Below are 144,179 nucleotides of genomic sequence, written 5' to 3'. Positions count from 1 at the left end.
AACTCAACATGCCTGAGCACCTACACAGTCACACCTCTGCATCTGCCACACCTTGTCTTCATCTGATCCCCTCTACCACAGGCCTTTTGCAGGCATAGAGTGAGTGCCTTATCCATGTCCTGGTGCCCAACACAAGTTCAGAGTCTGATCCATGTTTGCTGATTGAATGCAAAAATGGAACTTGACCATTCCATATGCTGGTGGCAGGAGAGTCACATGATCCAACATCGTCACCTCTTTGAGGCTCCAGGAGTCCAGGTCCCTCTGTGGGGCATATTCATGAGTTAGAAGGATCTCCTCCTTCTCTCATCATTGCATGAGCCCCTGGAAGGGACATCTGGAGGGTACGGGGATGTAGGGATAGCTCAAAGATCTACGAGCCCAGCAAGGACACGGCCCAGTGCCAGGGCCACAGCTGCCTGTGTGATCTCTGATGAGTCATCAGCCTCCTGTGACCATGTCCTCCATACAAAGGGGGCAGTTCCGTGCCACCTCTGATGTGTGAAGGACCTGTGTGCTCAGAACAGGACTTCCCATAAGCCCTTGGTGCAGATGGTGCTCGCAGCCCACCCCCTTACACCCTGCTTCCTAGTCGGGTGTGGCTTCCATCAGCGCAAGCTGGTGCTCAACAAAGGCATGGCTCACCCATAGCAGTGGGACTTCAGCTCTGCCTGATGCCAGTCACAGCCTAGTCAGCTGCTGGGGACAGGCAGGATGGCTGGAGAAGAAAGAAGAGGATTTTCTGATGGCCCATGGGGCCTATCAGACCTTCCACCAACTAACAGGCTCCCAGAACATGGCGCCGGGCTTGCCCCAGCTCCAACCCCCATCCTTCCATACCATGCCAACCATCAGTCTTTCCTCAAAGCTTTCTGCATAGAGGAGACCCATGCTCCCACCTACCCTCCTCTTCAATTCAGCATGTGTGGACTCACCTCCAGTACCCCCTACACTCACACACACTCACACATACTCACAAACACACTGGCCTACAAAGACTCCAAAACACACATTTCTATACACTACTCACACAATCCACCCACACATGTGCTCACACATGTCCTCACTCTCACACATACAGACAGTTGCGCACACACACAATTCCCACAGAGGCATGGACACACACATTCTCCTGTATATACATATCCCATACTCTTGCATGCATGCTTGCACATTCCCATACATGTACCCACAAGGGTTTGGGCATATACATGCATACCCACACACAGATGCAAGCCTTCACATCACACAAAGAGAGACACACATACATGCACACACACACATATCACACACAGAGACAGACAGACAGACAGACAGACAGACACACACACACACACACACACACACACACACACACACACACACACACACACATACCACATCACATTTCCCAACTGTCACAGGGGAAGAAGCCAGAAACACTAAGATGCTGTCAGAGGCCCTTACCGTCACCCCAACAGGGCAGTTCTCTAGGCAAATCTGGGCTCTAGGGGAGGCATGGCACCCTTCAGTGAGGTTCTCCTTCTACCTAAACTGCCCTTGGCTGCCCAAGATCCAATTTCAGCGCCAGACCAGTGTCCTGAACTTCTCCGTGGCCCAGCTTTGCTCACTCACCTCAGCGTCTACCACCTAAAGGAACCAGCAGGGACTTCCCCCAAATGATCTCACATGTTTTCTGAGACAGCACCTTAAAGGCTGCTCACTAGTGAAGGCTGCCCTGTTGTGTGGGTAGGACACCAACGCTTTCCACAGAGCTCAGTCATTCTCCTGCAGTGTTCCATGTTCATCACGAGGGGGCAGCCTTGACCCACTTCCTGTGGTTGCCATGTACTCAACCCATCCCCCCAACTGGGACCTTGAACCTGGAAAGAATATAAATAAACCTGAAAGGGGTGTGTGTGTGTGTAGACATCCTGATGTGTGTGTGTGTGTGTGTGTGTGTGTGTGTGTGTGTGTGTGTGTGTGTGTGTGTGTGTAAAAACAACCTGGAGTAGGGAAATGAGTCAAAGAGAAAGACCCTGAATGAGGTTCAAGGTACCTGCAAGTGTAGGGCCACAATTCTGGGTTTCCTGGCAGCCATGACAAAAATAAATCTGTATTTAGGTTGCAGGAAAATCTGCCACATTGTGATTTCTACAACTCCCTACAGGGTCTTCTGGGGCAGCTCAGTGCAGGTGTTGGACCCAGGTACCCACTCTGTCTGCTTCACCCTGTGGTTTAAAGTCTAATAAACGCCGTGGCCCTGCTTTTGCCAGCTTTTTTCTTAAGCACACTCTATCAGGCTTTCATGCCTGCTGTCCTCAGAATCCATCTTCTAAGGTCACCAGTGACTTCTCCGTTATCAAACCCAGGACTTCTCATCATCACTGTCCTAGTGTCGACCACAACCTTTGTCCCAGCTAGTACACCCTCCTTCCTAGACAGACCACTTACACTGTTCTTCCTCCCTACCCTGCTGCCCTTCTCTCGGGTCTCAGCTCCAATGCCATGGATACTCTCCTCTCCAGCCAGTCACTCCTTTGATCTAGATTTGAGACTCTGAGCAGCAGATACACCCTGGTGACATTTCTATCTCAACTCATGTCTGGCAGGGGTCTTGCCATTGTCAAAACCAAACATGCTCCCCAATCTGCCCTGTTCATTTCTGCTTCTCACCTTTGGCAAGGGCAGCATTCAGTGTTTAACTAGGCATGGCCTTAAAGCTAAGGTCCTGGGCTCCTTTCTTTCTTCAGCCTTTATATCCAGTCACACAAAAAATCCCATGGACCCTGACTTCAAAGACTGGCTTCTAGAACCCTGGTGGCACTCACACCTTTAATCCTAGCATTCTAGAAGCAGAAATCCGTCTGGATCTCTGTGAGTTCACGGCCACACTGGAAACAGACAGGCACAGTGACACATGACTTTAATCCCAGGGAGTGATGGCAGAAAGCAGAAAGGTATATAAGGCGTGAAGACCAGAAACTAGAAGCATTTGGCTGGTTAAGCTTTTAGGCTTTGGAGCAGCACGGTTCAGCTGAGAGGTATCCAATCTGAGGAAACAGGATCAGCTGAGGAATTGGTGAGGTGAGGTAGTTGTGGCCTGTTCTGTCTCTGTGATCTTCCAGTGTTCACCCCAATATCTGGTCCCGGGTTTGTTTTTATTAGTAAGTGCCTTTAAGATTCCTGCTGCAGGTGTCCGCTGGCTCTACATCGTGACTTTCATCACAGGTATTTATCACACCTCTTCGATACACATGACACACAGAAAGGATTGGTTTCTGGGAATTGTTTCACAAGTATGAAAATAATAACAAACAGTTACTAAACAGCCACCGTGTGCCAGGAAGGACATGCATGGATAACTGTGGCTTCAGGGAGCGGAGAAACTCCCAAGACTAAACTCACACTCATGGGTGGAATTGATGCTTGAACTGTACATGTTTATTCACTCGGTGCTTTAAGTATTTGCCAAGCACAGATCATGTGCCAGGTATCGATTTGGGAGAATGCGGAGAAGAAAATTACAAATTCTAACAGCTTCCATTACAATAGAAAGATGCAAGGTGGGTGGATGGATGGATGGGGGAATAGATGGATGGACAGAGAGAGAGAGAGAGAGAGAGAGAGAGAGAGAGAGAGAGAGAGAGAGGAGATGCTACAAGCAAATTCAGGCATGTAGAATAAGAGCAGCAGCTCTCAAGGTAGGAGGGTCAGGAAAGATCTCTCTTGGGGAGTGATATTTGAGTAGAGACCTGGGTGAAGAGCAAAGACTTCTACTGGGTGTAGAGGCAAGAGGACTTGGGTGAGTTTTTCCAAAGTTCAGCATGGTAAAAGCCCTGGAGAAATTGGAAACAGGAGCAGACCTCTTCGTAGTAAAGGCTACATGGCAAACTTATAGCCAGGGTTGTACTAAATGGGGGACTCTGAGGACATTTCCTCTAGGATCTGGGATTCACATGGTACCCAGTCTCTCTGCTCATACTCAACACAGTACTTGACCCATCAAGGGAAGACCCCTGAGTTAAGAACAAGAAAGCAAAGGGATACAAGTAGGGACAGGAAGAAGTCATGCTTTCTGTTTGCACACGACATGATCCTACTTTTGAAAAGGCCCTAAGACTTTGCCAGAAAACTCTTAGACATGATAAACACTTTCAGCAAAGCAACAGACAGAAAGTCAGCATACAAAATCTTTTCTAAAGACTAATAATGAATTCTCTGAAAAAGAAATCAGAGGGGAGAATCCCACTCACGATAACTTTAAAAATAATACCCAGGAGGCAAAAGACCTCGGCAATAAAAACTTCAAGGTACTGAAGAAAGAAATCAAAGACACTAGAAGATGGGGAGAGTTCTCATGCTTGGGGATTGGCAGAATTAATATCGGAAAGATGGCTGCATGGCTGAACATGATCCACAGACTCAATGTGATACCCTCAAAATCCCAGTGGGATTTTACACTGAACTGGAAAAAATCCTAAAATTCATATGGAAGCACAAAGCGATTCAGCGTAGTGCTGAAGGAACTATGGTGTCTGATCTGCTATACTACAGAGCCATAGTAACAAGCAGCCTCATGCTAGCACAAAACACCAGTGCAGACCAAGGGGCCCAGTGGAGGGCCCAGCACGAAACCCACACAGTTACAGATGCCTAGTTTTTGACAAAGCTGTCAAAACATACACTGGAGAAAATACAGTTTCCTTAGCACCTGGTGCTGGGAAAAGGGAAACCAGGCCATCACTTCCACCCAGCACAGAAATGAACTCAAAGTAGATGGGAGAGCCTGATGTAAGTCCAGAAATTTTGAATGAGATGAATAAATCATTTCACGATGGCAAAAGAGACTCTAACAACCCAGGAGATAATCCTAACAACTGGTGACAGGCTTAATTCATGAAACAGAAGCTTCTGCACAGACAACAGGCAGAGTAGGGACAGTTACAGACAGTAGAAAAGCCATCTGCCTGTAACATAGGGTGTTAGCATCTAGGGTAAACACATAATTGTAAAAATTAAACACTATCAGGTGTGGTGGCGCATGGCGAAGAGGCAGGTGGATCTCTATGAGTTTGAGATCTGGTCTACATAGTCACTCCCCAAAATAAAACATCCTCCAAATCAATACATGATCTAATAAGCCGAACAGACGTTTCTCAAAAAGAAATACAAATGGCCAATAATACTTGAAGATGTGTTCAACATCATTAGCCATCAAGGAAATGCAAATGTGAACTGTTTGGAGAGTCTCTCTCCCCCTAATCAGAATGACTATGATCACCAAAAAGAAATGATAGCAAATGCTGGCAAGGCTGTGGGGAAAGAGTCTCGTCCACTGCTTGTGGGATTGTGAACTGCTGCACCTGCTATGGAAATCAATATGCGGGCTCTTCAAAACACAGAAACTGGATCTACCCTGTGACCCAGCTGTACCACTCTTGAGCATATACCTAAAGGTCTCTGTGTCAACACACCACAGACATACATGCACATCCACTTTTGTAGCTGCCCTGTTCACAGCAGCCAGGAAATGGAACCAGCCATGATGAGGACACAGCAGAACAATGTGTCCTCATTGCTCTGCATATTAACCTAAATTTTAATAAAACATAGATCTTGACATGTTTGAGGGACATGGAAGCTAGAGGGGTTGATGAATCCCAAAGAGCAAGGAGCAAACTTTTGGAACCAAAGTCAAAGCTGAAGAGGGTGTGCTCAAGGGAACCCACAGATGGAAGGACGCCTTAGGGTTTTACTGGGTGGGAAGTGGGAAGCTATATGCAGTTGGAGCAGAGATAGCTATGCTCTGAATTGGATCTCCACAGGATCCCACTGACTGATGTGTGAAGAAAGACCAGCAGAGGGGTAAGTGTGGGCTCAATGAGGCAGCTTGGATGCTCATGACAGCTCATTGTCTAGTTAACACCAATCTAGATGCTGCTCTGAAAACATCATTTTTAGATATGGTTAATAGTAATATGCAATATGCCTTGAGTGCAGCAGATTGCCCTCCATACTATGGAGGTGGGGCTTCAATCAGTGGAAAGTCTTAAGAGCAAAGATTAAGACTTTCAGAGGAGAAGCTGAGCCTGGAGACTGAACCCAGGGCAGCCACCTCCTTTCCTGAATGTTGCCCTGCCCTGAGACATCAGATTCCAGACTGCTCCCATGTGTGCACTTCATGGAGTCCTGTCCGTGGCCAGGAGGGATGGCGACAAGATGGAAGTAGGTCTAGCATCTTCTCCCAGAAGCCACACACATACAGCTGGGGAGAGGGCTAGGAGAGACAGACAGACAGAGATGAGACAGAATCTCTCTTTAAGTGGTGTCTTTCAGGCAAGTGCTGCACCTATAGTCCTAGCTCTCAGGAGAGAAAGGCACAAGGAACTCTGTGAGTTCTGGGCCAGCCCACACAGTGAAATGCCGTCCAAAATAAAACAAAAGCCATAAAACACGAAAGCAGGCACAGGCTCCAGTTGCAGAAGGTGACATTGACTGAAATGTGGTTCTGATGATGTCTATTCTGTCCACACAGGATGTGAAGGTCAACAGAGCCAGCCAGGCTATATTTAACTACTCCATAGGGAAGGGGTCATCAGGAACAGTTATCTAAGGTAGACAAGTGGATCGATCACATTGAGGAACTGGGCAGAAGTGAGTAAAATTAGAAACTGTCACACCCCAATGTGAAAACATCCAGCCTATATTTAAAATAGACACAAAGGCAACAGAAAATGATAAGAATTCACTACAGTATGTGACAACTCTCAGCTGAATTATCAGCCTGTCAACCTGCCCTATGGGTTTCAGATCTGACAGTCTTGATAATCACATGAGCCTGTTCCTCAAAGTAAATCTGGATAGAAAGCAGATAACAAATAGATTGATGGTCGATTGACAAACAGATAGGTGAACAGATCCTGTGGATACTATCTCTCTGGAGACCTCTGCCTAACACTGCTACTACAATAATTCATGAAACCAAGGATGATAGCTTGAACCTTTCATTCTTGGGGAGGCAGTGAGGCCTGATTGGTTGGAAGCTAAGAATATTCTGAAGGTCAATACAACTGAACCTGTGAATGCATTGAATTTGGCAAATGAAAAAGAGGTGTCAGGAATGACTCCTTAGGTTTGGACCTGACCACATGGGCACATGGTAACATCATCAACGGTGACGAGAGAGGCTGAGACAACGGTGATGAGGGGAGGCTAGGCAATCCTAGAGCCTGGGGACATGGAATTCTTGAAGCTGGATGACACCGGAAGTAGGTGACTGTCGGAAGAGGACAGAGGCCTAAGGATGAGTCCTGATGGCCCTGGAGAGTTCTAACGTTTTTTTAAAGATTTATTTATTTATTATGTATACAGCCTCTATGACTGCAGGCCAGAAGAGGGCACCAGATCTCATTACAGTTGGTTGTGAACCACCATGTGGTTGCTGGGAATTGAACTCAGGACCTCTGGAAGAGCAGTCAGTGCTCTTAACCTCTGAGCCATCCCTCCAGCCCAGGAGTTCTAACTTTATGTACCAAGGAAATTGAAGAGATGGGGTCTGGGTGTGTCAGAAGCCTGGAAAGCCCATATGCCCACAGCCAAGTGGACAACAAACTCTGAGGGGTACTCCTGGGAAAACTGGGGTGCCATAAAAGTGGATACGATGCAGGGACTCAATGTGGGGAGAGGATCATCTAAACCTACAGAGGCAAACTGTCCCCATCCTCATCTGTGTGAGCTTCCACAGGCTGCTATGGCAGTGGCTTCCCAGGGCCATAAAGAAGGAAGTGCCCCATGACACCAGGTGACGTAAATGAGCTGGTCAGAGTGGCAATGAGGATTTGCTTCTGTGGCCAAGTTGGCTTTGATGGATGGTGGGTCATTTGTGAAGAGATTAGGAGGAGATGGGATTGGAAATTTCGAGTCTTGTCAGATGGAAGAGGAAGCCATGAATTGTTTCCAGGAAATGACGGCCTTCTGCTGAGCTCTAGCTGGAAGATCCAGTAAGTGGAGAAAGGAAGGCGACCTCCACCACAGGCCTTCAAACCCTGAAGGCTGACTCCTATCCCTTCATATAGAAGCCGGCGGGCTGAGCTTGTCCCATAGAAAGTGTGGGAGAGTGACAATCAAGTAGGCCCATGACAATTTCCAACACTGGGACTCGTCATTTTTCTACAAATTAGAAGGTGAAGTCTCAGGTTGTATCACTTATCTGATGTGACATGGCTGAGCAAAGCCAGTGCTCTGGATAGAGTGGCACTGGGTTCAGCCTGCAAAAGCTGGGGGTCAAACCTGTCACCATCTTGGGTTCAGAAACAGGGCTCGTCTAGGAGGATTCCATGGACAAGAACAAGTGAGGAAACCATCTTCTATTGCAGATGTCCCTAGGCATGTTCTGGAAGTATCTATCTGGGGACTGGGACCGTCACTGGTTCTCCAGGACAAGAGTTGTTAGTTCTCACAAGCATGGTTAGGTCACTCATTGTGTTCTTGACTTCAGTGGTGAGGAAGCTGAGACTCATCGAGCGTAAGTAAATGGTGGGTAACTGCTGGGATCTGGGTTCAAGCCCAGGTCTCCTCCCTACCTCCAAGGCTCATGCTTCTTTTTCTATAGCAACACAGCCTGAGCACAGGTAGAGGCTCTGGACAGAATACCGGCCCGGCCCTCCTACTCTCCAGTAGAGCATGGGCCTCAGAGTGTTGTGTCATGCCTTGAGTCACTCATAATCAAGCATGTGAGCCACTGTTACCCGCCGGTTGTTAGCATCTTGCAGAGGGAGAGAATGTGAGACTGTAAAGAATCAAGGCCGAAGTCTGGATTCAAAGCAAGACATAAGAAACTCCAAAGTTCGCTTGAGCCTTTTATCTATTTCGGTGCAAGAGAAGAGGGCAGTCTAGGTGCTGTGGGAAGATGAAGTGTATCACACATGCATGAGCAGGATTGGTCTGACGGATCACATGATAACGTTCATTTCGTCATCAAATCTGAGTGACTGTAGGTGCCCAGATAGGCTGTGGTGGTTTCAGCTCAGGCTCATGCTGGGGTACTTGCCAATTATCAGTCTGTACCTGGCCCAGTCCTGCCCCCGGCAGGGCCACTGTTTAGAGTTGCTGTGTGTGCCTGGTCACAGTGATAGCACCCTCAGAACCTTGGTCCTTTTTCCTTTGACCTGACCTTCACCCCATGGGGATGTGGGCTGTTATAGATGAGTCACACAGGAATAAAGACAACCCCAAGAGGCCAGAGTCCATCACACCCACAGTCACCTTGGTGGGTGGTTTCTGGTAGGCTTGTGTGAGTGAAGAGTAAAGAAAACATCAGTTAAACATGATGTGACTCCCCAGGCACATGAAGCAGCTGCTCCAGAACTGGCACCCAGCCCCTGTCACTTTCTATGATATCTGAGCTCTTGCTTTCACACTGTGTTGATCTACTGGCTACTAAGATGTACAGTTGATCACACACAACCCAGGGTACTCGGGTAAAAAATGAGAAATGGCAGGCTGAGGGCGCTGGGCGAGGACTGGTTATAAGCTGCTCTTTCCATACGTGGTTCTGGGTTTGGAGCAGGATGTTAGACTTAGGTGAACTTAGGACTGGAGAGTCCTGATGTCATCCTAGTGTGTCCACCTTGCTCTGAGCCAGCCGCCTGCATCTTTCTCTCAAAGAACTAAGAGCTGACTTGGGCTCTTGTGGAGTCACTTCGACCTGGGCAGATCACTTCACCTGGTGGTGCTTTCCGGCCTCATCACCTCCCTCCTCCTAGGTGTGGCGGGGAGAATGGAAAGTGAAGTGGCCCAAGGTCTTCCCACAGGATCCTATGCATGACGAGCCCTTGGCTGACCCACACGCTCTGGATTCCCCATCATCGTCACCTCCACCCGCTTCCTGGGAACCAAACTTGGAATTTGTCAAAGAGCCAGTCTTCTGTCAACCCCACCCCAGTCAGACAGTTAATAAGTGACAGAGCTCTGGACCCTGGCCTATAAGGGGCTGCTGGCCAGGAGGCAGGTGGCAGCCAGGTAGACAGTGGAGGAAGCAGGAACCCAGAGACGTGAGATGGGAGGCAAGGCCATGTCGGGAAGCCAGCTGTGGGCTGCTATGGTCCTGCTGCTGCTGCTGCTGCAGAGTGCACGGTCCGTCCTCATCAAGGTGAGACCCCAGCCAACCTTCCTTCTATGTGAAGGACCTGGGCTCAGCCCTGCAGCCAGTCTAGACTGAGACACCTGCTGGGTGGAGGCCTCAGGAGTGTCAACAGCAGCAGTGACAGAGGTGAAGAGAGAGAAACCTGTTTGTTCAGCTCTGCTCTCCTTTGAAGTCAGCCTACTCTCAATATGGAAGGAGATAAGGGTCAGCACCAGAGGGGCCCAGAGGGAAGGGGACCCCTCTTGGGCTCCCTCCCCTGTGCTAACCCACATGAGCAAGTCACAGAAGGGTTTCTGTGGCAGGGGCCTTTGTGCTCACTGAAGCGTGAATAGTGCCAGGTCCAGGTGAGCACGTTCTAGGCAGAGCAAAGGCCAGAAAAAGGGAACATGGACTTCAGTGTCCTTCCAGGGACTATAAGATGGGTGGGGCATGGAATCAGGCCTGGCCACGGGGTGGCAGGATTCTTATGGTCTTGCTAAACCTGTGGAACTGTACCCTGGCTTCTATATCTGGCCAGGTTCCCAGGAGAAGAATAAAAGGGTCCAGGAGGGGTTGAGAGAATCAGTCTCACCAGAGAGTCACCAGGCCAGTGCTGAGAAGGGACCCATCAGTTGGTCTGGCTGGTGCCAGGCTCCCACAAGGGAAGGTCAGGTCACCTGGGGAAGAGATAGACAGCTAGATGGAGGCAAAACCAGGAGTTGAGTAAGCAAGGGTCTTCCTTGTCTAATGCCGTGCCCAGACTTGGGCACTCCACAGCCTTGTGGGCATAGCCTGCTACAGAAGGCTCCAAATGCTGCTGGTGGTAGGTCACAAGCTAACACCCTGCTTTCCTCCCCACAAGCTGTTTTTCCACTGTAGCTTGGACCCTCCATGAGCACAGAGAATATTCTGTAGGATCCATGGGATTTTGATGACCCTAGTCTCATGGCACTGCCTGCTCCTAGCCAGCGCCTGATGACCTCTCACCCCTCTCTTCTCCCCAGTATGATGGCTTCCAAGTACAGCTGGAATCTGTGAAGAAGCTGAATGAGTTGGGGAAGCAGCTGGCATCTGACTCCCAACCAGAGACCAGTCCCCTCCTACCCACCGTGTGCCATCACCCAGCCTTGCCCAAGGACCTCCAGCCTGTCTGTGCCTCCCAGAGAGCTGCCAGCATCTTCAAGGCCTTGGGTAAGCACCCCGCCCCCTGATCTTCCTGCCCCTCTGTGTGCGTCCTACCCCACCTCTCCATCATCAGGTTGTTTTCGTTAAACATCCCAGTGGCTATGGACAGGGAGTTTGGAGGGCCACAGCCCCATCCTCCCCAGAACTGCCCCAGTTAGGGCCTATTGGGTCAGGTAGAAAACACTCCTACAGCCCTGAGAAGTTCTTTGAGGACCTCACAAATGTGGGAAGGGACTCTGGGAAGACGCAGGCATGATTCCGTGAGAGGCATCCATCTGATCCATCTGGCAAGATCAGGCTTGGAATGGATCCCTGGGGAGGTGACAGCTGAGCTGAGATCAGAAGGGTACAGAAGAGCTGGCACGCACTGTTGCAACCCACAGCATTTATGTCCCTGCTCTGGGCAGGCCCTGATCCTTTTGCCTGGGACCCTTCCTATAGCATTCAGGTCAGGTTGCTCAGCCCATGTAGCAGATGGAAAACCTCAGACCAGGAGAGGAGGTACCTTGTCCAGCCACTGTTAGGAAGGACAGCCCCTGAGAGAGGAATCTAGGCGCTGGCTTTGTAAGGAAGACATTAGGCCCTTTCCTCAGCAGTTCCTGGCCGACAGCTTCTGTGACCACTGACCCCCAAGGTCCTATTTTAACTAACCTGCCTTTTCTCTACACAGGGACCATCGCCACTGATGAATGTGAGCTGTGTATGAATGTTGCCTGTACGGGCTGCTACTGAAATGACTCTAGGTGTCTTAAGCCCACTCCAGACACCCACCTGTCCCCCAACCTACCCCATCCGTACTTATCATTGGAGTTATCACCACCCTCCCAGCATAGATGGATCCATGACAAGGCAATGGGACACAGGGATAGCCTCCATGCAGCTGCACCTGAATAAAGATACTACCCACAAAATTGAGTGTCCCTGTGTTCATTTCTGGGCTGTGGGTGTGACCTTTTGAGAAGCTAGATGGGAATTAAAAACAGACCAGACTGAAGATAGGAATTCCCCACCCACACTCCCAAGCCTCATGGCACCCATTTCCCAGTTGAGTGAGCCTCATGGAACCTTCTGCCCTGGACTAACTCAAGGCGTTCCAGCTCCAGGGCCAGAACTCTTAACAGAGAGTAGTTGGGAATAGGCAAGAGTATGTTTGGGATGGGATGTCATCAACTGGTGTCTTTCCCAAGTCCGGTGACAGGAGACTGCTCTCCACAGCCTGCTCGGACTCACCTTTTACTGGGTGTCCAATGTGTTTGCGATCCATGCACCTACACCTATCTTTTCTTTCTTTCTTTCTTTCTTTTTCCTTTTTTTCTTTCTTTCTTTCTTTTTCTTTTTTTTTTTTTTTTGAGACAGGACTTTTCTCTGTAGCCCTGGTGGTCCTGGCTGGCCTCAAACTCACAGAGCTCTGCCTGCCTCTGCCTGCCTGAGTGTTGGGATTAAAGGTGTGTGTCACCACCGCCCATGAATCTTTCTAAATGCTTGGCAGAGATAACTCTGAGTTTTCATAAGTCTGAAGAAGTGAGTAACCCTGCCATGGCCAGCTCCTTTGTTCAAAAAGAACATTCCTACAGAGTCACAGACTTGGCAGAGTAGCCAAGCAGCTTCTTCCCAGGATGCTCCAGTCCATGCTCTGGCCACCCTGTCATTGCCTCTACATCCTTTGGCTATGGATGATGATACCAAAAGCAAGACCCAGTGAGGTCATCCTTCATCTCCCCTGAGTGGTGGGAACACAGCCCCACATAAAGCCAAAGGGAAATACACCCAGATGCTGTCTCCTCCCCTGGCCCCTGGTGGAGTACCAGGCCATGACTAGTGCTCTGCTGTGGTCTGGACAATGATAGAGGGAAGGAAGAATTTGAGGCCCAGGGAACTGAGGCCTTCACGCCCCCAGGCATTGTGCTGGGAATTCCTGGGAGTGGGGTTTCCCGCAGGGCATGTTTGCAACTTGGCCTTTGTCCTGAGCATCTGGGGGAGGAGGGGAGCTGGTGCCAAGACCCTACTGCCAGCTTCTGCTCCTCCTCCTCCTCCTCCTCACTCCCTGGCCTGTGTGTGCCTCCGGTTTCTGCCAGCCGACCAATACAGCCCTGCTCTGACCATGCCTCTCACCCTGCTATGTGCCACCATGCCACCTCTCAAAGCTAACTTGAGCCCAAATATCATCTGTAGGCATTTACCATTTGCCATTTCCAGGGCCTGTGTCCCCACCCACTCAGGGGAGATATCCAGGGAACTAGGGAACTGCCCCTGGAGAATCACCTAAAAGCTGCACTGCTGCACACACACACACACACACACACACACACACACACACACACACACACACCACTGTACAATAGAAAATGTAACATGCACCCTGTGTTCCTGGGGCTTTTCTCTTTCTCCCTTAGGATGTGGGTAATTACTCCTACAACATTCATGCCACTCTCCTCCATCCCTTCTTCCCACTCCTCTTTCCTCTCCCTCCTCCTTCTCTCCCTCCTCCCCAATTCCTGGCAGCCACTTTTCTCTCTGCATGACTAAGTGGAATCTTTCTTAGATTCCTGTTCTAAGAGGGGCTGTGCAGAAATTATCTTTCTGTCCCTGGCTTATTTCATCAGTACAACATGCTCAAGTTATGCCTTTGTCACAGGTGACGGGATTCCCTTCTGTCTGGGGTTAAGCACTATTCCGCTGTGTATGTAACATACTTTCTCTATCTCAGGCCTTGGCTGTTGAGAACAGTGCTAAGCATGGCAATGCAGACAGCCTCACAGTGCACAGCTTTCACGGTCTGCGGCTCTACACCCGGAAGTGGAACTGCTTAGCCAATGGCAGTTCTCATTTTCACTGGAGGGAGGAGCCCTGTCCTGCTTTCTCCAATGTCATTTTCCGCTGTTTTTTGTTTTTGTTTTTGTTCTTCTCATATATATTACATCTTGACTACAGTTTCCCTCTCCTCTCCCCCAGATCCACCCCCTACACCACCCCTGTCTCCCCTCAGAAAAGGGCAGACCTCCCAGGGACATCAACCAAACAGGACATAATATGCTACGATAAGACCAGGCATATACCATTGTATCATGGCCGGGTGAGGTGACCCAGTAGAAGGAAAGGGGTCCCACAAACAGGCCAAAGATTCAGAGGCAATCCCTGTTTCCACTATTAGAAGTCCCACAAAAACACCAAGCTACTCAGCCATAACATATAGAGATTGGATCTAGGTCAAACCCCTACAGGCTCCCTGATCTCTGTGAGCCCCCAAGAGTCCCAGTCAGTTGATTCTGTGGGCCATGTTCTTGTGGTGTCCCTGACCCCTCGGGTTCCTCTGTTCTTCCCCCCCCCCTCTTCTGCAGGACTCCCCAAACTGTCTAATGTTTGGCTCTGCTCCCATCAGTTGCCGGATGAAGTCTCTCTGGTCTGAGGACGATTCTGCTAGGCTCTGGTACTAACTCTGCAGGCGGGACTAAGAGTCAGTCGAAGGTTTTGTGGCTGAGTTGGTGTCCCAATCCCTCCATTTGAGGTGTTGCCTGGTTACAGAAGATGGAAGGTTCAGGCTGTGTTTCCCCCACTCCTAGAAATCTTCGATAGGGTTACTCTCTAGAGGAACTCTTTGGATTTTTGCTAGATTCCATTGCACTAGGTTTTTCACCCCTGAAATGTCCCCCAATTCTGGTTGTTTATCCCAGTATTTTCTCCTCCCCACCCACTTGATCCCTCCCATTCCCAACCCCACCTGCTGCCAGTCCCTCCTCAAAAGCCATTCCATTACTCCTTTCCAGAGAGATCTTTGCATTTCCACCGTAATCCCTCCTTGTTACTTAGCATCTCTGGGTCTGTGGACCGTAGCATGATTATCTTTTACTTTACAGTTAATATCCACTTATAAGTGGATACACACCATGTTTGTCTTGCTGGGTCTAAGGTAACTCACTCAGAGTAACTTCTTTTTTAGTTCCATTCACTTGCCTGCAAATTTCATGCTGTCATTATTTTTAACAGCTGAGTAATACTCCATTGTGTAAATGTACCACTTTTTAAAAAATCTATTCTTCTGTTGAGAGACATCTACGTTGTTTCAAGTTTCTGGCTATTATGAATAATGCTGCTTTGAACATAATTGAGCAAGTGTGCTTGTGGTAGGTTGGAGTGTTCTTTAGGTATATGCTCAGGAGTGGTATGGCTGGGTCTTAGGTAGATAGATTCCCAATTTTCTGAGAAACTGCCATATTGATTTCCGAAGTGACTGTATAAGCTTGCACTCCCACCAGCAATGGAGGAATGCTCCCATTGCTCTACATCTTCTCCAGCATGAACTGTCACTTGTGTTTGTAATCTTAGCCAAGATGGAATCTCAGAGTCATTTTGATTTGCATTTCCCCAATGGCTAAGGATGTTGAACATTCTTTAAGTGTTTCTCAGCCATTTTGGTTTCCTTTGTTGAGAATTCTCTGTTTAGGTCTGTCTCCAATTTTTTGTTGGATTATTTGGTTTGTTGGTGTCTAGTTTCTTGAGTTCTTTATATTGTGGATATTAGCCCTTTGTCAGATGTGGAGCTGGTGAAAAACTTTTCCCATTCTGTAGGCTGCCATTTTGTCCTATTGATGCTGTCCTTTGCCTTACAGAAGCTTTTCAGTTTCATGAGGTCCCATTAATTAATTGTTGATCTTAGTGCCTGAACTATTGGTGTTCTGTTCAGGAAGTTGTCTCCTGTGCCAATGCAATCAAGGCTATTCTCCACTTTCTCTTCTATCAGGTTCAGTGTATTTGGTTTTATGTTGAGGTGATTGATCGAGTTGGACTTGAGCTTTGTTCAGAGTAATAGATATACATCTATTTGCATTCTTCTACACACTGACATTCAATTTGTTGACCAGCACCACTTTCTGAAGATGCTTTCTTTTTTCCTTTGTATATTTCTGGCTTCTTTATTGAAAATCAGGTGTCCGTAGATGTGTGGATTTACATCTGGATCTCTGACTCAATTCCATTGATCAATGTGTCTGTTTTTATGTCAATACCATGCAGTTTTTATTACTACAGCTCTGCAGTACAGCTCGAAATCAGGGATAGTGATACCTCTAGAAGTTCTATTACTGGATAGGATTATTTTAGCTATCCTGTTTTTCTTGTTTTTCTATACGAAGTTGAGTATTGTTATTTCAAGGTCTGTAAGGAACTGTATTGGGACCTCTTTGCCAAGCAAACAGCCCCCTGTGATACCAGTGAAAACCGGAGACATAAGACCACCCTGCACTGATTGGGAAGAGAAAACAGGTCCCACTCTGGGAATAGCTGCTCCCTGAGACAGAGCCTACTGGTGCCTATTGGACTAAGATATGCTCCCTGAGACACAGAACCCATCAGCACCGATTAGACCAAGAGCCTGGATTAGACCAAGAGCTCTCATTAGACTAAGAGTATCATTCAGACCAAAATAGGCTCCCTCAGACACAGACAGCACTTTCATGGAGTGGAGGAAGAGATGGGTAGGTGCCAGTGCAAAAAATACAGCCAACAACATAAAGACCAATATGGCACCATCAGCAAGACTTGAACATCCCAAAACAGAAGAAGCAAAAGAAATAGACCTTAAAAATGACTTTCAGAAGATGATAGAGGTCTTTAAAGAGGAAATGAAAACTACCTTTAAAGAATTCAAAGAAAAGACAAACAAAAACTTGGAAGAAGTCAATAAATTCCTTAAAGAAAGCCAAGAAAAAACAATTAAACAGATGAACAAAAAAGTCCAAGATTTGAAAACTGAAATAGAGGCAATAAACAAGACATAAAGTAAGGGAAGGCTAGAAATGGAAAATCTGAGTAAACAAACAGGAACTACAAATGCAAGCATAACCAACAGAATGCAAGAGGTGGAAGAGAGAATATCTGACATTGAAGATACAATAGAGAAAATAGATTCTCAGTCAAAGAAAACACTAGAGCCAAAAAAGTCACAACACAAAACGTGCAGGAAATTTGGAACACCATGAAAAGACCAAACCTAAGAATAATAGGAGAAGGAGAAGAATACCAACTCAAAGGCACAGAAAATATATTCAACAAAATCATAGAAGAAAACTTTCCCAACTTAAGGAAATGCCTATGAAGGTACAAGAAGTTTACAGAACACCAAATTAAAAAAAAAAAAGAGAGAGACTCCTCACCACATAATAATCAAACCACTAAACATACAGAATAAAGAAAAAATATTAAGAGCTGCAAAGGAAAAAGGCCAAGTAACATATAAAGGCAGACCCATCAGAATAACACCTGACTTCTCAATGGAGACTCTGAAAGCCAGAAGGTCCTGGACAGACGTTATGTAGACACTAAGAGACCATGGATGCCAACCCAGACTGTTATATCCAGCAAAACTCTCAATCACCATAGATGGAGTAAACAAAATATTTTATGGATTCACAAATCCAGCCCTACAGAAAGCACTAGAAGGAAAAATCCAACCTAAGGAAGTTAGATGCAGCCATGAAAATACAGGCAATAGATAATCCCACACCAACAAATACCAAAGAAGAGAAACACACAACACTAGCAATCACTGGTCATTAATATTCATTAATATCAATGGTCTCGATTTGCCTATAAAAAGACACAGGCTGACAGAACAGATACAAAAACAGGATCCATCCTTCTGTTGCATACATGAAACACACCTCAGCCGGGCGGTGGTGACGCACACCTTTAATCCCAGCACTCGGGAGGCAGAGCCAGGTGGATCTCTGTGAGTTCGAGGCGCAAAGCTACACACAGAGAAACCCTGTCTCAAAAAAAAAAAAAAAAATCCAAAAAACAAAAAACAAAAAAACACACCTCAACTTTAAAAACAGATACTACCTCAGAGTAAAAGACTGGGAAAAGACTTTCCAATTAAATGGACTTAAGAAGCAAGCTGGAGTCCTACAGAATCCCTCCTCTCTCTCATCAATTGGATTCCCAGAACTCAGCCTGGTGCCTGGTTGTGGATCTCTGCATCTGCCTTCATCAGTCACTGGACAAAGACTCTATGAGGACAGGTTATTCGCTAGACCAGTCACCAGAGTAGACCAGTCCAGGTACCCTCTGGACCACTGAAAGCAGTCCAAGGTAGGGTCGTCCTTGTGGATTCCTGGGAGCCTCCCCAGCACCCTGCCTCTTCCTATTCCCATGATGTCTTCATCTATCATTGTATCTCCATCCCTGCCCTCCCACTCTGTCCCTGTTCCAGCTTGACCTCCTCATTTCCCTATGTTCTCATCCCCCACTCCTCGCTCTCTGCCTCCATCACCCCCCACACACACCCAGTCAAAACACTGAAGACAGCTTATGCTGAAAAGGATGTGGAGCAAGGGGAACATTCCTACATTGTTGGTGGGAATTTGAACTTGTACAGCCACTGTGGAAATCAGTATGGCGGTTTCTCAGAAAATTGGGAATCAATCTACCTCAAGAACCAGCTATACCACTCTTGGGCATGTACCAAGGAATGCTCAATCAATACCACAAGGACACATGCTCAACCATGTTCATAGCAGCACAATTTGTAATAGCCAGAACCTGGAAACAACCTAGATGCCCCTCAACTGAAGAATGGATTAAGAAAATGTGGTACATATACACATGGAGAAAAACAGAGACATCAGCAGAGAAAAACAATGTGGTACATATACACAATGGAGAAAAACAGAGACATCAGCAGAGAAAAACCAATGACATCATGAGGTTTGCATGCAAATGGATGGACCTAGAAAATATCATCCTAAATGAAGTAACCCAGTCTCAGAAAGACAAACAGGTATGAACTCATTCATAAGTGGATACTAGATATAAAGCAAAGGATAACCATACTGTAACTCACAGCTCCAAGGAGGCTAGCTAGTAAGGAGGACCCTAGGAAGGATGCATGGATTGCCAGTGATGGAGAAATGGATGAGATCTACACGAGCAAACTGGGGGTGAGAAGGAGTAATGGAGGACAAAGGACAGGGGATGAGAGCTTAGGAGAGTGTGAGATTCAAGCTGGAATGGGAACAGAGTGGGAAAGCAAGAAAAGAGACACCATGATAAATGAAGAAACCATGGGAATAAGGAGAAGCAGAGTGCTAGGGAGGTTCCCAGGAATCCATAAGGATGACTTCACCATAGACTACTGGCAATAGTTGAGAGGGTGCCTGAGCTGACCTGCTCTGGTGATCGGATGGCTAAATACCCTAACTGTCATCATAGAACCCTCATCCAGTGACTGATGGAAGCAGATGCAGAAATCCATAGCCAGGTCCCAGGCAGAGCTCCAGGAGTCCAATCGATGAGACAGAGAAGGGATTCAATAAGCAAGGGATATCAAGACCATTACTGGAAAAAGTACAGAGACAAGTAGCCAAATTAGTGGAAACGCATGAACTGTGGACCAATAGCTGAGGAAGCCCCATGGTACTGAACTAGGCCCTCTGGATAAGTGAGACAGTTGTTTATCTTGAACTGTATAGGGGGCCTCCAGGCAGTGGGATCGGGTCCAATCCCTAGTGCATGAACCAGCTTTTTGGAGCCCAGTGCCTATGGTGAAATACTTTGCGCAGCTTTGGTGCAGGGAGGAGGGGCTTGGAACTGCCTCAACTGAATGTACCAGGCTCTGCTGACTCCCCATGGGAGAATTTGCATTGAAGGAAGTAGGAATGGGGGTGGGTTGGGGAGGAAGGCTGGGGGGACCGGGAGGAGGGAGGACAGAGGAATCTATGGTTGGTATGTAAAATGAATAGAAAATCTCTTAATTTAAAAAAAGTATTGTGTTGGAATTTTGATGGGGATTGCATTGAATCTGGGGGTTGGTTTGGGTAGGATAGCCATTTTTTACTGTTAATCCTACTGACCCATGAACATGGAAGATCTTTCCATCTTCTGATATCTTCTTCAATTTCCTTCTTCAAAGACTTGAAATTTTTACCATTCAGGTTTTTCACTTGCTTGGTTAGAGTTACCCCCAAGATATTTATATTGTTTGTGGTTATTGTGAATGGTGTTTCCCTGATTTCTTTCTCAGTCATTTGTCATTTGTATATAGGAGAGCTATTCCCCCCCCCCTTTTTTTAAATTAATCTTGTATCCAGTCACTTTGCCAAAGGTTTTGATTAGCTGTAGGAGTTCCCTGGCAGAATTTTTAGGGTCACTTGTGTATACCATCACATCATCTGCAAATAGTGAAAGTTTGACTTCTTCCTTTCCAATTCGTATCCCTTTAATTTCTTTTGGTTGTCTTATTGCTCTAGCTAGAACTTCAAGTACTATATTGGATAGATATGGAGAGAGTGGATGGCCTTGTCTTGTTACTGATTTAGTGGAATTGCTTTGAGTTTCTCTCCATTTACTTTGATGTTGGCTACAGGCTTGCTGTAAATTGCCTTTATTATGTTTAAGTATGTCCCTTGTATCCCTGACTTCTCCAAAACTTTTATCATGAAGAGGTGTTGGATTTTCTCAAAGACTTTTTCATCATCTAATGAGATGATCATGTGGAGTTTTTTTCTTTCAGTTTATTGATATGGTGGATTACATTGACAGATTTTCATATGTGGATCCATCCCTGCATCTCTGGAATGAAGCCTACTTGATCATGGTGGATGATTTTTTTTCTTTTTCAAGATAGGGTTTCTCTGTGTAGCTTTGGAGCCTGTCCTGGAGCTCACCCTGTAGACCAGGCTGGCCTAGCACTCACAGAGATCCCCCTGCCTCTGCCTCCTGAGTGCTGGGATTAAAGGCGTGCACCACCATTGCCTGGCCCTGTTTATATTTTATGAAATAATTTGAGGAGTATTGCTATTAGCTCTTCTTTGAAAGTCTGGTAGAATTCTACACTAAAACCGTCTGGCCCTGTTTTTGTTGTTGTTGTTGTTTGTTTGTTTGTTTTGGTTGGGAGACTTTTAATGATTACTTCTATTTCCTTAGGAGTTATAGGCCTATTTAAATTATTCATCTGATTTGATTTAACTTTGTTCAGTGTTATCTAGCAGGAAGTTATCCATTTCTTTTAGATTTCCCAACTTTGTTGAGTACAAGTGTTTGACGTATGACCTAATGATTCCTTGGTTTGGTTGCTATATCCCTTTTTTCATTTCTAATTTTGTTAATATGGATATTCTTTCTCTGTCTTTTAGTTAGTTTGGAAAGGGTTTATCTGTCTTGTTGATTCTCTCAAAGACCGGACTCTTTTGTTTCACTGATTCTTTGTACTGTTCTCTTTGTTTCTATTGTATTGATTTGAGCCCCAAGTTTGATGATTTCATGCCATCTACTTCTCTTGGGTGTGTTTTCTTCTTTTTGTTCTAGAGCTTTCACGTGTGCTGTTAAGTCACTAGTGTGAGATCTCTGCAATTTCTTTGTGCAGACACTCAGTGCTATGAACTTTCCTCTTAGTATCGCTTTCAATATGTCCCATAAGTTTGGGTAGGTTGTGCATTCATTGTCATTGAATTCCAGGTAGTCTTTCATTTCTTTCTTTATCACTGCCTTGACACAGTAGTCATTCCGCAGACAGTTGTTCAGTTTCCACAAGTTTGTAAGCTTTCTCTTGTTTTTGTTGTTGAAATCCAGTGGTCTGATAGAATACAGAAGGTTATTTCAATTTTCTTGTGTCTGTTGAAATTTGCTTTGTGACTGAGTATGTGGTCAATTTTAGAGAATGTTCTGTAAGGTAATGAGCAGACATTTTGCTGCCTGGGGAACCAGCCTCTAACAGCACAGGGCTCAAAGGGAATCCACAGAGTTGACATACTGTGACTTTTTAATCTGAGGGTGTAAAGGAAAAGACACACACTCTCTTGATGGTTTCCTCCAGACCTTTTCTTTATTCTTCTTTTGAATTCTCTCCTTATTTTTCCTGGTGATTTTCTCCCCTCATTCTTGATATTGTCCTTCTGTCTCTGTTCCCTAACTTTATCTTTATTCTTTCCCTTACAGCTCATATATCCCAGCAAACTCTTTCAAGCAGTATAAAAATTAAAATGTAGTCACAATCTATTTTTCAAGTGAATGATTTTAATAAATACAAGTAAGAAACAGCATGTGCTCCATATCTCTTACATGATTAAACATTTTACGTATGTAAACATTTGTATGACTGAGAATTGTTGAGACCATGATTAGAAAAAGCACAGGGACAAATAGCCAAAATAATGGAAACACATGAATTATGAACCAAAAGCTGAGGAGCCCCCAACTGGATCAGGCCCCCTGGATAAAAGAGACAGTTGATTAGCTTGAACTGTTTGGGAGGCACCCAGGCAGTGGGACCCAGACCTGTCCTTAGTGCATGAGCTGGCTGTTTGGAACCTGGGGCCTATGCAGGGACACTTTGCTCAGCCTGAGAGGAGGGGACTGGACCTGCCTCGACTGAATCTACCAGGTTGAGCTGAATTACCAGGGGAGTTTTTGCCCTGGAGGAGATGGGAATAGGTGGGTGGGAAGGGGAGAGGGTGGAGGGAGCAGGAGGAGGGAGGACAAGGGAATCCATGGCTGATATTTAAAATTAAATTAAATTATAAAATTAAAAAAAGAAAAACAAATTTTCCCAAGAACCCACAAACATTCATACACAAGTAACTTGTTATAGATTAACAGTGTAGGCAAGCAAGGAATTCTTTTATGGGCAGGCTGCATTTGGCAGTTACAAAGAAAAGACCAATCTATTACTTATCTTGAAAGGTAATCTTTTTTTTATTAATATTTGAACTTTAATAGACTAAAGAACGAATGCCTACTATATTAGATAATAGCTTTCCACTAAGTAACAGGTTCCTATCAACTTGATCCAAACAACAAAGAACCTAATCTTGCCATGTATCTAATGGCTCACACTATTTCATAATTTTTTCATCAGAAATAACATCCAACCCTATGCTTCACTGTTTTCCATGTTCTTTAGCTTTATACAAAGGAAAAGTATTTTCTGCAAATCTCTGTAAACTGGTACTGAAGTATTTGCTACAAGTGTTTAAGATGTGTAGTTAGAGTATAAGTCAAAAATTTGACCTTAAAGTATAGAAATTTAATTGACTGGGAATCCCAGTGTATTAGACAGGGTTCTCCAGAGTCACAGAATTTATGGAATGAATCTCACACTCTCTCTCTCTCTCTCTCTCTCTCTCTCTCTCTCTCTCTCTCTCTCTCTCTCTCTCTCTCCCTCTCCCTCTCCCTCTCCCTCTCCCTCTCCCTCCCTCCCTCCCTCCCTCCCTACTGTCTATTTTTAATTAATTTATTTATTTTGCTATTATCAGCTTGATACAGTATAAATTCTTATCCTAATAGTGAAATGTTTGATTGAGGCTTGCCCAGTAATTGAGTAAAAACCAAAACTTATTATAAGCCACAGTCATCCCAGGGTCCCCCCTGCTATGCAGCCTCCCTGGATCTATGGGTTGCAGTCTGATTGTTCTTTGCTTTATATCTAGAATCCACTTATGAGTGAGTATAAACCATGTTTTTCCTTCTGGGTTTGGGTTACCTCATTCAGGATGATATTTTCTAGTTCCATGCATTTGCATGCAAATTTCATGCTGTCATTGTTTTTTTCTGCTGAGTAGTACGCCATTGTGTATAAGTACCACATTTTCTTAATCCATTCTTCAGTTGACGGGCAACTAGGTTGTTTCCAGGTTCTGGCTATTACAAATTGTGCTGCTATGAACATAGTTGGGCATGTATCTTTGTGGTATGACTGAGCATTCCTTGGGTTGACTGAGCCCAAGAGTGGTATGGCTGGGTCTTGAGGTAGATTGATTCCCAATTTTCTGAGAAACCACCATACTGATTTCCACAGTAGTTGTACAAGTTTGCATTCCCACCAACAGTGGAGGAGTGTTCCCTTTACTCCACATCCTCTCCAACACTGACTGTCATTAGTGTTTTTGATCATAGCTATTCTGAAAGGTGTAAGGTGGTATCTCAGAGTCGTTTTGATTTGCATTTCTCTGATGATTAAGGATGTTGAGCATTTCTTTAAATGTCTTTCAGCCATTGGTGATTCTTCTTTTTAGAATTCTCTGTTTAGCTCTTTAGCCCAATTTTTAATTGAACTGTTCAGTGTTTTGATGTCTAGTTTCTTGAGTTTTTTATATACTTTGGAGATCAGTCTTCTGTTAGATGTGGGGTTGGTAAAGGTCTTTTCCCATTCTGTAGGCTGTCTTTTTGTCTTATTGACCATGTCTTTTGCCCTACAAAAGCTTCTCAGTTTCAAGAGGTCCCATTTATTAATTGTTGTGCTGCTGGTGTTATATTTAGGAAGTGATCTCCTGTGCCAATGCATTCAAGTGTACTTCCTACTTTCTCTTCTATTATGTTTAGTGTAACTGGATTTATGTTGAGGTCTTTGATCCACTTGGACTTGAGTTTTGTGCATGGTGACAGATATGGATCTATTTGTAATTTTTTACATACTGACATCCAGTTATGACAGCACCATTTATTAAAGATACTTTCTTTTTTCCATTGTATAGTTTTGGCTTCTTCGTCAAAAATCAGGTGTTCATATGTGTTTGGATTAATGTCAGGGTCTTCAATTCGATTCCATTGGTCTGTATGTTGGTTTTTATACCAGTTCCAAGCTGTTTTTATTACTATAGCTTTATAGTAGAGCTTGAGATCAGGGATGGTGATGCTTCCAGAAGTTGCTTTATTATACAGGATTCTTTTAGCTATCCTGGGTCTTCTGTTTTTCCATATGAAGTTGAGTATTGTTCTTTCCAGGTCCGTGAAGAATTGTGTTGGGATTTTGATGGGGATTGCATTGAATCTGTAGATTGCTTTTGGTAAGATCACCATTTTTACTGTTAATCTTACCTATCCATGAACATGGGAGATCCTTCCATTTTCTGATATCTTCTTCAATTTCTTTCTTTAGAGATTTAAAGTTCTTATCAAAAAGGTCCTTCACTTGTTTAGTTAGTGTTATCCCAAGGTATTTTATATTATTTGTGGCTATTGTAAAGGGTGATGTTTCTCTGACTTCTTTCTCAGCCCTTTTATCATTTGTGTATAGAAGGGCTACTGATTTTTTTGAGTTGATCTTGTATCCTGCCACTTTACTGAAGGAGTTTATCAGCTGTAGGAGTTCCCTGGTAGAATTTTTGGGGTCACTTATGTATACTATCCTATCATCTGCAAATAGTGAAAGTTTGACTTCTTTTCCAATTTGTATCCCCTTAATCACCTTTTGTTGTCTTATTGCTCTGGCTAGAACTTCAAGTACTATGTTGAATAAATATGGGGAGAGTGGACAGCCTTGCCTTGTTCCTGATTTTAGTGAAATCACTTTGAGTTTCTCTCCATTTAATTTGATGTTGGCTGTTGTCTTGCTGTAAATTGCCTTTATTATGTTTAGGAATGTTCCTTGTATTCCTGATCTCTCTAAGACCTTTATCATGAAGGGGTGTTGGATTTTGTCAAAGGCTTTTTCATCATCTAACAAGATGATCATGTGGTTTTTTTCTTTCAGTTTGTTTATATAGTGTATTACACTGACAGATTTTCATATGTTGAACCATCCTTGCATCCCTGGGATGAAACCTACTTGATTATGGTGGATAATTTTTTTGATGTGTTCTTGGATTCAGTTTGCCAGTATTTTATTGAGTATTTTTGCATCAATGTTCATGAGGGAGATTGGTCTGTAATTCCCTTTCTTTGTTGCATCTTTTTGTGGTTTGGGTAGCAGGGTAACTGTAGCCTCATAAAAAGAGTTTGATAATGTTCCTTCTGTTTCTACTGTGTGGAACAATTTGAAGAGTATTGGAATTAGTTCTTCTTTGAAAGTCTGGTAGAATTCTGTGCTGAAACCATCTGGTCCTGGGCTTTTTTTGGTTGGGCGACTTTTGATGACTGTTTCTATTTCTTTAGGACTTATCGGTCTATTTAAATGGTTTATCTGGTCTTGATTTAACTTTGGTATGCGGTATCTAACCATAAAATTGTCCATTTCTTCCAGATTTTCCAATTTTGTGGAGTACAGGTTTTTGAAGTATGACCTGATGATTCTCTGGATTTCCTTGTTGTCTCTTGTTATGTCCCCCTTTTCATTTCTGATTTTGTTAATTTGGGTGCTCTCTCTTTGTCTTTTGGTTAATTTGGCTATGGGTTTTGTCTATCTTGTTGATTTTTTTCAAAGAACCAACTCTTTGTTTCATTGATTTTTTTGTATTGTTCTCTTGGTTTCTATTCCGTTGATTTCAGCCCTCAATTTGATTATTTCCTGGCATCTATTTCCCCTGAGTGAGTTTGTTTCTTTTTGTTCTAGAGCTTTCAGTTGTGCTCTTAAGTCATTGGTGTGAGATTTCTCCATCTTCTGTATGTGTGCATTTAGAGCTATGAATTTCCCTCTTAGCACTGCTTTCATAGTGTCTTATAAGTTGGCTATGTTGTACTTTCATTTTCATTGAATTCTTTAATTTCTTTCTTTATTTCTTCCTTGACCCATTGATGTTTCAGGTGAGCATTATTCAGTTTCCATGAGAGTGTAGGCTTTCTATAATTTTTGTTGTTGTTGAAGTCTAACTTTTAGGCATGGTAGACTGATAAGATACAGGAGATTATTCCAATGTTTTTGTATCTGTTGAGATTTGTTTTGTGACCAAGTATGTGGTCAATTTTTGAGAAGATTCCATGGGGTGCTGAGAAGAAGGTATATTCTTTTGTGTTAGGATGGAATGTTCTGTAGATATCTATTAAGTCCATTTGAGTCATAACATCTGTTAGGTCCTTTATTTTTTTGTTAAGTTTCAGTCTGGTAGATCTGTCTTTTGTTAAGAGTGCTGTTTTGAAATCTCCCACTACTAATGTATGGGGTTTAATGTGTGTTTTAAGCTTTGTAATGTTTCTTTTATGAATGTGGATGCTTTTGTATTTGGGGCATAAATGTTCAGAATCGAGACTTCATCTTGGTGGATTTTTCCTGTGATAAATATGTAATGTCTATCCTGATCTCTTTAGATTGATTTTAGTTTGAAGTCTATATTATTAGATATTAGGATAGCTACACCAGCTTGCTTCTTAGGTCCATTTGCTTGGAAAGCCTTTTCCCAGCCTTTTACTCTGAGTTAGTGTCTGTCTTTGAAGTTAAGGTGTGTTTCTTGTATGCAGCAGAAGGATGGATCCTGTTTTCTTATCCATTCTGTTAGTCTGTGTCTTTTTTTAGGTGAGTTGAGACCATTGATATTGATGGATAATAATGACCAGTGATTGTTAATTCCTGTGTGGTTTTTTGTTGTTGTTGTTGTTGTTGTTGTTGTTGTTGTTGTTGTTTTTGTGGTCGTGTTGCATTTTCCTTCTTTGGTGTTTGTCAGGTGTGTAGTGTAGCTGACCTTGTTTCCTCAGACTGCAGACTGTAGGATTCTGAATCCTCTCCCGGAAGGATTTCAACTGAGCAGATTATTTAGTAGGGTAATCTCACCAACACCTCCAAGTTGTTGGGTTTCGCAGGATCAGAGCTGGGCCCTGGGTTGGCATCAGAGTGTTCGTATCTGTTTGTATAGTTTTACTGTGACAAAATGCCACAACCAAAGCTTCTTACAGAAGACAGTTTTTCAGTTTAAAATTCCCGAGGGGTCAGAGTTCTTCATAATGGGGAGGAGCGGTAGAAGGTGAGAGGCATGGCACTGGAGCAGGATGCTGAGAGCTCACATCCTCTACCATAACCAGAGAATGCAAACTACAGTGGACATAAGTTCTCAATGCCTCCCCAGTAATGTACTTCCTCCAGCAAAGCCACATCTAAATATTTCCAAACAATATCACCCACTGGGATCAAGCGTTCAAATGCTCAAGACTATGGGAGACATTTCTTATTTAAACTCTTACAGTGTGATGAGCCTGGCTTTGTTCATTTTGCTTAAGCTTGCTTTGGCTAGGATTGGGGTATGACCCCGTTGGTAGAATGCACACACAGGCCCTAGGTTTCATACCCACCATCACATAAACCAGGCTTGGTGGCTCACACCGGGCAGGAGGATCCTAAGGTCAAGGTCACCTTCACCCAGTATTAGTTCTAAGCCAGCCTGAGCTATGTGAAACCTGTCTTAAAAATTTAAAAAAGAAAGGAAGAAAGAAAGAAAGAAAGAAAGGAAGGAAGGAAGGAAGGAAGGAAGGAAGGAAGGAAGGAAGGAAGAAAAAAGAAAGAAAGAAAGAAAGAAGAAAGAAAAGATTTCTTTGGATATTTGAATCTTGTGTGAATTCATATGAATTTTAAGATTTTTTTTCTATTTCTGTAAAAAATAAATCTTTGAAGCTTTGATTAGAGTTGTATTGAATTGAACATTGGGTACTGTAGACATTCTATAGTATTTTTCTAGTCCATGAGCAAAGGAGATGCCTTTCAATTAAAAGTACATTTTTAGTATATAGTTCCTTCACTTCCTACCTTAAATTGTTTCAGAGTTACCTGTTATTGTCATTCCTATTGTGAAAGGAACTTCCTTGACTGTGTGTTCTGGGGAGCTTCTTGTTAGTGCAGAGAAACGACACTGACTTTCGTAATGTAATTCTGTAGCCCGAAGCTTTCCTGGATTGTCTGTTAGTTACAAAGTGTTTTTTAGGTGATGCCTTGGAACTTTGTAAATGACTGTGTCATCAGCAAACAGATAATTATATTTCTTACTTGCTGAGTTCAGTGCTTCTGTTTTCTTGTCTAATTGTTCTTATTAGAACCTCCAATACCATGTCAAAGAAAAGCAGCAAGGGGGGCAGAGAGATGGGACATGGCTGCTCTTCTAGAGGACCTGGGTTGGACTCCCAGCACTCACGCGTTGGCTCACCCACACTCACGTGATGCACATAATAAACTCATGCAGATACTCACATAGGTATGAAATAAATGAATAAATCTAAAGCAAAAAGGAAAATAGTGACTGGAATAAATAAGATAAAAACTTCCCTTCTAAGATCAGGGACAAGACAAGGATGCCTCTCTTGCTTTTACCTTATTTTGATATTTATTTATTTTGATATTTTTTGTGTGTGCATGTTGGTGGTGTATTGTCTGTATGTATATGTCTATTTATCACATGTGTCAAAGCACCTTCTGGAAGCCAGAAAACGGCATCCGCCCACCTTTTGGTTTTATTGCCCTTATTTCTTTTATTTCTGCACTGATCTTTATTATTTCCTTCTACAAAGTTTGGGCATGGTTTTTTCTTTTCTCCATTCCCTGGGTATGACATTAGGCTTGTAACTTGAAATGCTCTTTTCCACACATGCCCTTGCTGCTGCCAATGTGCTCCTGAGGTGCTCCCCCCCCCCCCCCCCCCCCCCCCCCCCCCCCCCCCCCCCGTGTTCACCAGCATTGGCATGCTCTGCTTTCATTTTTCTGTGTGGAAAGATGGTCCTCAGCTTTGCTTCTAATTTTTGCCTTAACCCACTGATTGCTCTGGGGGTCATGGAGCTTTAAGAACTTTTTCAGGGTGCTGGAGAGATGGTTCAGTGTTAAGAGCACTTGTTGCTCCTACAGAGGACCCTGATTCAGTCCACAGTACCCACATAGTGGCTCACAACCATCCATAACTCCAGTTCTAGGGCATCAACACCCTCCTCTGGCCTCCAAGGGCACCAGGCTTGTATGCAATTCACATACATATACAGAGGCAAAACACTAATACACATTAAAATTTAAATAAATCTGATTTTTTAAAAAGAACTCTTTCAGTATTTAATTGTCACAACTTTACAAAGTAGAACTTTCATCTCACATTCCTTTGTTTGTGAGACAGGGTTTCAGGCTAGGAGCTGGGGATGACTAAATTCCTAATCCTTTGCCTCCACCTCCCGCATCTCGGGATATATGTGGGTCCCAACATACCGAGTCAAAGTAGTTCTTATGATCTCCATTTTGCAGACAGGGAAATTGAGTCTTGTGGGAAGGCCCCAAAACAGCTTGATCACACAGCTGCCATGATAGGCTTAGAGGCCCAGACACAGCTTCTGTGACAGGCTTACTGGCAGGCAACACCCAGACTCAGGAAAAGCCATAAGCTAACCCCACCCAGGGAAGGCCTACAACTAAGGGAAAGTACCTGACATCCTAAACATTCCAACCATTAGATAAGGTGGCCAGATGTCCCTGAGTCTAGCACACATCTATTTTTGTTTTACAGATACCCCTAGACAATCAGCCAATCAGGATCCTGAACCCTGGAAATGCACTCACCCCAACCTCTGCTGTGATAAAAACTCTACCCACTCTCTGAGCTCAGGGCTCTCTGCTCTCACCGCTGTGTCAGATAGACAGAGAGACCAAGCCCCAGAGCTTGAAAATAAAGGCTCTTTGCTTTTACATATGGGATTCGGTCTCTGTGGTGGTCTTTTGGGGGTCCCCACAATCTGGACATAACACATCTTACTGCCCAAAGGTACACTTGTTGAATCTGGCTCCAATGTTGAAGCATTAAATGACTGTCCACCATACAGTTTATCAAATCCCTCAGTAACCCTGAGAGGAATCTTTGTTACCAACCCTGTTTACACAGGAAGGCAAGCCTCAGAGAGAGGGGCATGGCTTCTCAGAGTCCCATGGAAGCCCTGTCCTGCTTGCCTCCCTACTCCACACTCTGTAGACCGAACTACCCCAGCCCAGTGCCTTTATGTCCCACCATCCCTACCTTCTGGAAGTTTCTCTTCTTCCCTACTTCATATTGGTTTTGAAATCCATCTATCCCACTGCAGATCCCAGGACAATGAAAAGACCCTCCTCCTTGCAAAGCCTCCTGGGTACCCTCTGAATTCCAGACCACGGGAAGGAAGCCTGGTCGAAGTCTCCCCTCCTTGACTTTGCTTTCTTTTTTGTTTATTTGTTTGTTTTCTTTAAAAACTATTTAAAGAATTCCTCTTAGGTTTCTATCAGGCCTGAAGTGGGAGCTTGAAATGCATCATTTCAGAGTCTAGAGCTAGATATTGCTACAGAGAAGGAAACCGAAGCACAGAGAAGGGAAGCTGTCTTCCTAACATTACACTGGATGTGGAAGACCAGAGGCTGGGACCGGGAGTCCTGGATTTTCCTCCCACACTGTTATTCTTTCAGCATCATCACTGGGGGTAGAATGAACCTCAGGTGAGGGTAGAAGAACTTCCTCATGCACGGAAGTCATCAGCAGGGCAGTCCGAGCTGTGCTAGAGGTACAGATGACCACAGGGCATACACATTCTTCTTGGGGAGGCTCAGGAAAGGCCATGGGGGAAGCAGCCACGGAACCTGGGCTGGTAAGCTACTAGGCATGCCGGAAGAGGGCTGGAGGTGCCGCTGTGAACGGGATCATAGGGAGGGCAGAAGGCAGCAGCGTTGGTCAGAGGGAGCCAGATCCTGAGTGGTGGGTCAAACGCCTGTGACTGTGGGACACCCAAACTAGCTCAGATTCCTGTCCTCACATGTGACTTAGCGGGATACGTAAGAAAAGTCAAGATTTCACCCTCGTGGGTGGTCCCCCTGTCCCATTGTGTGGTGGAGGAACTCAACAAGGAAGTGGAACCTTCTACTTTGCATACTGAACCCCAACTTTCTGAGGGCAGGTGAGTGTCCACAGCGCTGCCGGACTGCTGGACTGACATGGAGGGAAGGAACGAAGGCGAAATGCACGGAGTACTGGAGACTGGTTTATTGGCTGAGGGTTAGCACAGCCCCTAGGTAGGACTTCTCCAGGTGACTGTCTCCCCAGCCTCCTCCCTGCCCTGAGCAAGGTAAGTTGAGATGCTGGAGGTGGGGGTTTGTCAGCACCCCTGCTTCCAGAGGTAGAAGGGGCTTCCATGCAGGCTAAGAAGACCAACGATGTCATCCTAGCAACCAGTGCAAGCGGCGTAGGCGCAGATCTCACATGTGTTTGGGTCCTGAGCAATGGCCTCTGGTCAAGAAAGAAGGAGCCTGGTGAGAGACAGCCACCTTCCCACCTTGCCCCTGCCTCTCTTCAACTAGATTTTGGACATCTGTCACGAGCCACCAAGATAATCCCAGCAGGCCTGTCTCCTCTGACCCTCTGGGCTTTCTGCCTCATGTGGGGCATATGAATTACTGAAACCAGCCAATAAGTGCAGCTTCCACCCAGAAAGAAGATGGAATTATGATCAGATGGGACCCAGGGTTCCTTTTATCCCATGCTTCGGAATGAAGGCCTTTCTGAGAGGTTTCAGCAGTTACTAATTAGGACTAACCAATCAGAGCACAGCTCCTCCTCAAGCACCACCAATCAGAGCACACCCCAGCCACATCAGCCAAGAGGCCACTCACTTAGCTTCTTCAGGATCTCCTCCGCATTGGGCTTCTTGCAGAGGGGCTTCAGCGCTTCTGGAAATGCAGCGTGGCTGCACAGTCGTGGTGCCACAGGCACAGCAAGCCTGGGAGCAAACTTCTTGTGATTCACCAGCAGGGGCTCCGGTACCTCCTGGAGGTCCTTAAGCTGTTTCACTGACTCTAGAGGAAAGGACAGGTCTCCATCCTGAAAGAGACAGCCAGAGCATGAGGCCAGGCTGCAGGAGACGCCAGCCTGGGGGGCTTGCTTGGGACCATCTGTGGGGCAGCATGAGGTCAGACCTCTGTGTCCCTGGGCTTGCAAGAGGCCTGAAGTTCTGCACACTATCATGTGAGGAGTAGGGAAGCAGCTGTGGAGAGCCAGGGATGCCGTGGCTGGCCTGTGAGCAAGCTAGCCCAGGCTGTCTTCTCTTGCCAGAGGGCCTCTACCTCAAGAAGCAATGAAAGGCTTCCAGGTCTCCCCAAGCAAGCAGGACCCCCATTTGCTGACAACCCAGCTTGTGACCAGTGTCACCAGTAGGTCTGCCCAGCCATCTAGGTCTTCACAATGTGCAAATCAATGCCTGGGACCGAGCCTGGTTGGTGCTCCAGGCAAGTGCAAGATGGGGGAACCAGGCCTAGATCTGAGTCCAGCCACTTCCCTTCCCAGCCACTGGCTTTGGCTGTTTTGGAACCTTTGTGAAGCTCACATTTCTGTTCTGTTAAATGCCACCAACAACTCTTCCTTCCTGGTGCTGTCGGGTTGCAGTGGGACATGGGAGCATCCAGATTCCAGGCACTCTGCCACTGTCTGTCCCAGCTGTTATTTCTTGCTGTCTCTCTCTCTGTTTTCTCCTCCATGTTTGAAGGGGAAATGTGCATGGCTAAGAGGACCCGGGGGTCCCAGAGGAAGCCCATCCCTCCTTTCAGGATTCCAAGGATGGGCCAGACCAAGCGGGGGATGGGGCCATACCTGCACAGTGACCCCCTCTACCAGGACAGCCAAGGCACCCAGGAGGCACAGCAGAGAGAGCAAACAGGCATTCATGGCAGCAGCGGGCAGTGCTGAGAGCTGGGTGTCGGAGGTAAACAGTGGGACTTTTAAAGAGGCCGGGGTTACTCAGTAACCCTGGGGCCTTGTCAGCCTCATCAGCTGCCTGTTGAGCCTCATCAGATAAGGCCAAGGGAGCCTGGGAGATAAGAGATCAACAGAGCCCCGGCCCCTCCCAGGGTACTACTTTGACCCACAGCTGGGCTGGGCTCTTACATTTACTCTGGGCCAGGCTCTGCAGACCCCACCCTGCCCTTGAAGAGGCCCAGAAAGGTTCTGACTGTGATGACAATGACAACAGAGAGAGGGCCATTAGCACGTGTGTGTGTGTGTGTGTGTGTGTGTGTGTGTGTGTGTGTGTGTCTCCCATCAGGGACAGGAGGTCTCCCCAAGGAGTTCAAGCCAATGCAGAGGCCTGAGGATGGGGTACTGCTGTCCACAGAGGCCGTGTTAGGAGTGAGAGGTGAGCTGGGCCTGGAATGTTCAGGAGGATGTGAGGAGTAAGTGAGCCCAGAGAAAGGAGAAAGGGGAGGTTTTGAACACAGACTTGGTCTCCGTGATTCAACGCTGACACTCTCAGGCGTGTGTTCAAATCCCACCACCTGCCTGATTTTGCTGTTAGCAAGTCACTGGCAGATGTCTCCCCTCCAAGTCTCAAGGTCCCACCAGGTTGTCTAGGCAGACCAATGTGAATACCTCCGTGGTTGGCAGATGCCCTGTACTAGGGGTCTGTGAGGACTCAAGTGTTCTGTGCACTGGTAGTTAGTTCCTGATACACAAGAAGCCCTTGATGAAGGTGCTGTAGGCTGAAGAGCAGCAGCGGCAGCAGCTCCTGGTCCCCACTGTCTCCTCTGATGGCCAGCTGTCTAGTCTAGCTACAGCAGGTCCTCAGGTAGTATGGCCCCTCTGCCCTGCCCCACCCCGCTCTCAGTAGCTGAGATGGATCTGTGTGGATCTGGGGCCCTCCAATCCAGGCCGGTTGGGATTGAGATGCAGTGTGTGTGCTACAGGACCTAGGGTGTATAAGCCCTGGGACCCTAGAGAACACTGTCCTGGGGCCTTTTCTTCCTGCTGCTCCACTACACTGGCTGCATACTCACATGCCAGGTGAGGGACAGCATCCCTGGATGGGAGAGTCAGTACTGAAGAAGGACCTGGAGGGAGAAGAGCCCAGGAAGAAGGAACTTGGAAGTGCCAAACCCAGGGGCAGGGGCAGGGGCAGGGGCAGGGGCAGGAAACATTTGGTCCTTCAATGCTGTCCTAAGCTAGACTGGACTTATGTCTCATTCTAGTCCCCCACCCCCGTGGAGTCATGTGAAAATGCCTGCATGCACTGAGATGTATCTTGCAAATATAGAGAGGTATGTGTGTGTTTGTGCCCTGAAGGAGTATGTGTGCATATACTGAGATGGGTATTAAGTACGTTGAGGCGTATTTTGAACACATATAGGTATTCTGAAAGGGATTTGTGCAAAGGTGTGTTGTGTGCACTGAAGAGTGTGTGTACATTTGTGTGTAGGGGTACTGAGTGTGCTGATGTGTGTGCCTATGTATGCCCGAGTATTATATACACTGAGGTGTTTGTATATGCTTGATTACATGCATGAGTACACTAAAGAGTATTGTCTATGTTAAGGATGAATGTGTGTGTGTGCTGAGGTGCCTGTGTGTGAACATGGCGACGTGTTATACATATATATGAGGTGGGTGTGTACTTCGGGGAACAGTGTCTGTGTGCCTGTGAACAAGCCCATGTGTAGTTCATGTGCTCCACACTGGCCTTTGCTGAGTGTTAGGTGGGCTCAAGGGCCTGCCTAGCAAGGGTGCAGCTGAGCAGGGATATGCAGCTGCAGGGTAGCAGTGAGCTGGGTTGGAGGTGAGGTCACTGATGCTGTGAATGTGAGGAATGATGTGGTGGTGCAGAAAGGACAGGGGACTGTTGAGAGGTACACTGGGTTCCAGGGGGAAACTGGCCAGCTTGAGGACTAGTCAGGTCAGCGGCTGGGAGCTCCTGTTAGAGCTTGAGGTGGGCTTTGGGGATGGAGATGTTAGGGTTGGGTTTGGAAGTGGATTCCCCAGGTAGGACGGAACTTGAGGTGGATACTAATGAGCATGAATGCCACTGGGCTGGGTTCGGATTAATTGTGCCATTGCAATTGAATAGAGTTTGTGGTGAGGATGGAGGTAGGGTGGGGCTAGTTTACGATTTGGGTTAGGTCCGGGATGACGTGGGAACGTTAAGACTGTATTGGGATTTGATTTGGCTTTAGGGTAGGACTGGGCCAGAGGAACCCTTTTTTGACTTAAGGTGGCTCTTGTCTTCCCTCCTAAGGTGTGGCTATAACTGGGGGAGGGGACGGGGCTTCCACCCCTGCTGCCTCTTCTGCCCAGGAGCCTCAATCTGCTGGTCAGGATGACGCAGTTCCATGCTGTGGGAAAAAGGAAGTAGCTCTTAGGTCCTACCTTTGGGTCTGGCCCTTTCCAACACCAGGGACTATTCTGAGAAGCAGGAACCTCCCCTTTCCCAGCTCTGAGTTCAGTCTCCTGCCTCCTTTTCAGGGAACATATAACCTCATCAGCCTGCACTGAAGCTGCTACAAGTTGGAGCTTAGTTGTACTCCTGGAATCCCAAGCTTGCACCCTGAATCTGGAGCTTGTTGTCTTCAGCACCCTGCATGCTTCTCTCGGTCACTTCATGACTCATTTGGGCTTCCCATACTCCAAAACCACCTCCTCTGGCAAGCCAGCACATTTCCACGGCCTTCCAAGCCACAGCACCTCCTGGACCTGGCTGCATCACCATCTAGGGACAATCAGCTGCTCCCCCAAACCTCAGAGGAAAGCCAGACTACCTGGCTGGCGCTCAAGGCCATGATCTATCCCCTGCTGAGTATTCTGCCAGGATCTCAAAGCACTACGCAGGAGTGGGAGGGGAGGCCAGAGCTTAGGCCCTAGAGCTAGGCTGCCCCTAGATTTGATACCAGCTTCAGCTTTTGAAAGTCAGGTGATCGGAATCTTGGCTTCTGCACTGAAGAATGGTGAAAAGGACCACTGCAGATTTCATTGTTTTCTAGCAACTTTCAGGGGTCCCTGAACCCCGGAGGTAAGAACACTTGTCTGCACTCTGGAGGCCTTCCCATCACACTCCGAGAGGCCGGCAGCATAAGCTGCATGCCCAGTGCTCAGACAAGGCCTGGAATTCAGTGGATGCCACCATGTCTAGAGAGGATCCACAAGGTGGCAGGCCTTGCCCTAAGCACTGATATCCACAGCAGCTAACAACTGTGGCTGACAGCTATTAAGACGGGCTGCACTGAGCCCCAGACAGAGCACACTGGATCTCAGACTGACATGACTCCCAACACAACTGGCCCTTACCCCCACTGCCGGAGGTTGGGAGGGTTTCTGCCAGATGTGGGGGCACTCTGGGCTTCCCAAGTAGACTGACACTACTCCTTTTGGCTAGCACATTTGGTTTAAAAGCTGTGTGTAGATGACCTCATTGTGATTACTACTAAGGTCAAGTCCACTAGAGACTTAACCACTCACAGGACTTCTGCCTGTAAGCCCACAGGCCTAAACCAAACAGCCTGCTCTGGGTCACCTTGAGAGAGGTGTGGTCTGCATTTTAGTCCAACCTGCAAAGCTTGTAAATGTGCTTTAGAGGGTGTAGCAATCTCTGGTTGCCATGGAAACCCATAGGAAGCCATAACTGCCTGAGAATTCCAGTGGCTGTGAGCCTCCTAACAGCTTTGGCAATAAGTGGAAATAAGTAAGAAAAAACTGTGGGCTGGGCGGTGGTGGCACTCACCTTTAATCCCAGCACTCGGGTGGCAGAGCCAGGCGGATCTCTGTGAGTTCGAGGCCAACCTGGGCTACAGAACAAGTTCCAGGAAAGGCACAAAGCTACATAGGGAAACCCTGTCTCAAAAAAACAAAAAAAAGAAATAACTGTATAATCCCACTCTAAGGGGTGGCGTGGTGAGCAGGAACTCAGGGAGATTAAGAAACCATGACTTGCCAAGGGTACATACATACATGGCTGCTGGGTACAGCTGTATTGACCATGCTCGGCAGGAAGGCACAGGGCCAACAGCACATGTGTAAACATTCTGGGCACCCTGAAGGCCAGGGGAAGGCCTTTTTCAGGTTCACTGCCAGGTGGACCTGACGGCAACTGTGGTCATATAGCCATAAATTCCAGAACTGAGTCCAATTTTCTCAAATGCCAAAGAAAAGGCTGCTCTTCTCCTCAGCACAGTGCAGGGCGGGCCTCCTACACTGCTCCTGGCACCGCACGCACACTGCCCGTCCAGGGAAGAAAGAGAAGTGGCCCGCGAGTCAGCAATGCCCACGTTGCAGAGAACATGGATCATCAGAGGGTTCCGTGTCACACAGGAAGTGGCAGCTGGTGGGGCTTAGAGGCCCTGGCCAGAGCCCAAGCCCAGCTCCCCCTCTCCCAGGCCCCGGCTGGTGGGTGCTTTCTCTTGATGCTTCAAGGGGCAGCTGGGGAGTGGAGAGGGTGTGTCTGCTTGTTTGCCCAGTCCAGTCATCCCCCTGTGGATGGCCCAGATGGGCACCATTCACCATCTGCTCCCATTCACACACAGCAGCTGCCTCCTCCTCCCCTTCCTGGAGGCATCTCACTAAGACATCCTCACACCTCGGAGGGCAGGAAGGAGAAACTCAGCCAGAGTGTGCGCCCTCAGGAGTGCCCTTCACACACACACACACACACACACACACACACACACACACACACACACCACACACACACCACACATATCACACATCATACACACACATACACACACACACACACACACACACACACACACACACACACACACATACACACACTCGGAGAAACCTAAGCTGAGAGAGGACGTGGACAGACTCCCCTGGAGTCCTTGTGCGACATTCTAGAAACCGTGAGAAGAAAGCTCTGGGCTCAGTTCCCTGAGGCGTCCAGGAGAGAAGAGCTGGCCTGGGCTGAAGCACATCGAGGCTCCAACAGCACCAAGCTTGGGCACTTGCTTGATGACAGTGAGAAACAGTTTAAGACCTTGGCAGAGCCACTATGTACGAAGATGCTTCGGTAGAGGGCTGGGGGTAGATGGTGAGCTCCCACTGGTGAGCAAGCATACCGGAAGGAAGGAATATCCCATCTCAGCAGGTATGGGCAAGGGTGTGGGGGGGAAGGGGACCAGCTATTTTTGGCAGTTGGTCAGAGCAGAGGGAAGTAGGGAGAAGGGAAGTTCCTCTGGATTTCTGTGTCATGCCCAGCTGCCATGTGTCTTCCAGCCAGCTTCTCAACACCACTCTGAGGTAAGGAGTTTTGTTCCCATGTTAAAAGAGGAAACCGAGGCTCAGGGAAGGTAGTGTCTTGCTCCCAAAGAATCCTAGAACCTGACTCCACAGTTCACATTCTCCCCCGCTGCCTTAAGCATCGGTTGTGCTGAGCCCTGAGGTCTGCAGCAGTCTGGATCGGCTTCTGCTAGGATGAGGAAGACTGGGCAGGCGCAGGTATACATCTGCTGTCTAGCTCAAAACGACACAAGGGAGAGAGGCAACAGGGACAAGCCAGGCATGTGATGTGAAAAAATATCTACAGAAGAGAGACTTGCAGGGCCCAACTCCAGCAGCACCTGGCTAAGAAGCCTGATCCCAGGTGAGCGTTGCCTAGGATACAGGAGCTTGGAAGAGAGATGCTCCTAAGCAGTCTGAGGAGCCTCCCCATCCCACTGACCTGTCTGTCCCTCTACCTCTGAGCTGCTGAGCAACCCTAAGAACTGGTGTTTGGATCCCCAGAACCCTCCTAAATGCTGGGTGGGTTGGATGGCAAGCCTTGGAATGTGGAGACGGAATCCCCCAGACAAGCTGGTTAGCAAGACTAGCCATTATCAGCGAGCTCTGGGTTTGACTGAGAACCTGTCTCACTGACCTGACCTCAAGTCGGGGGCCTCCATAAGTATGCACATCTACATGAACATGTATCCACATGTGTGCCCACACATACATACACACACAATGGAAAATCAGTTATAGTCACTCAGGCTACACAGTGACATTCACTCAACCATCATGGTGTCTGTCTGTCTCTGTCTCTCTCTCACACACAACACACCTATGCTTGAGTGAACCAGGACCATTCCTGCCATTTTGAGCATCACTCAGTAATGGGACAGGAAGGTGAGAAATATCCTTTGACAGCTTTATTATTTGTCTGGGATGGGAAGCTGCCCTCGAACCTTTTGGAGGGGCTGAGGGCAAAGAGGTGACATTCTTCAATAGGGATGTGGGCAGGCTCTAGGGTAGGATGGGCTGGGAAGAGGGAGGTCAAGGGCACCTGGGACTGTTGTGTTGTGGAAGAGGAAATGGGCCTCTATGGAAAGCACAGACCAGAATGAGGCAGATCTGGGCTGTCCTCCCCCTCACACTGGCAGTGACCTTTGGGCCAACACTTCACCTCTTAGAGTGGCAATACCCAGCAGTAAAAGGCAGATAATGGCACTGACCTTACGAGGTGGCTGGGAGTGCAGAGGCAGATAATGGCTGTCAAGTACCGGGCAGGGAGCTAGCAAATGGCGGCAATAATCATTATGCACTTGACAGAGCAGTGCATGGGGCACCATCCAGGCCCACTCAGGCTCAAAGGCAGGGCTGGGGAGGGAAAGGCGTGGGACCTGCCTGAGTGGCGCCTGTGGGAAGACTGTCAGCCCTTCCATCAGCAGGTCCTAGAGGGGCAGAAGATTTAGGGTGACATTCCTGGGGGTGATAAGGCAGCTGTAAAGTAACCCCACATGGAGCTTAGGCTGAGAACTGCAAGGGCTCGGGCTTCTCCAGTCGGCACAGTTACCCTGCCAGAGGAGGGGGCACAGACGGAGGGTTGGCACAGCTCAGAGTTGAAGGAACTCTTCTGGAAAACAGGCAAGCAGCTGGCCGCCCTGCCCCCTGGTGGTCACAGGCATTCTGTGCAGCCTTCGCTTTCTATGATTGTTATTGTTTTTGGTTTTCTAGACAGGGTTTCTCTGTGCAACAATCCTGGCTGTCCTAGAACTCAGAGATCCACCTGCCCCTGCCTCATGCGTGCTGAGATTAAAGGCACTCGCCATGATTTGAAGGGCCTATTTTTATTATTTTAAAATTATGTGTATGTGTGTGTCTGTTGTGCATGAGCATACTGGATCCCCTGAGTTAAGGGTAGTTGTGAGCCACTGAACCCACCCGACACAGGTGAGGGAAAGGAACTAGGGTCCCCCACAAGAGACCACATTTTTAGCCACCAAGTTCTCTCCAGCCCTGCCTTTCTGAAGTTCTTCAGAGGCAGTTAGGAAGACCCGGGACAGACAGTAACCTGATGAGAACAGAAGTCCAAGGCTACTTGGACTAGCTTTGAAATTCAGCCCTACTGCTGCTATTATTACCGGCTCTGCCACTTAGAGCAGGGTTACCCTGGGCAGGTAAGTTTAGTTATCTCTGTGTCTCAGATGCTTTATTAATTTGAGACACGGCCTCTCTACATAGCCCTGATGTTCTGGAACTAGCTGTGTAGACCTGGCTGGCCTTGAACTCAAAGAGATCCTCTTGCCTCTGCCTCATAGTGGAGATACTACAATCAGGCCCAGGGATCTACTCCAGGTATTTGGGAAAAACAGCAGCTGTCCATCCTGCATTTCCTGGGGGTCCATGTTGTTTGGGACATTGCTCAAGAGCTGGGACCTGGTGACTGCCCTTATCGGGGCTGGAATCTGGTTTGCATGCAGCCAATTGCTTTTCCCATGTTGATTTGTCAATTAATAAGATGGGGGGGGCGAGAAGGGGGAGAGGAACACAGGAGGAAGTTATAAAAAAATCTCTTGAATTTACTCCATGTCTTAACAAGCCAACATGCTGCCTGTTCTATGTGGCTGCAGACTATCCCTAAGCTCCAGAAGAGGCTGCTGTTGACTTGCCTCCAAGGGCACACATTCATGATGGGATTTCTGCTCACACATACATTCCATCTCCCACAGTCCTAACATTTAAGTCTCCGAGCGAGCTCCCCCAGAGCACGCTGTAGGGGCAGTGTCCCTCACGTCTCCAAAGCTGTGTCCTCTTCCCACAACAGGGCCACAACACCACACCAACAGGTTACCGTAGACCAAGAGACAATGTGGACATGGGGAGTCAGTCAGAGGAAGACTTGTGCAAGTTGTTTCTCTTCTTCCAGCACTAGTTGAGGGGCCTGAACTCAAGTCATCAGTCCTAGGGGCAAGTGGCTTTGCCTCCTCCGGAGCCATCCCTGCCATCTGTTTACAGGGAATCTGACCTGCTGCTAGGTCAACGGCTCTCCAGTCCCTTCTCTCAGTTTCCCCTAAGTGGCTGTGTCACTTGGAACAAGCTGCTTCCTTTACTGGGTATAAATGCTCTCAACAAAATACAACAGGAGCTGGAGATGGCTCAGCGGTTAAGAGTGCTTACTGCCCTTCCAGAGCAGCTGGGTTCAATTCCCATGACAGCTCACAACTGTCTCTAACTCCAGTAACAGGGGATGTGAAGCTGTATGATCTCACATAGATATATATATGCAGGCAAAACACCAATGCATAGAGAATAATAAACAAAACAAAACATGATGGTATCATTCATTAATCACTTTTCTAAGGCCCTCACCAGTGTGAAGTTTTGAATACCCAGTCTATGAAGACTGAGCTCCCACGGTTTGTCCAGGATCTTTACCCAGCTGGCAAAGGTCACACGTAGAGACCAGCCCTCAGAGGTACATGTTAAAGCTGGGAGAAGTATATACGTAGCACAATGACTATCTCCACTTCCTCTGAGCGGATGAGGGATATCCTCGCTGCACACCAATCAACACTAGGTGACCAAACCTGCCTGCAATGGGACACATGGCCCAGGCTTCTTGCCCTCTTTTTTTTGTTGTTGTTGTTTTTGTTTGTTTTTTTGAGACAGGGTTTCCCTGTGTAGCTTTGCGCCTTTCCTGAAACTCACTCTGGAGACCAGGCTGGCCTCGAACTCACAGAGATCCGTCTGCCTCTGCCCCCCGAGTGCTGGGATTAAAGGCATGCGCCACCAATGCCCCAGGCTTGCCCTCTTAAGAGATCTGTACGCGCGCACACACACACATGCACAAAATGGTTGAGCAGTCACTGTCCTTGGCTTTGGCAAACTGGAGTTGAAGAGAGTTTCAGAGTCTGCCCCAGACAGAACTATCCTAAATCCACAACTAGAGGCAAAAGCTGAGGCCGGCTCTCTGTTCCGAGCTCGTTACCACCTCTAAACACAAGACACCCATGCTCCTGCAGCGTGTGGAGGGTAACTTAGAAGCTTTGGACAGACTGCAGAGTGGTAGGAAGCTCTTCTCTATCAGATGAACAGAGATTCCGTGTCCAAGTGCCTGTCTCTAAGCTTCTTGCCAGTCTACTGCTGAGCCTTTTCTGAACCTGTTCCCGCCTCAACCCACAATCTGCACTCTAATCCAGTCCTGAGGCAGGATGCGAACACCAGTGCCAGGGAGACAAACCTCTGGCCTGGGGCCCTCTGGAGGCTGAGCTACAATGCCTTCTCTGAGGGGCATTCCTATGCCACTGCTCTTCTCCTCACCAGAGAAACCTCCAAGTTGCCTCCCGGGCCAGCTGCTGCTTTGCTCCTGGTTCTACTCATTAAAGGCAGGGCTGTGATTCCCTCAGCTTTGGGTTTCTCTCTGGAGAGCTTCCCCCAAGTGTCTGCTCAGAAAAGCGCAGTACAGCGACTAACCAACTTTCAGCCCAGTGTAAGGCAGCAATGCACTGGAAGTCTCAAACTCCCAAGGGCTCCTGGCCTGGCCACAGGTTCCAATCTGGCCCTTCAATTGCAGCAAATGACACAGACCATCAGGCTGCAAATACAGTTATCATAATATATTTATTTTAAGTGCCATCCATGCATTATCAGTTCTGGCAGCGACAATCCTAATGACACTTGGAGTATTTCTTTACAGCACTAAACGGTTACAAAGAATGGGTGCCACTCACCATCGGCAGAATATGAAATCGTGCAATAGGAAAACTGTAGAAACATTAAAACACTGACTGTCCAACAGCAGCACAAAGAGCAGGTTGTTTCTGCACAAAAGCCAATGCATGTCACCACATATATACAATATAGGTATGTACACACCACCCTCTTGATGAACATATCAAAATACTCTATTCCATTTGAAATTATCCCAAGGTCGATCCCCTCCCACTTGGAAGGACATTTGAGAGACATGTATTAAATATTTACAGGAACACACAAGAATACATTTACATTGCAACACTACCACAAATGCCAGTCAGACTCTTCTCCTGGACAGAGCACCTATCTGTTTACGTTCTTAGTCTTTACCACCAAGTCTCCAGTCAATTTAAGCCTAAGAGAACTTGCTCTGTATCATCAATTACCAACAGACATGGCCACTAGAGGGACTCTGCACCCACCAGGTAGCCCTGTCTGGCCACAGCCCACTGGGGCCTGCTCTGAACCCCTGGGGAGCAGGGGTCACAGAAGAGTGATGAGTCTGGTCTCAAGTGCCATTCTTGGTCAGTTCAAATATTAATAAATATGTCAATCACTGCAAATCAGTAAATAATTGCCAAATGGGATATTAGCTTCACATAATTTGTAAAATCATCATCAGTGGTCCTACCCAAGCCTTCTGTTTCAGAGACTGCAGTACTCCAACACCCAATTATTTAAAGTGCACACTGCTAGTAGCAATCCTAGTCATGGAGCAGCTGTTTTGGCATTGAGAAAACAGACTTGGGTAAACTACTGGGAACCCCATCTTCTCTTCCTATGCTTTCTTCTGCAGGTGACCATCTATCTCATCTTGCCTGGTCCTTCTAAGAGAGGCCTGTTGGCTGCTGTTTGAGAATCCTCTGATTTTCACTTATCTGAGGGGCTGTACCTGAGCTTCCTTTTCATGCCAAGTGGGACCCAAACAACAGAGATGCACAGAGCTCTCCTTTCTTCCCAGTGATTCATTCCAGACAACACTCCATGAATACAGATAGAAATCGATCAGTATCTCTCTCTTACACACACACACACACACACACACACACACACGCACACGCACACGCACACGCACACACACACACTTCTCTTCAAGTAGAGATTACTCAACCACAGACTTGCTGAGCCCAGAGACATTAACAAGCAACTGGTGAGCAGTTATTTTCCCTTGATTTGACAGACTCTATTTCCTCATTAAAACAGATTCTTTGTAAAGAACAACTAAAAATCTATTCACTGTGGGGAGAAGAATCTCCTTTCTTCTACTTTCATTATAAAATCAACATGATCAACCCATGCAAACAGTGATGTAACACGAACAAGCAACTGATAAAGCTCCAAGTGTTTCTTTGTCGGGCACACAGACCCACCAGCACGTCAGCAGACACACTCTGGAGCTACAGCCCCTTCCAGCGTTACCTAAAACACAGAGGACACTGCTGTATAAACCTGTCTCCATATCCTGCTGCCTAAACAGACTCTGATTCAGATTCCAGGAAATCCCTAGGTAATTAAGTCTCCAACAGCAGGGCGGCTACGTAAGATAGGAAGCATACTCACTTGGTAAAAGGAGGGGTGATAAAGAGAATGACAAGTGTTTCTGATTGTCTTTGTCTGTAAACTTTTATCTGGAAAAAAAATCCATGCTTTCAGACAAGTTTCTCCCTAGTGAACCCAAAGGAGCTGTGCATTCACAGAAAGTAGCAATAAATATTAAAATAACACTTTTGAATAATAAATACTTAAATGAATGTGAAGACACTGATTTGTCTGAAGAGCCAAGCAATATCAGCTTCAATCGGTCCACACACTTCAGAGCTGTCCGAAGGGGGCTGAGGAAACACGCTGACAGGTCCAACACACACTCTCCAACTCCCTGCGTTACAAGCCTGCTCAAGAACAGACCCTCTCCACTGCGCAGAGTACCAACTCCAGGCTCCCTGACTTACTCACTGGAGTTCATGACTACTCCTAGTTCTGAATATTCAATAAAGGAAACTGGGCTTTGGAAAGACCAATTTCCTTTCAGCTCCCTACATCGTCTGAAAGCATCCTGCAGAAAACAGCCTAAAGAGGAATAAAAACTGACAGTAACTTTCTTGTCAAGACACAATAATCCAATTAGAAAAAAACCTTGAAGCCTTTCAGTAATGTTTGTACATGTATTTACACATATGTATCAATAAACTGCTTGCAGCAAAATAGGCTCTGTCTGAAAAATCAGTCTGGCACTTGTGGTTAACATCAAACTGACACAAATATGCAAAAAGCTGTCCAGATCACAACAGTTAGGAGCTACAGAGGGCACCGGCGGGAGACAAACATGTAGTTCTTGCTTGGGTCAGATAAAAGCAGTAAGTTACCCAGCCAGAATCTCTGATTGTCTTCAAAAGGAATTTACATAGCACTGGTAACATCGCTTTGTTTTCTCAAGTGGACTCTAGTCCTTCCTTCCACTGAACAGAAAGGATGCTGGAGTCTGCTATCTTGCAGAAACAAGCCTACACTATTGAATCCCAATCAAAGTCATCCTGGATATCGTCTGGAGGCAAAGAGCGCCGCATCTGGAAGGCTTGGGAAGGCATCATGTGCTGCTGGTTCATGGCTCCGTGATGGCCTGGAAAGAAGAAGGCAGGGTCAGCAGTGATCTGGTGAGGGAAGTCAGGAAGAGACGAGACCAACTAGCCCCAAAGAGCAGGTCTGGATAGGGACACCGCCTAGAGTCCATCAAAAGCCTTCAACAAAGTTGTTTTTCTAGTCCTTGTTTTCTAGTAAGGAAAACAGGTTTAAAGAAATGAACAAAACTCCTCCAGGTATAATGATGCACATGTGCAATCTCAACACTCAGAAGACAAGGAGAAGGATCATAGACTCAAGGCCAGGCTGGGCTATACAGACTAACTCCAAACACACAAGGTTTAAACTCAGTCCACCTGACTTCAAAACCCAGGTCTTCTGTTCGATTAGCCTGCAGTGAGGAAGGCATGAGAGAAAAGCTGACAGTCAGTTCACTAGTCTGCTCTGCTCTAATGTGTTTCAACTACCTCAATCAAGAATGACATCAGAGGACTGGAGAGAGATGCTCAGCTGTTAAGAGCACTGGCTGTTATTTCAGAGGACCCACATTCTATTCCCAACAACTACATGGTGGTTTATAACTCCAAGTTCACTGGAGCTGACACCCTCTTCTGACCTCCTTGGGCAAGAGATATTCAAGTGGTTCACATGCAAACCACTCATATACCCACATTTTTCTTAATAAAAAGCCAAGTAACTGGGGCACCACTGCAGTTAGACTGGGATGTAACAGAATTTACCAACAGTGGTCCTTCTATTGGTAGAACTTAAGAAATCCTTTGAAATGCTGTAAAATTCTTACTGGAATATTATTGTTGTTTGTACTCTTTTTTTTTTTTAATTTTTTTTTTTAAGATTTATTTATTTGTTATGTACACAGAAGAGGGCGCCAAATCTCATTACAGATGGCTGTGAGCCACCATGTAGCTGCTGGGAATTGAACTCAGAACCTCTGGAAAAGCAGTCAGTGCTCTTAACCTCTGAGTCATCTCTCCAGCCCTGTTTGTACTCTTAAAAAGAAAACTTAAAACTACCTGTTAATTATTTTTCTCATGAACCCTTTAACATACGATTTTACAAAATGCTAAGGTTTTCGGTGTATTGCACTATAGCAGCTCACGTGCTGACATGTCTTTAGTTAACGAAAGGATAGATCCCTCACTGAACATCAGGTGCTGATTTGAAGCCAAAGCAGGAGGATGGCAATCTGGCTTCTGGCTGGAGTTGCAGGCACAGTATCGAGATGCCTACAAATCGTGTGTGTGTGTGTGTGTGTGTGTGTGTGTGTGTGTGTGTGTGTGTGTGTCAGACAGACATGCACACATCATGTATGTGCAACAGCAGACACATTCCTTCCCTCCCCCTCATCCAAAGCCCATCAATGAGTACAGCCCCTTCCTTCCCTACTGCTCGGCACACAGCTTGCTCCAGGTCTCACACACCCTCACGGGCAAAGCCTGCTTACTGCCTTCTTCTCAGACAGGTAAAGTAAGAGAGAGGCAGTGTCGGGACCTGAGTCTTAGTTTAACCGATTGGAGTTCTTGGGCAGCTTCTCTCCCGACCTCATCCTCACCTAGGGGATTTTTAAGGTTCCTTCCAGTTCTAATAGCATGCCCTAGTCTCCTAGCTACTTGCAACTTATACTTTTAGCCTGGAAACTGTAGTTAGGCTAGTCAAAACAGGCCTCTGAAAGCTGCATTAGGTCCTGTCAAAGCAAAAAAGCCTTAAAGATACTCTGCACCCCAGGCTGTAAAAAAAGAGCTCATGCCTTCTCAAAGTAAGCTCATTTACTGCAATGCAGCTCAAGCTTTTCAGAGTTAAACTCTAGGCCCCAAGTGTAGTAGTGCACACACTCTACCTGCCATCGTAGTTCCTGGAGTGCTGAGTGCCTGTGAGATATGAGGGTAACCAGGGGGCGGCATCACCGAAGGAGGGAGATTTTGCCTGGAATCTATGTACAAATTTCCTAATCAAATTAAAAAACAGAAGAAGAGAAAACATGTTACCACTATCAGGAAAACAAAGCAAACGTTTGAATCTTGATGGAATGGTGACCTACACGAAGCCAAGTAGGTAAGACAATCAGAGTGAGGAAGGAAATGACTCCTTCGGAAATGGACTTGGTCTATGAAACAGGCTGCTATGCTAGGTGTTAAGCACACCAGCATACGCTCATAGAGGCAAGGGCTTCTACGGCTGTCACTTCACTGGAGTTCAAAATTATACCCACGTTCATGACTTCACTTGAACCTCCCACTACCCACACAGAAGGCCAGACAGGAATCACCCACTTTTTTCTACAGAAGTCAAAGGAAGCTCAAACATTTAAGTAGGCTCCCCAAGGGCACAAGTCTCACAGAACCAGGAATTAGAATCCAGGTATTCCGGCTCAAAAGCTCTTTTGCTGCCACCCATTTCTCTCCTGCCCTGAATTGTCCCCTTGACTGTCCATATGAGTGAGCACGGGTTGACCAAGTGGGCAAGGCACAAAGGAACAGTAAAGACAAGCACAAAGGCATCGCTAAACCAAGCAAAGGTGACTTTAAAATGTATCACAAGTTTGCAGATGAGAACCCTAGATCTTATTTAAATGGAATTTCAGGGGATTCTTAAGGCATTTTCACAAGACCCATCAAGTTTAACAGCTCAAAGGGGTCAAGTACATCAAATCACGATGGAAAACACTGAAACAGCATCATGACCCTCCCTAGTAATTCTAGGGAAGGAAAGCCATAAAGCTAGCCCTCATCCTACCACCTAGAATTTTGAGAAGGCCACGTCATAGGGATGCTAGTGTCTCCCAACAATTACAATTGGATTCAATCAATATAAGAAAACTAAAAAGCAACCCCTATGTTTCCTAGGAAGGAAATAAAAGCCTATCTCTACTATTAATAAAATAAGGCACACTGGATTTGGCTGCTCCCAAGTTTTCAACAGTGCAGGAAAGCCAGACCTGTGCCCAGGCTTGAGATGGCCTCAGAGATGACCTAGTCCAACACCCCCTCTACTCATACATGGGGAAACAGGAGCAGACTCTAAGTCTAAGCCCCAGCTTGTTACCTCCAAGATAATTTGCTGAAATTCTGTCAGTTTCCTAACACTTGTATTTTCACAGAGAAAAACAACACAAAGACACAAACAAGCAAAAACATGTAATAATTTCTCATTTTTCCACACCCTCATTACAGAGTCTCACAATGACAATTTGACATTATGTGCACTCTTCAAAAGAACCTTGAACTTTTCATTTGAACATCCTTAGAAGATTGAACATTTTGATTTTTGTGGCAAGTCTACACAAACTTTAAGTGAAATAATTTCATAACTGTTTTTTTAAAACACAAGTATCTTTTAGAGACCTGTTTAATAACAATAAAAAGTTTAAAATGTCAAAGGATAACAGTAAATAATTCATACAAATCACAATAGAATAGTCTTTTACCTCAAATTTTCAAAGACACACTTAAATCATTTGTCATCATTCATTTCTTACAAACATCACCCCGAGTGACACGTCACATGCCTGTTCCCTAGGACAGTGAATTTATGTAAGTGTATGTAAGCCCATACCTGCCCCAATGTGTTGGGAAGGCTTTGCTGGGTGCATGGCACCATGGCACACGTTCTGCTGAATATTGCTCTGTGAGTGGATAAGGCCAGTCTGTGTGAAGAACTGATTAAGAGAGGAACAGAGATCAGCAAACTGAACCTGATCTAATGACCAGTTCTTGAGATCCGCCTGCCTCATACTCTCCATCAGACCTACAAGGAAAGATGCGGGATACAGTGAGCACAACTCTAATACTGCAAAGGAGCACTAATGTAAGTCTTCTCAACCCCCAGTCTCCACACACTCAGTTCCTCTGATGTGGCAGTTTATGATATTTAAGAATACCCAAGGGACTCAAAGTACTAGGCTTGAAGCACACAGACCTGGATTCAAGCCTCAAAACCTGCATTTTTAAACAAGGGCCAGATTTGGTGGCATCCTTGTAATCTTGGTGTTTGGGGAAGTGAAAACAGGTCCCTGGAACTCACTGGCCGGCCAGCCTGGCCTACCTGGTAAGCTCAGGCCAATGAGAGACCTTGTCTCAAAAAAGGGGGCAGAGCTGTATGAGGGCCTGGGTTTGGATCCCCAGAACCTGACTAAAAGCCGAGTATTGGCACATGCCTACAATCCAAGCACAGAGAAAGAAGCTGAGGGTGGGAGCAGCAGAGAGAACATGAACAAGGGATGGAAAAAACCATGAGGGTCACTACACAAGAGCCGGATCATGAGAGGCCAGCCACTCCAGTTAGAACAGGGAGCTTCAGGTTCAGTGAGAGACACTGCCTCAAAAATAAGGTGGAGAGCAACAGAGGAAAGCTACCAACCCCTGCTCTGCACACATGCAAGCACACTCACATATACCACACACACATAGATTAGGCCAAAGAGATGGTTTGCTGTAGGATAATCTTTTTGTACATTGTGAAGATGTGCCCCTGCCTACGGTGCCTTCTGATTGGTTTAATAAAAAGCTGAATGGCTAGTCAACAGCTAGGCAGTAGAGAACAGGCAGGGATTCCAGGGAGAGAGAGGAACTCGAGAAGAATCTGAGGAGCATGGAAATAAGATGGAGGACAGGTAACAAGCCACATAGATTAATATAAATGGGTTAATTTAAGTTATAAGAGCTAGTTGGGAACAAACTAAGCTAAGGACAATGATTCATAACTAATAGTAAGTCTCTGTGTTATTATTTGGGGGCTGGCAGTCCAAAGAAAGTCCAATGAGAAAGCTTGCTACAATGGCTCAAGGGGCAAAATGCTTGTTGTGCAAGCCTGCTGACCTAGATTCAATCTTAAGAGCCTATGGTAGAAGGACAGAATTGATTCACAAGAATCATCCTCTGATCTATACATATGCACCTTGTACACACGTATGCATGTGTGTGCTGGCCCCTCCTTATACACATACCAGGCACATACGATAATAAATGGGAAAAAGTAAAAGGTGACAGATAGTAACTGGGGAGCAACACTCATGATTGTCCTACGGCCTCAAAAAGTAACTGCACACACAAACATGCAAACATACAAGCAAAAGGAGAGGAATGAGGCATGGAGAAGGGAGACAGACTATACAGAACCTGATTCTTTTAAACATGGCTAATATTCCTGCAGAACTCTTGTATGTAATGTCTTCTTCCTATATCAACTGGCCAATTTATTGTAAGTTTTTACAAATGTCCTTTAAGAATACTGCCACTGCAAAAGCCATGCTTTTATATAAGATGGTGCTTCTTCCTTTCTTTCTTTGAGACAGAATCTTGCTATGTGTCCCTGGCTAGAGGACTATTTGCTATGCAGTCCATAAATGGACTCACTTTTAGCAATCCTCCTACCTCAGCCTACCAAGTGCTAGGAGAGCAGGCACATACCAACATACCTGGGAGGAGATGTTGATTTCAACAACAAAGAAACAATGTTTCAGAGAAAATAGGTTCATGGTATTTGGTTCTATGTGAAAGGAACCAAGCTTACCTTGGAACTGTGAAAGGTCTACATCTGACCAGTTAACACTGCTGGCAATTCGACAGCTTTCCTTCAGCATATCAAGTGTTGCATACCAATCGCTTGAAACCCCTAAAAAGTAATGTTGACAATACTGTTAACTCTGGGATAGTGACTGCTGGAAGAATACATGCAAGAAATGGCCTTACTTCTAACAGTGGCTGATCCCTGTCCAGTCTTAGAAAGGGACATTTACCAATTGTATTAGGCCTTGGGTCAATCTCCTTCTAAAGACAGATAAACTTTCCATTTCTCTCCATTTTACAAGTAAAAGAAACAACACTGACGTGTAATGTAAGATCCTGGCAACAAACTTAAAGCTTTAATGCTGGTCTTCTAATCTCTATTCTGGCAGTCTGCAAATAGCAAAATCACCTTGTAAGCAAAACTTGGTACTACTGGCCCTTTTCATCTGTACAGTATAAATAATAACCAGGCAGGGAAACTCACACAAATGAGTGTTCTTGCCTCTTTCAAATTTCATTTTCCTACTTTGTAACTGACCTTAGAAGATACACTGTTGTTGGGGGATAAAGCTCAGTGGTAGAGCACTTGCCTAGCGTGTGGTGAGGCCATAGGTTCAATCTCCTACATCACCAAAAAGCTATTCTCTTCCTAAGTTATAAAGGACAGTTTCTATTTAGAAGCAACACAGTATAAGGAAATGCTCCAACTTATGGGACTGGACAGGATCATACAGTGAGAGGGGATGCTAACAAGCTCAGGCAACCTTAGGAATGAGAAATACCTTAACACGGTCTTCCAGAAGTGAGTAAATGCTACCCACTGCATAAATATTGCTGGCTTTACTCCTTTTTGAATACCTGGTGTTATGGGTGTCAAAGTCAGCATTATGAATCTAAGTTCCACCACCCACTGGCAATGTCATGCAAACAGCTTTTTTGAGCTGTGCTTTTCCTACTATAAAATTTGCTAAGTTATACTTGATTTGGAAGGATGATAATGTATCTGGTTGTCTAGCACACAATAGGTACTCAAGCAGCTTCCGTTCCTGCTCTCATTCTTCCATTCCTCTCTATTAAGGAAAATTTGTCTAGTCTCACCTCACCCAGTGAATTTTTATCAGGCCACTATGATTATTACTTCTGACTCCCTAGGGCTGTCTTCTCTGTAAGGTACCACTGGCAAAGATGAGAGTTCCAATCATTAATTCCAACTGGATTTTTCTCCCTAGCACCACAGACTTCTCCTTTTTTTTTTTTGGTTTTTTTTTTTTTTTTGGTTTTCCGAGACAGGGTTTCTCTCTGTAGCTTTGCGCCTTTCCTGGATCTCACTCTGTAGACCAGGCTGGCCTTAAACACACAAAGATCCGCCTGCCTCTGCCTCCCGAGTGCTGGGATTAAAGGCGTGTGCCACCACCACCCGGCTGCACCACAGACTTCTATTTCCTAAAACCACCCAATCTGTTCATTAATCATTTCCTCAGAACATCTGAACAGGCTTAAGTTTTTGAAGAATATATTGATATTTATATGGCATACCATCTGCCTTGTCCTTAAAAAGAGTTTTAATTGTACAATACAACTTTCTCAAGGCATGTATCTAAAATTACTGCAAAATGTCTAGGAAATATTTCATTAAGGTAGAAAATGTTCAATTATATTATGGAATCTACTTAGAATTATTAACTAGGAAAACAAAACCAACCATTAAAGTAAAAAAAAAATTAAAAAAGCTTTTGTCTGATAGATTTTGAAAATACTCATTTCGATTTTTTATTTTAGTAAAATAAAAGGTAAACCACAGGTTTGAGACTAGATCAGACTACCTGCTGAGAAACTCTTAAAAAAACAAACAAAAACAGTAAGCAAAATTTACTCTAAGTCATAAGGACCATAAGGACTCAAATACAAGTCTTTATAGCCTAACCTGTGCTGTTTCTTTTACATTTACATGGAATCACAAGATTGCAAACAGATCACACATTCCACTCTTTCCAATCTAGAAAGCAGTGGCCAGGACAATACAAAAATCTTAAAAACAAAACAACAACAACAACAACAAACAAACAAACAAACAACAACCCTGTAAGGCTGAGTTTGCCTGTGCTGCCAATGTATTTTAATTAAGGAACTCTTCAGATCACCCACGGGTTGAATGAGATGTAAATACAGGACCACAGTAAAGAAAGAAAGGAAACAAGTAGAAAGAGTTTCAGTAGTAAGAACTACACGAGACCCAGGTAACGAAGGACAGGTCTAATTCAGTTATTCAGACACAAGCACAAGAAACTTACCAGAATTACAGGATACCTGCTGTGGGGGTGGGGGTGGCTGATGTGCTAACGTCTGATGCTGATGATTTGGATGATGCTGTATGTGCTGATGTGGAGAGGGGTGCTGGGAGTGAGGTGGCTGGAGCTGGCTGTGTTGCTGTGGGTGTGATGCCGGGTGCTGGGGCCGCTGTGGGTGCTGTGGTAAACCATGCGGTCGATGCGGTGTGTGTGGAGAGGGCTGTGTGTGCATTTGGGGGTGGGACAGTGAGACCTGGGCAACCGAATTACTACCTGTGGCCCCGAGGCCACTGTGACTGTTGGGCAGGCTGCTTTGGTTACTGTGTGGGTGAGAGCTCACTGTGCTGCTAGGAGAGTGCTGATAGGAGCAGGAAGTGTGGGGCTGCTGGGAGGATTCAGAAGGGATGCTCATCAAACCTACAACAGAATAAGATCATTCACAGTCACATTTCCTTCATCGCATGACACTGGCAGTAGCCTTTTTACAGAGCAAGGCATGCACATGCAAGGAAGCAACATGTGAACACACATGCACGCACACACACTATTTTAAAAGTGAGTGCCATAAACAAACCCACAAACATGGTGCTATTAAACTCCAGTGGCTACCTCATTGTTAAGCTAATCAGAACAAAACCATAACCCATGTATCCTTGTGGTGTGAGAATTCTTCAGCACAGTGCTCTAAGATGCCCTTACAATCAAGTAAACTCTGCATGCCACAACATAGATATACAGGTCAGTAAGCAACAAGAGGTACAGTACCACCTCACCCAAACCTCATCCTAACAACTCTAAAATAAAGCAAGTGAAATCAAAACATTTCTATTACAAAAAACCCAATGACGTTTCAAAAGAAGCTCACCTTGTTGACTGAGTGACTGCTCAAAAACTGACTTATAAAGACTCCGAAATGAGGCACTGAGATCTTCAAAGTTGTATTCTGTGAAAAGTAGCTGTTTATCTCGTTCTGGAAGGTTGTACTGTGGCTGCTGCTGAGGTGTTAATGATTGAGAGACTGGTTCTGGATGGTTAGTCACCTAGTAAAAGACAATAATGAATATAATGGCTTGATATTAGTGCCAGTTCTGGAATCCAAGTCAATAACCTCAGCCTACGGCTTTCCCATCCTTTAGCCAGGCACACCTTTTAAGTGTCACAGAGAAAAATCATTGACATGGATCTTGAGGAACCACAGAAATCCTACCCAGCCCTCACATGCACAAGAAAGACAGTAAGTTCAAAGAAATTCAATGACTTGTGAAGATAATGCACGTGAGAGACTTGCTGGGACTGGAATTCTCCCTATCTCTTCATCGTGATTTCTATAGACTGCACTATACTATTTAAAGCTATCAATATTGTTTCTATTTCTTTGTATCATCTTTATATAAGTCCAAATAGCGTCAGCAGACATATGACACTGCCCAAAACAGCACTCTTCGTTTCTAGGTTTTGTTTATTTTGGCTCTTTTGGGGGGCCCGCCACCCAGCTCCCAAATGAATCACACACAGAGGCTTATTATTACTTATGAATGCTGGCCTTAGTTTGGCTTGTTTCATGCTAGCTTTCCTTAACTTAAATTATCCCATCTATCTTTTGGCTCTGGGTTTTTCCTTTTCTCTTACTTTTGTGAATCTTACTCTTTCTCCATGGCTTGCTGTATAACTGGGTGGCTGGCCCCTGGAGTCCTCCTCCTTCTCTGGTTGCAAGACCTCTTCTCCTAGATTTCTCTCTATATATATATTCTCTCTGCCTGCTAACCCCGTCTATCCTTTCTCCTGCCTTGCTATTGGCCAGTTCTTTATCAGCCCATCAGGTGTTTCACACAGGCACAATAAAACAGCTACACAGAGTTAAACAAATGCAACATCAACAAAAGTAACACACCTTAAAATACTATTCTACTCCAAGAAGGAATTGAAGGGGCCAAGAATAGAAGAGGGAAACACTACAGAAGACTGGGGCTGTAAGGCCCTTGTTGGAGGGCCTGCCCAGCATGTACAAGACCCTGAGAACAATCCTAATACCAACTCCTCCCTCTAAAGAAACCCAAAACAACTCCCAATTTGTAAACCCAAAGGAGATCCTGAACAAAAGGGACCAGACAGGAGCCTTGAGTTATACAGGTAGCAGTGAAAAACCACCAACCCCTCACAAGTAAGAAGCGCTGAGTGTGCGGTAAGTTGAAAGGGCATATTTGTGCAGTTATGCTCTCATGAGTTAGCTGCCTGCATACCATGATATGTACGCAATCATGAGGACTGAAATTTGGGCCCCTGGAATCCCAGCAGAGCTGGATGCAGGAGCACCCATCTGGAATCCCAGCAGGCCTAGGACAAGATGGAGGATGCGGGGGGCTCAGAGATCATCTAGTCTGCATCATGCAGCTATGAACAAGAATTATCTCTGAAAACAGCACAACCTGAAATGAGCTTTTTAAAAAATGACTATTTATTTATTTTTTGTGGTGCTAGGGATGGAACCCAAGGCCCTGCATGTGCTAGGCAAATGCTCTGCCACTGAGTTACATCTACAGCCTTTTATCATCTGTATTTTTTGAAGGGTTTTATCAAAAAGTGATAAATTACCATTTGTTTAGTGTTCTGCAATTTAAGGTCTGTAAACTCACTGAAAATTTAGTTATTCAAAATGATGTCCATAAGCCATTTGCAATAACAAGGAAAATATTAATTTTCTTTCTTTTTTCTTTGGTTTTTCTAATTCCAGTTCCAAGCAATCTAAAGGCCCTCACATCCACATCCACAGACACATATGAATACAAAACACCCATTTTATAAAACCTTTTTATATTTTAAAAATCTTTTATAAAGGAAAAGCTCAATGGCAGAATGTTACTGTCATACTTTGTGATGAGAAGTGGTTTTGTGAAGGGTAAGCTTGCATCTGCCTTCCTATCTTGTGAGGCAACCAAAGGGCAGCTTGTTATTGGTCTCCCTGGTTCTGTGAGGGATAGGTCTTTCTATCTTATTCTCCAAATGGCTATTATTGCATGTCATATAACTGCTCAGCTGCCATATAAAATTGATTCCTCCTCTAGAGCAACCCACTATTCATGTAGTCTGTCTCAAGTTTAACAGGAAAGACTGTAACCAGACCCTCCAAAAAGAACATCTGAGAACCCAAGGGTCATTTTCTTCTTCTAAGAGTTAGCAAATGAATACAAGAGTAAGAATGTTTATATACACAAATCCCTTCACAGCAAGACTTTGTTTTCCAGACTAAAATAAAAAATAAATCTGCTCTACCAGCTAAATTAATGGATTAGAGAAAAATATACATTTCATCTTTCACTCATTTTATTTATATGTATGTGTTGGCATGCATGTGCCATGGCACACATGTGGAGGCCAGAGGATAACTTGCAGGAGTTAGTTCTTCCCCTGCACCATGTGGATTCTGGAGGTGGAATCCATGGAGCGACCTCATTAGGCCACATCTTCATTTAAAAAAAAAAAGATTTATTTATTTATTATGTATACAGAAGAGGGCGCCAGACCTCATTACAGATGGTTGTGAGCCACCATGTGGTTGCTGGGAATTGAACTCAGGACCTCATGAAGAAGTCGGTGCTCTTAACCTCTGAGCCATCTCTCCAGCCCACACCTTCATTTTTTTAGTTGGCATTTCGAGTATGCTTGGTTGAATTTTTGTACTAAATGAATATCCAACAAAGAAACTAACTTCATTAGGACTTACCGGTGTATAACTATGCACACTTCCAACACTGTTCAAATTAACAGACGCCAAACTCTGGTCAGAGAGACTGTTGTTAAGGCTGCTTCGTGGGCTATCACTCCCGTCCTGATCAGTGTTGTACAATGTCACCTGGAATGAAAAGAAAAGCAACACCTGAATACACAGCTCCTAAAGTGAAAGAAGGCTGGAGAGTAGCACCACAAAACCACAATGGAGCTTCCAGCAAGAAACAAAGTCAGTGTCTTTCCTTCAGCATCTGTGCCGATGCCACATTCAAATGTCAGTTCCCTATCACCACAAAACAATTTTCTTACTGCTCTCAATCTAAAGTACATACTTGTCTAGAACATAAACAAAATGTAGCAGGAGTAAATACTTAATATCAGAAGGTAATAAAAAAATCTATCATGTGTAGATATATGTGGAGGATGTGTCCATGCATGCATGCATGCATGCATGCATACAAATGTGCTCCCTTAAAAATAAAAACAAACAAACAAAAAGGCATCATAGTATTTCTGATATTAAAAACACATACTTATAAAAACATGGATATGTGATATAATTTTAATTGGCACATCTGGCATACTGAAAATTATAACAATTTTAACTGATTAACTCACTTAAAATAGCCATTTATCCAACTACATGTTAACAGTAGTTTTTCATTCCAGTGAAGAAGTAAAAGGAAAGAGTGATGTCTGACTTGGCAGGAGACAGCAAGCTCCTTATTAGCTGCTTCCACATGCAGTCTGTTGGGGTGTTGCTTTAAGTGCAAGTACAAAAAACATTAATGAATTTCTCGTGTAACTGATACATGAGAACATACCAAATATTGAGTTTTTAAAAACTGAAGTTGAAATATGGAATTAGAAACCATGGCAATAAACATTTTATACTCAGTTAAAATCTGTTCTACCTTGTACTTTGAATTAACTGCACATTATTATCTACACATAATGTTATAACATCATCTGGAATATAATTTCATAAGTGATCTTCTAAGTGTTGACATATTTCACTATCATACCTGTTAACATCACCCCAATTCCACTAGAAACATCTTAGCAGTAGCAGACTCACTGTAGTGGAGTCTCCTAAAGTTCTAGGCTTTTCATTTGAAAGCTAAGATTTCACCACAAGAACTGGATAATGCTGACTGTTTTCCTTGGAGCAGCAGAATCACTGTGTTCATTTGTAAAAAATTATTTGCCAACACTCAAACTAAATAATCTGTCACAGTTGTTCTTTCAAGTAAAAACAGTAATCTGTGAACACAGCAGCTTCCAACTTAACCACACACATGAATACTAAACAGACTCGTGCTCTGTGGTAACAATTTAATAAAACTACTTTCCTGCTTTACCAAAGTAACCCTAGTTTTAAGTTTTGTTGAACTTGAGCTCTGTGACAGTGAAAAACAACAGAGCCCTTCTAGTACAGATTGCCTCAATTAGGCTAACATGCCAGTAGGCTAATTTACCTACTGCTTGTTTTGGTACTCCAGTGAAAATACAAAGACAAAAACAAATATGCCGGGCACTCGAGACAGAGCCAGGCGTATCTCTGTGAGTTTGAGGCCAGCCCGGTCTACAGAGCAAGTTCCAGGACAGGGACCAAAACTGCACAGAGAAACCCTGTCTCGAAAAACCAAAGCAAACAACAAACCCAACAACAACTATGTTATTATGAAGTTCTGACCTCAATGGGCCGAGTTACTTGGACATCTGTAGCTTGACTACATTTTCGGAACTGCTGACACTACCTCACAGTTCTCCCCAAGCCCTGCTGATGCTTCTCCTAACCATCCATGTCAGCAGTCACCCTCATCTCCTGTTTCACTATATGGACATCTGGAACTACTGACAGCTTCTCCTAGTTTACAGTTATTTATGGTTATTCTTTCACAAAGCTTTGTTTCCTACTGCATTATCTGCTCTAAATATTACTGCCCATTAAAAATATTTTATCTGACTGAGAACTTTATCATTATCTTTTATAATTTAGACTTCAGACCTATCTAAAACTGGCTTTTCTAAACAGAAGATGACTTTTCCTTGTACACTTAATGAAGACCTTGCTGGATTTATTCAAAGAGTCTGTCTATAATTACGTTAGTACCACAGTTTCATTTACAGTAGGCTTTCTCTTGCTTAATATTTAGAAGAATAAATTCTCCTTTAAGTCTGTGTGTGCAGACCAGAGTTTCTCCTCAGGTGCCAAGATCAGCAATGTCAGCTGGTTCTTTGTGACAGTGATTCTCATGACTTAGTTTAACATAATCTAGACTGGATGGCCACTGAGCTGGGATCCTTCTTTCTCCACCCACTCAGTGGGAGGGTTACAACGCACATCGCCATGCTCAGCATCTTTACAGGGTTCTAGGACTCACCCAGGCACTCGTGTTTGTAAGCTTCTGTGGTTTGAATAGGAAATGTCCCCCCACCACTCACATAGTTAGCACTTGGCCCCCAGTTGGTGGTACCATTTGAGAAGGTTGTGAGGTCTCCTGGGGGGGTGTGAACCTTGAGATTCTATAGTGCTGCACCACTTCCTGTTCACTTTCTGCTTTCTGGATGCTAGTGCAATGGGACCAGCTGGCCCTGCTGCCATGGCATCCCCACCATAGTGAGTAGAGAACCTTCTCCCTTAAATTCTTTCTAGGTAGGGGTTCTGTCACACGAGTGAGCAAGGAACTACTACAACTGGCAACTGCCTCACCGACTGAGCCCCATATTTTCTTTCTGGCCATTTGGCTTCCAACATTCTCAGTTTGTGCTCTGTCTCTGTCTCTCTGTCCATCCGTCCGTCCGTTCATTCGTCCCTCCCTCCCCATAAGCATATCATGGTTTTGACATCATATCAGCATCAATGGAGAAAATCTGACTTTTTTTTTATAATAGTCTTCTACATAAAGTCTGTGTATTTACTTGTTATGGCTTTATTTTCTGACAATAATAATTTAGAGTTTCATATAGAATTCATCTTTTATTTAATTCTAAGTATTTGGTGTATTTTAATGCTAAATTAAATGTTTCCCTTAAAATATCCTAAGCCAGTGAGATATCTCAATGGGAAAAGGCATTTGCTGCCAAGTATGATGACCTGAGTTTAATCTCTAGACTCTCCATGGTGGAAGGAGGAAAAAACTGGAAAGTTGTCCTCTGACCTCCACACATGTGCAGTGGTCTGTGTGCCCATCCTCCCCACAGTTAATTAATATAAATTTTAAAAAATCTCCTGTGGATAGTTACAGAAATACAACTGATTTCTAAGATCAAATGCTGGTCTACTATCAAGAGATTTTACTAAATTTACATCTTAAAACACTATTGTTTTATTAGTATTCTTTTGAATTTTCTATGTAAACAATCAAGTTATATCTGTACTGACAACTCAAGAGCTTCTTTTATTTCCCCATGTATCTACATATCTTCAACGTGTCTTTTAGCTTTCTGTGAACAGCATTCTTAACAGTCTTAATGATCTTTCCTAGACTAGTCCAACCATCCATGTTATTTCTGGTCTGACTGCTGAAATTCTCCACTTACTGGCTCTTTTCTTCCTTCCTATTTCTCTGCCTCCTGGTCTTTTCTGTTGTTTTTGAGACCAGCTCTAGAGCTGTAGGTGTGCATCACCACACCTAGCTACTGCCTGGTACTTTCTTACCTCATACCAGGCATTATGACTTTCACCTTTTCTAGACATGTTTTTGTGTCCTTATAAATGTCTGGGTTCTCATTTGTTGATTATTGTTATCTAAAGTACTTTCTATTTCCTGGCTTCTCATTTTATTACCATTGTCCTTCACTACATTTATTTTGCTTGTTTTCAGACACTCAAGTCATTAATATTTAACATTTCTGAGGCCTATTATACATAATTGGGGCCATTACTTTATATCTCATAGGATTAAGTCACTTGTATTTTTCATTGACTTACAAGTATTTACTAATTTATAATCATATTTCTTTGATCTTTCTATTATTTTTAAAAATAACCTGCAGTAGTGGTTTATAAAGGCAAGGAACTTTTATCAGTAATTTGTGGGAAATTATAGCTCTGGATGATCACCAAATGGAATTTAGCTGTCTTCTAATAAGAATACTCATCCACCACCACTCTACAAACAGTTGAGGCTAGTCTATCATGATCTCTCCTGATTCACAGAACAAACTCTACCCAATATAACTTGGCAGCCTGCAGTATTCACCACAGCTCTCACTGAAGACTGCATGCAATTTTTGCCCCTGTCTGGAAAGACTGCTAGATCCTAGCCAGGAGTAAGTCTGTTTTGTTTATAAATCTGAGCCCAAGCTTACAGAATTTGGATTTAATAAATACTTAAAAGTTGATATTGCTTACAGAAACCTCAACTCCTGAGTCCTCAGGATCTTCTCCTAAATATCCATTCATTTCATAGTTCCCTCCCTCTGGTTTCTGTACCCGGCACTCATGCCTACTGCAGGCTGCTGTATTTGCCCAGTCCCTGAATCACTAACTGTCTCTGTCTCCATCGCCGCCTTCCTCTTTGGCCCCTTTACTCACATGTGCAAGTGTATGTGTTAGGTGGGAAAAGACAGGTTTTTCTGGTATTGGGTATCTGGAAAAAGAAATCTAAAAACTGCAGCTTCTGCTGGGCGGTGGTGGCACACACCTTTAATCCCAGCACTTGGGAGGCAGAGGCAGGCAGATCTCTTTGAGTTCGAGGCCAGCCTGGGCTACAGAGTGAGTTCCAGGAAAGGCACAAAGCTACACAGAGAAACCCTGTCTTGAAAAACAAAAAACAAAAACAACAACAGAAAAACCCTGCAGCTTCTTGGACATCATATGACTTGGTCAAAAAGTTCTAACATTATTTCTTCCTGGGTCCTAATAACTTTAGCTGTCCATGTTTAGGCCCTCAGCATCTCTTAAGACTACTGCAAAAGCTGTATTAGAGATTTCTGGTTTCAATCCATACATTTCATCAGAAATTTTTCAGTTTAGCTGCCCATCATTAGAGATGCTATTTAGATGTACACCTGTCTATCTAGGGCTTATTCAGAAAGATAAAGTAACCAAACTGTTAGTACATCACAGAATTCTATCACCACCAGGAAACACACACAAACACCCCCTTCCCCTTAAGTGACTGTGATCATTCCACAAACTGCCATGTGAAAAGAAAAAATATTATACCTTCACTCCCAGTGTCCTTTCAAAATTGAAATCTGATTATGTCACGAATAGGACCTTGACAATCTTTACCTTTCTACAAACAAATCCCACAGGTGCATGATATATACATTTGCACTTATATCTGTGCATGAGAAAATGGAAGAGTGAAAATAAGACACAGTGCAGACACAGGCTAGAAAGAGAAGAGGGCAAAAGCTACAAGGTGAAGGCAAGAGTGAAGAGTGTGAGCATAAAACACAAAGATGCATGGCCTCAAGACTCCGTGGTCCAGAGGAAGAGCCAATGCATGCTAAGACTTCTAACAAAGAAGAGACATTTGCACTCCACCATGTATCTAATCGCCAACATCACCAAAAATACAACAGACTACCAAATGCAATTTCTGGGTACATTTACAGACTTGAATATCACAAAAACAGGCTGACTACCATTACAATATCTTTCCACAGCTGTTAGACTTATGCAAATTGCTTGGTTTACTGAATTCTGTTGACTCCTGTGACGACTACTCTTGTCCACTTGACAGGATCTAGAATCACCTGGGGATGGGGCCTCTTAACTGTGGGTAGGACCATTCCTTGGGTGGAGATCCTGGACTATGTAAAAATGGAGAAATCAAGCTAAGTACTGACATTCATCACTCTGTAACCCTGGTTCCCTGCCATGATGGACTGTACTCTTAAGTTGTGAGTCAGGATAAGCCCTTTCTCACTCAAATTATTTGTCAGAGTACTTTATAAAATCAACAAAAAAAGAAACTACAACAGAAAAAAATCCATAAAATTTGACAATTTTTCCTTCAACCACATTATTTAGAAAGCCAATCAAATTTTCAAAACAAGTTGATAAAAGAAAATACTAGCTCAGAAATTCTATCAATTGGAACCAGCAGAGTCAGAAATTTAAATTAGCACATAAGATCTCAGTAAGCACCTTCCAATTTTTCCCAACAAATATATAAACTTCACCATATACAACTCCATTGCCAATATAGAAGTAAACTAAATATATTTTAAAATGTTGAAAAAGTGAAATTACTTTGTTAGTCACAGTGTTGATTGCCAGAGTTGGAGAGGCACTTCCCGAAATAATACACTCCATTCCCAAAGAATCTGAATCTATGCTATATGGAGTTGAGGCCTAAAATACAAGAACAAAATAAACAATTATTAGCTCACATATCCAACAATTTGACACCGTTTGAAGGGATTTTATCAAATTCTCCAACATCTAGTTTTGTGCTTTTTTTTTTTAAACTTTCTAGAGCTTTATTGGGGGGTGAGGAGGGGACAGAGACCACGGAGGAGGGAGAATACGGAGAGGATAGTTTTGTGCTTTTTAGATATGAAAATAAGTAGCTATTAAAATCTCTTCTACATTTTTACTGTATTATGGCATGCTACTGACCCTAATCCTATCAATTCTACACTTACAACTTCAGTGAGTCTCATGATAGGGCAGTGTGGGGTGGGGCTGGTCTCTAACAACCTTCCCCATTTCTCCTTTTCAGCCAGTTTGTTATCTACTAATAGCCGTAGGCTTGGGACTACCTTTCCCAGACTTAATCTGTAGCTAGCTGTGGCCATGCGACTGACTATGTCAATGATCAACGGAACGTGAGTAATACGTGGAACATCTGCAGCTTTTCTTTGAAAGGGACTTGCTTGCCTGCAATCTCTCTCCCTCACATTATGCACTGAAATATACATATGATGGGAATAGTCTTGTTTATCCTGAAAGCTGAGTTAGGCAATAACTGAGAAACACTGGAAAAAGATTAGAAAGAATCTGGACATCTGAATGACAGCATGCAACTGGACTGTGTATCTCTCTGATCCAATCTACACCTCTGCCTTCACCTGAGAAATACATATCTATAGTTTAAGCCTCTCTGATGTAATATTATTGTTATTGCTTACACATAAAATCGACAAAACAATATCCTAAACAATACATCCTATTCACTGTTAAACTTGAGTTTCCCAAACAGTACACAATGCTGTCTTCATTTAAAGAGTATGTATGTCTCAAAAATTCAACATCAATGTTAAAAGTATAAGAAAGGCAAATATGAGTAACTTGTGACCATGGTGCCAGTTTCTCTCCACAACTGAACACAGACAGACTCTTAAAGGGTCATACTTGGGGCTAGTGGCATCATTTAGTAATAGTAACTGTGGGCCTGCATGAGGTCCAAGGCTCTGGATTCATCCTACCCCCACAAAGCAACAGGAAGCCCTAAGGAAAAAAATAATCTACAGATGCCTAAGATTCAAATGTTAGAATGAAGCCGACCTTAAAGTGGGTACTAATGTGCTCATGAAATAAAGAACATTTGAACAAACATAAGAACAAGCTCAGTGAAGAATTAAAAACACAAAAATGAGTAAAATAAAAACTAGGTAAACACTATTTGTGAAAGACAAATAATCAGTAAGATGGGCTTTAAATAAGAATGGGAGAGAAAGAGGAAAGAATGAGTAAACTAAAAGGTTTCTCAACAGCAACAATCGAACCTCAACAACAACAACTAGAGGAGGCAGAGAGCTTCAGCAAATTACGTGAGTCTCAAAAACCAGGGACTTCACTAAAATATCAGAACCAGTAAGTGCTTTTTTATAAAGAGGATACAAGAATGTATTAAGAACCAGTAGTTTTTCTACACTCCAACAATGAATTTGCATAAACTCATGAAAGCAACCTAAAGTTCTTCATGTAAGAGCTCCCCACCAAAATCTGTTAATCAAGCTAACCAAAGTGAAACACTTTTACAATGAAAATTACAAAATTCTTTAGAAAGAAACCGAAGGAGATATTAAAAAGGCAGAATGGCCTGTCACATGTTAAGTGAGAACACACTACCTAAGCTAAGTTATAAGTTCAATGCAATACTCAAAATACAGAAGAGCATTCTTCACAGAACCAGAAAAATCAACCAACCAACCAACCTAAACTTAAACAAAACAAAGCCATTTTGAACAAAATGAGCAGGGCTATAGGTATCACGGCAGCTGATGTCCATATATACAACAGAGCCACAGTAACAAAAACAGCACAATACCAATATAAAAACAGACACTTGGGCCAATGGTCCACAACAGACAACCCAGAAATAAATTCACCCATTCTCAATGTGCTGGTCCATTTTTTCATCAGCTTGATACACATTAGGATCATCTGGGAAGATGAAACCTCAGTTGATAAAATGCCCCCTGTCAGACTGACCTGTAGGTATGCTTGTGGGTATCATCATCATCATCATCATCATCATCATCATCATCATCATCACTATGTGTGACTGGCGGGAGGGTTCAGCCCCTGTGCACAGTGACACACTGGGAAAACGGTCCCGGGTTGCCGGCAAGCAGCACTCCTCCTCCTCCTCCTCCTCCTCCGTTTTTATTTGAGACCCTGCTTTAGTTTCCCTCAATAATGGACTGATAGGGATCTGTAAACCTGATCAATCCTTTCCTCTACAAGTCACTTCTGGTCATGGTCTTTATCAAAGCAACAGAATGCAAATTAGGACATAAAGCTGCCCAAATCTAAGCAAAGGTGCCAAGTACACCAGACCACGTACAGCTTCTTTAACAAAAGGTGCCAGGGGAAACTGGATTTCCATATGCAGAACACTGAAACTGAAGACCAACGAACATCAACTCAGAATGGGTCGAAGGCCTTAATATAAGACCTAAAACTGAAAATTCTAGAAGGAAACCATAGGGTAAATGTATTTAGAAACTGACATAGCTGATGATTTTTCTGGATAGGACTATGGAAGAAGAGAAAACAAGTAATAATTAAGAAATGAAATCACAAGCACAAGGCCCTGGGTTCGGTCCTCAGTTCTGGAAAAAAAAAAAAAAAAAAAAGAAGAAAAAAGAAATGAAATCATATCAAACTAATAGACTTCTGTATAGCAAGCAAAACAGTGATAAGTCAGTCATACAACAGAAGATGTCAGCTATTCATTTGACGAGGGCTAGTAACTAAACAATTAGTCCATTTAAAAGGTGGTGAATGTTCTAAAAATACACTTCTCAAAAGAATCCATGAAAATGTCAGGCACGGTAGAGCATGCCTTTAATCCTAACACTCGGGGAGGGAGCGGCAAGAGGATCTGTTAATTCAAGGCCATCCTGGTCTACATAGCAAGCTCTAGGCCAGAGTGCAGCCAGAGACCCTGCATCAAAAATAAAACAAAAATATATCAAAACAATATTGAATATGATTAAAATGAAAATGAGCTATAAAAAATACCATCCCACTCAGAACAGCTACTTATCAAAACAACAACAAAAAAATGCTGATAAGATATAAGGACAAAGAAATGTTCATCACTGTCAGCAGCAATGAAAGCAAAGCCACTACAGGAATCAGTATGAAGCTTCCTCAGAAATTAAAATTAAATGAAGAATGAGATCTTGTCACCTGCAGTAAATGAAGGACATGGTGTTAAGTGAAATAAGGCAGATTGCAGAAAGACAAGTGTAATGTTTACATATCCCCAAATGCAGGAACTAAAACGAATCCTGAAGATGCTTTTGCAAACTCAAAGGGAAGAGTGATGACTACTGGTGACTGAGTAAAAGGCTCCATCAACTCATGACGCATCCAGACATGGAGATACCACCGTAAACACCATCAGTCAATACAACTTTAAAACACATCTACTTGATATGATTGAGAATAAAGAGAAAGGGATAGGAAAAATATAGAGAAATAATAACCAACACTTGGAAATTTATCAAAAGACAAATCTGAAAATTTAAGCACCTCAGTGAATCACAAGCACAAATGCAAAGGAGAGAAAAATTAAACTTAGTTAGATGTATCTAATTGATTCTAGAAAATAAACACAGAAAACATCTAAAGAAAAAGAATAAATTACAAACAGGGGGACTATTAATAGGAAAATGGACTCTGGGTTTCTCCTCAAAAATGACAGGGTATCACAGTGAAAAAGAAAAATCTCAAAACTCCAGCAAACAAAAGTAAGCCAATCCACAATGTAAACATTCAAGAAAGCAACACACCGGGCATGGTGTGATTTGATGATGTGAATCCCACTGCTTCGGAGGCTGATGCAAGGACTCCCAAGTTTCAGGCCTGCGAAGGCTACAAAGCAAGAATCTATCTCAATATACCCACGTAATAAGTGCACACATACACATGTGATAAAAATAAGGGTATTTCTTTCAGAGATGGGAAAATGAGTGAATTTATTGGTAAAAGATATACCTAAAAGTTCTTTGGCCAAAAGGAAATTATAGCATCCAGACCACTTGGGACTTTGAGGTATATACACTGAAGCAGCAGAGGACTGACGATGATGCAGAAGACTATTATTTTCCTCTTAAGTTTTAAAAATCATGTATGATTGATTTTTTCAAGGCAAAAATAATAGAACGGTCTTTTCAAGAATTGTCAGTGTATACAGGTAATATATTACAATGAGGGAGATTCATGGTGAGGAAAGTACATGAAGAAGTACAATAATAACTCTAAGTAGACTGTGAATATGAAATCATTGATTTCCTTAAATATAAAAAATATATAATCAGATATAGTTAAAAAGTCAATAAACAAATTAGCACAGAATACTAAAATATATCTTAAACTAAAAAAAGGTTTCGAACAAAAACATACTATAAATTTATATGAACCAAACAAATTAAATGTTTAAAAAAAGCTCCAATAAAAAAGCAGCAAATGTCAAGTAGAAACACAAGAGCAAGACTCAGTTAATATGGCTTACAAATGCAGTAACCTCCAACATAGGCAGGGAGAACAAAAGAATTGGAAGGAAAAGAAAGCTTTTAGTAGATGATGTAATTATTCAGAGAGTATCCCAGGTCATTTAAAATGATAATTACAACTAACAAGACCGTAGGATAGAAGGCCAAAAGACAGCCACCCCCCCAAAAAAAATCAAATTTATACATTTGCAAAAGCAACTGGAAAATGTTTAAAGCTCAATTTATAATAACATTATGAAACAAAATATTCAGGATTAAGTCTAACTAACTAGAAATATGCAAGTCCTTTACATTGAAAACTAAAATTCCATCCAAAGGTTGGAGTAAATATCAAGATATACTTTTCCCCCCAGATTAGTGGTAGCCTGAGTAGAAACATTTATGAAAATGATGAGAAAGTTTCATTTAACATTTGTGAAATTTCACAAATAGTAAGGTATCGAAACATTCAAGTAACAAAACTTCATGCATTTAACTGTACACAAACTATCCCTTAATAGTGTAAAAATAAAACAAAACACAACACAATTCTACCCAGTCGTTAGAATGAGTTTCATGTATGTGAAACCTATGTACAGGATTTCTTTTCTAAAACCCCTAGGAGCCAAGCAGTAGTGGTGCACTCCTTTAATCCCAGCACTCGGAGGCAAAGGCAGTCAGATAGCTGTGAGTTCAAGACCAGCCTGGTCTACAGAGCCAGTTCCAGGACAGGCTCCAAAGCTACACAGAAACCCTATCTCAAAGACAAAAACAAAACAAAGCCCCACAAGAATTTGTTTACAAACATACACTGGAGGCAACAAGCAGTACCTCCTGAGTAGTGCACGCTGGGTATTCTTGCACAGCTTAAATATCTGTTCTGTTCTGTAGCAAAGAGGGTGCGTTGGTTGCACTCCTTCCTCTGCTCACTTTTACCTTTCCTTTAAACACATCCATACTCTTTCTCAGACTCAACTGAGAAACTGAGTCACAAATAATAATATGACAATCTTAAAAACATGGCCAGATACAGACTATCCTCTAGAAGAATGTCTTCTTGGACCAGTGGGATGGCTCACCAGGTAAAAAGCACTTGCCCCACAAACCAGATGGCCTGACTTAGTCCCCAAGTTTGTCCTCTGACCTACACACACGTACACCACAGTACACGTGCCCTGCTGCTTATACTTGCGTGCCCTGCCCCCATACATACATGCAAAATAATGAATAAAATTAAGACATTTTTAAAAGGTTATCCTCCTAATTATCTGTTCACCTTCCAGTTCTTGTCTTAATTCAATGTAAATGATTCCAAACTGCACACAATTTAGTTTTTCGTCACCAAAAAGTATGATGTATTTCAATGTTTCCCCCAAAAAAGGATAGACTCTTTTTTTAAATAATTTATTCATTTTTATTTTATGTACACTGGTGTTCTGCCTGCAGGTATGTCTGTATAAAGGCATCAGATCCCCTGGACTGGAGTTACAGACAGCTGTGAGCTGGGAATTGAGCTAGGGTCCTCTGAAAGGGCAGCCAGTGTTCTTAACAGCTAAGCCATCTCTCCAGCCCCTCTATTTTTTTTAAAGCCAAGGTATTTTAAATAGTTTATATAGTACTACTTGACCATTTTCCTTCAAATAATTTGCATGGTATTTTAGAGAACTTTAAAAAAATAAAAATAAAAAAAAAACACCCACAGCCAATTCCCCAAATGGTCCAACAACTTTGTTCCTTGAAAGCTTATACTGCACAAATAGGCACTAGAGTGACATTACTAACATACTGTCACTTCCTGCAACAGCGACCCCATACAATCTATCTTTACAATGGGTTATGAAGACTCAGCAACCTGTCTCCAGCTTCCACCTTCAACTTGTGCAGTCAGCCCTCCTAGAGCCTCCTTCCTGCACCAGCCATGTCAAGCACACCTCTGCTTCAGAAGCGCCACACTCACCTGTGGGACCACACAAGGGAGGCTTTCCTAAACCTCACCACAGCTGACAACTGACTTAAAACCTACACAAAAACAAGAAACGATACTCCCAAAGGCTCAATATCTTAAACTATAACATAACAATTTACAATTAGTTTTTCCAACTTAAAAGAATGACAGATCACAACTTTATAATGTAACCTGCCTTGTTCCTAATTTTACTGTTCCATGATAAACTAAATTAAGGGGCTTTAGATTCACAAATGTTACTAAGACAAACATGATCTAAGATGTTTCCTTAAATAATATCCAATGCCAACTTAAAATGTGAAGTATTGGGGTTGGGGATTTAGCTTAATGGTAGAGCGCTTGCCTAGCAAGTGCAAGGCCCTGGGTTCGGTTATCAGCTCTGGGGAAAAAAAAGAAAAAAAATGTAAAGTATTATAATAAAAGCAATATATACTACAAAACTCTCTGATGAAAAACAATACATATATACAACCAGCCCCTACGATTCTTTCCATATTAAAAAGGATCACATTGGTTTACCAGGGCAGGAAGTTATCATGACTTTAAAGAACACTCTCTTTCAGTATATCTATTAAAACACGTGTCCACCTGATTATATGATCCCTGCTCTCAGCTTATCTCCTCACATAAGTTCCTTCCCAGCACTGCCAACTAACAGACAACTTGGCCAAAATAAAGCATCAGCAATACTGAGAGCATGTAGTCCATGTGGATGTCTTGTTTTAAAATTTTTCCACTTTAATCTTAAAAGTGAAAATTAAGAAGCACATAGTAGAAGAAAATGGACTTTACCAAGTGCCATGTCTAAATTTCACATTCAAAAGCACCTGCTTCTCCACCCTGAATGTTCTGTTTCTTTAGATTCTTACAACTGTCAGCAGTCTGAGGGGAAGTCTAGGATTCTCAAAAGTAAACAAGGTTTCTCTAACAACAGTAAAAGAGAGGATTGACATCTAAAAAGTGTGCAAAGTTGTCAACCCTATTATCAATTCCAATTTCCAAAAAATCAAGTCAAACTCCAGTTACCTTCCAAAGAGATAAATAGCAGAAAAAAACAAAACAACCATGATTTCTCAGCCCCTTCACCTTATCCATCCAAACTGCTTCATAATGTCCATGGGCTAAACATTTCAAACATATTTTCCCTTCCTTCAAATTTCTTCCAACAGGTATTAAATGTTTTGTATTTAATCCACATTTAATTTTATTAAGTTGATGCCTGGTTCCAAAAAGTCTGCCTACCTAAACTCTTCTGTGGCCATGCCTCATGTGGCCCTGATTCAAATGTAATCTGAGGTCCTGGTTCTTTTTTTAAGACAGAGTCATACTATATATAGCCTTGGTCCTTATTGTCAAGGCTTAGAAATTATATTCCTTTACCAGCAAAAAGCAGTCACATGCCAAATTTATTTCACCACACATTACATGTTTTCTTCCTGATCTACTCTACAAACATCTACTATCCACTACAGGCTGTGTAACACACTAACATTAGAGATGTGAATACTTAGGCTGTGTGACACACTAATGTTAGAGACATGGATACTTCTTTGTCTTTAAGGGAAAATTAGTCCAGTGAAGGAGAAAAATATAGGAAAAAATTACTATAAACTATGCATTGTTTTATAAAAGAAGTTTATAAAAATTATACACTACCACAAATGCAAACAGGAGGAAAGGCTTTACTAAGTAGTAAACACCTGAAGCAAGTAAACACAACAGCAAGGAGGATGAATGAGTATGGATGTTTAGCTGAAATGCTGCAAATGTAGAAAGGGTGAGGAAAACTGAGATGCTGTCAACATATGGTGGCAGTTGAAATGTTGACTATATGTATTAAAACACGTAACTGAAATATCAACCAAAGGTCTTTTCTTTCATTCTTGGAAATGAGCTTTAACCATGCATTTATAGCAACACAGGCACACAGATTGTATCCAAGTGATCCTTATATGGATCAAAGTAGGGAAATGCAGTGTGAAGGCAATGAAGAAAGTGTGAGGTAACCAGGAGGAACATCTGTGCAATGGCTGTTATTTAAAATCAATCCTCAGTGTCGGAGGAGCAGAGCAAAGCTACCAGACTAAATCTCAGACGCCCGAGGTGTGAGTCTCACACATCAGTTGTGTCCTAATAGAGCAAAACCTTTAAGCAATTCCTAAACTGCCTCCTTTGCTCAGCAGGTGAAGACCAAACAAAATGGGTCTGAAAAATGCTCTGAAAATACAAAACAGTATCAAAATCTTACTTTGCTTGCGATTACACCTGTTCTACTGGACAAGAACTGTGAGTCTACACTTCTGGATAGGCTGCTATCATATCTGACATGAATCATGACAATGAGTTAATTTACCCGTTCTACAGATCGAGCCCTCTTCTTTGACCGAGTAGGCAGCGTATCTTCCTTCGGATTGGTGTCTATTGCCCAGTAAGAACCCTAAAGATAAAGAAATAAATGATATTAATTGTATATTACAGTAAACCTTAAAACATTTAAAGAAATATTTATAATCTTCTCCAAAACAAAACATTTTGCAAATACAACAACAAACAAAAATAAAAGAAACTCAGCTGCTCATTTGTGTAGGTGGTGCCAGTGGCTGAGCTCCAGGCCTCACACCTGCCAGGAAAGGCTCCCTACTGCTAGCTACACCTCCAGCCCATTTCGGAAGTTTTTATCCTGAAATAGGATCTCATTAAGTTACTAAAGTGGACCTCATCCTTGTGGTCCTACTTCAGCTTCATGAACAGTTGTGATCACAGGTATGCACAACCCCGCCTAGCAAAACTTTAATTCTAAACTGAGAAAAGGGAGGCTCACAGCTGAAGTATTAGAGTGAAGAGACCACAGCTGCAAATCTCAGTCCAAGGGTTCTTGCCACGCTGAGTCAAGAAGAAACCAACAACCAAATGTGGTTTTTGTATGTGACTCATTCTTTACTATTTTTAATTTAAAAACTATGTGTGTGTGAGGTGTGCATTCCATGTGTGGTTGTGCATCCCTAAGCACATATATTGTGGCCAGAACACCACATCAGGTGTCTCCTCTATCATGCTTTACCTTACTGCCTCGAAGCAGGCCTCTCACTGACCTAGAAGCTCAGTGTTTCACAGGGGTGGGTAGGCTTTCTAACTGTGAGCCCTCCAGAGCTGTCTGTCTCCATCCCTCAATGGTGGGGTTCCAAGAACATGCAACCATACCCACCCACCCAGCTTTTTAGGTGATGGCTGGAATTTGAACTTAGGACCTTATACTTACAGATCAAGCACTATCACCTCCTAGCTATCTCCCCAGACCCTGTAACTGACTCTTTGCAGTGATTATATTATATAGAGATTTATACCTAAAAGTATTTTACAGTTAAAGATACTCTAGTCTGGGACCCCACAAATCTAAATGTAAGAAGAAAAATTTATAAAGACAACTACTTGAACACATTCTATCTACATAAGGGCACTCTGAGGTCTGTGCATAAATCTTTTATTGTTTATTCTATCATAATTTGTTTTCACCATATCCTTTGATAGTTTTCCCATTATTCATTTACAACTATGTATTGAGCACCCACTATGTTCCAGATACTCAAGAAAACTACACAAATCATGTAATCTGCACATTATACAGGTGAGGAGACCAAAGCTCAGAAAAACACTGCTGAGCCTTGATCCTTAGTTCCTCATGTTTGCATACACATCCATCTGGGAGAAGAGAGGGAATAAGAAAGGAAAAAGGTGAGATAGATGCATTCCAAAAATGGGAACACAATGTGTACACACACACACCCCCAGTATGCTGACTAGTCAACATGACACAATTAGTGTCATCTGAACAGAGTGAACTCAGAAAATGCCTCCACGGGGCTGGAGAGATGGCTCAGAGGTTAAGAGCACTGACTTCTCTGCCAGAGGTCCTGAGTTCAATTCCCAGCAAACACTTGGTAGCTCACAACCATCTATAATGAGATCTGGTGCCCTCTTCTGGCCTGCAGTCAAACATGCAGACAGAATACTGTGTACATAATAAATAAATCAATCTTTAAAAAATAATGTAAAAAAAAAAAAGAAAGAAAAGAAAAAGAAAATGCCTCCATAAGGACATTTTTTTTCTTAATTAGCAATTGATGTGGGAGGGCCCAGACCACTGTGGGTGGTATCATCCTGGGCTGGTGGTCCTGGGTTCCATAAGAAAGCAAGCTAAGCAAGCTGTGAGGAGCAAACCAGTAAGCAGCACTCCTCCATCTATGTCAGCCCCTGCCTCCAGGCTCCTGCCCTAACTGCTTTCAATAATGATCTGCTATATCGAAATGAGAGTGAAATAACCCCCCCACCAGGTTGCTTTCGGCCACAGTGTTTTATCACAGCATAGAAAATTTAACTAATACAGCAGATTTACACAATTAGCTGAAGTAGTATTACTCAGACTTAGTCTTGCTTTCAGTATTTCATTTATCTTCTTTATCTGCTTGTTTTGCAGCACTTAACAATAAAAGATAAACAGCTCTCCTCTCAAGCTCACACTTTAGCCAGACATGATTACTGTACACATGACACACTGGTGTGTGTGCCATGGCACATGTGTGCAGACCAGAGGACAACTCTATGGAAATGAGTTCTCTCTTTCCACCTTTATGTGTGTACTAGGTATGGAACTCAGGTTTGAATGGTAAGGGCTTTACCTGCTGCACCATCCTGATGCCACCCCCCACCCCTTGTGTGTGTGCCACCATGTCTGGTTTACAAGGAGCTGGGAGCAAACCCAGAACTCTGTGCACACTGGGCTAACAATCTACCAAATGAGCTACATCTGTAGCCCAAATCAGTCCTGTAGACACAACATGTTTCATGCATCTGCACTGTAGCCTTGACAGTGGTTGCACTATCTACACTATCATCCTACCACTAACCAACCCATATTCCACCTTCAAACTTACTCTAAACATTAACCAAGGAAATCAATCCTGTTCTTCCTGCCATACTCATTCTGTCTCTTTCTTAACAGTCCTGTATTTTTACCTGTTTAGACCACTGGCTGCACTTCATATTAATTAGTTCTTATCATTTTGTCTAGGCTCTGAGCTCCTCAAGGACAAGAGTTACTTTACTCACTACTGTAATGACCACAGTGCCAAGTGCAACAGAAGACACAAAGCCAAGCACTCACAATAAATCTACACTGAAACAAACAAACAAAAACCAAAACAAAACAAAAAACCATTATTCAACAAACTAGACCAAAAATGTCAGTGTAGAGGGTTACGATGGCAGGCCTACATGCTAGTTTACTCAGACTCTGGGGCTTTACACTGGCCGCATGCCTCTACGCTACCCTCTCAAGTGGTCATTGCTTTTCAATGAATTAGTCTGCTAGATCTGATATAAATGTGACAAGAACCATGTAAAACATGGATGTTCTCAGAAGCATAAACTAGTGCCTAACTGGAAGCTTACAATGATTAAAATCATGACATCCTAAATCTTTAAAAAAAAAAAAAAAAAAAGTAATGTATTAGCATAGTAGTTTCTATATCCTAGAATCTCACAAATCAAGTTTTAAGCACAACTTACATGAGTTTATGAGTAGTGTTCAGCTAGCATTTCAAAATCTAAGTAGGAAAAAATTACTGAGTTGTATAAACTGGAAAAACAAAAACAGTGTTCGTGAAAATAATAAACGCCTGTGTTTGGTTTTAGACTACTGTGTATATATGTATTAACCTAGGGAAATCACTCAATGTCCAAACTGTAGATTTACACATCACTATAAACATTTGGATACAAATACAAAAGCAGGAGATGATGAGACAGCCCAGTGCTTAAGAGCATTTGTTGCTCTTGCAGAGAACCCAAGCTCAGCATCCGCATGGTAGCTAACAACCATCTGTAACTCCAGTTCCAGAGGATCTGACACCCTCTTCTGGCCTCCATGAGCACTGTACACACATAGTGCACATACATACAAGCAGGTAAAACCATACACACAAAATAAAAATAAACAAATATACTAAAAAATACAAACACAAATGTTTTAACAGTTCTTGTACATAAAATACCACATACAGATCAATGATGGGGCAAAAGCTATTATGACCATTTTTATGTGCGGAGACATCTCATCAACCCAAGTTTTACTTTTAAAATCAACTTCCTGGAAGTATGTTTTAACAAAAAACAAAATGCACCCATTTTAAGTAAGTAATTAAAAAAGCCTTAATACTGTATACATCCTGTAACTAATCAAAATCAAAGCCAAAGAACTTTCCATCACCCTCAAAAGCCTCTGTGTACTGCAGTGGAGTTACCTTCCTTTGCTCAGCACCTCCCTCACAAACAACCAGAAGTCTGCTTCCTGTCATTATACACTAGTTTTTTGCCCTTTCTAGGATTTTGTATAAATGGACTCAAACTGTTAAGTTAATTCCTACTCTTCCCAATAATATGTGAGAGTCCTACTCTTCATTCATGCAACATATGCTCCTCTGTTCAAGTGTAGTTATGTCTCTGCGGTTCTAGTCTCCTGATGAATGGTAATACAGCTCTCTTTTGTCAGTTTCTCACTGATTTGTGTTATAAATTTTTCATATATGCTAAATAATGAATCCTTTGTCAGATGTATGTACTGTGAATATTTTCCAGTCAATGTTTGCATAATGGTACTTTATAAGGATCAAAAGGGGTTTACTTTAAGAAAGTCTGTTTATCAAATTTCTTTCAAAGGAAAGAAGCAGTTTTTCCAAGATAAAAATTATTTTCTGCAATGCTTTCTTCTAAAAGTTTTATACTCTCAACTTCTATACTTAGGTCTCTGTTTCACTTGATTTTCAATTTAAATAAGGATTTTTTTCCCACCATGATATACTAGGCAGTCTTGAGAACTCGACTATTATATCAATTGAATACATTGATACCTGTGTCAAAAGTGAGCTTACTATATACATGAATCTATTTTTGCAATCTGCTGAATTCATCTAGACTGTGTTCCAATGCCACATTGTCTTCATTTTTGTAGCCACATGAAATTTTGAAATCAAGTAATATATACCCCAAAACTTTGGAATTTTTCAGGTCTTCTGCCCATAAAAACATGTGGGCCCACTTTTCAATTTCTACAAGCCTGACATGACTTAAAAAATAAAAAGTATTACATAACCACACATAATCAATAGCAGGGAGTCCTCTTCTCTGCAAACATGCTGCTACCTCTCCATTTGTATAGGTTTCCTCTATTTCTCCTGGTTTTCAGTAAGCAGATCTGCATGTATTTGTTAATACAGTTCATAACTGTGGATGCTACTATTAAATGGAGTGTGTTAAATCTTCCAGTGCCTTGCTAGTCCATAGAGATTATGTGCCCTGCATCTCATGACCATGCCAAATCCTTGTTCTAGTTGCTTTCACAGGGTCTTTTGAGATTTTCTATAATAATAATTTGTGCAGTTTAACTTATTCTTTTTAAATTTAGATGTTTTCATTTTTTTTCCTAATACTATCAGCAATGGAATGAAAATAGGTGGATTCAAGCATCCTTCCCCTATTTTTAATCTGAATGAAATTATTTAACATCTTGTTTAAACATGATGTACTATAGTTTTCATATACATTTTTAATTTTAAAAATTCATAGTTTGTGGAATATTAAATGTTATCAAATTATTTTTCTACAGCTGAAATGGTATGATTCTTCAGCTTTCTCTTTCTTATACAGTGAATCACATCAACTGGGTCTAATTTTAACCTTTATTATATCAGTGGGACAAATCCCACTGATCACAATTTCCTCCTTTCTATACAACAAAAATTTCAACTGGCAAACTTCTGGTTAAGGATTTAAACTTTTCTTTATTCTTTTTTATTTTTATTAGAAAAAAGGGAGAAATGTAATATTTTATTTGTGCTGAAATGTGGTGATTTTTTTTTAAGCTGGGAATTGAACACAGGGCCTTGCGCCAAGCACTCTACCACTGAGCTAAATCCCCAACCCAATATTTTTATTTGTATGTTAATAAATAAAGTTTGCCTGGAGATCAGAGGACATAGCCAGCCATAAACGAAAGTCAGGCAGTGGTATCACACACCCTTAATCCAATCACATGGCAGGTAGTCTCTTTAATCCCAGTACCAACCATAGAGACCTAGAGGTCTGTACAGACAGGCAGTGACGAGGAAGTGAGGTGGCTGGACTAAGAGCCAATGAGAAGGCAGTACAGCCAGGCAATGAAGGCGCAGGTTAGACAGGAAGAAGCTGGTTCTCTTGGGAAGCTACGTTGTTGGTGTGGTTGAGCTAAGGTTAGCAGGTGGCTATCACTATTTCTCTGATCTCTATGGCTTTCACTCCTGTATTTGGCTCTGTGTTTCTTATTTAATAAGACTGTTTAGAAGTTACATGTGCTCCTGAATATTGGTCTACAGTTTCTCATCTCTTCTTTGCCCAACCTTACTTTCACAGTTATGCTGACCTCATGAAGTAATCTGGGAACTGCTTCTTCGTGTGTGTGTGTGTGTGTGTGTGTGTGTGTGTGTGTGTGTGTGTGTGTTTACACACATATATGTAAAAAATGTGTAGGGCCGGTATTACTGCTTTTTTCTTTGTTCATTTCTTCTTCCTTACTATTATTACCGCTCCAGGTTCACCTTTGTCCAGGCTGGCCTTGAGTTTGCAATCCTCCTGCCTCAGCCTCCTGAGCATCTAGGATCATAGGCCTGCAGCACTAGGCCTGACTCAAATTACCACTCTTTGTTATTTTCCTGTTTCAAAATTTATTTTTATGTTTACTTTTACTGGGGGAGATTCATGCACAGCATTCCTGAAGGGGTCAGAGGCTAACTTGTGGGAGTCAGTTGTCTCCTTCCATCATGCGGGATAGAACTCTGGCTGCAAGGCCTGGTGGCAAGCAGCTGGGCCTTCTATGCTATCTTGCCAGCCACATTCTGTTCCTTTCTTCTTACTATGATATGGACTCAATTCATCCTCTGGTTTTTACGGTATATGAGTAGGTAAAAAGTTTGAGACCTTTCTTATCTTTCCTCATAAAGCATTTAAAGCTATAGCTTCTTTCAAAATAACTGCCTTGGCAAACCCCAAATGGTCAGTTGTATTATCATTCAGTCCAAAGTATTTTTCCAATATCTTGTCATTTCTGCTCTGGTGACCAGAGACGTTTTAGAAATGTTTTAATTTCTAATTTCATTTTCTTACTTGTTCCTCTGAAAGTGTTCCCTTTAGAGATCTACTCATTGGGTTTCTTATATGACCAACCTTCATGAGCATTCTCATATGCATAGGTAAAGAAATTATTCCTGACATTGGCAGGTGTATTGTTCAGATCCTTAGGTGTTTTTCTGTCTCATTATTCAATTACTTGCTCATGTAGTAACTGCGGGTTTATGTATGTCTCCTTTTAGTTCTGAAGAGTGACTTTAGTTTTTCCTTTGGAAACACTGATTTTGGACACATTTCTAATTTTCAGACATTCCTGATATACCAATGTGCCAGTCAATGCATTTTTTTTTCATTTAGATAATTTACTTTTCAGCTCTACACTTTCTATTTGTTTTCTTCACCTATTTTCCAGCTTGTTGAAAATTTTTATGTATTCATAATCACGTGAATGTACTGTATCTTAACTACTGAATGGGGACACTGCTTTTCTGGGACTGAAACCAAGGCCTCATACATATGCTGTACCAACAGGGAAAGTACATACAGATGCATATAGTTGTTCTGAAATGTATTTCTCCTAAATTAGGTTATTGTTCCTTCTACTTCATTTAGTAGTAGCTGAGATAATTTCAAATTTTACTTCAGTCATAACAACATTGTTTCTCATCTTTTTAGTCAACGTGGCCAGATTTTTCTGAGTAATACACTGAGTTGACTTCTAAGAAACATAGTTTAATATTTGGATGGTCATGTTATATTAAAATCATGTATTAATCCATAATGTTTATTCAAATCTGATATGGTCAGATTATGAACAATTACCACAACTCCACTTCCAAATATATCCAGAAAACTAGTACTACAGTTTCCCATAAACTTTTATTCAGTTATAAAATTTTAAATAAATGTTATTTCATAAACATTTTGCAAAGTAACAAATGCCAATAGAAAACAACATTGAAATATTTTGTATGACCTACTCAGATTAAGAAAATTCATAAATACAGAAAATAAATGGTTGCCAGGAGCTTGAAGTGGGAGGAATAAAAAGAAAACATTAATGGAAACTGTTACTTTTTAGGGTGATGAAATGGAAATGCCTAGAGTTCAGCAGTGGGGGTTAAAGAATAGCTTTACAAATATGCTTAAACTACTCGGTTATCTGATCCAAAACAAAAGGTGATGGTATACAAATCATTTCTAGATAAAATGTATATTTGCAAGGGGATGTGGTAATCTGAATGAGAACAGCCCCCACAGGCTCATGTTTGGGAAGGATTAGAAGGTGTATCTTTGTGGGTGGAAGTGTGGCCTTGCTGGAGAGTGTCACTGGGGGTAGGCTTTGAGGTTTCATAGCAGATCAATGAGGACGTAAAACTCTCAGCTACTGCTCCAGTACCATGCCTTTCTGCTTCCCACCTTGACATGAACTAACCCTCTAAAACTATAAGCAAGCCCCCAATTAAATGCTTTCTTTTATAAGAGTTGCCTTGAAGGCCAGGTGGTGGCATTGAAGGCAGGGTGGAGGCGGCACATGCCTTAAATCCCAGCACTCAGGAGGCAGAGCCAGGAGGATCTCTGTGAGTTCGAGGCCAGCCTGGTCTACAGAAAGAGAGATCCAGAACAGGCACCAAAACTACACAGAAAAACCCTGTCCCGAAAAACCAAAAAGAAAGAAAGAAACTGGTTATGCATGGCATAGCTGAGTCACTGTCAAAAAAACAAAGTAGTGTCTGGAAAGAATTCCTGTCTCCTGATTTCCAGTTGAATCCTAGCTTTCCTTTAGGATATGCTAGTCACTAGGGTTCTTCTTCCTACAAGTTTTATTCTAACTTATGTGCATGTGCGGATGATGTATGTGCACCATGTGTATGCAGGCTCACAGAGACCAGAAGAAGGTATCAGATACCCTAGGACTAGAATTACAGGTGGTAGTGAGCTGTCCAACATGGGTACTGAGACATAAAATTCAATGACAGAGTGTTTGCCACACAAACACTCTGTGTGACAGCATGATGTGCCAGCATCACACTCAAACACACAAAAATCAATTTTAAAAAAGAACATTGCATAAAGATAAAAGAACAATTCAAAAGGACAATTAAAAGCATCACACATAAAATTAATTTGAAACCAACCATAAACATAAATGTAAAACATCAAACTTACAAAGGAAACAGGAAAAAAAAAAAATCACCAAATAATTAAAAATACATTTTCCAGGCCGGATGGTGGCACACGCTTTAATCCCAGCACTGAGAGGCAGAGCCAAGTGGATGGATCTCTGTGAGTTCAAGGGCAGCCTGGTCTACAAATCGAGTTCCAGGAAAGGCGCAAAACTACACAGAGAAACCCTGTCTCAGATAAAACAAAAAACAAAAAAAAAAACACATTTTATTTCATTAATATTTAACATGACTACTCTTTTTTACAGCATAATTATAATAAAAAGGCAAACCTCAGTTTAAGAAAGTATTTTCACAACATAAATCTAACAAAAGACTTCCATGAAGCGTGCGCATGTGCATGTGCATAGACGCATAGACACACACACACACACACACACACACACACACACACACACCTCAGTAATATCAATAATTTTTAAAGGCTTGAAAAGAACCTTCAGAAAATATACACAAATGGCCATAAAAAAGATGCTTTTTAAAAATCAGTGGTGAAAATCAAAATCATGGTGAGATACTGCTTTGCACTCAAAATTAATATTGGAAAGCAGCCAACCCTGTGAAAAAGCATGCACACTCATGTTTGACAACTCCATCTCTACAAGTTCCCTTACATGAAAAAAACCTATGGAAAACTCAAAGATCACCATCTAAAGCCAGGTTTGACCAGATTTCATCTGATCAAGATCAGACATGTAAAAGAGCTCTGGTTCTATTAAGTAATATACAATACAGGCATCAAGTCATATCAACAACTATACAGGCAGGTGGATCTCTGTGAATTAGAGGCCAGTCTGGTCTGAGCTAGTTCCAGAGCAGCCAAAGTCTACACAAAGAAACCCCATTTCAAGAAGGGGGGAGGGGTAAGAGAGAAGAAGAAAGAAAAGAAAATGTTATTATCTGATTAGGAAAAAAACAGTAATAGTTTTTTTCCCCTGGAGAGCAATTCCTATCCTAAGTAACTAACAAATCTAAATGGCTAATTCTGTGAATTTTATGTTTTAAATGAGCCTACTATGAAACATATGCTCACTGTTTCCACTCTTCCTTAGCCCTCAGCGCACACCCATTTTAAGAACTTTGAAAACGAAACCAGACCCTCTCTATCCCTGACATCCATAGTTTTATATCACATAGTAATCTTTTCTTTCTCATTCCCAGTTTCTATGTGGCCATTCATCTTCCCCACAGCATTTTAGGATGCTACTGCAACCTGCATGCCCCACATAAAAAGCAACCATACTTGCCAGCTTGAGTCTGGTTTATTCTCACCACATCAGTGTAATAAACAACATCATCTTTCTCTCAGAAGTGTTTACTTTAAGCACCAGAGCTACTCTCTTCAAACACAAAGGAGACTATTAATGATCAAACACAGTAGGCTCTCAAAGGCAGGCTGCTTGGCTGGCTGAATGAATGAATGTATAAACAATTATCCCAATGCCAACTTAGGTTCCTGGAACATCCTTTTGGAACAAATGCAGATTTCATCGCTTTTAAATGCATTAATTATCAAATTAAGTAAATGAAGTCTAGAAGGACAGCTAAGTAATTACTCCTAAATTTATAGATTTAAAATATGCAATTACCATACTGATTTAATAAATGACTTCTCTAAATGTTAAAGATATGTAAAAGAATCTTAAGTGTTTTTACTTAATCAGTACCCTAATTTAATTCTTTCAGAATTTTTTACAGTTGAATATAAAGTTTTTCTATATCATTCTGAATGTCTAAGAAACACACAGCTTACCTATCCTTAATATGTAACCCACTAAAAAGGCAGCTTAATATAAATACTAGCTGTTTTAATACGACTACTAGTTTGTTAAATCTCAGTATCATTATTTGGTCTAAGCCTAAAAGAAAGTAACCTGATGGTCTAATAGCAACAATTCTCATAGCCTCATTCTGTGTGGGAAACCCACAGGATGGAATATATGTAGTAAGATGGAACAAACTGTTGTGCCCACAACAGGGATGAACCTCAAAAGCATCATGCTAAATTTTAAAAAGGTAACTAAAAAGACCATGTACCACATGAGTCTGATTACATGCCAATCTAACAAAGGCAAAATTCTTAGAAACAGAAAACACATTAGGAACTGCTAGGGCCTCAGAAAGGGGAGATTGACTCCCAAACAACAGAATAAAGAAGTAATCTTGATTGATCACAGTGGTTACACTATATGCTTCTGAAATTTTCTAGAACTGTTAAAGCGAGTGATTACCATTTACAGCCATCAAAATTAACTTTCAGGTTAAATATTTTATAAAATGGTTAGATCTGGAAAGAGGGCACAACAACCAAGCGTGACACTGCATGTGCTGAGGGGAAACTACCCCTGAGGGTTGGGAGCTCTATCTTATGAGTCTTTCAAATTCTTGGAATACCTATTATCAATGTTGGCTTTTGATTTTCAAAGATTTTATTTTATTTTTATATATGTATGTGTAGGTGCCAGGGGGTGCCAATGGAGGCCAGGAGAGTGTGCTAGATTCCTTGGACTTAGAGTTACTTAATGGACAATTGTGAGCCATCAGATGTGAACTGAACTCAGGTCCCCTACAAGAGCAGCAAGCACACAGCTGAGCAACCTCTCCAGCCTTTTGTTGTTGTTTAACGGAAGTACCTCACTCTGTAGTTCAGACTGGCCTCTGCATCCTAAGTGCTGGAATAGTACACATGCCAACAGGCCCAGCTACCCTTGGCTTTCATACCTCAGTGTGTCTAACGGCTGATATGACAGTCACAACTGACCTTTGCCTTGACGTTCACTCACTGGCATCAATCCATTTCTTTACTTTTGGCCCTTGTTATTAAATCCTTTAATCACTGACTCACTTGAACTTTGTTCAAACTGCTCCTTCAACTAAACTCGATTATGTCCTATGACCAGATGGCAGCTGGGGCTCTTAGCTACAGTGATTTAAAACCACTAAGACTATTCAAATACATCAAAAACAGCAAACTCTACAACATCGTTTACAAACTCCTTTGATCTTACTCCATTTTTATCCAACCACACTCTCGGTTATACTTATGTCCTATTTTCTCTCTGGATTTATACAAAGAGACAGATAAGCAGTCAACTTCCTCACAAACCATATACATGTACTTTAAGTCTGGTGGTTTGGGTTTTTTGTTTTGTTTTGTTTTTTGTTTTTGTTTGTTTTTTTTTTTTTTTTTTTGGTCTTCCTTCTTTAGGACAAATACCTGATTCCTGCAAAACTGTCAAAACTCTTAATGTTCTATTTTATGTTCTCATTGTCTTTAAAGTTTCGCTACATCTTTTAAAAATAGGATGTTCTAAATGGAATAATCGACAATTACATCACCCACCTGACAACCACCTTTATACTAAGTCAGAGGATGAAATTAAATAAAAAAAAAAAAATCACAATCTCAGAAGTTCCCAAAACTGCTTCTATAAGCAGCTAAGTTTGTTTCTTTACAAATAAGATGAGAGCAAAATCTACAGAGCCATGGTGACCTTCTATTCTCAGGCAGTTTTCCCCACCATCATTCTACCTAAAGCTCCTCTTATGAATTAACTGTATGTAATTAATGCCCCAGATCAGGCAGGTAGACCCAAACTTCTTAGCTATTAGTAGTCTACAGTTATTCATGCTACTTGTTGAAGCTACTTCTGAGAATTCTTTATATCCTTTCAAACTGAAGTATTCTTCTGAACTGGAAAAAGAACCAGGTTGAAAGAAGACTAAGCCAGGAAACAGAACACAGCTACCATTTTTTAACATAAAGTTAACTGTGTTTTCATAATGCAAGCAACACTTACCTTTAAGATCATTATTAAGCATATACAAACAAAAGAATAAAACATTTACAAAGAGGTTTTAGATCAATAAATTAAACTAAAATAAGGAAAACAGACCTAATGAGCAAGGATAAAAAATATGGTCGTTAAAAATCAGAGAAAGGAGCTTACGAGATGGTTCAGTGACTCAGAGCACAGGCTGCTCTTCCAGAAGCAGCTCTCAACTGTCTGTAACTCAAGTCCCAGGGAACCTAAAAAAAAAAGCCCTCTTCTGGGTCTCCCGGGCACCAGGCACAAACATGGTACACAAGCAAAATACTCATACACAGAAAAAAATTTTCTTAAGCAAAAAATGCAGGGTATATAGACATGGAGAAAGGACTCCAACTCAGACGACCAAAAAAAAAAAAAGTTTCTCCTAAAAAGAATAGTTATGGGACAAAATAATTTCATTTTGTATTTCTTTAGGGGAAAAAAAAAACAAGCAACAATATGGCTCTTTGAAATTATTTCAAAGAATAGAGGAAAGACAGACTTCTTACATGACAAAATAAGTAATTCAACAGGCACTTTGGGTCTAGGCTACTCTTTACACCTCTCTGGTAACACAGCGAACAGGAAGCCACAGCATGAAACGGGGAAGATGTGATGACAGTAATTCCTACCTCTTTGGCCTAATAGGCCAAGACTAGAGCTAGCAAGGTTCTAAGAGATGAAAAAATCCATCCTATACCCCAAACCAAAATCTACTCCCACCCCACCTTGGCTCACTGGTTTTCTCCTACTGTGGTGAAGGTGGTTTTGGAAAAGCTTCTCAAATGCCAGAAAACACAATAATATAATAAACAAAGCAATAACAACAACAACAACAACAATTTTTTATAAATACCCAAATGTAACCAACATGTTGGCCTCCTCTCAAGAAAACAGGTATGGGAAAAGCACTCGGCTACAAAGCAAGTGAACCTCACACGTTCAGCAGTCATCCTAAGCCACTGTGCTGATCACAGATTACTTGGAAGGAGGTGGAGAACACAGAGGAAAGTCCTGATGCCACTAAAATAATACAATCTCTGCCATTAACTAACCTAAAAAAAAAAATCAAGTCATCAAGGCAGGTGGAGGTGGCGCATGCCTTTAATCCCAGAACTCAGGAGGCAGAGACAAGCAGATCTCTGAGGCCAGCTTGGTCTACAGGGCAAGTTCCAAAATAGCCAGGATTACACAGAAAAACCCTGTCTCAAAAAAAGAAAATAAAGTCAAAAAGATCAGTGGAACTGGGGGCTGGAAAGAGACATTCCTAATGATAAACTGAAGAGCCGGTTGCAGCTCTTCCTGAAGTATTCCTCTTTAAATTAATCTGCCTTCTGCAACTGTTATGTAAGTAATTACGACCAGAATAGCGTCTCTAACTCCAAACTGAATATGAACAAGTAGTACCTTGGCCTTGCCCTTAACTATCTCTTCTATAAAGTGAGATAACACTGAGGTTTCAAAAACATTTTAAAAGCAATGGAATTTTGTTTTCTTCTAAAGCACAATTTTATTCAATCTCATAAAGGGGCTATAGAGATAGTTCAGAGGTTAAGAGCACTGGCTGCTCTTAAAGAGGACCCAGGTTCAATTCCCAGAACCAACATGGAAGTTCACAACCACCTTTTACTCAATCTCAAGGTATTTAACAACCTCTTCTGGTCTCTGGGGACACCAGGCAGACGTGTGATAAACAGACTTATAGGCAGATAAAACACCCATGCACATAAAATAAATAAACTTTAAGTAGCAAATAAAAATGACTTTATTCGACGGGTGTTGGTAGTGCACGCCTTTAATCCCAGCACTCAGGAGGCGGAGGCAGGTGGATCTCTTGTGAGTTCGAGGCCAGCTTGGGCTACCATGTGAGTTCCAGGAAAGGCGTGAAGCTACACAGAGAAACCCTGTCTGGGGGGAGGGGACTTTATTCACAGAAATGTGTTACTTTTAAGAACAACTTCACAACATTAACTTGTAACCATAATCAGTAAGAACAATGGCTATTACTCAAACCTAGCTTTGGGATCCCGAGTGAAAGCAATTATACTATCATAAATCTAGCTTGTGAGATTAAATAAATTAATGAGAACAGTGGCAGGTTTGCTGAATACAAAACATTAACACTAGAGACAAATGGCAAAAACTGAAAGTTCATACCTCTCAGTATTCACCTCTATTTTTTAAAAAGATTCTCTTTTTAATTTTGTGTTATGTATGGGTTTGTGTACATGAATATAAGTGCTCATGGTGGCCACAAGAGGGTATTGGATTTCCTGAAGCTAAAGTTACGGGTGGGTGTGAGCTGCCTAATACAGGTGCTGTGAACCTAACTCAGGTCCCCTGAATTTTTCCAGTCCCTCTGTATTTTAACTACATTCTGAAATAAACCTAGGCCCAAAAGGTAACTATAAAATGAACTCTACATTTTTAAAATCAGCCTTACTCCATGATACTATTTAATTAAAGAAGGAAAGGGTTTTACCTTCTGTGCATAAGAAAATAAAACTGGCAGTCAAGTGTTTAATGGCCTTCCCATTGGTTACAATTTAGTTACATTAAATAGTTAGAAATCAGGTATTAATTATAGTGATTATTTACTCCCTTTAAAAGTTAGAACTAAGCCGGGCAGTGGTGGTGTACACCTGTAATCCCAACACTCGGGAGGCAGAGGCAGGTGGATCTCTGTGAGTTTGAGGCCAGCCTGGTCTACAGAGCGAGATCCAGGACAGGATCCAAAGCTACAGAGAAACCCTGTCTCAAAAAACCAAAAAAAATAAAAATAAAAATAAATAAAAGTTAGAACTAGGCATGATGGCACATGCTTGCAATTCCAGCCGTAGGGAGGCAAAGGCCTGCTGCAAGTTTTAGGCCAGCCTAGTCTCCATAGCAAACACCAGGACAGCAGGGCTACATAGTATGACATGTCTCAAAACACAGAAACAAGCAAATTTTTAAAAAGTTATATCAGAATCAAGTGTCTGTAAAATCCAATTAGTGCCTTCATAGACTTTAAATTACACCTTTTTTTTTTTTTTTTTAAAGTTTTTGACATGCTTTGTATACTAACAATGAAAACTGCCGGGTGTGGTCACATACAATTTTAAACCCTAGTACTCGGGAAGGGAGGCAGATGCAGACAGATCTCTGTGAATTTGAGGCTAGATTAATCTACTTATCAAGTTCTAGGCCAGCCTATATAGTAAGATTCTGTCTTTAAAAGAAAAAAAATTGTGAGGGACATTAAAAATTAACTAGGTCTTTTTAAAATAAGCCTGAAAGAAATTTTTCATTATCAATTCCTACTCACAATGCTAGAGTTATGAGCATAAATAAAAAGTAAAAAAGTAAGACTATTATAATCATCTATTAAATCTTAATGAAAGCCTTTGGGAAAACAAATCCTCAAAAGTGCTATGAAACATCACTGCTCAGGAGTGTGGGTGTCAAGAAAAAAAGGAAGGTACAGTATGCTCATCAACAAGGGTGCCGCCTCCTCAATGGCAATGACCGCTATGCAAGCAATTAGGGTTCAACAGTGAACAAGATAAACATGATTCAAAAATTCAGACTCTGTAGATAAATAAGGAAGAGTAACTACTAGGGTATGGGTTTAGCATTTCTGAAAGACTGCTGGCTGCTTTGTGAAATATCCTATAAACAGAGACAACAAGCCCTAAAACAGAGACCAGTTTAGGAGTAACGTAACAGTGGCTACAATGAGACAAATCCCACTTCAGTGAAGTAGTACTAGAGCTCAATCTTGAGGGATAAGCAATTAGCAAAAAAGAGGTGAGGGAAAGAACTGAACATAACCATGTAAAAGACATGCTTATGAAACATACAGACGATCTTCACTTAAGCCATGAATGAGCTAAACTACAACTAAAAAACAGAGTAAAACTGGAAAGGATATTCTCTAACAAAGAACAGACACCTAATCACTCAAATAAGAACATTACCTTGCCAACAGGCATAACTGTCTCACAGTCCAAATCTAGCAACTCATGTTGTCAACCAAGTATGATCCAACCAGCAATCTAAGCTTTAGAAAAGAACTGATTCTACAAAGCTGTAGCTGTATTACTACTGTTGCACTAAAACAAAATGGGGGTCGTGTTGTGTGTCCATCCCGTCTGCACCCCCCCACTCCATCCCCCCCCCACTGGCACCCCCACCCCCGGCTAAACACTGAAGCTGTAATTCTATTAGGAAATAAAGCAGCTACAAGAATGGAGTAGAAACAAACTTTTATTTCAGTAAAGCATTTTTCTACTTGCCAAGTGCACAGTTCCAACCCAGGCAGTAACAGCTAAGCCACTACAGCTCCTGACAAGCAGCTCAACAACAGGTTACATTCCATGATTCCATATACAACACTAAGAAAACAGCCAAGCAAAAGCTAGGTAAAGCAAGGCAAGCTAGCAATGACAAGCTCTCTCTGGCTTCATTAATTTAAAAGAGCTCTCAAGCTGGGGGTGAGGGGTAGCAAAGCATTTAACTGCAACAGTGAGGCGGCAGAAGCAGGTAGATATCTATGAATTCCAGGATAGCCAGGATATAGTGAGAACCTGTCTCAAAAAACCAATAAATACATTTTTAAAAAGAGCTGGTCCTTAACACATATTACCTAAGCAAGAGTGGGCAGGAGTACTTGCTGTTTCACAAAAAAACTACTGATCAGTGAACTAAAGAAGGTCTTGATTCATGTGTGCCAAGAGACATAGCACTTCAATTTAAGAAAATGTCCTACCTTTCCAGGATCATCCTTGGATCGAGGCACTTTAAGGAAACATTTGTTCAGTGACAGATTATGTCGTATGGAATTCTGAAATTAAAGAAGAAAACCATTGCTAGGTCAATGAACTATGAAAAAATCTACTCCATCTTTAAATACAAAATAAGAAACCTATGAATTGAAATACAGTTACAAATAGAGCTAACTTTTAATATGTGCTTCAGGGACTGGAAAGTTGGCTCAGTGGGTGAGAGTTCTTGCTGCTCTTGCAGAAGAGCAGAGTTTGATCTCAGCACCCAAATCAGGCAACTCACAACCAAGTAAAATCCCTGCTTCAGAGAATCCTATGCCTTGTTCTGCTCTCCAAGAGCACCCACCCCAACATGCACATACCTATACAGACTCGCATACATACACATAAATTTTAAAAAAATATATAAACAAATGAGCTTCAAAGTTAAACCTTTCTGGTTTTCAAATTAAACCTTTCTGGTTTTCAAATTAAGTACAGCATATTGTAAATGAAAACAGGTTATTGGAATCCTCAATTCATAGCAGATTTAATAACAGTGTGTGTGTGTGTGTGTGTGTGTGTGTGTGTGTGTGTGTGTATAACATTTAATTGCTTACAAACTTTACTGGTGCAGAAAGATGCCTATGATGCAATGCTAAACATTAAGTATCAAACACAAAATTGTACACATATGCTTTAACTCTGTGTGTGTTAAGATTTATTTTATATGTGTGAGTGTTTTTATCTGCACATGTCTGTACACAACATGCATGCATGCATGCCTGATGCATACAGAAGCCAGACGAGGGCATCAGATCCCCTGGAACTGGAGTTACAGGAGACGGTTTTGAGCCACCATGTAGGTACTGAGAACTGAACCCAGGTCTCTGGAAGAGCACCAAGTGCTCTTAACCTCTGAGTCATAATTTCAACCTCTTAACTGTAGTTACTTACATGTTTGTTTATTCTTGGAAATAAATCAGGATGCCAAATGTCAGAAGCTACTCTACATAGGCTTTTAGGTGATGGCTATATTCTTTTTACTTTCCTACACGGTCCAAATGGCTTATAAGGTACACGTATTACTACTTTTAAGTGAGTTTCTGAAAGTGCTGAAGCTCTCCAGCATTCCAACAAAACAAAGTGTAAAAAATTCCACTGCACTAGAGGTAAGCTTGGAATAGGAATATTTAGGAGAAAACAAACTATCATATGGTAACACATAGTTCAGAACCTTAAATTATTAAATAAATTAGGCAAATACAGATATCGTTTAAATGATAATATTGGGGCTTTCACAAGTAGCTATAGCCATCTTTGGAGTAATGTTTTCTGAAAAACATATAAACACACCAGTTTACCTATACCTATATGAACTGAGGCCCTTTCTTTCACCTTGAAAAGTTGTTTTTTTAACTAAATAGCTAACTTTTTAAAAATACGTGTAAAAGAGAATCAGTTTAAATAGAGGAAAAAGAATGTATCTGGACCTGGATGTTGGTGGTGTACGCCTTTAATCCTTGCACTCAAGGCAAAGCCACACAGATCTCTGTGAGTTCGAGGCCAGCCTGGGCTAGAGAATGAGATGTAGGACAGGCACCAAAACTACACAGAGAAACCCTGCCTTCAAAAACCAAAAACCAAAAAGACTGTATCTGGTGACTTATTGTTCCTTTCTTATTGGGAAAAGTACACAAAACTTTTCTGTGTAAATCACATTTATTTCTTATTTATTTAACTTATGTATGCACACCTGAGTATGCATATGTGGAGGTCAGAGGACAACTTGTGGAAATCAGCTCTCTCTTGCCATCATCCCAGAGATGGAAGTCAGGTCAACAAGCTTGGTGGTTAAGTGCCTTTACCCACTGAGCCATCTCACAGACCACATAGTCCTTCAGAGTCATTTTTTTTGAAAGGAGAAGAATGAGAAACAGTAACAGAGATGGTGAATATGAAGAGAGTACATATGTATGGACAGAAGTATCGTAATGAAATCCCTTGCTCTCTCTGTAACACACAGTGATAAAATTGGAAAAAACAGAACAATTGATTTTCTGAAACATAAACCAATTCCACTGCTCCATTACAAAGGCATATAGAAACAAGGTTCTATTTGTAATAGAAAAACTACAAGAAAAGATACTGGGTCAGTGGGTTATTAAAACAGGAGGATGAGGACATGAAGGAAGGAAGAGGGAGTTTAGGATGGACAGATCAGGATACATTAAAGTGTCAAAGAATAAAAATTAATAAGATAAAATTATGCCGCCAGGTGGTGGTGGTGGCACACGCCTTTGATCCCAGCACTCGGGAGGCAGAGGCAGGTGGATCTCTGTGAGTTCGAGGCCAGCCTGGGCTACAGAGTGAGTTCCAGGAAAGGCGCAAAACTACAGAGAAACCCTGTCTCGAAAAACAAATGAGAGAGAGACAGAGACAGAGAGAGAGACAGAGAGACAGAGAGAGAGGGGCAGAGAGAGAGAGAGAATGAGAATATTATGCTGGGTAGGCAAGGAAGATCTAAATTCCTCAATATAGCAGAAAAGAACCACCAACTTAGGTGACAGAAAAATACCTTTGGAGAACTGGAGTGTTTGTGAAATAATCTATTCATGAATAAATGGACTAGACAACGATTCTTAATAGAAAATATCACAAAGCCTCCCTTTTTCCAATTAAATGCTCCAAAATCCATTCCCAAATAACTTTTGTTATGTGTTTATCCTCAAATGGCCAAATATTTAATAGAGAGGGGCTCCACCTGCATTTAGCCATTACTTAAAATGGTTATCTTTGGAGGTCATATTTTTGGCATAATGTCTATTTTTAATTTAAAATTCTGAAGTCTATTCAGAGTGCTTAGCCCTAAATGGAATATTCATATCATATTCCTTCCCTTGAGACTTGTGGACTCTATGCAGAAAAGAGACAAAAAGACTGTCCAGAGGTGGTGGATGACTTAGGGAGATGGTGTTCTGCAGACCCAACAGGAGAGACGCAGCCCCGAGGAGGAGAGATTCTGACAGCATGCATAGGACCTACATAAGCTCGAACTGGACAAAGTCCCACAAGGAGAAGAAGAGCTCAGCACGTCATCCCACTCTGAACTAAGGAGCTGTGGACATTTCATTGCTGTGAGGAGAAGGAAAGTCAGTATTCTTCAATGGAGTGACACCTGGTATATGGACCACCCTGTAAGGCAGACTCCATGTCCAAGAGTAGTATCTCAAAATATTCTCTCAAAAATGTACTGTATATATTTTTATCAAGAGATGTATACAGACTATATTTTGAAACCCATCTTATTACCAAACTGTAAATTTACAATCTAAAAAGGATACTTCTACCTCTGCTTAGAATGTAAGCAACTATAAAGAATAGTTCATCTCTAACAATGGCAAAACACTTTTTTTTTAAAGTCAATTATTTTGGAACTGTATCAGATCTCAGATCATAAGGCAACTAAAGAGACTACTAGGATTAAAGATGTGAGCCACCATATCCAGCCGAAACTTACTAAACTTTTAAAAAACCAAGGTTTGGGACTAGTGAGTCAGTTCATAGTAACAATAGCCTCAGAGTTATACTCACTCTCAATCTTTTCTCCAAAAGCATTTATCATGTGCTCATCAGAAAGATTGGAGTAGGGTAAATCATCCAGAAGAGGAGGTCTCCACAGTAATACAGAAGAAAGAAGTGAATGTCAGGAGCAGAATGGTGAGGAGTAGACTACCTATTAAGCCTACCAACCTTCACATTGTTTCTTTCCCCCCTCATTTTTTGAGACAAGTCTCTCTGTGTAGCCCTGGCTGTCTTGGAACCCACTATGTAGACCAGGCTGGCCTCAAACTCATAATAGAGATCCTCCTGCCTCCGCCTCCTGAGTGCTGGGATTAAAGGTGTGCACCACCACCACCCAGCCATATATGGGTTTTTGTTTTGTTTTGTTTTCCCTTCATAGATTGTTAACAAAGCACAAATATGTAAGTCTGAGGTGATGGCAAACAAAATCTCTCCTCCATAAGACTCTGGTAAGGCTTCATTACTTCTGGGGGAAGAATGGAAATAAAACACTTTTGCTTCTACAGAGAGACAGGAAACCCTTTGCCAGGATACAAGCAAAAATCTACTGATACTATAGGGAAAAAGCAGAAGCAAAATCCTTTTACTCTGGGAGAGGTACGCTGCTGCCCTGCACCCTAAGAACTGACATGATAGCATAAAGAGGGTCTGCTACATCTCAGGAAGGAGCAACTACAGCTCCAAGGCTAGCCTGGCTTGAACTAGCAGAACACTGACTAACAAACAGCAGTTTGGTGACGGGGACAAAAGCACTGAATTATACTCCTGCCTGTAAATAGTAAAGGCACGTCTAAACACCTAAAATCTAAAAGGATGAGAAAATGGGGGGAGGGGGGATTCTATAGCATACAAGCTCTGTTGAAGTACAACAGGAAGACACTGCTGGAAGAATGAGAAGTCTAGTATGTGTAAGACAAAGTCACCATCACCATCTAAATTCAGCTTTTCTACTGAGACTGAGTCTCCCATATGAATAGCCTGGGGGAAAGGAAAGGTACTTTTCCATTAACAAATAAAAACACTACTTCAATCTCTACAGTTCTTCTACAGATCTACCTGGTATTTAGTCCGTGTATGAGAGAGAAAAGCAAGAAAAACATCACTGTCAAAAACAGAGTAATACACACAACCCAACTGAGAGAGAAACTTTATAAGTGTCAGAAACAAATTCTAATTATGATTAATATATTAAGGGATCCAGTGGGAAAAGAAGTAAACAATTTGCATTGAGAAATAAAGAACTTTATAATAGAGATGTAGAAACCATAATAAACATACATAAATGATAAACAAAAACAGAAATAACAGGGGGTGTATAGCTCAGCAGAAGAAGCCTTCTAGCATACACTAGGCATGGTTGGGTTCAATCTCCAACAATACCTCCCCACCAAAGAGAGAAGAATCTCAGAAAGGCTTATAAATAAACTGAACACACTAGAAAAAAGCTTGGGAAACTTGAGGACAGATCAGTAGATGTTTTCCCAACATAACCAGCATGTGCCTGCCGACTTGAAACAAAAAAACAATTCTTAAAAGACTCCTGAGACAGAAAAAAAAATGGGCAGAAGGAGAATTCAAACAAGTAGAAAATCTTACAAAACAAGGTTTCAACACAAGACTTTCAAAGAGCATCACACAAAATTTAAAGAACAAACAACAAAAACCATACGCAAGGGCTAAAGGTATAGCTCAATACTAAGAGTGCTTATGTGTCATGCATGAGACCTTAAGATAGATTCTCACCACACACACACACACACACACACACACACACACACACACACACACTCACGTAAGCCAAGATCAAGCACACATTCCTACATTTCAGTTCAGCCTGGTGGCACACACCTGTAATCTCAGCACTTATGAACAAAGGCAGAAGGATTAGGAGTACAAGGCTGACCTAGATTATAGGCTATCTCAGAGAAAAACAGGGGACATTATACTATTATGTGTATTATAGTAAATGAATGCCTTTAATCTCAGCACTCGGGAGGCAAAGCCAGGCAGATCTCTTTGAGTTCGATGCCAGCCTGGTCTACAGAGCGAGATTCAGGACAGGCACCAAAACTACACAGAGAAACCCTGTCTCAAAAAATTAAAAAAAAAAAAAAAAAAAAAAAGGCTGAAAACCGAAATGAAGACAACTTGAAGGCAATGTACAAAGAAAAAATACTATATGTAGTATTAACCAGGTGGTGGCGGCACCACAATGCCTCTAATTTCAGCATTCAGGAGGCAGAGGCAGGCTGATCTCTGTGAGTTCAAAGGGAGTTCCAAGACAGCCAGGAATATACAGAAAAACGTGGTCTTTAAAAAAAACAAACACACAAAAAAAAGAAGGGGGGGGTATACATTTTAAAACATTTTTTTTAAATTTCTTGTGAAGTCTTTAAAACTATCTAAAGAAGACAGTTGATTTAAAAATTCAATATACAAATAAAAGTAATGGTAGACCAGCAAGTCGGCTCAGCAGGTAAAAGCACCTGCAGTACAAGATGGGGTACTGTATTGTACAAGACCGATGGCTTGAGTCCATCCTCAGAACACAGGGTGGAGCAGAGTACTGACTCCTGAAGTGTATCCTCTAAGCTCCACGCCCACGCAATCTCTCTCTTCCTCACAAATAATAAATGTAATTTTTTAATTTAAAAAAGGGCCAAGTGAAATGGCCCAGCATCAAGCCTGATTCCCTATACCTGACCACTGAAGCCCATATAAGTGGAGAAAGAGCCAACGTCACAGAGTTATCTTCTGACCATGGTGCACACAAACACACAATATATAACATTTTAGGTATTTTGAAGTTAAAAGTATAAAGGAACTAGAAGAATCTGGCTTGTGAAATTCTTACATTATACATGATATGGCTTAATACTATGTGACATTAGGTTGTATGTAGTAAGTTAAAGACAATCCATGTTTGAGCCCTCTTAAAATCATTGTGTTGAAATCTAATTCCAATGTGGTAATGTCTGGAAGCAAGGCCATGGGAAGATGATGAGATCATGAGGGTGCCTTTCATGAAAAGGACAGTGCCTAGAGAAGAAGGTGCACCTTCCACCACCCGAGACTTCACAGAAGTGGGCCCTCAACCAAGACTATAGTCACCATATTTTCTGTTACTGTGTTGGTCCAGGACACTAGCTTCACGAATACTAGCAAGTACAATAGCCTATCTGGTGCTCCCTTCCCCTCTCTGCCACTCTCCACATTGTAGGCAGTTATGTCTTACTTGGCATTACAAATCTGATTCCAGTCACTTCTAACCTTTCAAAACTTTCCCACTGCAAACAGATTTTATCAAAACCAAATATTCTTAAACATCCAAAGACATTCTCTGAACTACCTCACTGCCTACATTCATTCACCCACTCTAATGTTCTTTCTCACTTCCAAGGTTTTCCTTAAGTCGCTAAGTTTGCAAAATTACTGCCCCCAGAATTCTCTTCGACTACATTAATCTACCCAACTTTATGTCTGTTCTTACTTTAAATATCAGTTCTTTTCTAAACATTTTTTTTGTATATATATGTGTGTGTGTGTGTGTGTGTGTGTCTGTGGGTGTATGCAGCGTATGTACAGGTGTCCATGGAAGCCAGAAGAGTGTTGCAGCGTCTTAAAATGGAGTTACAGGAGGTTAGGAGTTGCCCAACATGGGTTACTAGGACCCAAACTTATGTCTTCCAGAAAATCAGCATGTACTCTTTACTACTGAGCCATCTCTCTGCTCCCTCAGAATCAGTTCTTCCTAGAAGCCCTGACTGACTTTCAATGGTTAGGTCAGATCTCCTAACTTCTTATCTTTAATAGGTTTCTTAATCCACACTGTATTCTTAAACAAAATGTAAAAGGCCCCATTAGGAATTGAGACCTGCCCATCAAACTAGAACTTAGATCACAATGCTTTTTCAGTCATCAAAAAATCTGTTCGAACAGGTATCAAAAGTGTAATAACCACCCTCCCCCATACATAATACACTACACACATCACTCACTGCTTCAGTCTTTGCTGCCTGAGGCTTCCCAACCTGGCTGGTGTCTATCATCAATAACCCCAGAAAAGTTAGGAATGTAGCAGTTAGAATGACCTAAGCTGGCCTAGAGAAAAAATGGCTCAGGGTACATATGGATTTAAGACATACTGCTTGGCATTGAAAATCCCATCCCACAAACAGTTTATCAAAACCAATCAAGATATGGGGCTAGAGAGGTGGCTGAGCAGTTAAGAGTACTGTCTACTTTAACAGAGAACAACGGGTTCAATTCTAAGCATCCATAGCTGTCTGTAACTCCAGTCCCAGAGGATCTGACCCTCTTCTGGACTCCATGGACACAAGGCACATGTGTGGTGAATAGCACAGATAAACATGAAGACAAAATACCCATATACATTAAAATTAAAAAAAAAAATTTTAAGCCTTATTATGTATTAGTATAGGTTCCTGGGTTCCATCCAAAGTAATTAATTCAAATCTCTTGAGTTGGAGTCCAAGAATCTAAATTTTAAAAGCACTCTACTGCTTTTTATTTTAAACTGGCACCTCTAATCCATTAAACATGGGATTTATCTACCTGTATCTTTTCCCATTGTGAGTGTTCTTCTGTTGTTCGAATATTAAATCAGTTTTACAGTAATAACCCTGGTAGTACCAGATATTGGGGTAAATGTTGAAATAGCAGAGAGACAGGCCACAGCCACCACCTCTTACCTCACCAATTCCTCAGCCTGAAAAAGCCTCTAGCTGTCTCCTCACACCTTATATACCTTATATACCTTTCTCTGCCCATCCATCACTTCCTGGGATTAAAGGCGTGTGTGCTTCCCAGTACTGGAATTAAAGGTGTGTGCCACCACTGCCTGGTTTAAACAGTGTGCCACTGTTTAATCTAGTGGCTTGTTCTGTCCTCTGATCTTCAGGCAAAGTTTATTAGGGTACACAATAATATCACCACATCCTTCCCTATGGGAAGGAGGACAGAGAGGGATGGAAGAGGGGCAGTGCAGAAGGAGAATATATCAGTCTGTGCTCATCTGTTGTAACCTATCAGGCACATAAAAGTTTCAGAATAGCTCCCAACTTCTTCCATCCAAACTTCTTTGTTGGGAGTTAGTAAGTGCAGAATGCCTTTACTCAAGCAACACCATCAAACACAAATCCACTGAGTCATGATTCCTCTGTATATCCCCAACCTTACGTTGTATCCTGAGGAAGTAGGTCATTGTTGGACTGCTCTAGTCAAAAGCTAAGGGGCTGGGATAGTGTCTGCTGGACAAGCATGAGTATCTGAGTTTGGATCCCCAGCATGCAAATAAAATAGCCAGGTGTAGCAGTGCTCAGTTGGAACCCCAGCCTTGGGGGCCAGGGCCCAGAGGATTCCAGGGGCTTAATGGCCAGCCAGTCTAGCCAAAACAGCAAGCTCCCGTTTCAATAAAAAAGACCCTGGAGAAGTGACTGCGGAAGATATCTAGCCTCCACTGCATCCATCCACCCAAGCACATCTGCACATCTATGCTCATGTATATACTAGTTTCTTCAATGTGATCAGACATAATTACTACTGCTTATACTTGGTTTTAAGGTTTCCTTTCTTCCCCCAATCTTTTCTGTTACCCTAATTCCTAATGATTTATAGAGTTAATCTTCCTCAGTAAAAGGATTAACACAAAAATTTTAATTCTTTTTCCTCTATTTCAGATTATAAATAAGTCAATTATGGAATACTCAAGAGTTACCTTTAATAATGTAACTCTCCTTCAATGCCCTTACATGAAAGGAAGTTTTAAATGAATGTTAAGGTTCTATCTGACCCTTATAATGAACATAGTAAGGTTTTCTATTCTGGGTGACTACATCTAAAACAGTTTGTGGCTGCTTTAAAATCTTTTTCCTACCTTCTATTCAATCAACACAGACATCACAAGCTATAAATGCCCTTCCAATTGCCCCAATCTACCTCCTCCTTATGTTGAAAGATGGGAAGCAGCAGGACATAGAACTGCTTAACAAATCTAAGGAGAATGGATGGGGATTTATGAAAACAAAGACCTCCAACAAAAAAGAAAAATCAGTTCTCTCTGGTCTCCTTTTGTCATTGTTTTGTTTTGTTTTCGTTTTTGAGACAGGGATCAAAGGTGTGTGCCACCACATCCAGCTTTTGGTCTCCATAGAAATGCTCAAAATCTACCTATATCTACAAAAAGGAAAATTAAAGTCAGTACAGTAAATTTTAGGCATCCAATGTTTTAAAACTCAGTGAGAGAAAGAACTTAATGAGTATGAAATAGTAATCCCAAGAGATACTGAAGGTCTGCCTGAAGCAGATGGTACCAGATAATCTTTTGGGGACTCTTTCAGTTTTAGTGACAAAACATACTTTCCCACTCACTCCTACTCCCTGCTCCACCAGCCATATCTTAATATATAAACTACATACCTTCCGGGTGAAAAATGTATCACTATTTCTGAAGGTATTTCCCACCATGATTTGAGATAATAATCACCAAGAAATAAAAAGATTTACAGTTTATAAGATAGCGAGGACAAGCAGATTGATGAGGAACATAATCAAAATTTATGTACTGTTCCTAAAAATTGAAACAAGTTCTTCAGCTGGGCTTTCATATATTTTAAGGTCTCTATAATCTGGATCATTTCAATTCTCTATTAGGAGCCCCTATAATCAAGTGTTTAAAAATACATTAAAATGCCAGGTGGTGGTGGCGGTGGCGCACACCTTTAATGCCAGCACTCAGGAGGCAGAGGCATGAGGATCTCTGTAAATTCGAGGCCAGTCTGGCTACAAAGTGAATTCCTGGACAGGCTCCAAAGCTACACAGAGAAATCCTGTTTCGAAAAAATAGATGGATGGATGAATAAATAAATAAATAAAACACCCCTCTAAATCTTCAAAATAAATTGCTATTTCACTTTTTTTAATAGCTTTCTAGTAAGTCCCCTTCCTTTTTCTCTGGGTACACTTTATTCTTTGTACCAATCACTTTAGAATCTTATACTCCCCACTAGTTCTCAGTAACTATATCCTTTAGAGTTAACACTTTTTACTAGGTCACAGACAAAATGGGTATGATTATGACTTATACACTGTAGCTGTGACCAACTATGTCAACAATAGTTCTCAAGAGCTTTTTATACAGCTTCCTGATTGTATATTATATGTATCTTCATCTAATAAAGAGGATGAACCCCCTTAGGGACCCTGTACTAAGTTTCTTAGTGTTAACTAAACCCAAGCACAGTAAAGAGAAAGTAAGTTCTTTTTCAAATTAATGAAAAGACAATGATATTAACTGAAAGATTGGTAGCCCACAGACCAAACAAAATCAAAACAAACATATTTATTATACTGCAGATTAAGAACCCTGAAATTAGAAACATCTGGGAATTGGGAAATTCTACACAGAAACCCAGATTTCTCACTTCCCTTAGGGAAGAAAAATTGAAATGTCCACTATGTAGCCTAAGAGGAAAGACATAACCAGAACCCATTAGAGATACAGCCACTGGTTTGGTACCTCTGAACTTATTATGTTACCTGTCTGGTACCTTCAGAAATTCATGTTTACAGCCATTGATAAAGAAAGACCCATAAGTCTCTGACAAGCTTTCTTACTCAAATTTTGGCTTTTTTTTTTTTTCTTTTTTTTTCCCCTCTACAGACACCATGCTTTTCTGCTACTAAACAGATTTATATCTCACTAATCCAAACCTTGACAAAAAGCACCTACAGTCTCTGGTAGTAAAAACAGAAAATAGAGTTTAAATAAATTACTACCATTTGTTTACAATGATGTTTTGATTCTGAGTTTAAAAACAAAACAAAACAGTTTTAGCTGGACAGTGGTGTCACATGCCTTTAATCCCAGCAACTCAGGAGGCAAAGGACAGGAAAGCCAGGGCTAGAGAGAGAAACCCTGTCTCAAAATGGGGTGTGGGGAGTGTTGTTTGGGGGAGGCACACTGGAGTTCAAACTCAAGGCTTTATGCTTCCTAGGCAATCACCTACCACTGAACTATATCTCCAGATTTTGTGGGTCCAATTTCAAAATATACTTCTAGGCTAGAGATGGCTCAGTAGTTAAGAATAGTGGTTGTTCTTCTAGTAGATCCAGTTCCCAGCACCCACAAGGTGGCCCACAACCATCTGTAACTCCAGTTCCAGGGCATCTGATACTCTCTTCTGGCCTCCATGAGCACCAGGAAGCATGTAGTATACAGACACACATGCAGGCAAAACACTAATACACATAAAAATAGTTTTAATAAACCTTAAATAATGTACTTCTCCAACTGAAATATTCCTAAAGCAGATTTACTAAAAAAGTATGCTGTTAAAAATCATTTTTCATACTAGTAAGCCAGTTAAGAGGGATTTTAAATGTGCAAATTAAATTCAACTATTTATGTAGTTTTTGCAAAATTATGAGCTATATACAACTGGTTAAGAACAAGTGCTAAATTCTCAAATTACCAAATATGGTACTGAGTTTTGATTATACCATTCTCTACCTGAAAAATTCTGGAAAATTACTTAATATCTTTAAGCTTCTGTTTTCTTACCTTTACATTTGGGCAAGAATATCAACTTATTAAGGCTGCTGTGTGACTTAAAGAAACAAAGATAATAAAAGCACTTCGAATAATGTCTGGCACATAGAAAATTGAAAATGTAGCTATAATTTTGAGTACTTAAGTACAGAAAAATAATAATAAAACACAGGCTATCTAAACAAAAATAATTTCTATAATATTGCTATCAATAAAGAATGTAGAAAACATAAAAAATGATTCACTTTATAGGGAAAAGAAAGGGAAACAATAAGGTAACACCAATTAGATAAAGAACAAGAAAGAAAGAAAAGAATAACAATACTGTTTACAAACAGCAAGATGAAAAGGAAAAGGAAAGGAAAGTAGGAAGGAAGGCTGACAGCAGGAATTGCACTTCAATTCAAACTGCATTAGCTGAAGCTAATACAAACACTGCTATGTCCTGAGAGAGACAGAAAAACTAGTGTGGCATAATCCCTCCCCTCAAGACATGTGCCTATCTTCCACAGCACATGGCACGTCATAAGTGTATGGTATATAAGAACAGATCCTTAAAATTTTATAAGAATGTAAAAAGGTAGTAAAGCAGAAACATTCATAGGAAACTGAAGAGTAACTACCATCTAATATAAACCTAAACCCTATAAATGTTTTCTTGTGCACACACATGCACGTGCACACGCACAAGCACAAACACACACACACACACACACACACACACACACACACACAAATACACACAAGCATGCACACACCCCATGTAGCACACAGCTGGATTAATTCCTATGTAAAACATGAATATGAACATGAACATCCTATGAATAAATGTGTGCAAAAGTAAATTGGGTTGCTTGTTATATAACATATTCACTAGGTGGAGTTTCCAAAAGCTCCTTAAATAAGTGGTGAATTCCAGAACTGACACAAGGAAAATACAAAATTACTCTGGAAACAAAAGAATGAAATTATCCTATAATCATTCCCAATGGTCAAAGCTTCAATGATTTGGGAACAATGAGGATTGGGGATATAGCTCAGTAGTAGAGCATTTGCCTAGTTAGAATTGTTTGTTACTGGCTCAGTCACCAGTAACAAACAAGTGAAAATTCCATATAAAGCTTTTGCTGGGCATGATGAAACACATCTATAATCACAGTATGTGGACGCTGAGACAGAAGGATCTCAAGTTCAAAGCCAACCTTGACTACATATAAATAAAGTGAGCTGGAAGCCAGCCCAGAGTACGCAGTGAGAACCTGTCTTGAAAAAAGGACTAAGATAGTTCAGCACAAGCAAAAAAATAAAAAAAAAAAAGATGATAATGCTAGTGCAAAGAATACCCACAAGCAACTTACTACCACGAATAAATGACTAAACAAGTAAAAAAAACCTCTTTCTCCTATGTATTCTATGTGTTGCTCTGGTTGATAAATAACGCCATTTGGCCTATGGCAAGGCAGCTTAGAGGCAGATGGAAAATTCAAACAGATAGAGAGGAAGGAGAAGGACAGAGCGAAGGAGACATTGCCAGCTGCCGCCATGAGAAGCAAGATGTAAAAGTACCGGTAAGTCACAAGCCATGTGTCAAAATATAGATTTATAGAAATGGGTTAATTTAAGATATAAGAACTAAGCTGGGCGATGGTGGGGCACGCCTTTAATCCCAGCACTTGGGAGGCAGAAACAGACGGATCTTTGTGAGTTCGAGGCCAGCCTGGTCTCCAAAGCAAATTCCAGGAAAGGTGCAAAGCTACACAGAGAAACCCTGTCTCAAAAAAAAAGGAGGAAGAGGAGGAGGAAGAGGAAGAGGAGGAGGAGGAGGAGGAGAAGGAGGAGAAGGAGGAAAAGGAGGAGGAGGAGGGGGAGGAGGGGGAGGAGAAGGAGGAAAAGGAGGAGGAGGAGGAGGAGGAAGAGGAGGAGGAGGAGGAGGAGGAGGAGAAGAAGAAGAAGAAGAAGAAGAAGAAGAAGAAGAAGAAGAAGAAGAAGAAGAAGAAATAGTAAGAACCAGATAGCAAGAAGCCTGCCATGGCCACAGTTTAAAAATAGCATTAGCCTGTGTGTGTTTATTTGGGTCTGAGTGGCTGTGGGACCTGCAGGTGAGAGAGATTTGTCCTGACCGCAGGCCAGGTGGGACACAGGAAAACTTTCAGCTACATGTGTCCACCTGTATGTATGTGCACATGAGTACATGTGTCTATAAAGACCAGAAGAGGGCATTGGATTTCTTGGAGCTGCAGTTACAGGTGGTTACTGAGATACAAACTCCAACCATCTACAAGAGCCACAAGTACACTCTTAACAAGACCAGAGAAAGCCAGCAAGACTTTTGTTGTTTGTTTGATTTTTTTTTGTTTTGTTTTGTTTTTTGTTTTTTAAGACAGGATCTCTCTACATAGCCCTGACTATCCTGAAACTCACTATGAAGACCATGCTGGCCTCACACTCAAAGAGACATGCCTGCCTTCACCTTCCTAGTGCGGGATTTAAAGGTGCCATGAACAACCATGGTTGGCAGAAAATTCATTTTTGCTGAAGAAAACTAATAATATTCTTCAATTTACAGGGAAAAGAAAAACCACCATTAGAAAACAGCAATGAATGCTAAAATTATTGGGCAAAGTTTAAAAAGAAAGTATGTTCACATGCCCTCAAAATATCTCCCCAAAACTTTGTGTTTATACAACAATTAACGGTAGCCTTCCAGTGGAGAGCCAGAGATAGTCACATTAACCAAGAACTATTGCTGTGCTGACCTTTGATGCCCTGTGATAAGCAGAGGGGTATGTTACCTCTTTGTCACTACTTCTGTCATGAGAAAATACCACCAAGTCAAGGAAAACTCCACATTTCTGACAAACTCTTCAAAAATGTCTAAGTCACAAAAGACAAGAGTATGGGACATTCACAAATTAGAGGAGAACAGAGAGAATGACAACTGAATTGCAACATAAAGGACACTGAAGAAAACATAACGAAATCTGAAAAAAGCCTATCATCTGGTCAATGGTATTCTAACCATACAAATTTTTGGTTTTGATCATACTATAGTTCTGTTGTCTACCCCAGTGTCACACGAGGTATCACTTCCTACTGATGGCTGTGCCCTCAATGCGCTCATTCCATGCTACATTAGTCCCAGGACATAAAGTTCTGCCATGCTACTTCCAAAAAATAAGTCAATCACTAACTTTACAAATTCCCAGGGCCAGCAAGATGGTTCAGTGGGTAATGACACTTGCTGACAAAGCCCGATGGCCTGAGTTTGATCTCTGGGACCATACAGTAGAAAGAGAAAACCAACTCCCACAAGCTGTTGCTTGGTCTCCATGTGTGCACAGTGGCATACACACACTCACATCATCAATCAATCAATAGAATTAATTTTTTTCCCATTTCTGGCATCCTAAAAATGATTAAGTCAGAATTTAATCTATAACTTTATGGCTTTCAATGAGGTTTTACTTTCAATAGCAGTTAACACTATTACCATTGCTGATTGCACAAAAGCTATAATTTAAACAAAATTCTTACCTTCCAACCACTGCCAGCCTCTCTATAATATGGGAAGTTATCACAAATCCACTGGTAAATCTCACTTAAAGTCATTTTCTTTTTGGGAGAACTATTAATTGCGAATGTGATGAGGCTGGCATAGCTGTATGGAGGTTTTCCATCTTTGTGCTGTTGGACTTCTTCCTGATCCAGTGTTGTATTTGGGTCAAGGAGTGCATTCTTCTTAGAAATTCCCGTTCCATGTGCATTTTGTGTAGCATCAGATTTTTGGATGGCTGCTCTCATGGTGAGCTGTGGTAACCAGTCCATAGATGTTAGGCTGCTCTCCAGTTCAGATGTCATCCTGAAGGTAAATAGACTCCTTAGTGAATATCAAGGAAACAACCCCTGCTTCTCAAAATAATCCAATATTCACAAATCTAGGAGTTCCAAAGCGAGGGAAAGCCTGAGTTAAATCTGGAGGGAAAAGACTGAGTTACATTAATGACCAAACTAAATATTTAAGGGATCAATATTCCCTATCTTTTTTCTCTCCGATCATAAAGGGTTTAAAATACAAAATAATACATAAACTGACTGCTAATGCCAATCTTTCTCAGAAAGAAAGAGAGAGAGAGAGAAGAGAGGGGAGGGGAGGGGAAAGGAGAGGGGAGGGGAGGGGAGGGGAGGGGAGGACAGCAGGATCTTGGTATGAAAGAAAACTCCATCAGCAGCCCAAGTCCTTACTCACCAACACACCACAAACCCTTAAAATTCAAACTGTACACTTCTATCTCCATTTCTTTGACACAAATTTTAGAAGTTATACAAAGGTGTGCCAACACTAAGGTAAAGACAAGATGTCACAGAACTGAGAAACAGATACAGGAATCAGCATTAGGGCAAGAAGGTAAAGTTGAGCAGGGGAAGGTAGGAAGATAAAGCAGGGCTGAACAGAATAGCAGAAGACAAGCTAGCTGAGGAGCTGCCTCAGGAGGGACAGTCAAGGACACTGTGGAAGGAAAGGAGGACAGGCAGTACCAGGCAGTTAGTAAAAAAACAAAGTCAAGAAACCAGTTTATAAATATTGAAGACCTAAGAGTATAAAGGTAAGAGAATAAGCCACAATTAGTCAAAAAGCACACCACAAGCCCAGCCTTCAATACATGCCCTGCAAGTTGGAACTTCTAATTTATTTTTCTCCGAGGCTAAAAAATTCATACCATTACCACCCCAAGAAAGAAAAGAAGTTTCCCTAGGTTAACACACTTCCTAGAAAAAAAGAAATAAGCTACTGAAGAGATGGGAAATGAGAACATAGAAGTATGCTGACACTTCAGATTGCAATTGCTGGTCTTCAAGCAGAACACAAACATTCTGTCCCAGGGTCACAAAAGCAAGACTAGTGACCCACTGACAAAGCAGAAGATGAAAGTGACTTCTAAGTGATACCAAAGTACAAAACAGCACAGAGTCAAACTTTAGAGCTGGAAGCACAGCTCAGTGGCAGAACACTAGTATACGGAAGGTCCTAGATTTGTTCCCCAACACTACAGAAACAAAGAAAAAAGGCCAAGCAGAAAGAGGATCTTATGGCAGGGAACACCCCACATAGGTCCTCCATCCCAATTAGCTCCTAGCAAAAAGCCACCTAGAGTCCTGGGCAGAGCCAATTTCTGAGAGACAACACAGGTTTGGAATCAGAATTCAAGTACTGGCTCCAGCAGTTTCCAGCTGGGAGCCTGTGAAAATGTTCACTGCAACTCCAGTTCCTCGTGTATACAAAGAAACAATCAAAGCGCCTACACTTAAAATACTATCTGATAAGGCATACATGCACACACACAGGAGGTGTTAAAAATATTAGTCTAGGAGTGTCTTGGGAAGGTAAGGTACTAATAATACACCTTTGAGTTGGGGGGGGGGGAGAGGGGAAGAGGGACAAGTCAGAGGAAGAAGAGAAGACAGAAAGAAGGGAAGAGGAGGTAGAGAAGAAGGGGAGGAGGAGGAAGAGAAAGGCAGGGAGGAAGGAGACAGAGACAGAGACCTAGTAGAGTCCTAGTCTCATCTTACTTTCCTAATGCTCTGTACCGCTGTTTTACCTTGCTTCTCAAGTTCTCTCCTCCTTTTCTGAAAAACCAAACTTAAATTCCCCTAAATGACACCTTCAAGGCTCCTAAAACAAAGAAATAAACTCACACTATCCCACCACACTGTAGCAGTCAGAAATGCTCAGGCCCAGCATGAGCACCTTATAAAGACTGTGACATAAAGAGGTGTGCTCATTTCAAGATTACACTACAGCAAACAAGGGGGAAGTACCTGAAGCTTACAGCCTCTGACCTTCAATTTAAAGATGATAAACTAAGTAAGGGTCCACTGACATTAGAGGTTGTTTTCACACAGGCAATTAGAAGAACTAAAACAGGAGCCCAGGTCTCTTAATGCCCAAGTCAATAGTTTTTCTGTAGCACCTTCACTGTAAAATGGGGAGGAGAATTACAGCTGTACCTATGGGACTGATCTAAAGCACTTAGAACAATGTCAGACAAAAAGGGTTTTTTTAAAAGGTCAACGGATGATGATCATAAAAATGAGAGCTATTATTACTGTTCAGCCACCAAAGAAGTATCGGCTATTATTCCCCTACATGCTGCTGCTCTAGTTGTCTCAGTCTCTCTCTGCACAGCTTTACCTTGTTCAAATTTTAAGACAGCAGCAGTTGTTACACACAACCCCCACGTTAATATAAAGGCATGTTTAAACTGAAATGTAACTGGCACCAGTGTAATAACTTAACACTCTTGGTGTATGTCAGCATGAGGGAGGTATTTTAATGTGTGGCAATACAATTAACAAGAATTCATAATTACACATGTATATGAGACTGCTTGAGTAATAAACACAGAGAACCATTATCGATTTCTGGCCCTCGGGGAACCGACAGTTTAATCAAGATCAGGCATGAAAAAAATTGAATGAAGGAGCAACATTAAATGTAGGTACTATAAAGGAAACATAGACTGCAGTCCTGGAGGCAGAAAAGGAAGAACTTCATCTGCATCTTAAAGAAAGTGAAGCTCTAAACAGCCTGGAAAGAAGGCCACACTGTGTCAGAATTATGGCATGTTGTACTTCAAATTATCTCTGTGCTAGGGCAAACGTTAACTACTCCATTAAGTTCCAGGGTTGTTTCTAATGTATTAAAGTTTATATACTCTTGGTAGTAAGGCAGGAAGGGCCTCCATTGTGATACTTAAGCCAGAAGCTACAGTGAATCTCCATCAAGCAAAAACATCAAATCTGACCATTCTATTTGGCCAGCTCACCAGGAGCTTTAGAAAGGAACCTGTTGGTAGAACAGTGATGGTGGAACAGTGATGGCAGAAGTCCACTAGTGTCAGAGACAGGTGGTGGGATGTTTTAAAGCAGTACCAAAAGCGCTGAGGAATCTGGTTCTGGAGAGATGATTAGGAGATGTCAGGCCTCTACCTCACCCCATTCCCAAAGCCTCCTAGGCGGCCTCCTGAACTGACTTCTTTCCATCCCTCCCTGCTAATCCCCTCCTGTCCACTGTACACACTCGAAGAGAAATTAGCAACACTCCTCTCACGTCATTACAGCCCTGCACTTTCGATGTCTCTCTCCTGACACTACAACTAGACATGTTTTCAAAAGTTTTAGCTTTTATTATTGCTTTACTAATTCTTCTCTCAATTTCCTAGAGCTGTTCTAACCTAAATTTGGCATTTAACACACTTCATATACCTAAGCTTTCTACCTTCACCCCTCTCTCATACATCCCCATTGAGGACAGTGACCATAAACTAGTATCTCTGATGCCACCTAATAAAATGCAGGTACAAATGATCTGAAAAAGTAACTAATTCAATAAGGAGTAAAAATTTTCTTATATGAAATGGTCTCTCCACTCAAACCAAACATCTCTCCCTATACAAAGCCTAGTCCAATCCTGTTCTTATAAGGCATGGATTAAATAAATAGCACAGAATTTATATCCAAGTTTGATGCCCTGTATCATGGAGTCCCTCAGCTCTTTGGAAGAAAGAACTCCAATGGTTAAAACAAGTGACTACTCAATTCAGATGTGTATGTGTGTCTGTGTGTGCACTCACGTAAGTGTTTAATCAGACCAGAGTGCCTGTCAAGAAACAAAATACTTGTTAGAGGCTAAAAGGAAATAGCAAAAAGTAGACTGGACAGCATATTGAGGGATACTGCCAGCAGCAAGGTCCTTTGTAACTTGAGAAAGGTACAGCCCAACACAGATTGACACAAACAATTCAACTGGAATGCCAGAGAAAAAATGGCTAAGATGGAAGAGAAAAAGAACATGCTGCTTGTAGAAGAAATGAAAACAGAGAAAAAGGAATAAAGAACTAAGGTCTAAAGTTCTGAAACTGATATGGCAACTGTTTTACTTAAAAGACCTTCCAAAATTTTTTCACAACTTTTAAGGCATAAAGAACGTCAAAGTATGACAACACAACAGGTGTGGTAGCCTATGCCTGTAATCAACAGGAATGCTAAGTTCAAAGCTAGCTAGGTCTATTGAAAAAATCCCATCTCAAAACAAAAACAAACAAAACACTTCTCAAAACTAAATCAGGACAAGTGAGTAGGGAGATGGGGAACTAATTTCACTTTACAAAACAGCACTGATATGACCTCATACGTGCTTTTACTATCGTATCACACTTCTTTGGTTTCCTCATTCACAAGGAGTAGCAATGCTTATTCAGAAAACTTTCCAGTTCAAACAAGGAAATAGAATGGTGGAGATATTTTATCACCAATAGGGTAAGAGGAGAACACAAAGGAAAGTAAAAAGAATAAACCTAATGAGGGTGATGATTTTGTGACCCAAAGGTACTGAGCCTTCCTCTTCATTCCTAGAACCTGGTATTTTACCTAGAGATTTGGCAGCAGATAAAAAAAATTGCACAACAGAAAACTCAAATGAAATCTTTATGCATAATAAACTGGCTCCTTCTTGTCACATAAACAAAATGCCCTAGAAGAGAAATAAACTGATTAAAGAATTATAAGGAGAGATAAAATACAGATCCTCAGCTTAGACAGTAGGTCTGCCTGTGGTCTTATGCATCCTATAATTTAAAGCACTGTTTTAAGACTGAAAAACACACTCTTACTTCTAAAATGCAATCAAAAGCCTTAGCTAAAGAAATGTTGCCAAGCATGGTGGCTTATACCTTTAATTCTCACACTCAGGAGACAGAGGGAGGCAGATCTCTAGGAGTTCAGGCCAGCTTAGGGCTCTGCTTCCCTTGAGGGTTTATTTTAATGCAATGGAACCTCTTCAGCAGTCTACGGAACCTTCTTAGAATATTCTTCACAATTTATGATTTATATTTAAGATTACAAAGAAAATCAATTATACTAATGAATTATTGCTACTCAATGATTTTACACATACACACCCCCTACATCACACAATCATCTAGCAATTTCGGTGAAAATGAACCCTTCACAACTACTTACTCAAAGTCACCCAAGAGGCGATTTTAATTAAATTTTGTAGACAGCACATGAAAACTAAAATATACTTATTCCACAATAAGATCTTATAATAATGATTCCTGAAACAGTCCACAAGACTTCCTTCCTCCACAAAGGAATTCTGAATCCATAGTTCTCAGGTATAAAAGCCGTAGCTGGTTATCTTCAGCAAAGATAACCAAGAAAATGTTACTTGTTTGGTGCAGAACCTACTTAATCCTGACAGTACAGTTTGTTTCTAACTGCCTTGTACACTGTTCTCTCTTCAACACTTTTTCAAAGGAGTTGTTCCCTGTTCCATTGAGGAGAAGGAACAGCACTAAATTACTTTGCACTAAGGCATGAATAACTGATCTGTTAAAACTTCCTTTAAGAGCAGGGTGGTGGTGCACACTTTTAAACCCAGCACTCAGAGGCAGAGGCAAGTGGATCTCTATGCATTCTAGGCCAGTCTGGTCTACAAAGTGAGTTCCAAGACAGTTAGGGCTACACAGAGAAACCCTGTCTTGGGAAAAACAAACAATCAAAACAAAACAAAACAAATGAACAAACAAAAACAAGCTTTCCTTTAAGAAACAACCTTTTCAAAAGACAAACCAAAAGAGAGAAAATCCTTTTGGGTCTGAAGTAAAAATAAAAACAGGAATTATATTTAAAGATAGAGAATTCAGCAAATAAATAAGAAAATGTCACATACTAAAACTCAACTTCCATAACTTTTCTTTCACCTCTAAAGTTCTAAGAATTTTTACAATACAAAGTATATTAAAACTTTTTTAGTGAGATTTGGTGAGAACCGCCATCAGAAAAGCAAAATCAGAAACAAAAAACAAAATGTGACTGCAAAGGCATCTATCACAAAAACAGATGGAAAAGAATCCCATGAGGTTATTCTGTAAAGCCCTGGTATTAATTGCTTTAGAAAACAATATTCCACTGGGTGGTGGTGGCACACGCCTTTAATTCCAGCACTAAGAAAGCAGGGGCAGATATCTCTGAGTTTGGGGCCAGCCTGGTCTACAGACCAAGTTCCTGCACAGCCAGGGCTACACAGAGAAACCCTGTCTCAAAAAAATAACATCAACAAAAAAAGAAACCAATATTCCTTAAGCTCACCACAGGAAGACAGGCATGGCAATGCATATCTGTCATGTCAGCACAGGAGGGAGGGGCAGGTGTGGTAGTTCAGCACCAGCCTCAACTTCACACCAAGTTCATGAGACCCTACCCCTAGTCCAACCCCAACCACAAAGTATTTCCAAAAGTAGTAAATTACAGCACAATCTTTCCTGGATTAGGCAATCCACTGTGCTTTTTAAAATACTTTTCAGAATAATCTAAATCTCTACTACCATGGAGAATACAGAGAAAAATGTCTTTTGCTAGAGTTCTCTTCATAATGATGCCACATTTTACAAGTTAATGTCATTTAGGTTCCTTCTTCTCTAAGTTAAAAGTCTGTCACTACTTCAACCCTTTCTACACAATTTAATGAGCGCAACACATTCACTGTTCTTCTCTAGATGCTCTCCAAATTACCCTTCAACTTTTTTATATTAATTCATAAAATTCTTAAGTCACACAATCCATACTCTCAATTTAGAACCCTGTTTAGAGTACAAAACTACAGGTTACACAGCCAAAATGTTTTAACTCGTTGTATATGTAGTATGTGTATTTGCTGGTGTGTGCGCAAGTAAGTATACACCTGAGTATATTTATGTGTTGAGGCCAGATGTCAGGTGCCTTCTTCTTCCACTGACCTCTAACATTTCCCCACTAAAACAAGGTCTCTCGTGAACCTGGAGCTCATTAATTCAGATAGACCGACTGACTGGTAAGAAAGCTCAGGGACCTGTCTCTGCCTCACCAGTGCCAAGATTACACAGGCACGTGCTACTGCACCCACCAGCTTTTACTTATTGGGGGGAGAGGAGGGGTTGTGAGGATATGTGCACCACATGTATGCAGGAGTCCGAGGATGCCAGAAGAGGGTGCTATATCCCCTGGAACTCCAATTACAGTTGTGCGCCACCATGTGGGTGTTGGAACCAAACCCAGGCCCTCTGCAAGAGCAGCTGGTGCTCTGAACTGCTGAGCCAACCTCTCCAGCCTTACCAGCTGTTTAAGTGGGTACTGAAAAATCTAACCTCACATCCTTGTGCAAAAAACCACTTTATTCACTGAGCCATCTCCCCAGCCCAAAAGTAATCTTTACTCTATAAGAAATTCAGGCAGGGTGTAGTACACGCCTTTAATTCCAGACAGAAGCAGGGGATCAGGGCTACAAGGCAACACCCTGCCAAAAACAAAAACAAAAATTATTTTAATTTATGAAGAGGAAAAATAACATTTAGGGACATAAACTAATCTATTGTGAATGCAATACACTACATTCAAAACTCTACCTATGGAATTATGAGTAGATAATAGGCTAATGACCATCAATCCCTTCTCACATATCATCCAAACCATCCCTGCAGCTGATATTTAAAAACCAAAACAGAATCTGCTATTATCACTTCTTATGCTAGGTTATTTGTGCCCACACAGTCATTTTGTTCCATTAATTTTTATCCTTGCCTGTTTAGAACCACTCTGCCTCAGCTCAACATCCAGTATCTCTTAGATATTCTGCCTCTATGACATTATACCAGTGAGGTAGCACCAATGCTAGCAATGGGAATGAGAAGATGATGCACTGACAAGTGTAAAGAAACAGGCTATAATGCTGCTTGTAATTTTCATAGTTTAGTAGTTCTTGGAATATAGTCTGATGTTGCTCGAATTCTAATTGGTCTTAATAATAAAAAACCCGGAGCCAAATATCAAGATAAATGCTGAAAGATTAGAGAAGTAAAGGAAAAAGCCAGCCACCTCTTTCCTTGCCAACTACTCAGCCTGAAAAGGGGCCAAGCTCCTGTCTCTGCCCTGCCTTATCACTTCCTCTCTCTGCCCAGCCATATCACTTCCTGTTTCCTCCTCCCCAGTGCTGGGATTGAAGGTGTGCACCACCACTGCCTGGCCACTATAGTTAACTAGTGGCTAGCTCTGACCTCTGATCTCCAGGCAAGCTTTATTTGTTAGAGCACAAACAAAATATCACCACAGACCAGAGAGCCTCTAACAATGGTGTAAATGGTCAGAACTAGTTCAGAAGCTAGTACTATCATTTTCATTATGATCATCACAAAATATGTAGGAACACAGTACACAGTGAATATGAGCACATTAGCAGGCACTCATTCATGTCTGCTATTATTACTGATAAGCTGGATACTGATTAGAATATGCTTGCTCATTGTTCTCAATGTACAGAATGTTGCACATCTAAATGGATTCAATGCTACACTATGGATTTTAAAACCAAGGCAAAATAACCCTTGCTATCTATCATGAAACTATTCCTAGCCACAAGAAGTCATTACAATGGCACTTTTCATACACTACATAAAACCTGGAAGGTTTTTGTTTTTGTTTTTTTTTAAATCTACAATTTACCAGTAAGTCTTAAATCAGCAATATGACAATAAAAAGCTTTAATTATTAACTATCATTTATATTATAGAATCAACACATAGAACAGTCATGATAAATATCTGTGTTTACTTAAAAAAGGTATTCCCAGAGGATTATAAATGCACTATATAGTATCTACTTTTAGGTTCCTTGTTACAATTTCAAGTCTGGTTTAAAAGAAAGATAAGATAAAATGTAGTCTACTACATAAAATCACTCTAATTTTTTATAAGACATGGACCAAAAATATTATTAAAAGGGGTAGACAGAGGGAAGAATCAATATAGAGAACTAACACTAGAATTTTAGAAAATGTTAACTACAGCTTCCTTGAAGACAGAGATGAGTAGCTCCTTCAAGATTGTGATGTTTAAGGAAGAAACCATAATATTAGATAAAATGGAAAATAGAGCCAGGCACAGAGGCACACTACATAGAATCCCAGCACTCAGGAGGCTGAGGCAGGTCTCCAGTTCCAGTCCAGCCTTGACTACACAGGAAGACATTTTCAAACCTCAAGAACTGAGGATGTAAGTCAATGATAGAGTGTTTTCACAGCATAGGCAAGACTCTGGGTTCAATCACTCTGACTTAAAAAAAATAGAATGAGTTGATCTGGACTCCTAAAAGGCTATAATTTAACGAAAGAGTTTTAAATTTTGTAAAACATAATCATTAACCTAAAAACTAAATAAATAGACCTTTTTTTGCTTTAAGAGCACTATCAGTAGTTACCAATTTATATAAAACACCAACTCATTATCATTATAATTGTTTTGAGTGAAAAGGTATGGAAGGGAATTCCAGAGCTATCTGAGGTGAAATGGCTACCAACAAGTCATGGACAGAGATGCTATTGCTAAAACATCTTGGACCTTGAGTCTACCTGGAGACATAGCTTTTCAAGACTCTGCTGTTTTGTGTTTTGTTCCTTGACACCATTTGAGGGCTTCTCAGCTTTGCCATTCTGACTTTATTCCTGTGTTTTCTGACTGACTGTATGTTTTCTGTGTGAGCAGATCTCTGTGAGATAGAGGCCAGCCTGGTCTACACAGTGAGTTTCTTGCTAGCCAAAATTACATAGTGATAATGTCTCAAACCCACTGCTGTCCCAAGAAAAGAAAATATGTTCACTAGAGTGCACACACACACACACACACACAAACCAGTTGGAAGATGACAAAAAGGAATGAAGCCTAACCTAAGGAGGTATTATTTAATAATGTTATCAAGTAGTGAAAATGTTATGGTATATTAACATTGCTGTAAGAAAACTGTACAATGGATAGCTTTTAAATCGTATTTATGGGCTGGAGAGATGGCTCAGAGGTTAAGAGCACTAGCTGTTCTTCCTGAGGTCCTGAGTTCAATTCCCAGCAACCACATGGTGGCTCACAACCATCAATAATAAGATCTGGTGCCCTCTTCTGGCCTGTAGTCAAATATGCTGTACACATAATAAATAAATAAATCTAAAAACAAAAAAAAAAAAGAAAAAAAATCCTATTTAAATGTTAGGGCTACAAAATGTTAAATAAAATACAATGAAGTTTCTCTTAAATTTTTCTGAGTACGTTTTTAAATTTGTCTTTTATTCCAAGTCAGCCAGAGCATGCATATTTATGGTACATACAATGATCAAGTCAGGGCATTAGCATACCCATCATGGTTAACTTATTTCTTTGTAGTGGGAACCCTCAAGACTCTCCACTTCCCCAGTCTGTTACCCTTTGGCCCCCTTGAAATATCCAATTCCAAGTGCTTACCATAACCATGCAGCATGGTACCACACTACAACACATTCCTCCTATCTCACAGCAACATCCTATCCACTGACCAGCTTATCTCTAGCACCAATAAAAAACGTTCCAGACCCCAATATGTAGCCCAGACTGGCTCCAAACTCAAGCAATTATCTTGTCTCAGTCTTCTAGTGCTGAGGTTAGAGGTATAAGTCACCAAGCCTAGCTAAAACTCTTGCTGAAACTTATCTTCATCTGCTCAAGGACCCTACAGTTATTATCTAATTTTCAAGTTATCACTTAACAAATGTAAGATATATTAGTTCCTTCCCCCAAATTTAAAAAGTATGACTAGCAGTTTTCAAAGCTTAGTCTAAAACTACAATACAGCTATCTCAACAGAATATGGCACAAAACATATTCAAACATATAATTTTAGTTGCCTTTCAATAAAAGTCCCCCCCCAAAAAAAATCACTGAACTAAAAAAAATATCTGAGTTTAAAAAATGATATTCAAACAACAGGTTCATATTTGTACGTGGGATGGTCTGACATCACATCTCTTACAAAAATGGGGGGGGGGGGGATAAGCCTAAATGTAAAATCTAAAAGTATTAGAAGAAATTGTAAACACACACACACCAAGCTCATAATAAGAAACTGATAAATTTTATCAAATTTGAAATTTTCTGTTCTTCAAAAGAATGAAAACACAACATGGACAGGTATACTGGCTGATTTTCTGTGTTAACTTGACACAAGCTGGAGTCATCAGAGAGGAAGGAGCCTCAGTTGAGGAAATGCCTCCATGAGATACAGCTGTAAGGCATCTTCGCAATTAGTAATCAATGGAGGAGAACCCAGCCCATAGTGGGAGGTGCCATCCCTGGACAGGTGGTCCTGGGTTCTCTAAGAAAGCAGGCTGAGTAAGCCACATGAACAAGCCAATAAGCAGCTCTCTTCCATGGCCTCTGCATCAGGTCCTGTCAACATCCTGATTTCCTTCAGTGATGAATAATGATGTGGAAGTGTAAACTGAATAAACCCTATCCTCCCCAACTTGCTTTATGGTCATGGTGTTTCATCACAGCAATAGAAACTCTAAGACAAGAGGACAGAAGGTATTCTTTAAAAGCATTTGTATCTAGAAATATAAAGAACTCTCACAAATCAGGAGGAAAACAAACCAATTTTTTATGACAAAATATTTGGACAGATGCTTGAACTAAGAAGATGCACAATCTCAAGTAACTACCTGAAAAGATGCTCAGGTACATCAGATACTGAGAACATGCAAAAACTACAATGAGATATCTACTCCCCTACTGGAATAGCTAAAATTAAATGTTGCTAGTGGGAATGTAAAACAGTGCAACTGCTTTAGAAACATTTGGCAGTTTCTTAAAAAGTAAAGCACAAATCCATCACATGATTCGATCATTTCACTTTTATATATTTACCCAAATATAAACCATATATTTAGACATATATGGGCACAATGATTTTCATAGCATCTTTATTTATAATAGATAAAACTAGAAACAGCCCAAACACTCATCAATGGGTGAATGGATAAATTGTAAGTATACATATCCAAAATTGAGTAATATACCCAGCAACATAGATATAACCTCAAAATTATGCTGAATAAAAGAATTTCTCTATTTTTGCTTTGAGGAAACCAAATTCCAAGTGTATTGCTATATATTAGGGAAAGAAGTCATGTTATATATGCACATTTGTCTGTAGAGTAAGTGCTCAAGGAAAACCTGCTTTGTTTTGAGGTTTTCACTCTTGACGAATCTGTACTCAGACATAAAAAACTTGTGTACATCACAAAATTCAAATCCATCTTATCCAAACTCAAGAACCAAACAGAATCTGAAAATTTTTAAGAATCAGCTCAGAAACTGGGGGATCTGAGCTCCACCACTGCCATGTCAAACTCATCAACTGAATGGATGCTGATGACCTGGTATCCCTCACTATTCAGATCTCACCCAAACTCAGCATATAAATGCAACAGATTCAGACTACAGGAGTACTTGTTAATCTTGAAGGGTTTTCTTTTTAATGTTTTTACATAATTTACAAGACCTACTAAAGTTTTTCAGCAATGTGCAGGCATTCTACCAAAATCACATTAAGATGGGCTAAAACAGATCTTAGAAAACATCTTTTTATGCCACGTTTCTGAGCAGTCTTCTGGAACAAGCATGACAATTATTAAGTCATTGCCTCTCAGCTGCAAACTTCAACACTACCCCACTATATTCTGCTTTGCCAAACTGGAGCTAGAATTCTCTGCAAACCACACTTCTGCTCTGCCAGCTGGCTTTTCAAAAGTTCCACCAAGAAAATAACCAAAACAACAGACTGCAAGGCTGGAAAAGGAAGAAGTGAATTATAGCTTCCAGTCTATTCTTTGGGATTCAAGAAAGCATTCTCACAGCTGGATTGGCACATGCCTTTATCCCAGTATTTAAGAAGGCAGAGGCAGGCAGATCTCTGTGAGTTCAAGACCAGCCTGGTCTACCTAATAGATTCCTGGTCAGCCAGGGCTACATAGTTAAACCCTGTTGAAATAAAATAACAAACAAAGCAGGCAGACAGGCAGGCATGCACACATGCACACACTCCCCCAGCACCTTCCCACAGGACCAAGTAAATCCAGTTCTCAGTGTTTCTAGCACTTGAGATTTAGTGTTGTCACACCCAATTCAGAAACACCAGCATCTTCCTCAGAAGTCTTGGTCTCAGTCTCACACACTCTCTCTTGCAAGCTAAGACACCAAAAGCAGTCATGGAGCAACTCCTCTCCTTCACTCCCATTTCAAAGGCTCATCTTCTATTAAGAGTTTTACTTTCATCATTCTGTTGCCTAGTTAACTTTATACCTAGTGAAGATTATTTCTACTAAGATATCTTCTGTCCAAATTCCTGGTATGGGCCTCCCAAATAAAACCACAGGTGATAAAACAATCTCAATATGCAGAATAGGTTATCATTATCATAATTTTTTGCCTGTATTTTTGAGATAGGGTCTCAGGTAACCCTGGCTGGCCTGGAACTCACTATGTAACAGAATAACTTTGAATTCCTGATCTTGCTTCTGCCTCTCGTGGTACATGTACCACCACACGAGAGGCCTTGTAATTAGCACCAGGAATAGTGACAGGTGCCTGTAATTCCAACAACTGGGAGACAGGCAGGAAGATCAGGATTTTGGATTCAGCTTAAGCTACATATTGAAGCTTGTCTCAAATAATTTTGCTTATACTACCATATAAGGACCTAGTTAAATCAATACATTTAGCTAACACAAACAGTACTTCAGAGAAAATTTGAGTTTTTCTTGAATTCACACATAATTATCTATTGACAAAGTAAGATACATGAAGACATTAAAGCTCTCTAAATTTGCTATTACTTTTTAAATCATAAAAATATAGCAACTATAATTTAAAAACCAACCCAATGCAGTCTAAACAAGATCCAACATCACCTACAATTTAATTTACTTACTGTAAATATTTAAGGAATTTTTAACCTATTTACCTTATCTTCCCCCACTAAAACCCAAAAAGTTTTATTTTGGAGACAGAGTCTTCCCATACATCCCATGTTGGCCTTGAACTCGAAATCTTCCAGCTTCTGCCTTCTAGGTGCTGGAATCACATATGTGCCAATAATCCTGGTTCACCCAAAGAATTTTACAAGTTCATACACTTTCATTCCACTCACTGACTTAACTTACACATATATTGTCCATTTTCACTCATAACTGCAATTACAAACCTCCACCATACATATGATATGGCTCTTCTCCACCAGCTCATGTACTTCCTAACTTTAGGTTAGCCACTTTAGACATAGACAGCATATAAACACATGGAGATACATATAAAGGGAGGAAAGGAAAACAAGCAGTTGTCTCTGTGGGTCCAAGCTACTCCAAGAACTCTGGCTCTTATCTGGGAGGTGATAGTGAATGATTGCCAATTTAATGATACATAAAATCACTATGGAAACCAGCCTCGGCCCACTTTTTTTTTTTTTAATGAGTTATTTATTTGCATTGGTGCATCTGTGTAAGGGTGTTGGATCCCCTGGAACTGCAATTACAGACAGTTGTGAGCTGCCATGTGGGTGCTGGGAATTGAACCCGGATCCTCTGGAAGAGCAGCCAGTGCTCTTAACCGCTGAGCCATCTCTCCGGCCCCTTCTGCCCACTTCTTCGGGAATTTTCTAGATTAGGCTGAGGTAGGAAGGCACACCTAAGTGTGGGAGGCACCATTTAATGGGCTGGAATCTTGGACTGGATAAAAAGGAGAAAGACAACAGCTTTCTTCACTCTCTGCTTCCTGGCTTCAGACTCAATATGACCAGCTGCCTAAAGCCAAAACATACCCTTTCTTCTTTAAGTATTTTTTGGTTTTGTTTGGTTTCTGTGGGGGGGGGGGGGGGGGTTTTTATTTTGTTTTGCTTCGATACTTTGCCACAACAGCAAGACAAGTATTTCTGGTTTGAAAAGGGCATAGATAGCTGTTGTAAGTAATCATGTTTTTAACATCCTTCTGGGAAAAGGAGAATATATCTTTCCTTTCTTATCTGAAAAGAGCTTCCACTTACAAAACCCAATGACAGACAACAGTCTTCATCATATACGTCTCTCTGAGAATGGGAATCCCTGTTTTTTCAGAGGACTCACACAGAACATTGCAGAAATGAAAGTCCTTACTGTAGCTCTGATGTTATTGGGCTTCAATGTCTGAGTTGACAAATTTATAACTATATTTAAAAGATTCTGATTCTAGAATATTATAGACAAGAATTACAGCACACTGGGTAAATTATATTTATCTCAGCTCTGTAACCTTATCAAGCAAAATTTAGGCAAGCATGAAACTTAACCAATTGTTATATAAGGCCTTCACTTAAACATAAATACTCAAAACAACTTTAAAATATCAGTCAATAGCTTTTATATATGATTGTTCCAGCATATCATTATACGTTATTTTTAATGAAATCTATTCAGTGGAAAAGCAAAGTCTACAAAACAGCTTGATACAACCATTCCCAAAATTTTAAATATATTTTAAAAAATGATTCCTCCCATGACATACAAAGAAATCACCATTAAGTCAAATTAGTTCTAGAACAGTTCTGAGAGACAAGAAATTGGCAGGCTTCCCCCTCCCCAAATTACTTCTAGAACAATATAGGTAGGTATCCCTTGCCTTCAAAGGGAGGAAAAACACTCAAGCTACGTAGGTGGAAAATGTGTTCTCATGGTTAAATGGCATGAAGTTTCCACAGAACAGCCAGGAGCGAGCTCTGCTCTGACAGCTGCTAGCACTGAGAACACACAAGGGCAAACTCACTGTCCATTCTCCTTTCGTGTCACTATAGAAAATGAGACTCTGTCCCAAACCTACACACTCCTTAACTTCACATTCATGACTATAGCAATGTATTCTCTCTCTCCTCGTGCCCTCAAGTCATCATTTACTCTGCTCCAGTTAACACTGACCAGCATAATGTTCCTCCAACATAGAACAGCCTCCTACTGTGGCAATTTCTAGATTCCCTCTACTTAAAATGCTCATTCTCTGCATACCAAATATAAATCTGGCTCATTCCATCACTCTTCCAGCTCTTCACTCAAATGTCTCCTTTTCAGTGAAGCTTTCCCTGGGTTATTTTAACCCGGTTCAAAATAACAGTGGAACTAGCCTCAAACTCCCAAGTGCTGGGTTTAAAGGCATAAGCCAGCACAACCAGCAAGGTTACTTTTCAAATCTGCTTCCTGGACCAACAACAACCCCTCAGAGGCCACTAAAAGAATAGAACATAGCAGCCTAGGAAAGCTTCACACTTGTCTGCTTTACCCACTGGATCTAACATGAGACTGGATCCAAAGAAAGAAATTTGGTAACTTAAAAAAATCTGAAACCACTAACTTGATAAAACAACTTAATTCCTACTTTTTAATTTCATTTGCTTAATTTAATGTAGAAGAGGATAATCTAAATTACATGTTTTTATACCACTCTTCAGAAACAAGTTAAAATCAGTAATTTAGTTTTTCTTAATGATCTGCTACAAAGCAACAGAAATGTATTTTTTAATTAAAGCAAATAGAAAGCAGATTAAATTTTTAAGAAACAACAACAAAAGTATAGTTATGTTGTTTCATGGTCAAGATTATCCCTGGAGATTAACAGAGCTAAATCCCATTTTCTCAAAAATGTCTATAAGCATAAATACCTCCCACTTCAAAACGCACTATGTCACAAAACAGTATTTTTTTCTACAGCAAAGGTGATTTACTGTACTTCACTGGAGAGATGAAGAGTGATGCTATTCTATTTGAAAAAAAAAAAAAACAACAACAACACTATACTGAGCCTTCATCTTGAATTTCACTACATGACATGACCAACATAACTTTCCAAATGTGAGATGTTCCAATAAAGAAAAATAAAGAGTACTCACCTTAATGAAGTTACAGATGGACAAGCTTGTCCATACAAACCCATCTGGCCACAAAGAGAATCTAAAAGTAAAAAAGAATTCATTATTAGATGCCTCAAAGTAAATTAAATTACAACTACAATTCTAATTAAAACACTGAATAAAAATGTGGAGGCCCACAAAGGTTCCTGGAGAGATCTGAGCTTGCTTTACCCAGCAGAGCTGCATTAGAGGATTGCTTGACCATGTGTATGGTTTCTAGGTGATTGGAAGGGTCTACACTTGGCTGAGCTAGGGGGGAGCTCCTTGCTCCACCCTTTGCATTCCTATAAATAGCCCTTTAGAAGAGACAGAAGGGACCGCTGGATATCGGCCCACCCGAGGCTATCCTGTGTTTCTGTTTCTCTCTCCCTCTATCTTTCTATCTAAATCTCTTATTCCTCTCTCCTCAAGAGTCCCTGGGGTAAATAAATGTGGAAGCTGGTCTCCCACACAAAAATAAAAAGCTAAAAGAATCACCATTAATAAAACATGTATGAATGAAAAGTATTACTGATAGTATCAATGACGCACATAAAAGAGACACAATGTAACTGATACTGAAAAGTGCTGAGACCTCATATTATGAGACCTCATAGTTAACAGATGAGTCACAGAACAAACTGTGTCCAAAGTGTTCAGTAGAATTCTAAGCATTCCAGCAAGGTGCCTGAAAGCTACCATTAGCACTGAACATGCCAGTACCTACACCCACATTATCTCCTCCATGCAACTAGTCTTCAAGGAAAACTGCTATCTTAATTGGTTTTGCGTATTAAATTCCACTAATACTTGATCTGAAGAACTGTAAAATCAGAAAGAGCAGAGTAGCACTCAAGTAGTTCAGATTCTGATACACTACTATTTTCTTCATTAAAACTTGAGGATAATACCACCCATTTTATGTATTAATACCACCCAATTTTATGTATTAACCATCACAGACTTGTTTAGAATAAATGAATAAATGTAAATGTATCTATTAGCACACTGTATAACTTAATGGTAGAATGTCAATATTTTTACTAGGTACAAATATAATCCACAAATGTCTAGGATTAACAGGTACTTGCTGTGGATATTGCTCTGTATAAATAAAATGCTGTTTGGCCAGTGGCCAGGCAGGAAGTATAGGTGGGACAAGAGAGAGAGAGAAGAGAATTTTGGGAAGTGGAAGGCTGGGGGAGAGACACTGCCAGCCGCTGAAATGAGAAGCAACATGTAAAGACACCAATAAGCCACAAGCCATGTGGCAAAGTATTGTAGATGTAACCGGCTTGTTAATTAAGAAACACAGAACCAATTGCAGAGTTAAAAACCACGAGGTCAGAGCAAGAGCGGAAAACCTTACCCTTCACTGCTTCTGCTGTTTTTCCTCTCCGCAAGAGAGCTATCTCTGTATGTCCTATCTTTTTTATAGATTTTCTGTTCTGTTTTCTCATTGGTTGTAAACCCAGCCACATGACCTCCTTGTCACTGCCTGTTTGTGCAGACCTCCAGGTCTTCTATGGTTGCTATTGAAATTAAAGGCGTGTGTCTGCCATGCTGGCTGTGTCCTTGAACACACAGAGATCTACCTAGCTCTGCCTCCCAAGTGCTGGGATTAAAGGTGTGCACCACTACCGCCCAGTTTCTGCTCTGGCTTGCTCTCACCTCAAGGCAACTTTATTAACATATAAATAAAATCACATTTCAATACAAATAAAATATCACTATAAAGTATAGACTAACAAAAATGTTAATTTAAGATAGAAGTAGATAACAAGAAGCCTGCCACAGCCATACAGTTTGTAAGCAGTATAAGTTTCTGTGTGCTTTCTTGGTTGGGTCTGAGCGTCTATGAGCCTGGCGGGTGAGAGAGATTTGTCCTGACTGTGGGCCAGGCAGGAAAACTCTAACTACAGGTACTACAGAAAGACTGAAGAGGCCAGGTACACAATGTGTAGGTGAACATGGTGAGATGTGAGCAACTGAAGGGGTGCTTACTCTAAAGCCTGCTTATTCCCAGTTGCAGCCCAGTGCTGCTAGGCAGCATCTTAGACAGTATTGTAAGAACTTCTAAGTTTTCAAAAGAAGAAATGCAAAACCTTGCTTGAACTCTGACTCTTATTTTCTAAACACTTAAAGGGCCAAAAAAATCACTAGATTTTGATCTAAATTTATAACCTTTAAGAAACTTAAATGGGTTCTCAGCAACTAACTAAACACAGAAACTTACGTTTTTGTTGGGATGACCATAACCACTGGAAATAACTATAATGATGGCTATATATGTAAAAACCCTTATAAAAGGACCAAAACTTGGTGTGAAATAAGAGATGGAAGTAAAACTAGATGAGGAGGAAACAAGAGGTAGGCAGAGTACTAAAACCAGCCTTCCTTGGACAAACTTAAGACCTCTCAAAGTAAAAGCAGCAAAATAGAGGTCTTATCCAAGAGAAATAAGGAAAACTGTTTTTTAATCCTTGGTACTAAGGGGATGGAGGACACACTAAGGGATTGGAGCAGTGCACACAAGCTCAGGGCTAGAATTTTGCTTAAAGTGCCTATAAGATAGGAGAAACTCCCCTTTGATGTAGGTCTGGGGAAAAAAAATCCTCCAAACAGGGGTTCAAAATAATGAATCTGAATAAATGAATTCACAACTAAAACACAAAAATCAGAAACAGGCCACCTACAGCAAGATAGAAGAGAAATATCAACAAGGTCAAACCACAGAGCTCAGGTACAAGCTTACCTTTCTCTGTTGTTTTACGTCACAGGTAGTTTATCTAGCACTGTATTTTAAATGCCCAAATGCAGATCAAACCCTTCTTTCTCCAGCAAGGTTTCCCTCAGTTCTCCAACCATGTACAAAACACTGCCTCCTGAAAATCCTAAACTTATCACTCCTAAAAGTGACTCCATCATCTTGATAAAACAGCAGTCTTTTCACATAAGATGGCTCTTGGAGCTCTACCTCAATGCTGTTAGAGCCAATACTTCTCTGACTCTTGGTTTCTATGAAGTACACCTTCTCTAAACACTCCTGGCCTCCTAGTCTACTCCTCTCCAATGAAGTAACTTTGTATGTGGGTAGAACTTAATAAAAGACATAGCCATCTAGGACTCGGTGTCTTCCCTCTTCACCCGGGACTGTGAGGCAATAATCTGGGTGCATTTGCTCTGCTGACCCAAACATCACCCTTGGTAGTCTGTTCCATAGGTAGGTGGCAATGAAGAGCTGTGGAGTTAGCCAAAATCATATTGACTCTTTAACTCTTTAGAAATCATCTTCTCCTCATCGACTGCTTTTTAAAAAGGCAAAGGAGACTGAAGATAACAGCTCAGTGGCAGACTGCTTACCTAGCATGCACAAGACCCTAAATTCAATCCCTAGAAACACACATACTCCTCTTTCAAAGTTCAAAGGCTGAGCAATTCTATTTATAGACATATGTATCTCCAAGACAATTTATATATTCCTATAAAAATTTGTATTTAAACATTCCATAGCATTTGGCTATTCATAATTAAAAAACAAATTACTATCAGCTAATGAACAGGAAACAAAATGTGTAAGTATAGCAATGACAACATATGTAACATATTATTGCACCATAAAAATAACATCTTTTTATGTATTACAATATAGATGAACTTTTGAAAGCTTGTGCTAAGTGAAAATTCATACACAAAATGCCACATATTATATGATTCCATTTACACAAACAGTACAGAATAACCAAACTCTTATCGAGGACATGACAGTAGATGGCAATGTTGTTGCCAGGAGACCAGGTGTGGAGGACAGCAGGGAATGAGTGGTTGCTAAGAGATTTCTTTAACTACTGCTACTTTTATCTGTTCAATGAATCAATCAATCCATTTCTTCCAGAGTTTAAAAAAAAAAAAGAGAGAGAGGGCTGGAGAGATGGCTCAGTGTTTGAGAGCACTGACTGCTCTTCCAAAGGTCCTGAGTTCAATCCCAGCAACCACATGGTGGCTCACAACCACTCACGATGAGATCTGGTGCCCTCTTCTGGCCTGCAAGTACACACACAGGCAGGAAAGCTGTATACATAGTGAATAAATAAATCTTAAAAAAAAAAAAAGAAAATTTTAAAAATGAACTAGTAAAATGGTCCTGCAAACCTGGCACCTTTGTTCAATCCCCAGATCTCACATAAACTACTAACTCCACAAAAATCAGCCTCTGATTGTCACACATGTACACCTGAACACAGACAATTTTTTAAAAAGCAAGTTAAAATAAGATCTGTTTGAAACTGACTGGATCTCTAATCCAGTCTTTATGTCTATTACTTCTATTTCAACATAATTTAGGAAAAAATAGAAGAGCAAGTTCTATCCAGAACATACATACATACATATATCCTTCAAAACTCAGTAATTAAAAAGGCAACCTAATTTAAAAACAGGCAAGGATTTCAACAGCCTCAGCTACAAAGAAGACAGGCAGATGTCTCACAAATACATAGGTATTTGGCATTATTTACCACAAAAGAAATAAAATCAAAACCATCATCACAGCAGGCAATCTGGCTTGGGGGGAGGGACTAGTCATAAAAAACCTCACTACCTAAGTTTGACCCCCAGAAGCCATGGTGGAAAAAGTAGGAACACCTGCACCCAGATATGACAACAGTTAAATAGTTTATAAATTTTAAACTCCTTGAAGTTCTTAAAATCCTCTAGTGCTAGTATAGCTCTTCTGAAAAGCCCATCAGCCCACCAAAAAGCTAAACACTGACTTACCATATAATCCTGCAATTCCACTCCTAAGGGTTAAAAAGAAAAAAGAAAAAGAAAACCTCCCTAAATATATAAATCCACAGGAAAAACCTAAAAAGATTAAATCCTAACAACAAAAGAGTAAAACAATCCAGATGCCTACCAGCCAATGAGTAATTGAATAGTGTATTAAATATAAAAGTACTATGTCCATCCAGTACTGACAGGCTACAACGCTTACAACTTTGAAAACATTATGCTAAAGGGAAAAAAAAGACCAAAAAAACAAAAAAACAAAAAAACAAAAAACCTATAATTATATGATACCATTCAATTTATACAAAGTATCCAAAATTGGGCAAATTTGAATCAGTAATCAGACTCTTAGTTTCTAAGGGGAGAAGAGATGTATAAATGGAGGAGAGGGACTGGCTGCTCTTGAGTATGGAGTGTCTTAGAGGGGGAGGAACAAGTTCTAAAATTAGATTGCAGTGCTGTTTGCACCTGTGAGTACACTAAAACACACTTGGATTTTACACTTTAGATGGATGAACTATATGATAAGTGAATTGTATCCCATCATATCTGTTTAGAGGGAAGAGTTCAGCAGCCATGCACACGTTTTTCTGTCAAGTTCCTGCTTTCTTATATATAGCACTTGCCCCAAGATCCAAAGCTAGAACAGAACAAAGTAGTAAAGCAATGACATTAGAAAACAACTCCCCTCCTAACAATCACTTTCAAATCGATAACCCCTTGATCCATTCAACAGTGTGTTCTGAGGTCTCCACTATTTCCAAACCATACTCTATTCACTAAACAATGATACACATACAGCCCATTACAAAAGTTCATACAAGAGGGAAGGGAGAGTTGGTGGATATGATCAATGAATACATATATGAAATTTGTCAAAGAATTAAATAATTTAAGGTTCATAAATTTAAAAAAAAAAAAAAAAAAACAGAAGAAAGCCATCACTCTTTCCTATAGATCAACTACATAGTATATATCTCTCTCCTGAAACAAAACGAGACAAAATGAGTTGGGGGAAGGAAGCAACCATTAGCTTTTTAAGATTAAGAACACGAAGTTTAAAACTAGCCTTTTCTTCCCTCTTGCTTCAAACCATGGTCTTAAATCAGGTGGTAAACACAAGGGAGAGAGGGGACTTCTTGGCCAAACAGAACAGAGTTGTTCTAACTCTTCCAAACCCCAAACCTTACTTCCTGCAATTATCTAACCAGATCACAGACCCCTCTTCAAACCAAATCATAACCAAGAAAAGAGAAGGATTCTATTTTTGGGTCTGTCATTAACTCACTGATAATCCTGAAGCTCCAGTCTTTCTCCTCTGCTCAGTAACTTAACCACAACATCCGGACCCAAAAATCAAATCATATGATCCAATAAAAAGACCTTTTTCCCCCTCTAATTTATATATTTATTTTCATGGAAAATGTGACAACAGTAAATTAAATCATATTTGTTCAAATCACCTTTATTGATATACATGAAATATTCAAAATATAAAAAACTATCAACTCCCAATATATTAAGCCCTTCCATTTTAATTACTATTAAAGGTATTCAATAAACAAAGGTAGAATTGGCTTTCAGAAAGCTCAAGGGTTCCAAGCTTTAAATATGAGCTCAGTTATATTTAGAAAACTAACATGCCATTTCTCTGGATCCTGTATCTTTATCTTGGGCATTGGATTCATGTGCTTTGCCTAGTGTAATTCAAAGCAAGAGTCTATCACACCTTGAAAAATAAAATGAACCTATCAGAACTTTCTGAATGTCAAGAGGAATACATGCTGAAATATACCCCAAATGACAGGAGGCTAATGGTCTTCAATACTAGAATTAATAAAAATAAAAATTACCTCCCTGCTACCTAAAATCAGTCTAAAAACCATTACTTTTTTTTTTTTTTTTTAAGTTTTTCAAGACAGTGTTTCTCTGTGTAGCCCTGGCTGCCCTGGAACTCACTCTGTAGACTAGGTTGGCTTTGAACTCACAAAGATCGCCTACCTCTGCCTCCCTAGCACTGGAATAAAAGGCATGCGCCACCACTGCCCAGCTATCATTTCTATCCCATTCCTAGAAATCCTAATTCATTGATGCTGGGTGAACCCAGGGTGTCTACCAATTAAAAGTTCTATCAGGTGATATATAAGGTAATTCAGGAATAGGGCAAAGTTTTCAGAAAGGTTTCACATCATTTCCAATTCTGCTCAACCAACAGTGGTAGACTGAGGTCAATTCTGAACAGAACCAAAAGGTAATAGATACCCACAGCTACAGTGATAGAAAAGCAGTTGACATGAAAACTGTATACCTGTCATCCCTGATCTGAACCACCGAATGAACAAGAGATCTAGATCAGGACATTCTCTTTGAAGTGGCAGAAACTCTGGATTCAGAGAAGGTAGGAACAGACTGGGTGCATCAACTGTGATTCTCTGAGTACTCATTATTAGTCCTAGAATCACACACAAACATATTTTTTCCTCTCAAAGATGTTTGTAAACTCATTGAAAAATAAAAATACTACATGCATAGTATAAACTTGGTTTTAGTTCCACTCAAAAAAGGTGGTACGATTCAGTGAGAAATAGATGACAGTTCAGTGAGAGTATATGCTTAGCCATGTATGAGGCTAAGGGTCCAATCCCTCAGCACCACAGTAACAATAAAACTAAATTAAAGTGGTTTTAAAAACCACTAGCCAGTAGACACTTGAGTGACAGACCAGACCAAAAAGGGTATAATTTGGATTCATTCAAGAGACAATCAATCATGGGTTTCTGATCAGGACATGATTAAAGGGATGTTTTCAGATGATTCTACAACAGGGCATGATGATGGCACAGACCTGTTATCCTATCACTTGGGAGGTAGACGCAAAAGGATCAGAAGTTTATGGTGGTCCCGGGCTCTATACTGAGTTCAAAGTTATCCTGGACTACATGAAACTGAGGGCAAAAAAATCTACCCTGTACTCCATGTTTGACTATGCACGTGTCTCTGCCACTAGAATGCTAGTTCCTAGTGGGTTAATGCATATCAAATAACATCCATCTCCCTCCAATGCCTGGCACATGTTTTATACTTAACGTCCCAAAACACTTGAACTGATGGAAAAAAAAAAAAAGTTTTATGTTCCAAAAGCAATATAAAAGAATTTTGTATAAGAGACAGATAAAGGCACCAAAGGAGTCAAAGTCTGACAAAAGTAAAAAAGAGGAAGCTCAGGCATATTGATTCATACCTAAAATGATGTCATTTGGAGGTTGAAGCAAGAGGATACTTCAAGGCTAGCCTGGGCTACACAGCAAATTCTAGCTCAGTATCTGTGTTTCTTTCCCTGAAGCTGTGACAACATCCAGACAAATGCAACTTAAGAGAGAAGTCTTATGGTTCAAGGCACAGTCCTGCATACTGGGAAAGTCAGGGTGACAGCCTAAAGCAGCTGGCAGCTGGTCACATGGCATTCACAATCAGAAAGCAGAGAGCATGAATGAATACTACCTACTTCTTACTCAGTTCCAGGATTCCAGTGTCACCCAAATAATAGCATCAAGATAAACCCCCACACAGAGGCATGTACAGAGGCCCATTTCCTCATCAGCTAATTCTAGATTGTTAGGTTGACAATTAATGCTATAACCATCACAGACTGCCTGGACTACATATAGTTAAGAACACTGTCTCAAAAATCAAAGGGGAAGTGAGCTACGGTTGAGATAAAATTTTTTAAAAAGGAAACACACACACACACACTCTGTGGGAGCCCGTTTTCAGGTTCCTCGTGGCTTTACCCAGCAGGTCCATGGGACTGGGTGCAGGTATCTGAGATGGTCTGCACTTGGCTGTGCTAGGGGAGGAGGTCTTTTGCTCCACCCCTTGGCCTCTCTATAAATACCCTAGGGCAGAGACAGGGGCTGTTGGAAAGGGTTCCAAGCCCTCTCGAGGCTATCCTTTATTTTCTGTTTATCTACACACTATAAATCCTTCTAATATTTCCTGCTGCTCACACTCAAGAAAACTCTGGGGAGCTGTGGGGCTGGTGGGTAAACGCCCCACAACACACAAAACTAAATGCAATGCATGGACTTTGCCTGGATCTTAATTCAACTAAAAGCCAATCATAAAAGGCATTTTAAAGTAATCAGGAATTTGGTTATGCACTGGAAATCAAGACATCCATGAAATGCTGTCCATTTAAATTAGAGGGGAAGACGACCCACCTAGAAAAATGACTAAATAGTTAAAGCAATTCTGTGCAACCATGAAGACTAGAGTTTGAATCCACAGAACCCACATAAAACTCAGTCAGGCCTAACAGCCACCCATCTATAATTCCAGTACAAACAAGGAGACTACAGGATTTCCCTCAGGCAAACTATGGGACAGCGCTCGGTTCAAATAAAAGAGCCTGCCTTAATGAATAAGAAGGAGAATGATTAAGGAATACTCAATGTCAACCTTGGTCATCCATTCATACACATATACATATGTGCATACAACACACACACAAATTCATGTACACACACAGACACCCCACATACATACATGAGGAGAAAAAAGAAAATATCACCAATTTTGTTAAAGATAATAATGACACATATAATAATATAAGAGTCTAGCATGACTGCACATGCCTTTAATCCCAGCAGAGGCAGATGGATCTCCTTAATTTGATGCCAGCCTGGTCAATATATCAAGTTCCAGGACAGCCAGGGCTATACAGTGAGACCCTGTCTCAAAAAAATATATTAGTAGTAAGAAAATAAAAATAGCCGTAATCCCAGCACTCAGGAGGCAGAGGCAGGTGGATCTCTGTGAGCTCGAGGCCAGCCTGGTCTACAGAGCTAGTCCAGGATAGGCTCCAAAGCTACAGAGAAACCCTGTCATGAAAAAACAAAAATAAATAAATAACATCAGTTCAAAAGAAAACAAGACACTTGAGATATGTAACAAAAAAAAAAAAAAAGAAAAGAAAAGCTCAATTTTTGAACCTCAATAGATGAGGAATCATTTTATTTTATATACTGGAGTTGGGCGAGAGAATAGAAGATTAAACCCCACGTGTTCGACAGGCATTCTCTCACTAAGCTATATCCCTAAGACCTCTTATTACCTTTTATGTTGAGACAGGGGCTCATTAAATTGCCCAAGCTGGCCTTGAACTCATTCTGTAGCCCAAGCAGGCCTTAAATGTACGATCCTATTGCCTTAGTCTCTCAAGCAACTGTAATTACAGACCCAACTTACATTTTATATACATCTGCGTATAATCAATAGAGCAGGTAGACTGAAATGTTTGGGTATTATTTACTCAACTCCAGCATTTGCACAATTAATTATTTTTCTTTTCCTAAATTTCAGGAAGCAAAAATGAATGACTATTATTCCTGAGAAAATGGCATGTGTATAGTCAGAAGAAAATAAGTACTCAATTTGATAGCTCTACTAAAAAGAATTCTCTATGAATTTATTCAAAGAAATTCTTATAAATCAATATGGGAACTGAATATGACCCAGGGTAGTCCCTCAGCTACCAGAAAGAAGTAAATAGTCTCAGACTTCATTAGAAAGCTAGAATACAGACCAAGAAAGTTAACAGCTTCATAAACTCTTCACTTAGTCCACACCGAGTACTATGTTGTTTTGAGAGGACATGTTAAGAGCACTTACAAAGCTGAGTGTTCACAGGGAAAGATTCATAATACAAGTGAGGAGATCAGAACCCAAAAGTCCATGGTCTGTGGTGGCTACCTTTTTTTCCCTACTGGCATTCAATCACTATATACAACAGGCTGACCTCAAATCTACAGCAAACTTCTTGCCTCTGCCTCCCTTCCTGAATGCTGGGAATACAGGCATATTTTTATTTATTAGACTACCACTGAACGTAGGCTTGGGAAGAGAAGCTAAATGGCCGTATCCTAAGTCTTTTAATAGGAAAGTTCATTGGCCTGAATGATAAATTCAATATTCTAGGAACTACAATTTATTTATTTCATCATACCAGCTAAAAGGGTAACTTGATACACACTATTTAAAACAATACTAATTCTTAAAATTAAGATGAAACACAAAATGCCTTGTTATGTACTACTTGACTGAATATGTAAGAATGCCTACATGTTCTGCACAGTAAGTACAGAAAATATAAGCATTGAAGAACCTCCACATGGACTTTACTTTCACTATAGCAAAAGTTAGCCACTCAATCAACTGCTGACAGTATGCTGTCCAAAATTGACAAGCAGGACACGGACGGACACACACACACACACACAGACACAGACTGCTGAACCTTGCCAAGACAAGTGTGGTTGCAGCTTTGGCAATAGGCATCCTCTGAGGCCAGGGCAATATGGCACCATCGCCAAAGTGCCTTTGCAAGAAATGGTACAGTGCCCCTTCCTTCGAAGGCAGCTGAACAGGCAGTGGACTGATGGCTCCTGGTGTGCAGTGGAACAGTAGCTGGCACAGTTATTCTTGGAAGAGTAACTAGCCTGACAGTCTGGTCTCTCAATAGTAGACTGGCATTTAATAAAGGAGATAAAGTCACCCGCAAGCCAAGAAGAATGGGAAGCCAAATTCCAAAAACACCAGCAATTTCCAGAATTTAAAATCCTGAATCATGACATGACATTGGCAGAATTCAAGTTTACCTGATAAATGGAATACTTGCACTGAATGTGGGGTCGAGCGGTAGGCCTTGCATATATCCTGCTTCACAAATGAGTCTGTCAGTGAATATGCTAAGCCTGTAGGCTGAAGATGATGCCCCAACATTGCAGAGAAACCTCAGGTGACTGTCCAGGCAGCTGGTTGTTTCTGTCATAACTCACATTTTTTGGAAGTCGTTTGTTTGCACTTCCTGTTTTACTAGATAATATTATTTCCGTCTCGGTCTCTGAAGGAGTTGAAGATTAGATAGTTATAGTTTTCTTTGTTAAGAAATTCAGAAAATAAAGTCACTAAGAGGTATAAAGTGTATAAATTTGAAACACATCATAAGACAGTTTTCTGGGCCGGGCGGTGGTGGCGCACGCCTTTAATCCCAGCACTCAGAGGCAGAGCCAGGCAGATCTCTGTGAGTTCGAGACCAGCCTGGGCTACCAAGTGAGTTCCAGGAAAGGCACCAAACTACACAGAGAAACCCTGTCTCAAAAAAAAAAAAAAAAAAGTTTTCTTTTGGTACTACAAGATAGGATAGCAAGTGAATTAGGTATGTTTTGGACTCACCATGGGTGACAGTAGGGTAACCCATTAAGTCTATTTGCAAGAATCATTTTTAATAATTCAATAATCCCCAAAATCTAGAATGTAAACAATAACCTGTTTCTATCTATAACCTCTGAAACCACTACGGAAAGCCAGGACCTACTACCACACTCCTCTCAGAAATCTTACAGTAACAATCAGAAACTAAGGTCCATCGGTGGTTTCAAAGGTCAGGGCAGGTCTCAACCTTAGGCAAGAGTTGACTCCAATTTCCGGGGTGTTTAATACATACATTAGCACTAAACTCTTCTAATCAATCAGAATACTAATCTAAATTTAACCCTATCCCACTAACAGTACTCTTACTGACTAGGAATTCAGTTGACAGCTCTTTGCTTTGCACTCCAGGTAAAAATTTTGACTGAAAGTTGTGGAAGTCAGTTCTCTCCTTCCACCATGTGGGTTCCGAGAACCAAATGCAGGTCATCAAGCTTGGCAGCAAGCACCTTTACCAACCAAGCTACCTCACCAGTCTTTTTTTTTTTTTTTTTTTAAGATTTTATTCATGTATGTGTCTGTGTGAGTGTATGGAAACGTGTGTACACAGGTTTGTGACTTAACTCAAATAGATGCCAGAAGAGGGTAGGGTATTGCATTCCTTGGAGTTGGGAGTAAAGGCATTTGCAGAATATCTGGCTTGTTACATAGGTGCTGGAATCCAAACTCCAGTCCTCACAACTACAGAGCAAGCACTCCTAGATCTCTGAGCTATTAATATAGATCCAATCACACCAAAACAGAATCATGTTAGATTTATGGTAAAATTCTTAAAGCAACCCAAGTAGCCTAGAAAGTATTAGAAACTGTGTCTACGAAGGGAGTCAGAGTAAAAGTTTATCTTATTGCAGTATTAAAGTTTGGCACCATAAGTCATTTGTTTTGACCTGAATGTACAAGAGTATTAATCAGTTTGAAAAACATCGAGTTCTCATATATCAAATAGAATAGCAACCAAAGGTACCTACCAGCAAAAGGTTACTTAAAATAAGTAGAGTGAGTGCCATTGTTATAAATATAAGTACAACATCTGGTTCCTCGCAACAAAGCTATTTCCATTTCCCAACAGATGGCCCACAGTAATAATGTTTTGCTGATCTGGTTATAACAAATTCTATTAAATCAAAAATCCTGTACAACAGATGCCTTTCCCAATTTCAGTATAAGTCAATCTCTATAGCCAAAACACTGTACTTTGGTTCTTTTTTTGTACACTGAAATACAGTTATGCCAATTAAGGTAGTCAAAAATTTTCAAAGTTATTATGAAATGCCACTGTGATGTTTTCCTGAGTTTTGAGGAGAAAGAGGTAGAGTGCCTCCCTCTTTTTTTTTTTTTTTTTTTTTCTTTTTTGGGTGGGGTTTCAAGACAGGGTTTCTCTGTGGCTTTGGAGCCTGTCCTGGACTAGCTCTGTAGACCAGGCTGGTCTCGAACTCACAGAGATCCACCTGCCTCTGCCTCGCAAGTGCTGGGATTAAAGGCGTGCGCCACCACCGCCCAGCAGAGTGCCTCCCTCTTGGACTAAAAAGCGAACTGTTCAAAGTGGAAGCAAAATCTGAGTTCAGAGAAAACTGCAAAGAGAGGGGCAAAGTTTCTGCAGAGCAACAAAGAGGGGAGCTAGTGGGCAGAGAACACCAACAGTGAAGAGCACTCAGTGAACAACACACACTGATGTCTAAGCATCCATCTTATTTTAGGTCCACATTAAAAGAAATGTTCATGCAACGTCAAGTCATTTTCACTGCCTCTCTAACTATATTCAAAATCCAATCTTCATATTCCAATCATGCTCTTCTTTGAAATGTTACCTTTTATTAATTCACAATCAGTAAGCAAAACAGTACAGTGATTAATTCCAAGTTCTGAAATTAGACTATGAAAACTTCAAAACTTGGTTCTTTCCATTCCTAGCTATGTACCCTTAAGCAAGTTATTTCACCTTAAAGTGTCTATTTCCTCATCTGTGAAAATCTGATAATAAAATCTACTACTTAGGGATATATTGAATGTATATTGAATGTATTCGAACACTTCTTTGCTAAAATAAGATTTCAAAATGTTAGTGTAGTTATTACTAACATTACCTATTGTCATCACATTCAATACCATTCAAGTTCTAGGAAGAAGAGCAGAAATATAAAATGACTTGTCTAAACAGAGCAAACAAGCAACAAAATTCTGCTAAGTCTTCACTTTGAGTCCCAAAGAGTTGTCACAAAAATTCAGTAATTCCCAGGTTGGATGTCGTGGCTCATATCTATACTATATCCTATACTAATGAGGGAGAGGCAGAAAATAACTTCAAGTTCAAAGCAACACAGCAGTTTTTTTTTTGGGGGGGGGCAAAAAAATGAAATGATTTCTCCAAGTGATATGGATTTCCAAGTTCCCTTGACTCTTCAGAAATTTACACAGGGATCCTTTAAGTAACAAAGAATAGAGGAAGGAAGGAAGGAGGGAGGGAGGGAGGGAGGGAGGGAGGGAGGGAGGGAGGAAGGAAGGAAGGAAGGAAGAAAGGAAGAAAGGAAGGAAGGAAATAAATTAACAAAGATGACATCTGCTCCAGCACTTCAAGTGCAATCCTGGGCAGGTCATCTAACAACACAGTTTGTCCCAAAGATGTTTTCCCTACACTGCAAGTTTGCTGTGTGATCAAATGAGATAACGAGTGAGAAAATAGACATACATCATAAAAGCTCTACACATGTTCAAGGACCAACCATGGCTTACTCACCTTTGGATCCCTAATGCCTAGTAGAGCACAGTAGAGTTTATAAACTAAAAATTAAGCTGTAAGAAGAGTTGGTATAATGAAGACTAGATGACAATGATGAAGGGCTTAAATGAGTTAAGACTAGATAAAAATACAGTACGTCCATACTGTAGAATATCTGGCAATGAAACACTAACCTACTACATGAACAACCCTTAAACAAGAAAGAAGTCAGACACAAGAGACTGTCAATGTGACAGTGTGATCCTTTGGTGCATGGTGGTGACAGAGGAGGCGGAAGCAAGGGAATCTTTGAGTTTAAAGCCAGCCTGGTCTACATAGAGGATTTCAGAACAATCAGGACTACATAAAGAAACCTATTTCAAAAAAAAGGAAAGAAAGAAAAGAAAAACGAACAAAAGAATAGTTAAAAGTAAAAAGTAACTATCTTTAAAACACTAGTTTCTTTCTTTTTCTTTTTTTTTTTTTTTGTTTTTTTGTTTTTTGTTTTGTTTTGTTTTGTTTTGTTTGTTTGTTTTTCCAGACAGGTTAACTCTGGTGTCCTGAAACTTGCTCTGTGTATGGTCTCCAACTCAAACATCCTCCTGCCTCTGCCTCCTAAATACTGGGACTAAAGGTATGCAATAACACCAACCGGCTTAGAACACTACTTTCTTTTCTGAAGACAAATTCATTTTTTGACAATTGAGTAACTGATACGGTCAATAATAATACCAGAGAAAATACTAAAATATTACCATACCAGCATAAAAAAATCTCTACAGAACCTCTGAAAATATAATTTGTCAATCTGTTACTTTCCTTTCAAAATTCCTTCTGCTCTAGTTCAATGTCTTTGCATTAAGGTCTCTGTCCATCAATTTTTAAACTGAATTAAATATTGTCAACAATCCTACCTTGTAGAAAATCTTCCTACTCTTGGCTTCTGTGGTAGAAACTACTTCCTGGTTCCTGTCAGAAAGCTTCATTTTCCTATTAGCCTACTGTAAAACCCCAAATTCTGCAGAGTTCCCCCACTGTCCTACACCCTTCCTACAAATATCTACTCAGTGCTTCGCTACCACTTAGAGGCCTATCACTGCAAATGTGTATCTCACATGACTACCCACCATAAATGATGATTAAATGCATACAGTTAGGACCCTGCCCTAAGTCATTTTATGATTCCAAAACTTAAGATGAAGACTTAATAAATAAATTAAAAATGTGTAAAAAGCTTACAATAATTCTGGGAATGCTACAAGTATTCAATAAATGATATTTACTTTCACAACCAGTTTCTTATATCAGACCATCATCTTATTCCTAAAACTTTCCAAGAACATTCTAGTCAGTTTCCCCATTTCCTGCACACTCAGCTAACACAAAATCTTTCTTGGATACAATATACATCGTTTCACTGTCTTGAGAAAATACTACGGCACCCTACCAAACCAAATCCTCCATTCTTGATGATCCTCAACCAATGTACCCTAGCCAAACTTATAAGTACATGTATTTATCCACCAATAAAAAGCTCTGTGACCATCAAGCTACTTGGTATCTCCTGCCACTTTTCCGCCTTTATAAGTCCCTTTAATCTCCTGAATAAACCTCTTCACAATGGAAATCCCTTTTCCACACCACTTACTTGGTTGTGTTACTTCAAATGGAAAGACTGTTTAGCATGTGTGATGTGTAAGGCTGCTCTTCCAAAGGTAGAGACAACTTCCACTCCTTTTCAACACAAGGTTGAAGCTTTCAGACACCCATTATTTTAGTCCTTGTGTCTATATACCTTACTTCACAGCATGGTACTTTACACAAGTATACAAATGCTGACAGCCTTACTATAAAAATGTGCCTCAGAATGTATCAGAAAAACATTCTATTTTCACAGTCCCACCCAAAGTGAGCATAATGAAAGCAGAGTCTGTATTTAAATACTTTTATTCTACATAGAAGGGAAAGGAAGAATATGCTCACACTTGTATCAGATAAAAAAGGGAAAAGGCACACGCCTTTAATCCCAGCATTCGGGAGGCAGAGCCAGGAAGATCTCTGTGAGTTCGAGGCCAGCCTGGGCTACACAGCGAGATCCAGGAAAGACACCAAAACTACAGAGAAACCCTGTCTCACAGCGAGATCCAGGACAGACACCAAACCTATAGAGAAACCCTGTCTCAAAAAACAAACAAACAAAAAAAAAAAAATGCACCCTGAGTTCAATCCTCAGCTCAAAAAAAAAAAAAAAAAAAAAAAAAATGCATTTTAAGATTACAATGTAGCCAGTTATAGTAGTAACACAGGCAAGTAATCCCAGTACTTGGGAGGTGAAGGCATGAGTTCAGGGGGCTGGAGAGATGGCTCAGAGGTTAAGAGCACTGGCTGTTGTTCCCGAGGTCCTGAGTTCAATTCCCAGCAACCACATGGTGGCTCACAACCATCAATAATGAGAAGTCAGGTTGGTCTACATAAGACTGTCTAAAATTGAAAAATAAATAAATAATAAAAAAGGAAAAGCTTTAGTGTGGAAAAACAAGAGAATACTAGAAATTTTCACAAGAATGACTTCAAAACAGTTAAGTTTTATTTTACCCAAACTAATAAACTGAAAGCCAAAATAAACATCTTGACCTCGTCCACAAAACATCTAATAAAGGCATGAGAAACTCCTCAGCAGCACAGAAGATTCATCTCGATTCCAAACAAAACCAAACAGGAATCAGCAACCTCCAAGCTCATCTAAAAACTCAAAAATTCAACCACATCTACACCCCTTCCTAACATAAAGATGGGGATCACTTGGCCTGAAAAAAAGAGGGGGGAACAGTTATCGTTTTCTCTATAAATGCATGCTATGGTTTAAAAGGAATAAAAAGCCTGTCAGTGCTACTACTGGAAAGAGTAATCTGTGGTCTCCAAAGAGCAAAACATAGCCAAGATGGAGACCTTAACCTGGAAGAGGCAGCTATTAAAGGGAAAATAAAACAAAACGAACAAAAATACCCAAAGTGTTTCAAAACCAGTGTTAAACAGAGCCCAACAGTACCTAGTGCATTTTAGAAAAGTGGAATAAAAGAACTTTCAGAACAACCAAGTGGAACCTAATCTACCTGCCAAAGAAAACCTATGTATATAATAACTAAAGCCGAAAGAACATGCATGCATGCTTTCTCACTGGGGAACAAAACACAAGGAAAAAAATAAAGGCAGTGAATGGCGAAAAGCAGCCCACCAATCTCGAGCTTCCTGACACGACTCATTCAGGGAATCTAGCAACCACCAGAGCACTGCACCAACATAGAATGGAAAACATTAGGCCACAGACACACGGAAAGTAGAACAGAGAAAGGAAAACTGTGCACATCAACACATCTGTAGCAAGTGCTTGCTCTCTGGAGGATTAAGCGGTAGAGAAAAGAACAAGAGCTACTAGGGTGGAAAAGATGTCAATGAACTAAGGTCTGGTATGTCCCCGACTGGTCTCAATTTCGTAAGAGTACAACTCTTGATTCTTCCATAAAACAACCGTCATTCTCAGCAAAACAAACTGACCTTAACACCTTCCACGCTGCCCGGAAGAAATCACGGGAGAGAGGGGGCACTGTAAAGCAGCCGGGGGGGGGGGGGGGGACGACACAGCCATCCCGCTAAACTCCCTCTTGACCAACTGCAAAAATGGAGGGAGTGGGAGGGACGGGACACTACCACGTGGGCAGGATGCAACACACGCAGGACAGCAGCAACACGTCCGCATGCGAAGGCTGCCTTTGCCCCAATGCCAGAGAAGGACGCGACGACAGGGTGGGCGAGAAGGCGGGACCCTCGCCCGAGCCTCCTCACCCCCGTCCCAGGGTACCCCCGACCCGCGGGGCACTGGCCGCCGTCCGGGCAGAAAAACGCCCGGGGGCGCGAAGAGAGAACGCCGCATCGCGCCGGGAACGGGACGAGCCCGGGCCAGGCGCCGGTCACCGAGCGAGGAGAGCACGACTGTCGCGGTCCTCCGCCTCCCCGGCATCCGCGGCGCGGGCCCACCTGGGGGAGGGGCAGGCGCAAGCGGCGCTGGGCTGAGGGGCAGCGGCAGCTGAGGAGCTGCGTCGCCGCGGGTGAGGGAAGGCACCTCCCGCCTGGCCCGGCCCGGCCCGGCCCGGCGCCCACCGCGGGCCACCGGGAGCGTGCGCGGAGGGGAGCGAGCGCCGCTCGCCCAGGGCAGCCCCCGCCCGCGTCCCAGGAGATGCCCCAGCCCCGCCTCCCCGCCAGCCGCCCCAGCCCGGACGAGCCCCTGGCGACGCTTGCTCACCTCAGGCTGCGCAGGCCGGAACGGCCCGGCCGAGCCCCCGGCCGCTGCGTGCGTCTCCGTTCCCCGCGAAAGGTCCCAACGGCGCCCTTAGAGAGCGGCCCAGGCCCGGAGCGGCGCCGAGAGCGGCGGCGGCGGCGGCGGGAGCAGCCAACATCCGGGGCCGCGCACCCGGAACTACTTCCCGGCCCGCTCCCTCCCACCCCCGCCTCCCGCGACGTCGCAGGGCTGCCGGCCCGGCGTCCTCCGCGCCGCGGTCCGCCCCGTCGCGGCCACCGCGATGTGCGAGGGATTCCTCCGCGGGGACAAGTAGTGCCTCTGAGCTGCCGCCGCTCTGCCCGCTCGCGGACGGCGGGAACCAGCAGTGGCCAGTGCGGGACGCCTTGCCGTGTTTGCGCCTCGCGCTTCAGGGCGGCCGAGGCGGCCCCGGGCCCTCTCTCGGGATTCCAGCTCCTGAGGAATGTACCTCGTGACCTCCGCCTTCCAACCTCCGCCAGTGCGCCGCCCGGACTAGCACACAGCTTGGATTTTCCCGGCCGCCACCGGGGCACTTTGGACCTTGCTTGCGTTCGGGATGTCAAGAGCCTGGTTCGAGGCCCCTCCCTACCAAGGCATGTCATCTTGTCATTGCCCCTGCTGCGTCATCCTCTCCATCTCAAGTTCGCTGGCCCGGTTGTGGCTTTGCTATCAACAGGTGGAGCGTTTAGCAGGGTTGTCCAGACTTCTGGTAGACTTTGGACTTCCTTCAGTCTTCACTGACCCTACCTCTGACCTCTTAGCATTGACAACCTGCCCTGTCATTTTTACACTTAATGACCTTGGGAGGTATTACTTGATGTTGCAGATGTTGGGGTAAGTCCCGTCGTTCGCTCCCTGCAACACCAAGAACAACTGTGAACTCACAGCAGGTGCTCAGTATTTCTACATTCGATTTTGTTAGATGGATGTCAGTGAGTTTGGTTGAATGAGAAAGCTAAGGTCTGAGAGAATTGTCCCTAACAACTCTGCTGAGCTAAGACAGCATGAAGCCTTCCCTCCATGCCATCATCAAACACTCAACACTTTCATCTGCCAAGCAATGGGAATTCAAAGTCTCCATCACTATGAATGGGTGAACAGAAGGGAGGGGGGAACTATCATTCTCTCTTGGACAGAGAGAAAGGTGATAAACATAAAAAGAATTATGTAATATGTTAGAAAACATTGAATGATGTAGAGGGAAAAACCAGGTCAGGACAGAGCTGTGTGGAACACTAGAAGAAGGATAGTCCTTTTAAAGAGAGCTGCCTGGGCGAGCCACATTCATGCCGCTACTTGAATCAGGGACTTGAAGTGAAGGGATTCTGTGCAGTTGTGGTCAAAGCATCCCTGTGATGTTAGTAGTAGTGAGGCCAGGAGAGGTGAAGAAAGGATGGAGCGGGATCTTGTGGGCTTTAAACAGAAGGTGAGTGCTCTGCTTAGAGTACAGGGTAGGAAGTCAGAGTTGACTCGATCCAGGGACGAGGTGGCAACTGGGGTAGGCTTTCTTTTGGGCCACCGGCCTGCTCCCAAATCATGACACAGAGACACTATCAATATGGATGCTCAGCTTTATCTTATGCTGGTCCCAGTAGCTCTTATAACTTAATTTAACCTGTTTCTCGTCATCTACAT

The 144,179-nt window shown here is 41.7% G+C and overlaps 3 protein-coding genes across 6 annotated transcripts; 1 reads left to right on the top strand and 2 right to left on the bottom strand.

Moving 5' to 3' along the window:
- The first annotated feature begins 10,054 nt into the window (after positions 1–10,054).
- On the top strand, positions 10,055–12,022 carry Guca2b (guanylate cyclase activator 2B). Its single transcript, XM_036178607.1, has 3 exons — positions 10,055–10,132; positions 11,110–11,296; positions 11,961–12,022. The coding sequence occupies exons 1-3, from the start codon at positions 10,055–10,057 to the stop codon at positions 12,020–12,022; spliced, it is 327 nt and encodes a 108-aa protein (XP_036034500.1).
- A 20,046-nt stretch (positions 12,023–32,068) lies between these two features.
- On the bottom strand, positions 32,069–33,564 carry Guca2a (guanylate cyclase activator 2A). Its single transcript, XM_036177501.1, has 3 exons — positions 33,490–33,564; positions 32,517–32,724; positions 32,069–32,133 (listed from the first exon to the last, which is right to left on the bottom strand). Exons 1-3 carry the CDS (start codon positions 33,562–33,564, stop codon positions 32,069–32,071), a joined length of 348 nt encoding a protein of 115 aa, XP_036033394.1.
- Positions 33,565–43,454: 9,890 nt separating this feature from the next.
- On the bottom strand, positions 43,455–142,592 carry Foxj3 (forkhead box J3). Of its 4 annotated transcripts, none has more exons than XM_036178214.1 (13): positions 142,530–142,592; positions 123,457–123,517; positions 106,192–106,516; positions 90,509–90,583; positions 72,958–73,041; positions 63,939–64,040; positions 57,720–57,848; positions 54,864–55,038; positions 54,002–54,415; positions 51,715–51,816; positions 49,759–49,950; positions 48,044–48,151; positions 43,455–46,225 (listed from the first exon to the last, which is right to left on the bottom strand). In XM_036178214.1, the coding sequence occupies exons 2-13, from the start codon at positions 123,498–123,500 to the stop codon at positions 46,110–46,112; spliced, it is 1,866 nt and encodes a 621-aa protein (XP_036034107.1). In that variant the 5' UTR covers positions 123,501–123,517; positions 142,530–142,592; the 3' UTR covers positions 43,455–46,109. The 4 variants fall into 4 exon arrangements, with proteins under 4 accessions (XP_036034107.1, XP_036034110.1, XP_036034108.1 ...); XM_036178217.1 differs by having other exon boundaries at positions 49,759–49,861; XM_036178215.1 differs by lacking the exon at positions 142,530–142,592 and adding an exon at positions 141,785–141,834.
- Positions 142,593–144,179: the final 1,587 nt, after the last annotated feature.

This window comes from Onychomys torridus, chromosome 2 (assembly GCF_903995425.1).
Source record: "Onychomys torridus chromosome 2, mOncTor1.1, whole genome shotgun sequence".
Classification (NCBI taxonomy): Eukaryota; Metazoa; Chordata; class Mammalia; order Rodentia; family Cricetidae; genus Onychomys; species Onychomys torridus.
The sequence above is the reverse complement of the archived record's forward strand: the minus strand, read 5'-3'. Positions and strand labels throughout refer to the sequence as shown.

Coding starts and splice junctions, on each gene's coding strand:
- Guca2b (XM_036178607.1), top strand. CDS start 10,055: ATGTCGGGAAGCCAGCTGTGGGCTGCTATGGTCCTGCTGCTGCTGCTG. Junction 10,133..11,109: donor CACGGTCCGTCCTCATCAAG/GTGAGACCCCAG, acceptor TCTTCTCCCCAG/TATGATGGCTTCCAAGTACA. Junction 11,297..11,960: donor CAGCATCTTCAAGGCCTTGG/GTAAGCACCCCG, acceptor TTCTCTACACAG/GGACCATCGCCACTGATGAA.
- Foxj3 (XM_036178214.1), bottom strand. CDS start 123,500: ATGGGTTTGTATGGACAAGCTTGTCCATCTGTAACTTCATTAAG. Junction 106,517..123,456: donor CCATCTGTAACTTCATTAAG/GTGAGTACTCTT, acceptor ATTTACCTTCAG/GATGACATCTGAACTGGAGA. Junction 51,817..54,001: donor GCAGGTATCCTGTAATTCTG/GTAAGTTTCTTG, acceptor ATTACTTTTTAG/GGGTTTCAAGCGATTGGTAT.
- Guca2a (XM_036177501.1), bottom strand. CDS start 33,564: ATGAATGCCTGTTTGCTCTCTCTGCTGTGCCTCCTGGGTGCCTTGGCT. Junction 32,725..33,489: donor TAGAGGGGGTCACTGTGCAG/GTATGGCCCCAT, acceptor TGTCTCTTTCAG/GATGGAGACCTGTCCTTTCC. Junction 32,134..32,516: donor GGAGATCCTGAAGAAGCTAA/GTGAGTGGCCTC, acceptor TTTCTTGACCAG/AGGCCATTGCTCAGGACCCA.